Raw genomic sequence first — 143307 nt, forward strand, 5'->3', positions numbered from 1 at the left:
CTGCCTTCCCATCCCCTCCTGTGGCTGTGGTGGTGGCACTTCAAAAACTGAAGAGCTCTGCTCAGACCTCACTTTGTCTAGTTCCAGACGACTCTAGCAAGGAGGATGGCGTGGGGCCCGCCAGCAGCGATTCTTCAGGGAAACCAACTTCCAGCTGGCGCTCGGGAACCGCAGGAGGGAGTGCGCTGCCCTCCCAGATGCACCGCTCCCGGACAGAGTCCGTCCGGCCCCGCTCCCCATCCCAGCCCCGATCCTAGTCCCGATCCCAGTCCCACTCCACACCCCAGCCCCGCTCCCCATCCCAGTCACGGTCCCCCCGCCTCTGCCGCACCGGGAGTGGCGGGGCTCGGGCCGTTCGGCAGCCCCGGAGTTCACGTGTGGCTTCTCTTCCTCATATAGGAGATAGGAGCCTGGAATGTCGTGTTCGATTTTATCTCCCTGCCACCAGCCGCTGTTACTGGTACCAGCCCCTCAGGATGTGACTGTCCCTTCTGGATTTCAACAGGATAAAGGGAAGGAGTTGGCAGGTCCTCTTTAGCCGTCCAGGTCCTGAGTGTCCCCATTAAACATTTTTTTAAATGTAAGGACCAGTCAGGTTTGGGGGGGTTTTGCATGAATTTCTGAGATTGCTCATGAAAACAGTATCTTCCCCCAGCCTCAGCTTCCTCAGCTATAACAGCATAGCAGCAGCATGAGCTGGATACACAGCACGTTGTAAAAACACAATTTTTGAGGTCTAGCTCTGCTCTTCTCTCTAGAATAAAGGCAGAGTTCCTCACTTTTCACTGTGCTTGCATTGCACGAGGCACTGGAGCAGCCTGCTGCATCCTCCACCTCTGCACCCGCTCAGCCCTCAGCTCCTGCTGCTGCCATTACCAGTGAGGGCTCTTGCCAAGACAGTTTTATGGACCTACTGAGACAGGCACTGGCAATCCCCATTTACTGGTTTTTAACCATGTCTGGCATAAAAGGAGCTCTCTGTTGACTGCAAACTGACAAAAGGCTTCTGGAAAGGTGGTTCAGCTATGGTACAATACAGTCCATTCCAATAGCTGGTATATTCCATTCATGGTATTGACACTGTAGAAACAGAGACAGAATTGCAGAGAAAACTGTACCCTATGGATTTCTCAGTTGTCTGTATCATAGTATCAAATGAAACTACCAATGCTGTTAGAGGAATACATTTCTGCTCCTTCATCCACTGGTCAGTCACACACTACTGCAAAACAAAGCTTACCCACTTTTTAGGTATTCTTTTTTTGGTTTTGATCAATAAAACTTTGTCTGCAATATTGTTAATACTTGTGCCTCTCGCCACTTCTTCTTCTTCTTCTTCTTTTTTTTTTTTAAAGATCTTGGATGTTTGTGTGCTTTGGAAAAGTAATTACTTGACATAACTGATGAAACAGACACATTGTAGAATCAATAAACCTGTTCCTATCAGAAGAAAATAAAGTGCACAGAACACTTCTGTTCCCTGTAGACATAAACAGAAGGTAATAGCAATGCTTGTATGGGACAATTTACAGTTCTTCTGCAATCAAGGTTAAACTAAAACTTTCAATTAGTTGCTATGCATCTCAGCTTCACTGGTTAGTAGGAAGATGACAGTGGATGAAGTTCTTTCAGAACTGTTTTTTTATGGGCAGGATTCAGGTGGGGAGGCACTGGGGGGAGAAACATGTTTTCTAGCTATCTACAAGTCCCTGGATGTCCTAGATGGTGATGAAGAGAGGTGAATATAAGAGTGGTAGGAACAGTTTGTCAACAAGTATTGCTACACAGCATGTGCAAGAGTTAATAAAATAAATTATACACCACATTTTCTTTTCAAGCAAGCTTTAAATAGTCCATATGTAACAGAATCATGTGTTACAGACAAGAAACTCTTGCTGCCAAAACACAGGATGAGTGTTTTTCCCGATCGTTCTTTCCAAATTACAGACTTAGGAAAAAATATTTCAAGAAATTACAAGATTTTAAAAAATAAAATTATGCTAAAACCCAGAAAAGGCCAAGAGAATAGACTGGTGAAGTACATGAACAAGTCATCAGAAAAATGTTAGTACACAGGTACTTACAAAAAACTTACAGGAATTGACATAAAGGCTTTTAAGACACAGATAATTAGCAGGCTAATTCAGGATCAAAGGGCAGAATGCATAGGCTTTATTATAAATTCTGTAATTCATGCATTTGTGTGTGCAGATAAAATATATTTAAAGCCATGTATTTAAATGCCATCAAAAAGACACTTGAACTTCTTCCCACCAACACCTGGTGGCTTCAGGGAAGAAGAACCCAGTTTTACTTACTTTTGTGCACTGGCCTAATCCAAACTCATAATCTGTAAAAGGGAACAAAGTATAAGAAAGCAAGCAGGCATTTTATCTGAGCCACTTGGCAACACTGGGACAAAGATCCAAACCCACTTTTGGTAATCAGCGTCCCTGGAATGGAATGGCAGCAGCACCAGCCTGGAGAGTTCTCAGTGTGTTTCAGAAAGTGGCTCCAAGAAGAACAATCCAAGGGTTGAGTGGGAAAAATTAGAAATTAACCCTGTGGTAAATAGATAGATGGATAGATAGATGGATAGATAGATGGATAGATAGATAGATAGATAGATAGATAGATAGATGGCTTTTTTTCAGAGCAAAATAAGGTAGCACTACCAAGTAAGTGGCAATATGGTGTGTGCATTAAGATATATAAGTGAAATCTGCTTGGGGCACCTTCACTCAAAGGAATAAGTCTTCTTAAAATATAATTATAATAATAATTATAATAATAATAATACTTCTTTATACTTGCCACTTGTTAGCAATTGTTTACATCGTAGAAAAATAGATAGTATTCTGTAACAAGAAATATAGTTACTTTGTTAAAATGGGCTATTTTAAACCAGCTACTATTCTTTCATATAAAGAATTTCTAAACAGCAAAACAAAAACAGGTAATACTGAGTGCAAAACAGCCAGTGGTATACTTTGCATTGGTTTGAAACATAGTTGCCAGCTACTATAATTACATGTTCTGTACACTGTACTACAAAAGTCTTCCATCTTTTAGAAGCTTTTGGGTTTTGTTTTTCTTCTTTATAGGTGGCAAGTAAGTATTTAATCCAAGTAAGTTCAGACTCTGGAAGTCAGAGAGAATTTCACAATCAGTCTTTGCTACCATTCTTTCACATTCCTTCCCCCACACAGTGCAGCAGCACTTTCTACTTATGGCCAAAAATCCCTTAAGTTAAACAAAGTTTAGAATGTAGATACTTAGAAGTGTAGCTTATAGATTCACATTCTTTTAAAAATAATTTCACAAATTTCCCACGTTTACATTTACACCAATGTAACACCTCACTTGATGCGTTTCATTATCCTTGCTAAAGACTGAAATAAAGTTCAGATGAAAACTCTTTGCCAATGGTAGGTATTGTCTTAAACACTACAAAGCCAGATGGTTCCAATGTAGAAGTCATTTTTCTGTGATCTCCACAACAGTCTCAGACATGAATAGCTAATTCCTAGTGGCAGTGGTAAAGGCATTATCAGTACACCATGAACATCACAAATGGAGACAATTTCCAAATGTTAAAGAACAAAAACCAAACAAAAAGCACCCAGAAAAAAATCAGTGAAACATTCTTAGTAGAGCAGAAATTTCTCTATTCTCCTCTTCATTAATCTCACACCTTTTCAACTTTGGTGGGGTCATATGTATCTGGAAAAAAACCAAGAAAACACTATTAAAAATGTATTGTGAAATCTATTCAATATTTCTGGCTGTGAAAATGACACATCTTTTCCCTAGCTTTTATTTAAAAAAAGAGAGCTGATAAAGCTTGCTGCATTAAAGATACATATCACATTCCTGACCCAAATTCTGTGCTTTTACCACTATAATTCAGGAACAACTCTGACCAAATGCATGAAGACAGAATTTGGGAAGGCCTTGGGTAGTAGGAACAAGCACACTGAATGCTAAGTGATTGCTTCCAGTTTTCAGGTGCTTTGACAGGAAGAAAAAGACATACCATTTTCTCCCCCTTGTACTGAACACTAAGGACTAGTAAATGCTTTAAGCATCCTAGCAGGGTGTGTAAGGCAGACTGAAGGAGTGATTGTGCCATGCAGTCATCAGAGTCTTTTCATTTGATTGCAAATCCTTCATTTCAGATTAATTCAACAGAAAACAGAAAAGCACAGCTGCATTGCATCACTATGGTTAGTCTGTCTTGCTTCAGTCTGCAAAACTGCAGCTCATGTTTCAGCCTTCTTCACCAAAGCACTGAAATGGCTTGCTAACACTCTTTTTCACTTCCAGCCTCCCTCCTGCCAGTTCACAGGACATACCATAGGCTGGTTTTCCTTTTCCCAAATCCCTGAGGACACTCTTCTATGAGATTTCTTAATTGGATTTATCCCACTGCTGGCCACGTAGTGAGCAGACATGAGCCTTTTCCTTCACCCTTGTCACTCTGGGACAGGATTGCAACAAAAAGGCTTTGCCCTGTGAGCTCTGCCTGCCCAGTGCCATCATGCAGACACCTGGCTTGCCCTTGATGTGCACGGTCATGGCATGTAGGAGCCAGGGCTACCTAGGGAGGAGTCTGCAGGCACAGAGGGCCCGGACAAACCGGCACTGCAGCCGTGCTGCCGCGTGCTGCTTCTGCTCTTACACAACCTGGGAATCTGTGCTAACCTTAAACGTCCCTCCCGTAGGCTGTACTCCCACTGCACTCACATTTAAACAGCTGAGCATGAAAATAATTCCACACACAAATATCACACTTTGGAGTAAAACATTCATCCTCGGGACTTTCGTGTTGATTTGAGTGAATGTCTTCATTCAAACATAAAAAGCATAAAAATCCTCCAGGGAAATTTTTGCTCCTATGTGCAAGTGTCCATCTGCTACATCCACACTCACGTCAAGGGGGAACTGGCTAAGAAAGGATTTCTGGATTTGGCCCCAGTGGGTGGATTTGTGTTGCAGAATCTTTTATCACTTCTCTTGCCCACCCTCCTGGAGCTGCTAGTCCAGCCAAGAAACGAGTCTGTGCCAGCAACACCTCTGATTTCTGCTATGCCTTTTCTGGTATTTCCAAACAGACACCACGTGAATGCAAAAAAACAATAGAAATAAAGTTTTTGAGGGCTAGTGTTCTCTAGGATAATGCTGCATCTTTTTAAGCTTAATGCACTGATGGTGTATGAAGATGCCTCTAAAGCCGTAACATTTTTTTAAATCATAAATATTTTGCCATCTAAACTGTTAAAACATAAAATTCTGAAGTGTTCTGTGACAGGTTGACCTAAGAATAAAAATGGATTTGCATTTCAGAAACCTGATTTTCCTAAGGCCAGACACATTCACATTAACAGAATTCCCCACAAAATTTCAGGTGCTCACTGTTTCAGGGAGTGGCAAGACAGGGGTGGGGAGGAAGGGAGAAAGCCAGGCCACAAGACATGGAGCCTCTGCATGGCTCAGTATATTCCCTGAAAGTTTACCCATGCCCTCAGCACCTAAACCAAGGACACAAAAGTGCCAGACTGACAGGCCAGGTCACCCTTTTGAGGGGGACAGACACTGGAGTTCTAGCACTGATCTAGAAATGCTTATTCAACATTTGGTTAAGCTCATTTGAAATGCTCTCTACAGAAACAAAGCCAGATTAGCAGACTCATGTCTCCAAACAGCAAAGGAGAAAAGACATCCAATGCATTTGGGAACACTTAGAGATGTTCTCCTAATGGCAGTATTTGCATAGTAAGATGAGCTTGCACTCAGTTTTGGCAGGGCTTTTGCTCTGAGATGACTGTTCATCTGCCAAGCTACATTATACATGTGAAAGCCTGTTTCTGCTAAGGGCTGCAGCCTCTGTGACAGGCCCAGTCTGCAATTATAAGTCTAACATCACCCTACCTTGCTCCAAATAGAGTGGCCTTTAAGAATGGAATATCTGCTCTTTGAAAACATCAAATACAATGATTTTTCAGGATTAATTCTCATTTGGGCTTTCAATGGTACCAATAAGCTATTGTGAAAATTGGAGTGAGATTTAAAAGAAGACGACACAACATCAGGCCTTCTTACAAATATGAATCTACAGTCACCCTGTAAGGTGAAGCTTTTGGGGCCAGCAACAAATCAGGGTCTCTTTGGATGGGAAGAGGCCAGAAGCCACCTGCCCACCCCATGTGTGTCACCCTGGACATGCACAGCAGGAAGGGACATTCATGCCATCCAAACATGGGGAGGGCTGTTATGGCTGAGAGGGAGCTGCTGCAGTGGGAACACACTGCAGAATATAAGCCTGGCATTGTCAGCAAGAGGGATAAATTTAGACCTAATTTACTGCAGAATAACTCTCCAATAAAACGCACACAATCTGTTTTGATACATCCCTGAAGTCATGTCACCACAACAGTTATTTTCTTCACTCCAGCAGAAACCCCAAGGGAGGAAAGCATATGAAATGCATGTGGGGCAGACCAGACCTGATGGGTACAAGAAAGCTGAATCAGTCTGTTTGAAAAATCTGGTCTGGAGAAATACAGTTCAGAGCAGAGAGAGACAAAGATGTGGCATACAGAAAAAGACATGGAGAAAAAGGCTTCAAGGCTGCAGGAGTCAATACTTAGAACTCATACAAGCATTTCTTTTCAGTTGGAATTGCGTAAGTCCAGTTTAAAGTATACCTAATTTAATTTCAGTACCTCTGTACTGGAAAACTGTGAATAGATTTTTATCAATAAGGTTAAATGAATAACCTGTGCAGATTTCAAGGCAAAGTGTCAACTGTAACAGAAAGGATGGAAAAAGGAAGGAGGAGATTAATTATAATTTAACAGCTTTCACACTCTATGTTTGCTCACTCCAATTTATTTAATGGACTAGGCAGGTGGCCTGGGAGATTTATCCCTTTACACAGGTCTATAGCAACAACTGATTTTCAGTTGTTAAAAAAATGCTAAATGAAAACTGTTTCAGAGAGGGAACTGCTCATGTTACTTTGGGGATGCATATGGACTACACAAGTTTACATGCTTTAGAGAGAGATCAGAAACACCAAAAAATAGTAAAAAAAAAAAAAAAAAAAGATGTTCACTGAAATAGTCAACTTTCCATTTGTCCTGGGGTTAATAGTTATTCTCAACATCTGATCTGGAAAATATTCATGAGAGAGAGAGAATTTCCAGGCCCCTCTATGCAGCCATTTCCCAGAGGCTTCATAGAAGACCATCAGATTTTTATTTTTAGTTTCTTCTGAACTATGATATAGTATGTGTCTACTTAAGTATTAGAGAAGGAAAAAAATTGGCATTCAAGGAACAGCCATGATTAAATGACCACACATTCCCAAACACTGGCATTAGAGTGACTGTCTTTGAACTCCACTGTTTGAGCCTGGCCATTCCCTGAAACAATTAGACAGAGATAAGACCTTAGGGAGCACTCCAGTCTCTGTGAATGAATTTCTGTATCACAAGTGAGTTTTACAGTAACAATTCCTAAAATGGGACCAGAGAACACTCATCTTTTCCACAAGGAGAGCAAAGTGGGTGGCTCCCAGATGAGGATAGTACCTCCTACAGCCTGTTACTATTTGAGCAGCATTATGTGGGCATAAGCAAACTGATCATGCCCATTACATAAGAAACGAGTACCCATCTGGATCTCCCATTAACAGGGTCTTACCTAACGAAAAATCTCTGTCGATTTTCTTCTTGTCCATTCCACCTAAACATCCATTTTCACTGAGAGAGATGACACGCTTGGAAACAGCCCCTGAGCTTGCCAGTTTGCTTCCTCTCTCCTCTGGTACCTTCGACAGCTTCTCTTCATCCACCTCCTCTCCCGAGTCTGCGCTCTTAATGCTCAGGCGTCTCATGCGCGACACAGAGTCAACTTCCTTCATGCGCACCAAGCGATCCATGGCAGTCCGGCTGGGTGGGGACGTGAGCTTGCCTTGGAGTGTCTCTATCACTTTGGAGGTGCTCCTCACTCTCTTTTCTGAATGCTGATAAGCAGCTGACTTGCAAACCAAGTTTTGGTCCTCACCTTGGCTGGGACTCACAGGTTGTTCAAGAACTTGCTCAGTTACCAGTGGTTTAGCATTGGCTTCCTGGAGAGTGGCCTGGCTTTCAACAGGGTGTAAAGATCGCCCTCCCGCTCTGACAAAGAGAGCACTCTCTGTCCAGCCACACTTTCGTCTGCCTTCATAAGAATCTTCTTTTTTTCCTTCTTTGTTACTTACTGTGTTCCCTATTGTTGATGACTCAAAGTCCTGAGCACTGTTTGAGGGGCTAGTGCTTGGGTGGGGCCCAACCTGGTCACCTGGAAGGAGAGACTCCACTGCTATATCTATACCTAAAATTCTTGCAGCTCTTGCCTGCAATGACTCATTCACAGGGATTTCCACTGCATTTGCATCTGAAGAGTGATCAGAGTTGTTAGCACCAGGTTCTGGGGCCACATCAAGTCCTACTGACCTCAAATCTGGCTCAGAGCACCTTTGGTTCCTCTTTGTTAGTGACAAACATACTCCTGACCCTCTCTCTAATAGCCTATCATTTGTGGGAGTTGCACCTTTGCTCAGTTTAACAAAGTCTAGGTAATTTTGGTCTTCACTCATCTCCTGCAAGACAGGGTTATTGAAAGGATTACTGTGACATGAACTACTTGAGCTACTGGACAAAACTCTTCTGATAGGGCTCTCATGAACTGGCTGTTTGCTTGTTCTGCTCTTGGCTTCCCCCATCCCCATTTCTATCAGTCTTCCATCTGCTGGCCTGACTCCTTCACTGCTCCCTCCTGGCTTTGAGAAGCCTTGAGAGCCACCACATCTTAGCTCGCCACCATGCTCTGTCCCCATGCTCCAACTTTCAGACTTACTTTTAACCCTTCCTGGCCTAATTACAGGCACCTCTGGCACAACCATTTCTGATTTCCCACCATGTTTTAGCTCCTGGCTTGATTTCTCATTTCTGGACTCCCTCCTGTGCATAAAGGCACCTGCCTGCAGAGGAGCTGCAGCACTTTCCAAATCTTCTTCACTGCTTGTGCTCTCCTCCTGCCCTTGCAGCTCCTTGTTAAAACTTTCTAGCTCACTTATTGCATCCCAGGGACGGCGACTTACAGGTTTCAACAGAAACTGCCCAAATGGTTCTGTACTGTTGCAGGGAGCACCTGGTTCTCCCTTAACTACATCTCCCTTGGAAAGAAGGCCATTTTCCCTCTCTTGGACAGGCACAGGCTGGCTCTGGTGGGCTTTTGGGGAGGGAGACTTAAGGACTGAGGTGGCAGTCCTAGAAAATGCACTGTTGCTAGACTGGCTGAGGTGAGTCTGGCCCTTCATACTGTAACTGTTCTGTCTGCAGCTTCTCTCATCAGAAGGTGACCCTGTCTGTTTTGCCCCCACTGTGGACGTTGTACATCCTGGGAGTTTTGGAGATAGCTGCTTGCTACTATCAGGCTTCCCAGGCTTTGTACCATGGAAAAATTCTGGGCTCTCAGGTTCTTCAGAGAAACTTGTCTGCGTCTGCTGGTCTTTGTACTGATCACCTGGCCAGGAGCCAGAATATTTGAGCTCTCTGTGTTTTGTAGGCTGAATAAATCTGAGGTCATTCATTTGTTTGAACTCTTCTGGTCTCCACAGCTCTTGTTTTTGTAACTCATTTTTATTGGTCATGCTTCCTGTAAGCGCTTGTAACTCCAAGTCTGTTGAAGACATACTTAAGAGACTTTGTTCTTGCAAAGCTCCATTGTTATCAAACCTATTCTTATCAGGGCTCTGAGTTATGTTGTTGTTCCTATCTGTATCTGGCAGATTGGATTCTGATTTAACTGGGATAGAGACCAAACAAAATATAGTTTCATTCATTTTTTTCTTTGAACTCTTTTTGCTCTGCATCCCAGTTCCAGGTTCAAACTTTTTCACTTTTGTAACAGTCTCACAGGTGTTGTCCATATGTGAATTTCTTACAGAAAGTTTGCCTTTCGTGTACTCTGTGCTGGCTTCGTTGCGGGGGCTGTGATTAGTTGCTCTACAATTGTCTCTTTGGTCCGGCAAGGCACAGTTTTCCTGATCTCGGATGGATGGTGCCAACCATCTGTTGCTATGTGGGGAGCTGTCGGAAGTTCTTTCTCCCTTCGCAGAACTGGACAAGTTTGATGCATCCACAAAGGCACTGTTGTACTGTACTTCAAGATTTCTCTCTTGCAAAGCACCAGAACTGGGACTACATGCATTTTCAGTGTGGTTAGAGTTGCCCTGCAGACCTTCCAGTGGTGCAATTTTAATGTGTCGTATCCGAGGATCATCAAAGGGAATGTACTGAACGGAACGCAGGTGGTCAGCAGGGCGCCTTGCATGGCTTTGCTTCCCATGAGGAAAATGGTTGTCTTTGCAAGGGTCACCCCCCACTTCAAAAGTATTCATTGCTGGTCGTTGGCAGGGGACAACCTGCTCTGCAGGACCCTGTGGGTCACTGCTGGCGCACGGGTTGGTTTTAGGCACTTCACTGGGGGAACGGGGGGTCACGTGTTGGTGAGGTGGGGATTTGTAAGAAGGAGGAGGTACATACACTGGGGGCTCCAAACCAGGGTCTGGAATGCCAGCATCTTGCCTTGGCTCATTGACTTTGGCTAAGTAGGAGACAGGTTCCTCTTTCTGGTAGTGGTCCTGGAAACCCACAGTTTCTGCAGGTGCCCTAGTCTGCCGCTTCAGTTCATAGGATGGAGGCTTGAGAGGTCTCCCATACTTGGGCTTCACCAGGGGAAGGACATTGCCTCCTGTTCCATGGTGCTTGGCAGGTTCCACACCCAGTCTGTTTGGGGGATAGGAGGGGGTTTTAGTGACGCTGAGTGAGTTGTTACTGTTGGTCAGGGAGGGCATTTCCACGCACTGCATGCTCTCAGGTGAAAGGACCCTTGGCAAGGACTGCGATTTCCCCCTGCTCTGGGTGCTGAGTACGTTGTCTCCCAGGGTCAGCGAATAAAGCTCTTGAAGCAGCTTCTCCCTGTCACCCTCAGACATTTGCCTCCCCACCTTTTTTGGCTGGTTCCAGCTCTCTATTTCCAGACTTTGCCATTTGCAGGCGCTGGGCACTTCACAGCTTTCCTGCAAGCCGCTTCTTCTGCCATACCCTGCACCCGAGCCCACCTTCAGCTGATTCTCCTTGGGGTGCCGGGGTGCCCCTGGGGATGCAGCCAGGCCTTTCATCTCCACACTGGCCTTCTGGGAATAGCCCAGTAGCACACTGAAGTCCTGTCCTCGTCTTCTCCAGTAGGCCAGATCTTTATCACTCTTGGGCTGGGAAGACCGTGCTAAATGAGGCCTGTCATAAGCCCTGGAAAAAAAAGCAGTGTCAGAGGCAGTGTGCACAGGTGCCTGTTCTTTCTACCATGGGTAAGGCCATTAGGAGGTCAAATGATGAGTTATGCCAATGGGGTTTTGTGTAATCTATTTGCAACCAGATGACAATTTTAATGAGAGGATTTAAAAGTCAGTCAATTAACATGGGTAAAGGAAGGGAAAGAAGCTCTTCTGACAGGTTGTTAGCTATGCAAAGATGTTAGAAAGAGAAAAAAATGCACACAGTTACCTGCTGTGCAAACATGCACAGCTCTCCTTGATGGACATTAGAAAATTCCCTGCCCACAGCAGGAGGCTTGGAACTAGATGATCTTGAAGGTCCCTTCCAACACAGACCAACCTCTGATTCTAAGATACCATTCTAAAACCAGAAGTGACTGTCTTAAATTACTTCTGTATCTTGCTAAATTAAAATCGATAGATGTCAAGGAGACTACTGTGGTATTCAAGTTTAATAGAATTCCAAGAAGCAGAGGTAGGGAGAACAGGTAGGTGTCTATATCGTAAGATTTCATAAGATATAGTCTGTAAGAAACATGATTTGCATCCTGGTAAAAGTGCTGAAATTAAACATGTCAGTTCCTGAATTGATTCTTGTTCATCTTTCTGAGGAACAAATTTCTTCAGGGTGCTTTGGATTAAATGACACATGTCACAACAATGATGATGTATCAACACACTTCTGAATAAAACGGAACCAATATTTTAAATGTAAAATACTTCAAAAGAAGTATAAAATTCTTAAATAAAAGAATCCATCAGTGAAATATGAAAGACATTAGACATTGCAGATTAGAAATTCAGAACACAGATTTACATGAACAAAATAAGTTCATTGTCTGTTCTGAACAGAGTGTAAACCGTTTTATAAATTTCTGCAGAACAAAATTGGTACCCTTCTATATAAATAATTAATTTTCTACTTGAATTGCATTCTGCTATTCTTGTACCTAAGGTGTCCAACAATATAACTGCCTTTACACTATGTGGCTGCCACCAGCATAAGACTGGAAAGAAAAATCAAAATTGACAGAAATAGGACAAGTATGTAGATAGAACCCAAGAATTTCTTCCTCCTCCCTGCACCCCAAGGTATATAAACAGCGTCATCTGGCTCTTTTTTACTAAAAACATGATCTATTTAAATGATCTATTTAAATAGGACTTTGTGAAGACATAATACAAGTCAAAATTCAGAATGAAAATTAAGCCATGCAGATCCACAGCAATTTTCTTTTATGTATATTACTTTCATCCTATGAGTCTAAAAGTTTAAAAACCAGACTGGGATAAGGAGCATCTTGTTCACATTAATTCAATTGGATTGAGATTGAGCTTCTGAACAAAATGTTCTGCCTCTGAAGCATGAAACACAGTTTGATTGCTGAACCCCAAGAAGGAACAGACATCTCCATTAATCAATGAAATATAACAGGACACCTCCTATATCAGAAGCGACTGTGGTAACAACAAAAACTTCCATGTGGAAACATACAGCTGAACAAATGCTGTTTTCTACCTTTTCATCTCATCCTCATACTGCTGTGGCACCATCTGTATCTGTGTTTACAAAATGAGGGGAGAAACAGGGTCCAGTAAGAGTGAGGAGAAAATGAACAGGTTTGCTCTTTCTGATTGATTTTATCCATCACTGTAAAAGGGTCTACAGAAATTGCAGGAAGTACAGTTGTAGATTCCAAGATCAGAAGAGACCATTAGAATTATTTAGTTTGACATCTTGCTCAGCACAGGCCATCAGACTTCTTTGAGATGATTCCTGCTTAAGTGGTAGCGTCTCTTAGAAAAGCACCTAAAAATTCTGATTTTTAAATATCCTGTGATGTTGCAAAGCTTAAGTCACCATTAAAAAAAACCATAAAGTAACCCAAAATCCTTTTCAACAGAAAGCAAGGTCCTCCATTTATTAAAAGCTGTTAAAAAGATGAAATTTATTTTTAAAGGTTAATAACTAGGCTCCAGTAATGAACTTTAGAACATGATACAATCCATTGTGTAACCTGTACATCATTGCAACAAGACTGTAAGAAAGAAATTTAAAAGGAGGCATTTAGAGCATTTTAAACCTGATCCTTTCTAAGATTACTCATAGGACAGGCAGTATCTGTCTCTCTAAATCCTGGCTGAGGCACTAGAAGTGCTTACATAGCCAGTCTCTATCAGGGACCCTGTAAACTTGTGAAGATGACACTGCACTGTGCAGAGGGAAGAGGATGCTCCAAGGAGCCTCCAGTGCAGCTCCATCCTGAAGTCTCCTCTGCTCCCAGTGATGGAGAACAGCTCCTGCACACCTGCATGCAGCCATGGTAGGCAGGCACAGCACCACCACCCTGCCTGTGGCCACAGCTGCAGCAGAGAGCGCCTCCCTCCTGGACGTGTGGCACTTCTGGCTCTTGCAGTCCATCAAGTGCTGGAAGGGGAAACTTCCAAGAGCCACTCCAAGTTTAAAATGCTTCACTGCAGCCTCACCAAAGGTGAGGTGGTGCATATCACTAGAGAGAAGACTTCAGAGCCCCTGTGTGCAGCAGCTCATCTCTGACTCTGCCACTCCACAATTCTGTGTCTCTCCAGGATGTGCCAGTGCTGATGCACAATGAAATGCACACCCAGACACAGCAGCTGGAGGATGGAGCCAAGGATGGAGCAGTCCCGTGGCACCAACTGTGGAGATTTAAGTTCCAGGGACAGAGTGGTCCCAAGGGATCAAGGAGATGAGTTTTAACATTATGAACTCTCTTCTAATAGGCCTGCTTCTAACAAGTATCACATTTGGTCTCATAAAATGCTTTGAATTGATTCTATATAAAGTTAGTTTAATTAAAATGGTTTAAAACCCCCAAAACTATTTCTAGCTTTCTGTGAATTTTAGCCCTTTAAAAGAAATGAGGCCAAAAGTCTAAGCTGCACTGGCTGTATGACCACATTTCACTGAGCTGTCTCGCTCACAGCCATGGATTGAAGCTGCCTTTTTCCCCTAGGGTGATGCTGGACCAGCAGGACCTCACATGATGCAATAATGGGGCCAAAAGTGAAGCAGCATGGCACAGGCATCCAAGTCCAAGCCCTGCAGAATGAGGCCACTGCAGGGCTATGTAGGCAATGTCTGTCCCTGTTGCTGGCTGCCAGCGTGCAAGTGGAAGGTGCTGGGCACTCAGTAACTCATCCTGCATGAGCTGTAGGCACTGGCACAGACTTTGTGCCCCACAAAGAGCACTGTTAACAAAGTCAGCAAGGTGGAAAAATTTTCAGAGGGCTGTTCTGGATGCTGGCAGCTTCTGTTCTATTTTGAGATCCTATCCTCCCATACACTCTTCTGAGACCCAGCACTGGAAAACACCAATATACTTTTCTAATTGTTCCAGCAGGTGATCTCATTAATGATATCTATTTATCACTAAATTTGCTAGCTACTAACAGTTCCTCCCACACAAACAACTAAGCAAAGTGCCTCTTCTCTCTACTTAGAACAGAATCAGAAGGGAATTATGTGCAGAGAACTCTCATCTATACCCATAGGATCAGCTTTCCCTTTTTTTTGACTTGTCTCCTCTTCCAAACCTTTACTGTGTGGGCTTCAAATGCTCAGTTAAGCAAGGACAGCCAGGAGAGCCCTCCCACCATCTGCTCCCTCACACTGTCACTGAAGAACAATAGGATGGAGCCAAACACCCCTTCCCCATTCCACTGGGGCATGACTCTCCCCTCACCAGCAGCAGAAGCAGTGGCTATGAAGCCTCTACCCTGCTCAACAAGGTTTCATTAGCAGAACAACCTCAATAAGCAGAGACAACAGCATCATCCCCTGCCATCACAAAACACCACAAGCCCTGCAAACCTGCCTGCAAAAGCAGCCACGAGCCTGGCAGCATCACCCACTTCCGCGGTGTATGGGAGAGGATTAGATCTCTCTCACTGATTAGAGATCAGTGGTGTAAACAGGAGTATGGTGTAGATAATTCCCTGGACAAGGAGCCTGAGCCCTGCTCAGAGTTGCTGTGGAACTGTCACCACCCCTGAAGGACACACACAGCCTGCTCAGGCCCTCTCCTGCCCTGTGCTAACAGGGAAAGCAGCACCAAGAAAGGGTGGCAGGAAGCCTGTGATGCCCAGAGAGAAACTCCCTGGGTGGTCATTCATCTTCTCTTTGGGCCCCAATTGTCCCCAGGTCTCTGCAGCGTGCAGCACTTCCCCAGCCTGGGAACCAGAAGCTGATTTCCCAGAGCAGTCCAGAAACCAAGAGCAATATCAAAACATCTGCTGGAGCTTACCATGGCCTGCCTGTCACCTGCATGAGCACACCCAGCTGGCCACCACAGGTATCTTCTCTTCAGCTCTGGAGCAGCTCACATGCACATGGCAGCCTTGTGACTTGGGAGGGGACCCAGAGGGGCTCAGGAGCTGACAGAAGGCACTGCAGTGCTGAGGCTTCCCTGGATCCAGCCTGGAGAGCTCCCTCCTCCCTTCCCAGCACAGCCATGGCTGTGTCATGCTCCACACCAGAGACACTCCACACTCCCAGGCATGGCAAGAAAGGGATGGTACAAAGGTTTTTCCAGCTGCTAGTACCTTGTTCTGAGTTCCTAGTAGGCTCACTGGGAATCAGAGCTTGCTGTAGCAGTAATAGCAAGAAAATATTTATATTTTTATGAAAGTGTGACAAAGCCATTTCCAGGGTCGTGTTCCCTATGTTATGTGGAAAAGCCACTTTTAAAAACCAGGATTAATATTTAACTATGCTGTAGACTGGCATGTCCCACCCCTTGCATTTAGGAAGAGATGTTTAAACTGTTAGAGAGCATTATTTGATATCTAGCCAAGGCCAGCAATTACAGATATCTCTGCCATATCCAAGATATGGGGCAGATGTGTGAGCCCCTGCAGATGCACCAGAGGAATGGGAAGCAGGGAGGCAGCAGCCCTCCCAAACCCCTGTGCACCCACACAGGCTCTGACAAACAGGCTGCAGGAGCAGCAGTGCTGTGGCTGCTTCCACCTCACACCGTGAGATCCTCTTCACAACAGTATTTCTCCACACTAAACTGAGCATCAGCTTCAGCACCACTGCACACTCTCTTCCCCTGTTTCAAAACCTTCTTCCCTTTTATTCTTTTTCAGTATCTGTCCTCACTTTTTTTTGTTGTCCCGTTTACTTCATCCAAAACACACCAGAAAGGACTCTCCCAATTACCCTTACATCTGTGTTCTGTCCTTCCTTCTCTAGAATGGATGGTTCCACCTGGAGACCTTCCTCAGGACTTGCTGTCCTATGACTGCTTTAGAGGGCTCACATCTCTTCCTGCCCATTATCCTAACTGGCAACCAGCAGCCATTCCTGCTCCAGGCAAACAGGCTTGCAAGGGGAAAAGATGTGAAGGGAAAGAGCAGACAAGCCCAGGAGTAAGGGGACACATGGCTTTGCCACATGTTACTGAAGGTCTTTGTAAGAGGACAAGCTCCCAAGGTGACAGTGTTTGCCCTGCTTTCAGTTTCAAGCCCACTCGGCAGAAGGAAGGGGCTTTTCCTTGCAAACCATCGTCATACTTGGGCTGGCTTCCAGTCCTGCTCGAGCCCCTTTCCTTTGTCCATCTGCAGCCCTCAAATAGCTGCAGAACAATGGCTGAGTGTTGCTGTGTACACTCAGCTCTTCCTGCCCAGCCAGCCCCGGCCCCGTGTGCACGTACTCGGTGCTGAGCAAGCCATGGCTGCACAGGCACGTTCTCTGGAGTGACAATAACAGCTTCCACTGGCTTGGAGGTGTTTGTAAAAGAAGTGCACAGGCACCCTCTCATGTTTACTCCACGAGAGCAGCCTTCAGAGAACAAGCAAGTCTTCAATGAATGTAGGATCACCCACCAAGAGCTGCATGTGGCTGAATCCACAGGAAAACCTGGGTGTGTAAGTGGCAGAAAAGGCAGGGTGCAGTTTTCAAACTGAAAAAAAGGATGACTTTTTTCTTTTTCTTTCCCCCTGTGCCGGAACTAAGCTTTCCTAAGTCCATCAGAAAGGCCTTTCTCATTAGTAAAACATATTTTCCCACACTCAGCCACTTCCCATTATCCCTGTATTCCCAAAGGCCTTTCTCTAGCAGAAGGTGAATGGATGTGCCACTGGATGTGGCCATCCAGTGAACAGAAATGGTTACTGGGATGGGAGCAGGAAAGGATCACAGGAAGATGGTGTTAAGGGTTAGAGTCATGATTAGTTATCTGTCAAGACCAAAAGAAAGAGAAAGCAAAGCCATGGCATGATGCTGAAACTTACCCCCCTTCTGAAGTATGAAAAGTGGACAAACCCTGAAGGTCATGGTGGTAACCAGGACCTGCTTGCCTCCCTTGGCTCCCATGGCTGCTTTCAGTGCTGCTTGAGCTGGTTTTCACCAGAGGTCTCTTGCTGTAGGCCCCAGCTCTGGATTCTGCTTCAATCCCATTCAGTGCTGGTCTCTGAGCAGATCTGCTCCCCGTGGTTTCATGCCGGTATCCATCGTATCTGCTCTCGTATGAAGCAGGGGGATTTTTTGACAATTTGTATCCATGAGAAATCAGAAGGTCTTCGACACTGAACATGTTGTGCTGGATTCACTCACAGCTGTGCCATCAGAAAGCTCTTTCCAGCTGGACCCATCACTACAAAACACAACCAAAAAGGCCACTTAGACAAGAAAAGGTCCCTTTGATCAGCTGGTATGCTCAGGAAGCTAGGAGTCTCATCTCCTCTACTCAGTTTCTCAGTCTCTTAATAAAATAGAAGACGCAAAGTGCATGCAGATGCTGATGAATCATGTGCTGTCCTTCCCTAGACAATACACCTCCCTGCACTCAGCCAAGCAGCAGATGCTGTGCTGCTGCTGCTGACTCAGTCCCTTTCACTCAAGAATTCACTGGTGACTGCAGCTTTCAGGTTTCACTAATGCGACCTCAAAATAAAAACTTTGCACTGGAGGTAAGCCTACAACTTGAGCAGGCACTTCCTTAGACAACTATTTTTCTCCAATCATGGAGAGGTGTGCTCTGTATTATGTTTTAAGTTGCTGCAGGAGGAGGGGGTGGATTACAAAGCAATAAGCCTCTCCCCATAGTTCTGCATATTCCAATTAAAAAGAAATGTTCACATGAACAAGGAGGAAATATGCATAAGAACAAAAACGAATTATGCAACCACATGAGAAACCCAGGTAATATCATGCAATACCCCAGCTAAACAGTCCTTTTTACAGATTACTTTCTTTTCTCCCTAGATTGGTCTGCTGCAATCCTCAGCTAGAATAACACAAAAGCTAAGATTTCAAGTATCACACTTCCATTGTGCAACATGACTATAAACAACACGTGATGCCCACGTGTATTGTGTCTCAAGGATCTGCAAGACACAGGATGGTCAAGATTTTTCTTCCCCAGTGACAGCCCTCAATTCTGTACTGACTAGAGCACAGATCCAGCAAACTGAATTAGCTGGCTGAAAACAGTCTCTGTTGTCTATACCACTCTCACAGCTTGTAATGGCAATTATAGAATACCCATTCTTCCAGAGTTTTAAAAAGTGTGGAAGGAAGGTAACGTTCTGTTCTGAAGGTTGTACAAAACAATGGACTCGTCCTGATACATTCCTCCCTGTTTGAACTGTGTTAACAAAAGAAAGAAATGTTTAAAAGGTGGATAAAAAGGTAAAACACACAAAACACACAGAAATAGATTTATGTAAAATATAATCACAAGATTCTTTTCCCTGCATGAAGAGTTCATTTTACACATCTAGTGAGTACTGTGTGTCCTTAGTAGCAGCAGGTCCACCTGAGAATCATGAGCCCTGCACTAGCAGCTGCTTAAGAGGAGACTGTCTCTGCAAAGATCATAACAAAAGTACATTTTATACACTGTCTCTGATGCTCTTCCTGGGCATGAAGAAAGGGAGAAGGTCTGTTCCTGTTGTTCACAAGGATTTACCTGAAATGGAGCAACTACTGAGATGGCTGTTCCATGTTTATTAGTACTAAATCTCTCAGGCTACACATACACAGAAGTGGATGTGTTGGCACACCATATAAACCAGTTTCTGTGCTGCAGCACTCCATGTGTTATAGCCACTCTTTGCCTATCCAGTGCCCAACCCATTTTCTGTCCCACCTTGACTCCTGGATGCTGTGCCAGCTGTGGAGCCAGCCTGGTGTGCAGCTCCAGGCACCCAGGAACCTGTTAGCTACCCCTGCACTGCCCACACTGTCCACAGCACTCGCCCAAGGAGAGCTCACAGTGTAGAAAATCAGTCACAGTTGTTATGCAGAGCCACAATTTAACCTGGAACACTGCAAAAGTGGCTTTCCACCCTGAGAGCCTCCTGAACACCTAAACCGGTTTGTCCCTAGAGCTTAATGAATCTCCTCCCTTTTCACACATGCAACACTACACACCCTTTCAAAAAAGAGAAATAAAACTCTGTGCTGAAGATATTAGCCCCTGCTAGAACAGAACTCCAAATTTCCAGTAAGAGCTTGGAGTAGATGAGCCAGCAGTAAGGACAAGCAGGCAGAAAACAGGGAGGAGAGGCACCCTTCCCTCATGGAAGGAAGGGAAGGCTTTGTGGGTTATTTTTGAATGCTGACCTAAAAAGCTGCTTTTCCATCCACCCCCTGCCTGGACTGTGCAAGGAGCCAGGTATGAGCAGAGCAGAGGGAACAGCTGGCTGCTAGAGCTGTTCAGCTTCTAACAGGAGAAAGATCCAATGTGACTTCCATAAACAGCAGAAATCCCATCGAAGTGCTCACAGGTGCAAGGAAGGAATGTGCTTTTCCTGCTGTTAGAAGGCTGCTTTGGAGAGGAGTTTAACCCTCTCTCTGCCACCCACTGCAGCCATCAGAGAGGCAAAGCTGTGTGGGTGAGAAACCTCCAGCCCATGGGGTTTACTCTGATCCTTCTTTTGGCACCAGTGGTGAGGAGCAGCAAGTGGAAGTGTGCCATGAGGAACTGGTATGACTGTCTCTTCCAGCTCTGCAAACTCGCCATGTGTGAAGGGGAAACCCCATGGTTACGTGTGCTGGGGAGGCCCATCTGGGAGAAGGATGCTAGCACTATGCCCATCACAACACCACAATCGGAACAGCCAATGGGGAGAATCCTGCTCCGTGCTCATGGCACAAGCTCCAAGGAGCCAGTAGGAGTGGTGGCAGGTGGCCACTAGTTGGGACATTGTCAGGACACAGCCTCAAAGGGCAGTGCAGAAGTCATGGGGAAGTAGCATCTCCAGCACTGGACCTGATCAGGGACAGGGAAGCCAGAAGTCCTGCCTGATCAAAGCTTGCAGGACATCAACCATGTCAGCACCCATCATGTGCAAGGATGCTGGCCAGCTTTCTGAATCTGGCTAGAGTTCTGGGACACTCACCCCACCCTCCCTTAGATAAATAAACCTAAAAAATAAAATCAAAGGAATTGGATTGGCAGGAGTAACAAAACCATTGCTGCAGCATTCTATGTAAATAATCTGTCAGTCTGGACCACAGAGTAAAGGCTGTGCAGAGCTTCTAATTTGAGGGAAGATCAACAACGCTGCAAAACAGTTTGTTTTTCCAGCCCTCATTTGTTTTGTTTGCCAATGACATCACTGCTTTCTGATAGGGTTTGCTTCCTGAGGATGCCTGCTATCTTGCCAGTGTTTCCGACTTGTCCCCGGCAGCCGGTACAACTCTGCAGTACATTGGAAACAGGGGCCAAGCTTTTCTCTGGAAACTTCTCAGCAGCACTCTCAGATGCAAAGAAACAAGTGTGAATGGCGGAAATCAGCATCAGCCCCCATGTAGACAGACACAATGGAGACCCACAGCCTGGGCAAGAGGAACACAATGGGATCGGCAGATGGAAACGTCATCAGAGCACCTCACCTTGGGGTGCTCGTTCCAGGAGCACAGAGCTCACCTCCGGCCTGAGAAAAGCCCAACGCACTCCTGAAAAACACCCCAAAGAAACTTGGTGCTAGTTTCCTCTGAGCTGCTTCTGGAACTCATTCTCAGTGGGGGAAACACATTGTTTTCTATTTATGATCTGCCTTTGTCTGCAGTTGTTTTCAGTGGCAGGAGTTCCCAAGCCTTGTTATTTCGGGGGGTACCACCACCATCTGCATGATGACCAGTACCAGTGATGGTGAATGCCAACACCTGCAGCAATGGCAGAAGCAGATCTTACCTCTGTGCTCTGAAACGACTTGCATGGCATTGAATGCTCCCTTCATGGTGCTCTGAGCAGCCCCTTGGCAGGCTCCTTCCTCTAGCCCAAGTTCCACAGAGTGGAACAGCAGCTACACATTGGGTGGGAGACCAGGAGTGACAGAGGAGTTGGTCCTGGCTGCCCTCTGTAACATCTCTCCTGCCCTCCACTACTTGAAATGCAGGGGAAGGTGGTAACCCTTTCAGTGGCTGAATACAACCCCTGAAATCCTTCTGGAGCATGATTTGCCCTCCCACCTCTGCAGAACTATTTATAACAATAATATAAATGATTTTGTACAACTTTCAAGAAAATAAAACATTGAAGGAACATGATTCATGCTGCAAAATGAAGCATACAACATCAAGAATTACCCAAATCAAGGACACACAATTTGCTGCAGTCTCTAATTACATGACTTAAGGCTACTGAATTCTGCAGGACTCTGTCCTTGATTGGTGTGCAGGCTAGGTGATGGCAGTTCTTCCTGGGCTGTCTCTACAGCAGCTATTCAAACATTGCTTTGAAGATATAGTTACTAACAGGCATCTGAATTACAAAGAGTATTATCTAGATGGGTCACACATTAAACTAGCTTATCTTCACTCACGTCTGGGTGACATTATTCTCATTTCATATCAGACATGTGCCAGACAGAATATTTATGCAGACAGACTAAAGTGAAACAATCCTGTCGACTCTAGGCACTCAGTCTGAAGTGCTTACAACCTGATTTTTTGAAGGACTCAGCTCTAAAAGTGAATTAGGCACAAAACAACTGCTGCAAGAACCTAGTGCCTCTGCACATGAACTAAGTATGGCAAATAGCTGTCCACACAATGAAGACACAGACTCATTTTGGGATGAGCCAAAAAAACTGGTTGCAGTAATTTGTGTACTGTGCTTTCCTCCATCCCTCTGTCCATCTAATCCAACTCCAACACTTTTGTCCAGGAAGCCCCATGTCCCCCCCACCATGTTAACTTCTCACCACCACATAACCCAGTGCCTTCATTTCCCCCTTCCCACACTCACCAACACTTCTTGCTGTCCTCCCCCTCTCCTCCAGGATCCCTTCTCTGCCCTCCTGTCTCCTGGTCCCACCAGTTGAGCCACTCTTCCCACACAGCCCACCACTGTGGCAGTCAGCCCATCCTTCCTCCTGCACCCCTCACAGCTTCTGCTGGTCAGCCCTCAGTTTGCATCCATCACCCCAATTTCTTCCTTCCCCATCTGATGAACACCTACTGTCCTGTCTGCACTTCCAGCAGAAGAACCTCTGTGCCTGCTCCCAGATTTGAGACCCCATCTCACCTACACTGGAAGAAGAGGAGCTGTCATTACAGGGATGCTCCCACTCCAGCAGCACAGCCCTGCACAGGCACGCTCTGCTGGCACATCCCTTGGAGCAGCGAGGGCACAAGCACAGGGCTGGGTCACCGGTGGTCTGGGCTGGGATGGATGGGGAGAAAAGTCTTCAGAAAATGGAGTAAACTCAAAGCACAGTCTGCCAGGAACACGCACAGATGTCTCCAAGCCTTGTCACCAGAGATCCTGTTCTTGAACATGATGGCACCGCAGCTCTTAATCAAAAAGCTGAAAGATTTATTTTCTTTCACCCTTTCTAATGTGGGCAAAACAACATTCCTTCTCTCTTCCCCTCTAGTTTTTCTTGGAAATGGTTGAATTGGTTTAGCTGACAATATTAAAATAAACCTAGCCTGAGAGAGACACAACCTGAAAGTCTCAGATCAAGTGATAAAAGCCTGACAGACTAGAGCAATGGAAAACAGGTTCTTATGGTTGCTTCAATACTAGATGGTGCTACTTGCTCTGTCTAAATATAACCCTGAGCTATATCCCAGGAGAATAAGTAAGGCTTTGGACATTTTAATTGCTCCTGTTTTCTCACTCTGGCTTTGCATGTGTGCATATAAAACAGCCTATCAAAAGCACATTCAACAAGGTTTTTACCTTGCTAATTTCATCTTTTGCAGGACAATAAGGTCAGATGGGACTGTAACCAGCAGGTTGCAGTGGTGATGTGCATGCAGCCACCCCAGAATGTCATGCCCCTGCCCACAGAAACAGCCAGCACCACATCCACTGACTTGCAGACACATGCTCCATCGGGAAAGATAAAATTAATGTTTTTGAAGAGCCTCCAACAATAATGTTCACTATGATCAAATGTTAGCTATTTAATGCAAAGATACTCTAGAACACAGGAGAAAGAGACTGGAGAACATTAATGTAAGTTGGATGTATCCAACTTGGCGGGGCTTAATTAAGCATAGGCTAGGAGTAAGGAAGGAGTAGGGAAATAGTCAGGGCTGCCTCCTAGCCATGAGTAAATACCTTCTAGAAATTCTCAAAGGATGAGTGAAGGGCAAACATATTATCCAACTTCAAACAAAAGGGGGAAGGAGACAGATCTGGGGTATCATAGACCAAACAGCCTTGCTTTGATATCAAATCAGACAAACTATTATTCAATTCCCTTGTAAATACTTATAACAAATGTTGATTATCATGGAGCAGGAGGGAGCAAGCGTGCAATCCAAGGAGAATTTCCATCTCCCTGCTTGCCACCTTGCACTGCAGCTGCATCCACTCCCACACGATAAAGCCATGAGAAAACAGAAAATACAGACTTGTCAAGAACAAATTAAGCCTAATCTATTTAATTTTCTTCTTTGACTGAGCTGGAAGCATAGTGACTAGGGAGGAAAAAACAGCACAAGTCACACGTTGGAATGAGGAAAGCTTTGATGAATGCATGTGATAGTCTTATATGCAAACCAGTGAATACAACTGAGGTATAATTCACTGTGGGCAGGCATACAAATACTTCAAATATCTACTCAAGGAACAGTAGCAAGTCCAATGGCAACCTGAAAAGACACATAAGGGCAGTGCCTGGGGTCTTGTTCTACTCAGTATTTCCATTAATGACTTGTAAATTAGAAGGAAGATTACAATTACAAATCTCTAGGGAATGCTGTGAGCATTTTCAGGGATTAAAATTAGAATAAAATCTTAATAATCAAAGACCCAGTCTGAAATGAATGACTGAGATTCAATACAGGCAGGTGTAAAAAACCATGTTGAAGAAGAAGGATGTCATGCAAAACAAAAAGAGGCAGTACAGCAAAAGAGTCTCTGGGGCTATAGTCATAAAGAGGGATGACATGATTTGACCTTAGAGACCTTTTCCAAGTTTAACAATTCTATGGTTTCATGATAAGAACAGTGAATAAGCTTGGAGATATATCAAGACGAGCATCACACATCAGGCTCTTTACTCCTCTCAGCCCCATTTCCAGTTTGTGCCCTACCTCAAGCAAGATGCTCACAGGAATGATAAAAGATTTAGCCAAGTGTGACCCCTAGAGAAGAGGGTACAAGAAGTGGGCTTGTTTAGTTGGAAGAAAAGTGTGGAGGAATGAGGGTGAGAGAATGAGAGATGATAACAAGTTTTAAATATGTCAGGCTGCTAAAAGGCTGCAATAATCTTGTCCTACTCCCTGCAGAAGTGGATTACCAAAGGGACTGGCTTAGGAAGCAGCAAGGGTGATTTAGATTAGGTATTAAAAGGAACTGTCTAGCCATAATGCTAGTTATTGACTGTTTATGCTGGCAGGTTGTGAATCAATACAGGTTTTCAAGAACAGACTGAACATCTATCAAAAGTGGTGCAGATGAAGCAATCCTGCCTCAGAGACAAGGGATTTGGGATGGAAACTAAACTTTGTAATATTCTTTCTCTACCTTTCCCCCAAAAAATGTCTTGTTCTGTTGGCATGCCCCACACATTTCCAAGAAAATCAAAACTCTTTCCCACAAATCTCTCAGTGTTCAAATAGCCACCTCCCCTCAAATACAATGTGACTTTCCCCTCTATCCCCAGCCCCCTGCTAGAATCCCCCTGCACCCTCTTTTTCTGACATCTCTGCACTGCAGGGAAGAGTGAGGGGGTCGCTAAGGGAGTGCAGGTCGGGCACAGGGTAGAAAAAGAAACTTTGCTTCCCCTCCAGGGATGGGAGGGACAGGGAGGCTGGGACACAAAATACACACCACGGGTTGAAGGCTCCTGTGCAGAGAAGAGGCAGCACATGAGAGGAGGCACCAGAATGGGGTCCTGACCAAAGGACACTGATCACATCATGGATACACACCAGGCAAAGCTTCAAAAAAGTTTCCATTGCAGCCAGTGCTGTACTGAAGGCTTCAAAGCTGCCAGTGCTACATGCATAATCATCTCTGCAGACTACATGGGAGGAAGACAGGCCAAAGTCTTTGCTGGAAGATAAACCAACTTTATGTTGGTTCTGCATGTCTTCCCAGGCCAGTCCCTCCCATCCACCTCAAAGAAATTTAAAAGAAATATGTGAATTTTTGTGTTCAACTCTCATTACCTGCGGGCAGGAGAGTTCACATTTTTTCTCTAACACAAAGATTCACAGACAGTGAAAATTACAGCTCACATCCTCTTTGCATTCTTTGAGCAAAAAGACCTCGCTGAAATCCTGGAGGAACCATGCCAGAGAACAAATTAATGATACAGTGTGTCTCCAATAAAATTAGGAAGTGGGAAGGAGGAGAGGAACAAGTCTTAAAGAGTGTATTTAACTCTCAGAAGGTAGTTATTCCTGTCTTGTATCTCACCGGTGCAGATGCGTCTGCAAACCCACCATGGCATGAGAGAGAGTGCACAGCATCTCCTGGGGCAGATCTCCATGAGTGACAGCTGCTCTTCAGGTGCTGCTGTTTGTTGGGAGCTTTCACACTCTGCTTTCTCACATTCTCCAAGGAAAAATGGTAGAGAGAGAGAGATTATTTTTTTAAGTAATGCGGGTGTTCAAGTATTGGGGTCACACAATGCTGAAAAACATGTCTGACTACGCATGGATGGGAGTTGGTATCCGAAATAAGCTTGATTTTCAAATTTGCCACGGACCAATCCAGGCCTGATTGAGCACTGATAGGCTGAGACTCTTGAGCATCCAAATAGATGTAAATGCCTAACAGGTAGAGAGGTTATCCAAGCAGGCATGGATACCACTGTTTGTGCTAGCTGGTTTTCAAAATGTCAACAGCTGGCTTTCACTGATGACAGACCAGCACATCAGTCCACTGAAATTGGCCCAGATTTTTTTCAGAGAAGGAGCAATTGTTAAAGAGCACTTGCTGATACTCTGTGCTCCAGATATAACCAGTCTTTACACCAATTGGCAGCATATGGTGTATTTCCTCAAATGACAGCTTTTGTCTGTCACAACAGGAGAGCAAAATAGTACATTTATTACACAAAGAGTAATTAGTCAACTCTTTGCCTCCCAAAAAGGAGCTGCAGAAGAAGATGCTTTTTAGGACTCAGATGAATGTTTTCATGCTGTTTACAGTTTTGTATGGAGCAGTTCACACTGGTACAACAAAGCATAGGGAATCACATTTGTTGCTCACATCTTAAAATCAAGATATTACAGGCTAATCATCCCACTGAAAATACCTATGGGCAATGTCCTAATAAGCTACTCCCACAATAGAACCTCAAGAATAAGCATTATTTTTTGTATTTTTAATAGAAAAGCTCTCCATCTGTGCAAGAAAAAAGAAAAAAAGGATTTCAATAATAACTGTATTAAATCTGTCAAAGCAAAAATTTTTAATAAGGGATCTATCACATGGCTGAACTTCTTTGAGGTGACAGTGACATGACTTATAGAGCCCAGGCTCTGTGATCAAAAGGATTGCACACATTAGCATCCTACTAATCACAGCAGGACAGGCCAGCCCATCAGGCCAGGACTCACGGAGGAGGGATCCATAAACAAACACTTTCTCCTGCTCACAAATGTGGCTGGGAGCAGAAGTGTTCCAAGGTTGGTGTGGTCTTCTCTTCTTTCAAAGAGATAAGGATTGTGTCTTGTAGAGTAAATAAATTCTCAGCAGAGTCTTACACATCTGTTTGTTTACTCATTTTCGGACACTACCATCCTCTCCTGTGTGTTATCCCATTTATATTACCCCTGTACTATAATCAAATGCCCTCTCTTCCGGACTGACCCTCTGCTTCTTCCTGTATTACAGACGCCTTTGATCTTTCCTTCTTGGATCTGTGTGTCCTGACTGGTAGTCTCAGCAGGATTTCCCCCTGACCCCTTGCTCTACCAGAAAACAAATGCCAAAGCAGCATTTTCATGCACTAGCACAGAAGAAAACTAGACCGATGCTTGAGAAGGCTGCACACGATCAATGTTGTGCTGCTGAAGAGCTGTGTGTGCTGGGCAGGGCTGCCCAGCAGCAAGGTAAGCCCAGGCTGGTGAAGGGTGACCCACTTCCTGAGCACAGATAAGCCCCCTGGACCAACAAGGTGAGCAGTCATCATCACAAGGGAGAAGATGGACCATCCTGAAATTTCAGAAGCAGCTGTTATTTTTTCCCCCCTTCATCGCACTCTTAGTGACTTGCAGGGTGCTATGAGCATTTTCAAAAAGCAGAACCCAGCCTTTAACTTTTTTTTTTTCCTTTTTTCAACTATCTCAGATTTTTTCCCTTGCCTCACCATTTGAGACAGTCCAAGTTATGGCTGACAAATTCCATTAATATCCTAACTGTAATACTCTTGGGCAAAGAGGCTCCTGCGGCTTTCCCTTCCCTACAGGCACTGCCAGTACCAGAGAAACTGAGGGTTATTTCTAGGTAGATGTGAAAAGATGCCATCAGTTCACACAGGGACCTTAACAATCGCATCAGGACTGCTGAAAGTCTGACCAACCCCTTCCTTCACAGCTGGAACTGGTGAGTAAGTTTCCCCAGCAAGCCCAAGCCCACTTGTCCTTGCAACAAAGCACAATAACAAGATTGCAGAAAGCAAGATAACCCTTTCACTCAAGAATCAGAAAACAACATCTGTTAAAAAACAAATAAACTGGTGTAATGGCTTCAGCAAGAGACCCAGAGGACTTTAGAGATGTAGCTCGTAGCTTGGTCAACACATTGTGAACAGCAAATTACAAGAGAACAATTGTTTCATACCAAGCTCTCCCACCCCTGAACTCCCTCAAGGTTAATTAGGATGGCCTCTGGCCAAATTAATTAGAGGAGAAGATTTGGGCAGGACTTTGCTATGCACTCATAACTAGTTCCAAGGTGACCAAGAAGTTCAGAAATGCCTCACCTTCCAAGCAGAGCTTGCTTGGCAAAAAACAAGCTCACATGTGCCATGTCATTCTTCTGACAATCAGGAGAAACACTTAAAAGTCGTGTTTCCCTAACTAACAGCTAACGTGGAAGAACTTTCTGCATCCTTCCCACTGAACAATATGCCCTTGTTTATTTTCTGTGTGTGCTTTTTAGGTCATAAGAGGCCAGTGAAGTTATGCATCTAAAGAACAATATAGTACTGTAACATGCCAGTTGATACACACAGCCTGGCAGACCCTGAAAGATCCGTCTTTTCCAAGAGCTGGCAAAGGCATGTTACAGTGTGGAGAAACACTTAACATCACCATAGGAAGGAGGATGCAGAAGGGCCCAGCCTTTGAAATGACAGACTAAGTTGGTGTTTCAGTCGGTATTCTAATGTGCCCTGATGGTGCAGCTTAGAGATGATCCTGCCTTGAGGGGCACAGCCATACCCAGCTTCTCTATCCCACGGCAGCAGTCTGCCTCAACTTTCTCCTGCTGCCCAAAGCATCCTTGGAAAAGGGAATAGCTGGCAGGACCACACTTTCTCCTCCAAGTGGTACCCTTGTGAGTGGTAGAACTGCACAGCATAGCAGGGTAGAGCAGATCTAGCCTCAGTGATTACAAACCAAGTGCTGGCACAAATTAAGGCTCTGCAAGTGACTGCATCTCTGATCTGTAGAGCTCTTCTCTGTCATTAATCTGATATTGTTTAGTTTGAAGCCGGAAGGTTGCTATTTTCCATGCGTCTGTTACCCACAAAAAGCAACAGCCATTCTGGGCAGAATCGGAACTTCTGAAGTAACAATGAGAAACTGCCTCAGCTCACGCAAAGAAGTGCAGCTGAATGCTTTTCAGCAGGACACAATTCTCATTGTCACTAGCCAAGATTTAATGTCTTGACTCTGTGAATCAGACTGACTACTTAGAACAGTTACATCGTGTGTTCACTTAAAGACAGGGGCTGGAGTAACTTAACTTGTAGAGACCATGCCAATAAAAAGCCATTATTCTCAACTCTTGACCAAAAAAAAGGGAAAAAAAGGGAAAAAAAAAAAAGGGAAAAGAACCCAAACAACCACCCATCCTTAACAGATGCAAGAGTCTTTTGGCACAGATCCAGTGGCAGACTAAGGCCATGATTTGCAATTCTGAGGCAATTATGAAATGACATAACAGCACAGATCTCCTTCTGACAGAACAGCTGAGGTTTTGTCTCCTTTGCAATAGGACATGGCTTAAAACAACCACTAGAAAGTAAAATAACCGAAAGAGCCATTTAACTACTGTGTAAACACCGGAGTACAGATAAACACCAGGAGGGACGGCACTCGGTGTTTCAGACCCTGGTGCCACATCCTCTGGGCTCGGTGAGAGCCGGCACCGAGCCGCAGCCGGAGCCCCGGTCCCGGGCGCTGGGAGCACAGCGACCGGCGGTGAACGAAGGGAGCGGCTCCAGCGAGCGGCACCGACCAACTTCCCTGGGACCCCGGCTGGGGGCGAGCTCCGGGGGATGCCGGCAGGGAGCCCCGCCACAGAAAGCGGCCAAGGGGGGAGAGAACGAGCAGGTGCAAGCGATGGGAACCCGAGGGATGTGCTCCCGCTGCCGCGCACCGCCGTCCGCTCCGGGACACCTCCGAGCGCCGCCGTCCCGTCCCGTCCTGCCCTGCCCTGTCCTTCCCTTCCCCTTCGCTCCCCTCCCGCCCGCTCCCGGGCCGGCACTCACCGCTCCGGGCGCCGCGCAGGACCCGCGGGGCCGCCGCGCTCAGCGGCTGCGGGAGGCGCCGAGCCCGCGGCGGCCGGGGCGGAGCGGGAGGGAGGGAGGAACCGAGGGACGGAGGGACGGACAGAGGGAGGGACGATCGCGGATCTCCGCCCGTCCCCCGCAGCCCGGCCCGCCCCGGCCCGCCCCGAGCGGCTCCGCGGGCAGCGGGCGCTGCTGGCGGCGGCGTGTTGGTGTGATTGCTGCGAGAAGTTGAACGGGCAGCTCCTGCCCTCCCTCCCTCTCTCTCCACAGATGAGCACAACTCATGGCTCAGCTTTCATCAACTTTCTTAGCACAGGGAAAATCTGCAGAAGGGAAGACGGGTGTGTCAAGGATGGAGAGGGACATGAGCAGATCTTTCCAAAACTTGCTGTTCCTGCTGGCACCTGGCTATACACCCAAGGGGCTTCTCTTCAACATGGTTTTCAAACGTTTTTGAAGCACTGCTTCCCCATCTTTCCCCTCCCATGATCTATTCAGCCTCTAGAAACAGGTGAATAATTTACAAATCTCTTTTGGTTTAATGACACTCTTTAAAAAAGAGTATGTTTGTGAATCATTTACTTTAGTAATTGGTTGGGCCCATCAACTGCTTGGCCTGTCTTAATTGACTTTTACCCCAGGCTATCAAAGCGCTCTTACACATGTTCATAAATTGAGTCCTATTCAGTATGTGCTCTAGTTAATAGTGAGAAAACAAGGGCAGTAAAGTTACATGATGAGTCCAAGGTCACGGCACAAGTCTGCAGGAGAGCCCAGAACTGAATACAGGTTTCCTGTGCCCCGGTTTCCCAGGGCTCTGGGAGTTATTGTCATTGACCTGCTTTTCTATGGACATCTCCTTTTGTCTTCCAGCAGTGGCGGTGTGAGCCTGCAGCTGCTGACACACGATGCAGCCACCAAAGACAATGCCACCGGCAGCAGGGGGACCTTGAGCAGACCCCTGGCACCCTGTCCCTGCAGGGTACCTGTGAAGTTCTTTGTGGCTTTGCTGGTTGGGAAACCCTGTATTTTCCTGGGGTGAATTCTTGTAGCTGACACAGTAGTCAGTCAGTAGAAGGTTTAAGTTTTGTCACAGAGCAGCTTCATGTGGATGTGACAATAGCAAGATTTTCCATCAAAGAAGCCGTGCTGCCACAACTTCCAGTTCATTATTTAAATATCTTGACTCTGACACAGCCTGTAGAGACCATGATAAAAGCATAGAGGACAGCACATCTCAGAACTGCCTCTGTGCACCTGGGATTAATTTTTGCTACATCTCCTCTGAGAACACTTTGTGGGCTGCAAAGGGAGGTGCAACCCTTGGAAAGAGGCACTCCTGCGATTTGTCTGGAGTCCTGCAGTCACTGAAGATTTCCCCCAAGTGAAGTCAAAGGACCTTAAAGTTAGAAAAAACAGAGGAAAATATCCTAAAAAAAGAAATCAGTGCCCATGCTCCTAGGTCTCCTGTTACAGAGAAAAAACTGAAAACATGAGCTGAACATAGATCCACAGTCAGACACCAGAAAGAAACATGATTTTGGGGACAATAGGAGGGATGCCTTGGGCTGGATTCACAATTAACAACAAATGATTGCTGGCAGCCCCAAGTAATGTCCAAGGGGGGTAGCCCAGACGGTTGGTGTAACACGTGATTTGGGAAGATTGAGGGCTGAGCTTCTCAGCACCAGTGCAGCTGCCAGGGACTCCCTTTGCTCCTGCATCCCCTTGCCCTGTTAGAGAGCAAGTTCTTTGGGCAGAGGTTGCTTCTTGCTGTGCCTTTGCCTGGTGCTCGGATCAGTGGGGTTATGGTCTCAGGTTGCTACTGCAGTGCAGACTGTGACTACCAGAAGGGCAAAGATGAGGAAAGCAGAGGAAGCAGGAGAGAATTCTGCCTTTTGATGGTCAATGTGCATAACTGATGGAGCATTGCTCCCCTGGAAAGGCCACAGTCCTGCAGCTGCCTGAGGAGATCTCCCTCTCTTGGCGCTTTCCAGAGAAGCAGACCATAGTCAGACATTTTTGAGCTTAGAGCTTCATCCTTAAAAGGCTAAAAGAACTAAATGTGGCTGAGAGAGAAGCATACAAATGGAGTTTGCAGAAGAGAAAAGAGCAGTAAAGCCACTCACTGTCCTGCCATGTAGGACTCCTGAGGCGGGTAAATTCAGTGTGATGGGGCAGGGTGACTCAATGGGGCAACAGAGGAGAGAACCATTATTGTCCCCCTGAAAGAGGGGCAAAGAAACCACGGATCAGAAGCTGCTGATGGCTGTGTGTGCAAAGTTGGGTATCTGGACAGGAGCACAGCGGGGCTGCGTGGACCCAGCAGGCAGTAGAGCATCCCTGTGTCACAGCAGGCAGGCTCAGACCAGGATCCTGTGGGACATGGCAGAGCAGGTCTGCGTGCCTGGGCAAGCAGGGAACCAGGACTTGGCTCCTCAGGAGATGAAGAGCAGCGCCTGCAAGTCTGGCCTGCAAGTGGCCATTGTGGACAGAAATTGTGGAAAACAGAAACACACAAACATGAGCAAGACAGGCCAGATGGGGAAAATACAGATGAATTAATTTAGAGGGAAGGGAAAAGGAAAAACACAGAGACATGCTGCACACCAGCCAACTCTTCAGCAACAGCACTGCAGCGTGTCATCACTGTGCCAAGTGAATGGGAAGTTGTGCTCTGCTCGATGCAAGTTATTGCTGTTTTATGCCTTTATAATTCTCCCTGGCCACAAAACCTCCCTGACTGGGAGGTTTTATATTTATGTTTTATGTCCCATCAGCAGTGTCGCTGCTCAGGATCGGAACTTTCCTGCCATTCCTACAGAACTTGTCGTGGGCTTGGAGCCTCATTTCTGGAGGTGATCATTCATCAGTGCTTTTTACAGTGAAATCAAACATACTTTTTCATAATTTGGTGGGGTTTGAAGTGATTAGGTGCATTAATTACTCCCCAAAAGACTGTAACAGGTTTTGTCTTAGATCCAGTTGCTGGGAAAATATTTAGGAACATATGCTGAAATCACCACATACCTGAAGTTTACCATAACTAACTAGCCACAGATGTACTATTAAACCCCTGGTTATTTTTTCCTCTTGTCCATCCTATATGGCATGTTACAGCCATAAGATATTAAACTTACTTAGAACAGCTGCTAGTCAAAACCAAAATAGCTATTACCTTTTTGCAAGAAAAAATTCACATTGCCCATTCCAACAGTAATCACTTGTTTGTACAATTGGCACCTCCTTTCAGCTTGGAACAGAGAAACTTCAGATATTTTATTGCTACATCAAGGGAAACACTAAGCATTGCTGTGGAAAAGGGAGATTTTCATTTGCCAGTCCTCTGGTGCTTTTTTAGCTGTATTTTGACTTGGTATTCAGGGATCCTTTTCTTGAACTGCTTTTTTGCTTCCTAGGCATCCCAAAAGAGAAGGAGGAGTGGGTATGTATGGAATAGAGGGAAATAGTTCATGATGTCAGGTGGTGACCATTCTGCAAAGATGATTTAATTCACAGCATTTGCTGTCTGTGCAAGGTGTTGGGCCACTGGCTGCTGGGGAGCAGAAATAGTGCAGTCATGGAGAGTATTTTCCTTTAAGTGTAAGGACTAAGCTATCAGGTCTGTCAGATGTACCTTGAAGTCCTAAAGTATGACACATGAAAGTGTGCTGGAGGGAGGAAAAAATGGGGGGAAAAAAGCTAAAAATAAAAGACTAGTTAACACAGAGGAAACGTACACCCATATGAGTGTGAATTCCTGAACATTGTGAAGACTGACAAAAAGGCTGAGGGGTGTGGCACACAAATTACCCTGCAGAATTTAGCTGGTTTACATTTGGGAAAATTAGGTAGTGCTTCCAAAATTTTTTGAGTGCTAAATATTGTTAAAACAATCCTTACAGCTCTTTCATTCAAGGACTTGGCTCAGGGTACTCAGAAAATAACTAATGAGTTTCTCATCATAACACCCAAGAGAAATGGGAAGTTATCACAGTAATTACCCCTGTCACCCAGCTGGGGAGCAGAACAGCTAAACCTTGTTTTTCAGGGGTGTTTCTTGACTGAAATATTTGTACAGTCATTCAGCTGAAAAGCTCTTGAGAAGGATTAGAAGCTCCAGCTGGCCTCTCAGCAAGGTGATGAGGGGAGGAAGAGTCATCCCCCAAAGGTAGGGGAAGATAAAAGGAGAAAAGTTATGCAGAAGCAAGGCATGTTGGTGTTGGATCTATCCTACTTTTCTTAGTTCAAAATTTGAATGCTTTCTACTTCAGAGAAGATGAATTCCTGCATTTCCTTAATAATGCACTGTAGATTTGATAGTATATGCATTATGTACCAGGGTGCAGAGTGGTACAATGCAGATGTTATGGCAGCTCCATCCATCTCCATGAAGCTGCACATGGAGGCTCAGCTGTGACTGCCACATTGGCATTCCTGCAAGAGATGTGAGCTTCACTTGATGAGGAGGGAAGACTCACAGACAGTGGGAAGTGAGACATATGCAGCTGGGAAAAGGTCTTTTTGCAGGTACAGGTTTTAGCTTGATTTCTGTAATAACAATAAATTAGTAGGAGCTGCGGATCTCATTAACATCATTGTGCAGACTACAGCATGAGGAAAACAGACTTCGAATAAGCTGAAAGAAGAGCAACCTTTGGTCAGAACTCATGAGTTAGCACAACATGTTGATGATGTCTGTGGAAATGCCCCCCTCACATTTAGTTGTGAGTGCTCAGCAGCCACCAGATCATGCCTGATGTCCAGTGTAAGTCTAGTCAAGCAGTGGGTTCCACCCTGTCCTTCCATCAAACATCTGGCTACAGCTCAGCACCATCCTGCTGTGACTCCAGATTTACTGTGTCAAGCTCAGATACTGACCTGTTGGGGTTACAGTGAAGACTGAAAATAAACTGAGGTTACCCACAGGCTTTAGCTAAAAATTCTTTGCCTTTTTCATTAAATAAATTTCAAATTTACTTGGAAAAAAAAGAAAAGAGTCAATTTCATCTTCAAAACAGCTGCAATCATATTCTTACCAGTACAGATAATTTAACTTGCAAATACATAATGGGTGCTGACCAGGTCTTTCTTTGGGAGAGTAAACTCTGAAACAGTGGAGAACCTGAGGGAAGAGAAGCACAAGGGCCAGAGTAATAAAGGTGTGTGAGGTAATGTAGAAACCAGAGAGGCCTTTTGGGAATGTCTCCTCCCTTTCCTGAACATATGTATATGTATAAACAATAAGCTGGAAGATGGCAAATGTAGTACAGATAAAATCATTCTTATTTATTTACACTGATACATCTAGGCTGTGAAATCACTGCTATTAGAGGCAACTAAAGCCCTGGGGTTTATTAGAAACAAAGGAAAATATATACTGATGGCAGAATAACCTAGAGCTACCGCAGCAAATATCAAGAAATAGAGTCTGGAAAGGGTTTAGTCTTCAAAACTTTGGTCAGACTATAATTATTGGGAAGATAAAGGAAAGCTGCCCTGGAGGAGGTTACTCCCTTCTCCCACTCCCACTCACTGCCATACAGAGAGGCTCAGGGGAGCTGAGGGTCCTGTGTGCAGCTGGCAAGGGCACGCAGCAGGAGGGGCAGCTGGATCAGTGGCCATGGGCTGTGGGCCTGCCACTGCCATGACAATCCTCCTGCTTGCCCCCAGGAGGCTGGAGATAAACACTGTGAGTGACTTCCTTCCCCCAGCACTGCCATACTTTGGGCACCAGTCATGGTGGAGCCTCTGCAGAGAGCTCTTCCCTGGGGAGTGCAGATTCTCCCAGGAAAAGGAGAGCATCCTTGAAATTGTGTTTTAATACACAAATAAAAACTCTCTTTTTATCAGTGCTTTGTATCATAGTTTCTATGAGGTCCATAAGGACTGAATTAATAGCTATTTGACTGATTTCAGCTTTTAGCTGTCCTAATGTAAGTTTTCAAATCTTAAGTTTCAAAAGGCAGCACTGCCCTTTCTGAAATCCTGCCTCCCTCCAGTGGATCTACATGAGCTGCTTTTATGAGATCAAGGGGAGAAAGCTATATCCAGTAGGTAGTTTGGGTTTTTAAATAAGAGAATCTGAGCACAGTAGCAAAGGCAGAGAGTGAAGAAAGGCTTGTAATGGGAGCACTCAAAAAGTTCAACAAGAGTTTGCAAGACCCCTTCATGTCAGCGCATTCCCACAGAGAGCCTCACCCAAAAAGCTGAAATTACAGTCTTCCTCAGTTAAAGAAAAAAAATGGGAGAATGGCTTGTAATTTTGGAACCAGGAAAGCTATGTTTATCTTCCAAGACACAGCCCCTTGAAGCCGTGACTGTCCTGCAGGGTTAAAGAGCAGGCAGCGAGCCCCGGAGGGACGGGCCGCGGCCGCTCAGCACCCAGCACCAGGCGTCTGTCTCCTGGAGCAAGGGGCTGCTCCTGTTATCTATCTGATACAGAGCACTGTCACGGCTTCCCGTATCCAAACACATCTTGACACTGGAGATTGCACAGATCCCAGGCTCTGGAGGGAGGCCAGGGACGTGCCCCCGCCCCAGCACAGCTCACGCCGCGGAAATCGTTATCGGGGAGCAGCGACATGTCCCGGCCGTCTCGGATGGGCCACGGGGTCAAAGGATTATGACTCAAATCCATTCTTCATAGAGAAATCTTTTCCAAATGCCTGGCTACGCTATGAAATCACACAGGGAGTGTCCTGTTATCTGTGGGGGTGGTACAGACCCACCTCTGCTTCATGCGGAAAACCAGAAAAAGAAAAATACAGCTGTGCAGGGCATCCCTGTTGTACAGAGTCAGCTTTCCAAGCTGCTTCCCTTCCTTTCTACCTGCTTGTAGACAGGTTTAGCACAGTGAGTGGGGATATGTTTCAGCCCCACAGTAATAAACTTCTGTGCATGTGTATTTTAGTCTTGAATTTAACTCTTATTCACTCTCTTATTCTTTTACACGCATTTCTGCAGATACTGATGTCATCCCCATTTCTTATCTGCTCTCCACTGGAATTGCTTTTTGAAGAGATAGGAAAGGAGATACTTTTTTGGAAAAGTACTGGTACCCAGAACCTATCTGAGCAGCATTATAGAAACACAGTTTTGCTTGACAACCTTTTAAGTTACAGCAACTGTACAAAGGATTGCAGCACAGAATGTCAGCATGTACCGGGCTTTATTTGGATTTGAAAGTCATTGAAATCTCTTAGTTATGTTGTTGAAGTTTATACTGATAATACAAGGAAATCTTTCTTGGAAGACATAGAGAAATGCAGGCTCTTACCAGAAGACTTTCCTGATCAAGCTGTGAATTGTTCTATTTCCTTCCTTCCTTCCTTCCTTCCTTCCTTCCTTCCTTCCTTCCTTCCTTCCTTCCTTCCTTCCTTCCTTCCTTCCTTCCTTCTTCCTTCCTTCCTTCCTTCCTTCCTTCCTTCCTTCCTTCCTTCCTTCCTTCCTTCCTTCCTTCCTTCCTTCCTTCCTTCCTTCCTTCCTTCCTTCCTTCCTTCCTTCCTTCCTTCCTTCCTTCCTTCCTTCCTTCCTTCCTTCCTTCCTTCCTTCCTTCCTTCCTTCCTTCCTTCCTTCCTTCCTTCCTTCCTTCCTTCCCCAGAGAGAAAATGGACCTAAGCACCAAAATAATAGAATATTATTTTTAGCAAAGCCTCATTCAGATTAATCAAAAGGCATCCATGTGCATTTTACAAGGAGGGTTTGTTCTGAGGTCACCTTATGCACAATTTGTGCAGCCCCAAATTCACTAAAGGACTTCCAGACTCATCTGTGGAAATTACACCTCTACCTCACCATATTTTCTCTACTTCAGATGAGAAACAGACACCACTGAAGCCTTTTTTATCGCATCCTTTCCTTCCCTGGATCAAGCTTCACCCCTGCCATTTGGGCATATTGCAGCACTGTGATACAGAAGCATCATGCAGGCATCCCTCAGAGGAGACAGGCTGTTTAAAGACCAGGGTGCTGTGGGACATTTACACCACACACACTCTTTAATTGCATTGTCACTGTGCCTAAACCCAGTCACCCCCTCAGGCAAGTCCCTGCTCTGGGGGTCCCACATTCCCCTGTCTAGATGTGAGACCTCATAAGTTCTGCCTTCACCTGACAGAGATCTGAACCTGGAAGGAGATCCTTTGTTCAAGCTCTGGAGTGCTCTGGGAGAAAAGCAGCCAGCCATCCTCTGAATGAAGGGCTGTTTGAAAGGAGATTAAACCCTCCCCTGCATGTGCAACTTCCAGCCAGGCAGCCTACATCAGAGAAGTCAAGCTGCATCCACTCCAAGGGGAAAGTTAAAATAGAACTGAATCTTCTTCCTTCAGCTCCATCTTTTGTTGTGCCCTGCAGGCAGTGTTCACCTGAACATCTACCCTCCAAAGTCAGAGTATGCTTGCCTAAAGTGAAAAATGGCACACACAGCCTTATCTTTTTTATTCCCATCAGCCTCTGCTGTCCTTCTGTTGAGCATGAACTTGGTGGTCATGAGCAGCACCACTAATCATGTAGTAGCCATGTTACTTACATATTTCAGAAGGGAAGCTGAAGAGTGAGCTGCAAAAGTTGTGGGCTCCTTACCCCACATATTTGAAAATAGAGGCAAACAAATTCCTACAGAACTAACAATTCTGCTTTAAGAAGCTGTTCTCTACCTGCCACCTCCCCCTCTAACAGAGTCAGATGTATGGACAGTGGGACCTGCATGCCCATTTCCACACCAAGTCAGTGGTTCCCGCCTGGATGGGTTTCTGGACTGCACTGGGCTGAAGGTTTTGCAGTGAAGGAAGTTCTGCTGAGATTTCTTGTACAAGTGAAGGAAGCAGCCTGGGGCAATGACACCATAACCCAGTGTAGCTGTTGCTGCAGCATCATTTGTTTGCATTCTAGGATGCATTGAAATAGCAGCTTGGAGCATTTCTGTTGCTGCTTATCCTCTGACTGGGCTGTTGTTAATGCAGCACTCACTCAATGAAGTGTTTGGGATGAAGTCCAAAAAAGCACTTAGGTGCCTAAATCCAAGACAGTGATTCACAGCTGCCTAAGGACTTAGGTTCCCCCCTTTGTATGCCCCTTCCCTGAACCTCTTCAAAAACCTGGACTTCTGCAGAAGGTTGACTCTAGGTGCTGTCAGCTTGACTGGGCTTGGCCACCAGAGCCTGCCTGCTGTGTCTGGGCTGTCCAGCCCTGCAGATGAGGTGCTGTGTTTGGGATACCCAGACACACTGTGGATGTGCCAGAGCTTGAATTCAGCAGCCACAGCTGCTCTTGCTCAAACTGTGGCTAATGTTGGTTTTTCCAGCTGATATGGCCACTGTGGGGCTCTTTGCAGACAGAAGATATGAAAAGAACAGCACAAAGGTGATTTTATGCTGATGAGGGAGGAGGCAGCCACTAGCCTGGCTTGAGTACATTTCCCCCATGTAACACTCTCCTCCTCCCACTCTCTAACTCCACAGTAGAGGTAATGAAGATGTCTTTCACAGAAAAAGGGGGTTTTCTCCTCCACTGTTCTTGCTACTGGTGCCTGATGGAGAATGGTGGAATCAGGTCTGGCATCTGCTCCTTGTGTGGAAACTGGATGGGTCATGGGATGCCAGGCTCAAATCCACTATCAATAGAAATCAATGCCACCTATCAATAGAAATCCACTATCAATAGAAATCAATGCCACCTATCAATAGAAATCTATACAAGAATAGCTTAAAGGCATTCCTAACAGGGTACAAAAACCTCCAATAACCAACTCCTCTATTACATTGCAGAGTATGTATGTCCATGTGCCTCTTTTCTCAAGATAGAGCTTGAAATAGTTGCAGAAAACTCGTTATAAATTGCAGTGATTTACAGGGAGCGAGAAAGAGCATAGCTGCTCTCCTACTGCAGCTTATTCACCTTACACTTAAAAAAGTCACTTACTTCCAAGAAAGCTCTGAGTAGATGACAAACTGAGGCACAGAGTTCCCAGTGCTGGGAACTGGTTATTTGGGATGGCAGCATCCCTTGCTGCACTATGTTTGGGTGCTCTGACATCTTGACTACATTCACATGTCTTGCCTTGAGGCCATTGCACTTTGCCAGGTTTCTCCTCTTGTCTGATAAAGCAGTTAGGGCTCTGTGTGACAGAAACTTGCACTTTTCAAATATAAATCTCAGGTAGAGCTCTACATGCACAGGCTGTTTTCCTCATTAAGGCCTTCAGTTACTGCTCTTTACCTAAATCCAAGCTGGGCTGTAAAAGGCTTAATCGATGCAACACATTCACTCCTGGTGATGTCAGGGAGCCACTATACCCATCTAACAGATGAGCTGATCTGCTAGCCAGTAAATTTGGGATGACAAGAAAAGTTTATCATGTTAAACCAGATGCCATCAGCACCCTTCAGTTCTGAAAAAGTGCTCTAGTTCTTCAAAAAGCTATTACTGAGATGTGTAAGGAAAACATGAGATCTGAGCCACTTCCTGCTCCAGCCTTCTGCAGTTGGCACCTCTTCCCACAATCAGAAGAAGAGCCCAATGTGGAAGCATGTTTCTGAAAAGATTTCAAGGACAAGATTTGGAATTTGGTGTCTTCTCTGCCTACATGTGTCCTCAGCAGGAAAACTGCTGAGCAGCAGAAGAGGGAAGATGAGAGCTACTGAGGGACAGAAAATGAATCTCCTGTAGATCTGTCCATCCATGTGTGTCTGTCTGGGCCCCATCCTCTGGCCCTGCTGTGATCCATATTTCAAAGGGGCCATGATTCCTTCTCAAGTTACTGCTGCTGGCAGGACAGCAGAGCTGGCAAGCGAGCTTTCAGGAATGTCTTTATCCTTCACAATCCATATGAAATAGGTCCAAGCAGTAATATTCTTGGAGAGCCAGATACACAGATTTTGCAAAGGTTGGGAGCAGCAAAGCACACTATTAATAAAACAGTCACACTGCTCTTGGTTTTGGACTTATTGTGATAATTATAAGCAGAAGTTTTCTTTTGTCTGGTCAAAGATTCTGCTGCTTCAAATTTAGAGCTGTCAGAGACAGCTGAGCAAGAGGTCTTCGTTCAATGGATGGCATTATCTGCTTCAGCAAGTGCCATCATTCTGCTTTGGTGATCAGCGAAAGAATAAAAAGGAGCTTGTCTGAGGACCCACTCTCCCATCCACTATTAACACTACTGTAGCTCAGAGTAGCCTACCAGTGGTGTCTTGGCTTAGAGAAATTTTTTTTTTCTAAATATATATAAGCATATCTATCACTGTATACAATGATGAAAGCTAGAACTACTTTAATTGTCATTTTTTTAAAATTAATGCTGACTTATTTTAACGTGGTACCTTCAACAGGGAGAAAAAAGGACATACTCTCAAAATACTGGGAATTAGATACAAAGAAGAAACTGCTCATAATTGTCTTTTTTTATGCTCAGTCAAACAGGAAAAAAGTGCCTTCTGGCAGCATGAACCTGCCTAGGAGTGGAGATTCTGTTCTCATGGTCAATAATTTTCTCTTCACATTTTCAACTGGTAAGTCTCAACAGTTACCATTAAGAATCAAAGTCTTGATGCTCCAGAGGCCAAAGCACCCACCATTTCACCTCATTTGTAATTTAACAGGTTTATCATTTACACTATGATGTCGCTTTTAAAGGAGATCCCAGTGGAATTAACCAGTACTCAATTTCAGGTGCAGGAGGAAAATGTGCAGTGGAGCATATTCATGCTAGAGACAGACTTTTGTGCCTGGGTACGCTGCAGTGGATATTGCTGAAAAGGGCAGCTTTTCTGCAAAGTTCTGTTATATCCCTTCAGCAGGAAACAATTATCTGTAATACCAATTTCCCGCAGAATTTTGCAAATCCATCCCTACAGGGATTTCACCTTTCTTTGTTTCCCCTGCACAGCACAGAAAGTCTGACTGCAGTGATACAAAATCAGATCTGACTCATTTTTATTTTCAGCCTCTGGCAGCTGAAGGGAATAATCTCATTTTTGACTAGAAGGAGATGAGCAAACAGGGTAAGGGCTGGTGATCTGAATCCCCAGAGGACCTCCAGCAGTGCCTTCCCACTGTGTCCATTTTGTGATGAGAGGCCCAAAAGGAGGGGTGGAGGATGCAGTGGGGTGGTCTCTGCTCTAGGGGCACCCATGCATTGGAAGGAGAAGGGATTCAAATCCAGGCATGCCAGGGCCCCAAAACATCTGTGGGAAGGGGCACTGTCATAACCAGTGTATGCCTGGAGATGCCCCTTGCAACACCAAATTTTGTCTGAAGACCATGAAACCCCCATGGCAGAGCCTGTGGCTGCCTTGAACCACTTTTCTTTCAGCTGCAGCATAGAGGTGTTGTGAGGAGGATTACAGCCATGGTAACCAGGAGTCACATTTTCAGCAGTTTTCTGCATTTTTTATCTTGGTCCCCTCTTCCAAAGCAAGATATCTCCCTGCACAGCTTCCTGACAGTGTGGGCACAGCCCTGCCTGTGCCAGCAGGCCTAGAACCAACCCACGGCACAGGGGAGGATTCTGCCTGTTTCTTCCACCCTGGAAAGGAGCTCTGAGCTCAGTATGGGGGTGCTCAGGTTCCATACTGGGCAGGACATGCCCAGGGAAAGGGGATGTGTGGGGTTCACAGGGGAGGTGGGCACACAGAGCAGGAATGCTCTCCTCAAGCAGCTCAGCATGTTCAGAGCTCCTGTATAGAAATAATCCTCACATAATCCACTTTGTTCCATCTCTATGGACATTTTTAGAGGGCCTTGGCTATGTGGTTGGGGATGCAGGCATGGTGAGCCTGGGACAGTCCATTTTCCTGTCCCCAGAGTCTGGGATCCCAGCAGCAGTGGGGCCTGGCCTGCTGACTGACAGGGACAGGTAACAAGTTGGATTATTTAGCTGCATTTCCCACCAAGAGGAGGCTTGTGGCGTTGTGCTGTCAGTCTATCTGCACCAGGCAGTGTGTGGCTCTGCTGTAGCAGAGGTGTTCCAAGGCCATGAAGTCCCCATGGGTTTGGGACACGCGAGGAGCTGGCTCTGAGCAGCACCAGCTGCCCCTGGCCAGGCGAGTGCTGGGCAGGGGGGCTCAAGGCAGCAGCTGAGGCAGCCCCAAGGGCCAGACCCTGCAGGAGACCACTCTGACAGGCTCCCAGGAGCCTCTCCATCACTTTTGTCCTTCTTCATCCCCAGCTGTTTATTAACTCGGGCTCAGCTGACCTGACATTCAGGTAAGCCAAATCTGATTTTCCGGCTGAGGAAGCCCTCAGATCTTCACTGTTTCCAAACAGATTTCATCAAGGAAAGCAGCATGCCCAGCTGCCAGCTGGAGGAAACTCAGACCTTTGCAAAGCTCTGGCTGAGAGACAGGGAGGAGAAGGAGCACAGGAGCAGCCCTGGATAGAGCACATGGCTGAGGGTCTGACCTGGGATGTCCCATCTGGTCCCATGGGTGGCCCAGGGTGCAGCTCCTCCCTGCACGGGGGGCACAGGGGATGTTCATCCCTCTCCAAAATGCAGAGTGCACCACTGATGGTGGTGTTGAGGTCCTGGGGCCACTCTGGTGATCTGGTTCAGTAAGGAAGGAAAGGCAGGAGGGGCCCAGCCTTTGGGGCTACAAGAGAGATGGACAAACAAGGTAAAAAGACCCCTAAAATATAAAGAATACCCTTTGATATTTTTTTGAATTGTTATGCACCTGGTACTAAAGATGGACAAATGACATTCAAATTTCTTAAGGTATTTTGTTTTTCAAAAACTGTAGACCTAAATCACAGCTGTCTTTTTAAAATATACTGCAAAATACTTGTTCAAAAGCAAACTTTTTGTGCAACAAAGGACTTAAAGAAAAACAGTGACAAAATTCTAGTTCTGAGAAGAAAATTTTTCAGTCCCAAAAGTCTGAGTAACTCTGCTCTCCAACTGCAGATGCTTTCAGACCTGCTCAAAGAATGTGCATGTGCATATGGAGCTGTGATTTGCCATTGTTTGGGATATCTTTGTTGTTGGCCTTGAAGCTGCAGGAGACCTGCCTTGTTTCCACAGTAGAAGTGAGTACAGAGTAGGCTGCATTGTCCAAGAAGTGTGTGTATTTCTGTGGAGACACACAAATCCACAGCACAGAAATTTAAAGCTATGGAGCAATTCTGCAGGGCTGTTAATATAATCTGATATTCAGCCCTCATCATCCATTTTTAGTCATGGTCTTTTGACTTGTTAGAACTCGCTAGCAATCTTTAATTTAAAAAATTCCTTTCTCTCCTGAGATCTCAGATGAATGGGGTAAAAATGTCATTTGCATGATAATCAAGGTCTCCTTCAAGGAAAGGGTAGGATCTGGATAAATTAGCTACAACTTGTCAAGAGTGGGAATATCCATCAGAAGTTTGTCTTCTTAATTCCAGAGTCCAGGTGATCACAGCTTTTTGTAGAAGCCGGGAGAGCAACAGCCAAGTGAAAATGCCCCAGCTTGCTCTTCATGGCCTCACTCTGCAAAAGGGGTTGGTGGCACCAGATCTTGGCATCTTTGTAAAGGATTTCTATTTTTCAGTCTCAGGGTTGAGCTGTTATTTGAATTGGAACATTTTTCATTCAGTTGTAGCACAGTTGCGATGTCCCGTGATGTGCCATGACGTTTACAAACATCAACAACAGTCCAAGTCCTTTGTTGGCTTGGAACACTACTGGCTATTTCCAAGTGCCATGGGAGAAGCAGAGATCACAGCCTCCCTCCACAGCACATCCTTGAGGAGGATGTCATTTCTGAATTGGGTTTTCTGCTGGGTGTGCTCTGACTGACAGCCAGAGCCCACCCAGCCTATGACAGCTCCGTAATAGGGGAAGCTTATCTGCCAGCAGTGCCAATAAAAATAAATCACCTACTTGCCTTATGCTCTGAGGAGATGAAAACAGAGTCATCAATGGTCTTGTGTACTTCTACACTAACTCAACACCCACAGCATTCCTTTTTTAAAATCAAATTGCAGGATTTGAGAAGGCTACTATGTATTGAAGTACAGAGCTGAGGTTCAGTGGGTATGAATTATGAGGTTACAATACATTCATTGTTTGTTTAAATACCGTTTTTTCAAATTAGGTTTGCATGTATGAGTGCAATGTTCCCATTGACTAGAGCAATGTACAATAGACCACACACAGTTTGGGAGGGTGCCACAAGTTTGTCCCTCTGTGGGCAGACATCACTTAGTTTCTCATCCCCATTCTGTCTATATATCTTCAGCCTGGCCTTACTAGTTCCTTCTAGATGAGCTGGAAGCATATGTGGATCATGTAATTTTCTGTGGTGACCTCATATAGAGCAAAAAGATGTTTTTAAATTGAAAGCCCTCAAAGCCTGTAGAGTTGAGACCTGTACCACTGATCCAAAATTCAGCTTTAGCATTTCCCACTCATTCAGTGTGGGAGTAAACCAAAATTTATTCCTCTGAAGTCAGAGATTTACATAACTTTAAGGCAGGGATGAGTGAGCATACCTCATCTGTCAAGGAGGAGCCACATAGCAGGTTAATTTTTATTATATACTGGGGTCTCAGCTGCTTTGCTGTAGTTTTGTCATCATCCCTACAACCAGTCCTCCTATATTCATAAAAAGTAAGTGAGCAGGCAGCCAAATACGATGCACTGTGTGGAGGAATTGCTTCCTCTCATGTTGCATTGAGATAAAGTTACATAACTCAAAGCCACCAAGGGCACAACCCCTGGCTGTATTTCCATCTGGAACACATGTCCTTGCCCCTTCCCCCAGCACTTGCAGGGGAGATGCTTGGACAGGTTGTTATTTATGTCAGCACAAACTGGTGGTACCAGGCACGTCTCTGTGGCAGTGCAGGAGAGCATTAGCTCCAGCACCATTGTGGAGCATATGTATGTGATGAGATAACAGATATCTGGCAGTGAGCAGCTACTGGAGCTCTGTAAATCCCTTGGCTTGTAGTTTTGTGCAGAAAAACAACCTCCAGCACAGTATATGACTGTATAGGCTTGAGTACCAAATTAAAGATTGTGTTGATCCTCACAAAGCACAGAGCTGTGTGGTGCTGCTTTTGGATCTCCAGCTTGGTTGGCACTTGTGCCCAATTCCCCTGAGAGACACGGAACCCTCAGGTGTCTCAGGACCTGCTTGTAAATCTCTAGGGTTTGCTTTGCTGCTTCACATGCCAGGATTTTAGCTGGGCCAAGCAGCTCAGCATCTGCCCTTGGGCTGTGTGTCCCAGCTGAGACCCTGCACATGGCGTGTGCTGCCTGCACGAGCCTTGCCCAGGAGAGCCCACAAACACAGCCCAGCACCCCACACCACAGCCCCATCACACATCACTGTCCTGGATGTGCCCACCATATTTTGGGAATGTGGTAAACAGATAGGAATGCCACATTTCCCACTTCTGGGACATGTGAAATGAGTGTTCAGGTCCCTGCTCCAGGTCCAGGCTGAGCATTGCATCCAACTGCTGTGTAGGACATGCTGCCTAAACCCCTGTTTTATTAACTCAAGGTTAACATATAGTTATTTTTGTTCCAAATCATGAGATTACGAACACCATTAATATTCACCACGAGTTAGAAGCCTGGGAGAGGCAAACCTGCTGTGGAACATACAGCACATTCAATTCTGTGATGGGTCACTGCCAGCACAAGATCCCTTGGGATGGGTGCCGGACGAAATTCAACTCTCTCTTGCACTGCCTACAGCTAAACTGACTTCAGTTTGCATCCCCATGGCTTTATGTGGTAAATTGGTGGGGTATTTGATCTCCAGTACCAAGAATAGGAATGAAGTGTGTGATTCCAGTGCATGATACTCTGCAAATATCTATTTGAGTAGCCAGGTCTGAGTAAAAGAAAAGAAATCAAACAGAAGGATATGGAAAAATCTTTTTATGCCTATAAAAGGATCACTTCAAAACCACAGGATTTTGTATAGGAACCTTTTTCCTTAAATAGTAGAAACAGTCCCTGGGTGCATTCCATCAGTGTAAAAAATGGGGGTTAGAAAAGAGCTGCTGTGTACAATAGCAGTTTCCTCTCATTCCATCTCTTCCTTTCCTCCCCTCACCACACATGTACCTTGTCTCATGCCCTGAAATCATGCTTGTAAAAACCATGAAAACAGTACAATTACTATATATATGTATTTATACACATAGATATAATCAAACCCATGTCCATATACATATATGTATATGCTGTGTAGTTAAAGAGGAACTGCAGCTTAGGATTTTTTTTGCATTCTTCATGAAACACCTTTCCCACAAAGAGGAACACAACTTGGCATAAATCTTGCTGGGTATCTAAAACACCAGCTCAGGCTCCTCCTGCAGGCTCACACCTACAGCCTCCTCCTGCCACCAGGAGATAGATAACCTGCCAGAGCCAGGCCTATGAAACTCAGAGGTCTTTGGCCATGGGCCAAATCCTGCCAGGCAGAACCCCGCTGACATCACAGGATTAGAGGGGTGGCTAATCAGCACTGTGGGATTTGTGTCAATCTTTCACTCAGGATGCAATGCAGGGTCCCCCTGTGGTCAGTGGGGGTGGTTGGGGGCTGGGAAGGCCCTTGGCATCCTCGGGGGTGAGCAGCTGTGGGGTGGCACTGGGATTTGGGGTATCCTGTGTGTGCCGCCGTGGGAAGGAGCAGCAATGTGGGAATGGCTCTCCCAGGGCACAAAACTCCAGCATCTCTTGGAACAAGGGTCCTTCCCCTGCCCTTTCCATCTCAGGGGTCCCAGGCTGGCAGAGGACAGGAGGGGAGAGAAGGTTTCTGTGACTCTGGGGTTCATTGGCCCCTTTGTGTCAGAGTGGGTTGGGGAAAGGAGTCAAAACATTTCCATCTCCAAACTGGAGACAGGCTCAGTAGAGACTGAAACCTTTTTGGAGGGATTTGTGAAAAAACAGGATGGTGTCTTTGGTACTCTATAAGAAGGGTCTTGTGTTCACATTAATGTGAACAAAATTTCATGCAAGGGATCCCCAGGGACTCAGGCTGGCTCCAGTCCATCATTCCATCCCATGCCTAGGTGAATCCTTACAGATGTCTGTATAACAACCTGTTCTGAAAAACCTTTAATAACAGAACCTCCACAGTCTCCTGAGACAAAGTATTTAAGTGTTTTACTACACTTGCTATTAAAAACATTCCTTAAATCTGTATTAAGTCTTTCTTAACTCCCTCCCAGCCAGACCCAGTACACACCCTGACTGAAATTTTAGCATGTGGCTGGTATCTGCAGCAGGGACAGAGACCAGGTTATTAATTTTCTTGTTGATCCGCCCTTTATGTGATTGAAAACATTTTTTTTTTCTCTCTTTAGATTTCTGTTCTTCAATCAAGCCCAGTTTCTTTTGCCTACCTTCCTGCACATCCCCATATACACCCTTTTTGGGGAATACCATCTCCTTCCATAAGAAAAATCTTTGGGTGAAGTCTCACACTAGCAAGGGGAGCTGAACTGAGGGAAGAGAGATTTCTTACAGGCTGTGTTTCTATCTGTGTAGTTTACAGTGGTGTTTGGGGTTTTGTTTGCAGCAATATGACATTATGGGTACATATTAGGGGCAGCCCATGACCCATCACAACCCATGGGCTCACACAGTCAGTGCCAGCCTGTCTCAGGGACGCTGGGGAAAGCTGTGCACTCATCCCCCCAAACTGCATCTCTGGGGTTTTCAATCCCTATCTCCAATTGTCATTCCACAGCCTACAATCAGCACAGCTCCTGCCATAGCTGCAACAAGCACGGCACTGATTTTCACATTGCCTAAGCTGTCACTGAAATGTTGGTTAGTTCTGTTGTTAGTTCTGGGATGAAGGGAGACCCCACAGTCCCCTTCTACGCACTCTCTTAGTCAGCAGGGAAGTCTTGACACCTTTCACATACAACCTTTTAGTGGCTTCACCCTTCCCACAACAGTTTCACTAGGAATTCTCATTTCTGCTCATTTCTGCTGCTTGCTTGTGAAAGGGCTGACACTGCCATGGTTTCGAGAAACCAGGAGGGAAGCATGCTGTGGTGAGAGTGCACACCCTTACTCCCACTCCGTGTACTGATCTAGAAAACACCTCCTGAACATTTTTTAATGTGACCTGGCAGCAGACCAGGGTAAATGGCATGTTCTTTTCCCAGTGCTTTGGCCCAAAGTGTGTTTCAGAGGCTTAAAAGAATAGTCAGGCAATTAAATGTGATAAACGAGGCCATTTGTCACCAGCATTTTCGCTTTTCTTTAAAGTATAAAACGAGATAATGAGCAGGGCTCGAAGAAATCCTTTGTGGAGTTGCAAGCCAAGGTCACATGATATACAGAACGGATTTTCTGCCTCTCCCATCATGAGAATGTGATCTGACAATACTCCCCCTCCTGACACAGAAATCACAGACAATGTTAAGAGAGAGGGGGAAAAATCACTAATGGTTGAAAAAACAGTGGCATGTTGCAATGAAGATAGGAAAAGAAATGCACTTAAGGGCAAATTTACCCATTGCAAGCTTCCTGTAGGTGCTGGTCAACAGGAACATCACCACAGAGCCAGCTGCACAGTACCTTATCTCACAGCAAAGCTTTGAGCAGAGATGGCCAACACATCCCCTCCTCAGCAGAGAGCAGGGCACGTACCCAGGGCTGGCAGAGTTTGGTGGAACAGATGGGTCACCCATAGCCCCAGCAGAGGGAAAGGGACAGAGCTGAGATGGGCTCTGGGAACTGTGGGGTCCTGCAGAGTGTGAGTGAGGCCCTCCCTGGGGCTCCAGGTGTGGGAGGGTATTCCTCCTGTAGTGCCCACAGGTTCATCCAGCACACTGGGACACCCCACTGAGTGACAGCCATGTCACAATGCCACACAGCTGTGTGTGACACACAGCCCACAAGAGTGGTGGCTCTTTGGCAGTGTCTGCATTAGTGCAGGTTCGTATTTGTGGCTGGAGACTAGAGCTGGATATGAATCCAGAGCTGGAGTGTCTCCAGCTCTCTTTTGAAAAATAACACCTTTCCTTCTGGCAAGTTACCAGAATGTGTTTCCTTCTGCATGCTGGTTTTTCCTATCATGTGTGTTTAGGAATTGGGAAACATTTACTCCAAGGTGTGAAACCTCTCTGCACCTGTGGGACATGAACATATTGACTGCATGGACACCTTTTCACACTGTCCCTGTATCCCACCATGTTGGTGTTACCTCTGCACCCTTTTCCATCTCCCCTCCACATGCACCCACTTGTGTAAGAAATTACTCTTTTGGGTTTTTTCTTTTTCTTAACCTGTTTTCTTAATCAATCATCAGTTTATACTGAATATATTGAGGCAGGCACAAACAGAAATGGATATTTGAGGAGTTGAGAACCACTGACAGTTGGTCTCTACAAGCTATGTTTTATTTATGTCTGTATTGTGCTGTGTTGGCAGCATTTGATTCAGCCCTGGGATGAAACCCCTGAGTTTTTGCAAACATGGACAGCCTCACACATGCCTCTGACATTAAATAAGTGATACACACAGTGCGAGGAAACATATATTTTAAGAAAACTACCCAGATGCACCAGCAACGGGAGGTGTTGAAGTATCTCAAAAGACTCAGAATTAAAATCTTGCTAGAGAAAAAGCAGGCCAGGAGGTGCCAGTCAGGCACCAAACAAGTAAATGCCAAACTCACAGCTGAGTCACTGAGTCAGCACCAGGTTAGACTCAAGTCCATGGGTTTTCATCTGACAATGGACTGTGTGCCTGGCCTTTGGCAGGGGCTGTGCAGACCAGTGCCCTCCTCAGCACCAGTGACCCACCAGCAGCAGCCCAGGGCCAGCTTCACCCAGCTTTCCTACCTCTTGGTGGCTGCCACAGTTGGGCTCAGTGATCTTTGGGGTCCCTTCCAACTCGGGATATTCTATGATTCCCTGATTCACATCACTGAGGTCTGTGCCTGAGGGGAATTTTCAGATGAGCTTTCAAGAGACATGACTGGATCCTGTGCTGTATTAAACTGCTGGTGAGAGCAGTTTGTCTGTCCCTACCCCCACCAGAAGCAGGCTCAGCCCCAGCTCATGAGTTGCCCTGGCTGTAGCTTGCTGAAAGGGTGGGATAATCCTGCCGAAGCCCTTGGTGGGCTGCCCGTTTCCTCTCCTTCCAACTCGATTGCTTCCAAAACAAATTCCTGTTGCAAAAATTCTGGTCCTTTCAACTCCACATTCCTGCATATAACACAATCCCTTTGAAAAGGAGGTGAACTGGTACAACTCAGTGAACTTGAAAGGAAAAATATCCCAAATAATTGTTGGAAATGATTGGAAACAAGTATCTCACAGAACAACATGTTTCCGAGTGTTTCCGATAGCAGCAGACAGCCACGGTCTGTTTGCAAAAGCACGGAGACTTACCATGGGCAGGCAGTGGAACTGTGGGAGTCAGAGCCAGCACCATTCCCCTTCTGGCAGCCAGAGCTCCTGGGAGGGCTGCCTGCAAGGAGAGGTGCTTGTGTGAAGGTGCTGCCACCATCCATTCCACCAACAGCGAGAGAAATCCCCCAGCAATCTCCAGCTATGGCCCAAGGAATGAGCCCTCAACCCCTTCTGCAGCAGAGACTTTTTGGCATACATTCGATTTGTTTGTGTTTAAAGAGGAGGACATGGAGAAGGAGGGGAGGGTCTGACTCCCACAAGTTCAAATTTACTGCTTCAGGAAGACAGTTTCTTTGCAAACTCATTCCACATTCTTCTTCTTTTTATCTCTACAGAAGGTTGAACATCTTTAAAACTGCATAAGCTTCCCTTAGGGAGGCTTGTTTTCACATCCCTTCTCAGCCCAGTTTGGAGCAGGGACATCAAAGGCAAGGCAAATATGGTCCCCTGTTAGCTTGGATCCATTTGGAGCTGGTCTGGGCAGTTCCAGCCTGCCACGATGTTCACAGTCTTTCGAAATATTTACTTATCTGACCGACAAGAGAGTTATTTAATAAGTTATGATGTCTGCAGTTTTGTGTAAACAATTTACAGTGCTGTGATTGATGCTGGATGATGTTTGGAGAGAGGCAAGATGGACTGTATATATTGGGCTTCGGTTTGGAGAGTTCAGGCTCAGGACTGGGCAGTATTCTACCTAATAAATAACAGTAGTCAAACATTGGGACTTTTGCTGCTTCATTGCTCACAAAGCCATACAAACAGGGCTGAATTAAACCAGGGCACACGTTGGCCATGCAAACATCTGAGACCTTTGTAGAGGTGCCTGGTACAGTGGTCACAGTTCCTGGTTCTGCTTTTGCCCCTTGCCCAGGTTGTCCCCAACCCTGCAGGAAACAGCTGGTTTTGTGGGTAGGACAGCCAGAACAGATGTGGAGCATCACACTGCAAACTGCTTCTCCACATCTAGTAGAGTGAAAGCTGGAAAGTGAGGCATGTCCAGGAGGCAGCTCCAGGAGGCATGTCCAGGAGGCAGCTCCAGTCCTTGCAAGAGCACAGTGAAATAAGTGGGCTTGCTTCTTTTGGCACAGCTTCAGGTCATGCTACATGGTTGGTTTCCTCAGTCTTGCATTTTACAGGGTCTTACATCGGTTTCCCAGGAGCAAGATGAGATTCCTGCTGCAGTCCTTGTTTCCAAAGTCCCTTGTCTGGGTGAACACCTTCCATTACAGGTGTGTGTGATCTTGAGAAAATTGGTGGAAGGGGTATTCCTATCTCCAGTGGAGAGACACAGGAGTGTAATTGCTGTGAGTTAGGTGTGTGCAGCTCAGCTGGTCAGACACAGCTATGGGCAAACAACAGCCCTCATGAGACACCACAGAACAAGAGAGAGGGCATGGACCAACATCAAACTGAGAGGAGCTCAGAGGCTTTCATTCAGTTCAAACTAGAAACAAGTTGTTTCCTTTCTGAACCATCAAAATGTTTCATTTCTCTGGAGTTAAGCAACATGGACATGTCTGAAACAACAGTTTCAGCACCAGGCAGTTCCCTAAAATTTTCTGTAATTTCACTTTCTGATCTGATTGTGGACAAAGACATGATTCTCAGATCCCCTGAAGTGGAACTGCCAGGCCCAGTGGCTATGCAAGAGCTGAAGGGCAAAAGTTTGGAAGGAGAGGAAAAAACCCCTTCTCTAGCTACCAAGTAGCTGTTCATATTGACTGGTCCAGGCAAAAAACCTTAAAAACCCCTTTATTCTGGAAATCCTATTTCAGACACATTTACTGTCAAAGGTTGACTCCAGGTGCTGTGAGGAAATAATGGCAGGAAACTAAAAGGAGGAAATTAACCCTAAAACTGACACAAGATGTCTGGGTGGTTGAGAGCTGGAAAAAGGCTCTATGGAGAGAAAAATGTGCTTCCTCTGAACAGAGAGAAGTAAGGAAGTATTGATCTGAAATTATTGAACTCTGGTACTTCATCCATGCTGCTGACCATGGCCTTGCCTAATGGAGAGAAAAGTACAAGGAGGTCTTTTCCATTCAGATGGAAAAAGGAAAGGATGTCTGAGGCACACGTTCCACGTATTGCATTCACCATGGGAGGAAAGTAATGCTCAATACCCTCCTGATGTTCAAAACTGTTTCTGCAATCCTCTTCAGCTGAGAAAAGGCTGATTGATCTCCCAGCTTCACCTCTAGTGTTAGCACTAAAAAGGCTGTACCTTTTTATTTGGTCTGTGGAAATCTGCACTCAGAACAAGAAGGATCTCAAGCAAAATGCTGCCTGCCTCTTCCTCCCCCGAGGGACCATGCAAAGACACATTGCACTTAGCAAAAGAAGTGAAGGTTTTGGGGGACCTAAGTGCCAGCAGGCTGATGGCACCACTCTTTGTCTCCTTGGAGATCTGTCTTGATGTAATTAATGATAAAGAACTGGAGCAAGAATAAAAATGATTCCGAGAAGCTTTGGTATTTTTCCCCCAGTTCAGCTCTATGATTAAACCCACACAGAGCCTCAAATGAGGAGATGAGCTTCAATTATAGCTAAGGAGCAGCATAATGAATTATCTTCTTTGCACTTACTTTAGCTGGTGAGTAACTCAATTTCCATCCAAATCCATGTTGACTATAACTGATTTAGCCAATAACTGATTCATCAAGATGCTGGAAAAATGTGGAATTAGAAATGCAGAAGAAGGGCTGTAGCTCTTCTCTACTTCATCATTGCTAATCTGGTGCAAAATTTTTAACAGATAACCTTAATGCTACCTACCTGTGTAAGTCCACCTTTAACAAAAGTTAAGTACAAGAAAATGGCCTGCTAATGAAGAGTTTGAATCCTCTCTTTTATACATAATAAAAATATTTTTATTTGGGATAGTGAGTCCCTAGATTTGCAGACTCCAGCCAAACAACAGAGAGTATGTTGTGTGGCTTATGTAATTTTAGAGTCTTTTGCTCAGAAATTCCCAGACCTGCAGGTTATGAAGTTATAATTTAAATACTATTGAAAAATATCAGTGGCCTCAGCCTCCACACTGCTGCCCAGCAGTTGTGAGCTGCATAGGGTTGGCATTGCTGTGTTTCCATCCTCAGCCATGGTCTGTAGGTACCAGTAGGAAGAGACACTCTCAGAGCAGTTTTCCTGCATTCAGGAAAGGATCCTGTTCCTGGAAGTGACAGGATTTTCGGGTTCCTGGGGCAAAACCAATATGACTTCTGAAACTCTGCTCTGCAACTCTGAGAGCAGCTGGAAAAATTTGAGGGCTGGGTGCATGAGTCCTGTGGAGCAGGAGCTGGCTTTCAGAGCTGCAGGATCTTCAGCCCTGGTAGAAGGAGGCACTGGCCCACAGCACTGCTCAGGCAGAAAATCAGTTTAATTAAATTTTTAAAATAGTGTTTGGGGTTAATTTTGTACAGCAATTTACAAAGAACTCAAGAGATGTTATTGTTTAAATAAATATTTAAGCAAGATCCCTCTCAGTTTAAACACAGTGAACTGTGTGTGAAAAGCAGCAACATTTGATTACAAATATACAAGAGGCCAAAACAATCCATTATGAGCAAAGGTGTTGGAGGTGGATCAAACATCATTTTGTTTGATTCTGTTTCTCTGAGGGAAGTTATTGATAAGGGGATTTCTGCCTTGTGCCAATGTGTAGCAGGGGTGCAAACCCTGGCAATGCTATCCAGTCAATGTGAATTTGTGTCTGAGTAGGGGTTTCCCAAATTCACCAGTGCAAAAGGATGAAATGCTCATTTTCCTCAACCTGTGCTTTTGAAAAAGGTAAGGCCTTTTTGCCTTACCAGAAATGAGAATTTCTTTCCTGATGACTGTGTATTCAATCCCCTTCTGTATCTGAGCTGCAAGGCACTAGAACACATAATTAGTCACTTTTCCAAAGTGCCCCTGAAACTGGAGGATTCTGTAAAGGTCACACAGCCCAAGTGACACATTTCATGGATACATTTGAAGACTTGGCAGATTTCCTGTATTGAGCAGGACTTGATTTACACAGGAGAACACTGTTTGGATTACCAAGATGGTCACTACAAGATACTCAGAAAGGGCTGTGCCTTGATAGGAGACAAAATCTGTACATCCATTTGTAAGCAGATTTTTGGATGTTTCACCCTAACACACATCACTGCACAGCAGAATAAAATGAAGATATATTTATATTTATATTTGAAATGCAAAGTAGCAACCCAGGTCTTGGGTCATTTTAATTCTCTCAAGCCACAGGATCTGAAGACCTCAATCTTACTCTACAATTACATTCAGAAACCCAAGATTCTGGCATGGATCAGGACAGTGGGCTTGGCTCACAGAATCTGTGGAAACATCAGGGTATGTAAGGTAGGTAAAAACCTGATAATTTGGGAAAAAAAATAGCATTTATTTCTGAGACAAAACAATTCATGATTCATAACTAATTGGAAACAAATGAGTAATAATATTACACAAAAGACCCATTTTGTTCATTGAGGAACCACAGAATTAATTGCATGTACTTTAGTTTCCAGCAGAGGCAAAGTCCCAAGGCACAGTGTTGTGATTGTTGAACCAGTCATGTTACACATACTGGTTTAATTCAGGCCAAAACTGCAGGAAGAGCATGGGATTCTCTGAGTAGAGTCTGAGCCTCAAGTAGGTTAAACAATTCATCAAGCAGTGAAGGTTTTGGGTTAGCACTCACGAGGTGACCTGACTTGCTGTGGGCTGTGAGCAATGTGAGGAGCTGGCTGGACCAGCTGGGGTGCCAGATGAGGAGGCAGCAGCTCTTTTAGATCTGTGCAAGAAACCTTATGCACAGACTTGACTGCCTCATTCATGGCGCTGCTCCCTACTTGTAATCATCTCATCAAAGCTGTAAGAGCAACATCCTCCTGGATTTATTTACTTTGTGAGAGCTCCCACAAGGACATTCCCAATAAGTATCTCTGCTCCTTCAACTGTCAACTCCATACTTACTCAGCATCAAACTGTAGGAATGTCCATTTTTTACCTTGACCCTTGGAGCAGAATCCCATAAGTATCCACCTCTCCTTTTCCTTTTCTGTTTCAGCTCTCCTGCAAATCCCTGCTTACAACTCCTGGTTGTGACATCCTTGCCTGAAGCAAGGCTGTCAGTGCACAGCAAGCCCTGCCTGCAGCCCTGGCCAACAATGTCTCGCAGCTTCCTAGGGCTCCTTCCCCCCTCCATAGCTGGCTGTAGGCAGCTCTGATCTCCTCACACTGTTCTCACAGCTCCTGTCCTTCTGTTCTCTGTTTCTGCAGTCTCACAGAGCATGGGGCTCACCGGAGCTGATGAAGATGACAAAACTTCACAGCCTGTCTCTGTGGAAGGAGGGGCTGTCCAGGTTGCTCCACAGTCTATAGTCATAAAAGAAGTGAGGAAAACCACCTTTCCCTGCCACTGCAGCAGGAGTGGAAACAAGCAGGCTGCAGCTCCTACCTTTGGATGTGGAAATCACGTCACAATGAGCACTGAGATTTTGCCATCTGTCTCCAATGTTGCATATGCATTGCCTACAAAAATAGGCTGTAAGAATACTGCTATGACTGAAAAATCCATGAGGCAAGAGATGCCAGAATTAGGCCTCCTTTGTGCTATGTGTTATGGTACAATTGTTAATTAGATGAACACACAATATTTTTCCAGAGGTCTCAGCTTTATCCCATGGTACTGGATGAACTTTTTTCACTGGAGATATTCAATAGAATTTTGGCTTTTTCCCTTAGAGTTCAGTGCAGTCCTAGGCTTTATTTTCTTCCCAACTTCTCCTCAACAAAAATGACTGAATTTCCCAAAACTTGGAAGTACAATGACATATTTCCCTGTCATACCTGGGTTCTTCTAGTACTTCTGTCAAGGGTGGTGGTTCTTTAGCCATTTGAATAAAATAGAGACAGGCATGTCAGCAACAGCTTGACTGCACCAGGCACTATTTTGTCAGGATCTTGGTCACCCATCCCAGCTGTCCCCAGAGGGTGACCAACAGCCATGGGGCTGTGCAGGAGTGGTCATCACCAGGCACACGGGACATTCTGGAGGCAGAGCTCCCACCAGCTCCCATGGCAGCAGTGGACATCAGGAGCAGGGCCTTATGGCACATGCAGACACTGGGGCACCCACAGCCACTGGCTGCAGACTGGGGAGAGCCTCAGCAAGACCTGGCACAGAGACCCTGCAGGGAGAGTGGGACGGGAGCCAATGCTGAGGTACCACTCATATTCTCAAAAAGGGACCAAGGATGGGGTAGCTGAGGTTTCATATCAAGCTCTGCTGTGCCTGGGCTCTGCTTATGGCTCACATCTTGACCCACACCTTCCTGACCTGCTCCCAGGCCCCCTGACTCCTCATTTGTGCCATGTACTCCTCAAACCATTCCCATGCAACCCTCCAGCTTTAGCATCCAAGTACCAGGTCTTTGCTAGGCCCAGCATTGCCTGGGTCCCTGTCTGCCACCAGGCTGTGACAGGAAAGAATCAGTGTTGTTTCCTGCCTGCCTTTCCACTCACAATCAACTCTGCCCTGAGCAGCACTACACAAAGAGCCCATCTTCATTCTGCTCCTCGAGATGGGATGACTCTTGGATTGCAGAGAGAGGGCCTGGGTCCCTGTCATGCTGTGGGGAAGCACCAGGATCTGCAGGAGCTTGGTGGCACTGACTGTTTGCACAGGAGCATCGGGGTCAGCACTGGGAGCTGCTGGGATGCTGGGCTGAGCTCACTCATGTGGGAAGGAATCTCAGCAGATTTTGACTGCTCAGCCTTAGCACATCCCTAAGAAGTTGCTATTTTCTCCCTTCAAAGGCTATCACTAAGCCAAATTGGAGGAGATTTACAAAGTTTAAAAAAAAAAAAATCACATTCCTAACAGAAAGCTGCCAAATTTCAGATCTCAACTCCAGAGCACAGAGGGATAAGAACTATCCAAAAAAAGGATCACCAGATTCCCCCCTCCTGTTTCTTCCTTTCTTTTTTTTCCAGTTGGACAACAATTCCTTTTTCCCTATGCTCATTCTTGGAATGGACAAAGCTGGCTGGACAGTTTTGGCAGAAATTTTCCAGAAAAGAACTTATCCCAAGGCAGACAATCAAGTTGGAAGAGCTCAGTCTAAACTTTTCAAGTCTGACAAAGTTACAAGCAGCAGCGCAGGCGGTCCTGCAGCAGGACAGAGATGAGTGACCTTTATCACAGGAGCTGCAGCAATCCCACCTCTGACGCACTCAGCATTATAATAGCTGATGATGCTGCTCCATTCAGGTGCATCTGATCACGATTCAGATATGTCACCAGGAAAAAAGCTTTAAGTCAGTCATCCCACTGAGCCTTCCCACACCCTTCCTACTCGAGCAGCTCTTTCCATCTAACAACTGATCACAGAGGAAAACACAGCTCCCTCGCCTCCAATATTTGTGAGCTGTGTGTGTGAGCTTCTGCTTCTTGGATAGAGGCAACTGATGCTAAAATGGGATTGCTCTCTGAACTAATGTATTCAAAATTAATAAAAGAAATAAAACAACACACTCCTCTGGCATGTTCCCATGCATATTTTCCATGAAAGTTAATTTTTCCACAGAACAACTTGTGAGTTTGTGGGGGTTTTGCACTGAATCTTGATACAGAGCTTAGAATTCTTGGCACTGCTTAGGACGTTAAAATGACATCAGCTCCACTTTCTATATTGGAATTTTATAGTTCCTGCCTGACCGCATTTCTTTGTTTTGCACATGTTCTCTCTCTGAGCTGCCTCTCTGCCGCGGTGTGCTCAGTGAATCAGAAAAAGAGGTGTGTTTGTGTTCCTTGCAGCCCTGCTGCTGGGTACCCAAGTGATAACGCTGCATTTCTCCCCCAGGACAAAGCAGCACTGTTGGCTCAAGGGACCAGGGCACTTTTTCCAGTCAAGAAGCTTCCCCACAGCACGACAGGTCCGTGCTGAGAGGAGCTGGCGTGTCCCCCTCTTTCCTCTGGCTGAGCAGGAGTGGGGAGCACGCTGCCATGGGGAGTGACATGGGGTGGCCAGTGACTGCACACAGGACAATGGGAAATCAGCCAAGAAAAAAAGGAGTGGAAAGCAGAGGAAGGGGAAAGTGAGCATCTCTGTGTGCAAAACAGGGATTTCTCCAGTACTGGAAGATAGCACCTGGAGCAGTATTTTTTTGTGCTACCCCGATGGAAGGAGAGAGTGCCTGCCCCCACAACACAACCATACTGTCCCGTGCCTTGGGGCAGGGAGGAGAAGCATTATTTTAAATTAAGCAAAAATGTGAGTTAGGGTGTTTCCGTATTCCCCCCAGCAGTGCCACCCTCTGTGTTTGAACATCGCGGTGCAGGAGGGCTGATGAGGTACCCGGGATCCCCCGTGAGCAGCAGCACAGGGCTGGCAGAGTTAACAGACCCTGGCGCTGCGAGTGCAGCTCCACGGGCGTTAGCACAGACATCACGCTTGTTTCCTGGATTTCAAATAAAATAACTATTCAAGGAAAGATGATGCTTTTCTACATCCCCTGTGCCTTGGAAAGCAGTAAGAGGAAAGAAAAGCAGTTAATTATCTGGCACGCCGCATCCAAACATTCCTGAAAGCACGCTTGGATCCGCCGTTCCTGTAAGAGTCACGCTGGAGCAGCATTAGCATATCCTCAGTAAACACTCGGTGCCATCCTCCAGCACAGCCTCAGCTCCCAAACGGGATTACAGCAGCTGGACAAACCCAGGAGGGACTACACCTGGCCCTTAGCAAAATGCCAGCTCTGCTGTAGCCTGGCTGGATGACAGCATTTCCCAGGTTTGCTATTTCCTACAGGCTCAGCTTCTCTGGTGTGTGATGGAGAATCACTGCTCCTTGCTTCTCTGTGCAAGGTTTATCATTTCATCCTTTCGCTGTCGTGTGGAAATAGCCAGGAGACCAGACTAACATTTCAAAATTGTGAAGCCATTTGCCAAACACTCCTTGCTCTATAACAGCAACATTTTTACAATTGCTTTTGCCACAGCCCTTCTGCAATCGTGTTTATAAGCTCCTTTACAAGCGCATGCTACCGTATAGAGAATGCAGAAAATCTTTACCTTGCTTGCCCAGAGGAGAGAGCCTGGCTTCCTCTCATGGATCAAAAGTAGGATGAAAAACAAACCCGAGAGAGACCCGTGAACAGACTCATCTGCTGAGAGTTGTTTAAATCCCGAGCCTGCTCCTGCTCGCAGCTCTAAGTTTGTGCTCTGAATAGAGGCTGTGTTATTTTAACCACAGGATTTCTAGTCATGGGGGAGGAGAGATGGATTAGGTACGTTTGCAATCTAATGCTTCACATTTACCTCAACTGAAATGAACTACTTTTAGCCTGATGTAAATAAGCACAGCTAAGATATAGATTTCAAGTGCCCACTAAGCAATTACGCTTAAACTAACATGCTAAATAACTGTGGAAAATTCCAGGGGAATAAGATAACATACTTTTGTGTTCTTTCCTAAATAAAAGGCATGTGTGGAATTTCATGCTAGATACTATGACAAGTGAGGGGCAGCAGATGAACTCTACAAACTAACCTATGCAAGGTGTTGTACCTCATAAAACAATATTCCTAACACCTGTTAGCATGGATTTCAGCAGGCATCCCAGAAATTTGCATTTTCATGGCTTGTAAAAAGTACAGATATGAGGGATTTGATTCTAATATTTCAAAAGAGCAAGGAAAGCTCTCTAAGTTAATAATGGATGATTTTAAAAGGTCACAGTGTCTGTAGTTCTGCAGGAGCACAAACATTAACCCACTGAACTAGTGCCACCTCCAACAGGGATATAAGCTGATATAACCCTCCTGCAGCTCATAGATTGCCACAGAGAGTGTTAAATGAAGGCAAAATATTGTGCCTAGGACAATTATTTCTGGCTTTGTTGTTTAACCCAGCTCAATCTCTACCTTCCTTTCCTGGTTTATGGTACTTTAGTATCACAGCTGATGTGATTACAAAGCTTGACTATGGCCGAGGATTCCATGGCCACTGCCCAGGCTCACATGGCCACCTCAGAGCTGATGGAAAGGAGATTTCCTCACTTTCTGAGATGTATAATTTGTAAATAAAACACATTCTTAAACTTCGAGATGAACTGAGAAAAACAATTTGAATGCAAAGCTAGTGGACAAATTCCAATTTGTCTTTGACAGCAGAGGCTTCAGGAACACAAGTTTAATTCCATTTTGGATAAAACCTGGCTCTATAAATAACCTTATCTTACCCTTACATAATGCTCTTCATCCCGGGTGCTTTGCAGATGTAATCATCCTTTCTGAAAATCACGGGCAGACCTCCCAGCCTGCCTGCAGGATGGGGAGGATGGGGGCCCTGCTGTGCAGGAGGGAGGCAGCAGAGCATCCAGCAGCAGCCTGGCTGGCTCCTGTCCCTCAGCAGCCCAGCCTGTGGGTGCTGGTTGGGGACTGAGCTCATTGTGTCACCCAGAGACAGCTGAGGGAGTTTCTGTGCAGGGCTGGTGTCTGTAACAGCCAGAGGAGGCTCAGAGCACCCAGCTCAGCCTGCAGGCTCCCCAGGGGCTGAGGCATCTCCAGAGATGCCAGCCTGATTCTCAGAGCTTAGACTGATCTCTCTGAGCTTCCCCTGAGGCATGGCTCAGCCTGGCTCCCCTGAGCCTTGGGTTTTGTGGGCAAATTGGTAACCTGCTGTGGTTTAGCCCCAGCCAACAAGTAAGTATTAAGCTCTCATTCCCTGCCCCCAGCCTCCCCAGTGGGATGGGGAGAAGAGTCAGAAAAGGGCAAAATCTGTGAGTTAAGGCCAGTCTAATAACTGAAATAAATGTTTCTTTTAAAGAATAGTAATAATAGGAAAAATGCCCAATACAATTGTTCACCACCTGCTGGTGATTGACCCTTGCCAGCCAGCTCTCTGCAGTTTATACTCTGAGCATGACATCCTGTGGTCTGGAACATCCTTTCAGATGTTCCAGTTCAAGTCAGCTGTCCCAGCCATGGCTCCCCAGCTTCTTGTGCATGAGAAACTAAAAACTCCTTGGCTGAGTGCAAGCACTGCTCAGCAACCACTAACATCAGTGTGTTATCAACATTATTCTCATACTAAATCCACAACATGGCACTGTACCCTCCATTAGGAAGCAAACTGATTCTATCCCAGCTGAAACCAGAGCAGATCCCAAGCATCTGTGCCACAGGCAGAGATGTGCACCTGAGCTGGACACAAAATGTCCCCAAACCTCCCATCACCTTACCTCTGGGTCATGAACCAAGTTCTCCTTCCACCACCTGAGCAGCTCACTCCACCCAGGGTGGCTTTTCCTGGCTGGAATTGTCCATAACATCAATCCCACTGATGTTTTCAGCCACAGGCTCTACCTCACCCTTGCATGGGACCCCACAAGGGAAGCAGGCATGAGAAATGCTCCCAGGGCAGGGGCAGGGAGGAGGCTCCAGCAGGAAGAGCCCAGGTCCCAGCAGATACTGAGGCACCAGACCACTGCACCACAATGCTGCAGTCTGCCACAGAGGACTCCTCTTGTGGTCCCTGCTGCACCTGGATGGGGGATTCTGTGTGTACAAAGAAAGTTTCTGTGCTGCACATGGGTATATTTTTCATTTTCATTTAGCTGTTTCAATAGGAAACAGCAAGAGGAAGAGAGGCCAGCAGACTTTGCTCTGCAGGTTGACCTGCAAAGAGTCCATTTTTCCAGAGAAACTAAAAACACAAAACTGGGAGGAGGGAAAGCAAAAATAATTTTGAATTAAGTGAAAGCTTTTGATCCCAATGCATGGTTTGGTATTTCTAGCTTATCTCTTAGGCCAGCCTGCGCTCAATTTACAAAGAAACCGCACTTTAAAAACAAACATAGAGGAAATTTAGAATTTCATTTCTGAGATGTCAAGGCAAGACATTTCAGCATTCCACATAACTCCTGTTTCTTTGGGGTGCGGACAAAAGTACACAGAGGGATGGGTTTAGTGTTTCCTTTGTTCTCCTGGACAAGTCAACAAGCAGAACAAAAATTCACCTCCAGTTCCTTCAAGTTCACATTATTTTTCAAAAAACCCCCAATATTTCTGTCTGAAACCTTTGCCAGAGTTAGACTCTGACATAGCACCAGCACGTGGAAGTCAAACACCTGCTTATTGGTGATGTTTTGTATTTTGCCCCTGTGCCTTGAGGCAGCTCAGACCTGCTCCCTGCCTGATGTACCCTGCTGCAGCACAGACCACGAACACTCTGCCCCCAAAACAAAGGCAGCCCTGCAGTTCCCTTTCTCTTCATCGTGGTTCCAAGCTGGAATGGCTGTTTCCCAAGCATAAACAGCAACAAGTCACTCCTGGCCTGTGAGAGGAGCATTCCCTTTCAGCAGCCTCATGCAATGCTGGATTTTTCTGTAATCACTGGCTGAGGTCTGGAAGCTGCAGTGCTCACCTGCCTCCCATTAAAGCCTGCAGAATAAAACACAGAATAAAACACATCCCTATTTAGGGATTCAGTTTTGCACTCTAGTCAGCATTTGTATGAATTGGGCAACAAACAAAAGGAAATGTGAAGCACAATAAACTGTACAATAAACTGTACAATGCAGTACAATTCTGCAGCACCAAGAACTCCTACACTGGCCCCTCCTTCTGAGATAATGGGATGAAGACTTTGTAATGGACATTGTTGATGGGAAATTACATGTTAAAGGAACTTGAGTAGCTGCTCATTTATTTTGCATGTTTTCTCCCTTTTTTATACAGTGAAAACTGGAACTAAAAAGTTTCCATTTCTTTTGAATTGGGAACGTCTTCTAGAAGTGATATTGCCAATCCACCCTGTTAAAAGATCTTCCATTGGGATTCACACAAAACTTTGTGTTTTATCTAGAAAACTTAAGCTTTTGGGGAAAGGAGCCCATTGGGAATGGTAACAGACCACAATTTGCACACTTCTGCTCTACAGTTTTGACATCTGGTACTTCTGTTGTAAAAGAAAGCAAATGTTTTCTTTAGTCAAAGTGCTCCATAGACTGAGGCCCCGGACCAGCACCTCACCATATCAAGCACAATAAGACACAAAACTGCGATAGGTGTCAAACCTTAAAAAACAAAAAACAAAAAAAAAACAGGGGAAAAAAGTGGATTTAAGTTCATGCATCTGAATGATTTTCTTTCTAGATTGCAGTGTTTCCTTCTGTTCTATTTCTAAAATTACACCAATCATGACCACCAGTGAACATAAAACACCAAATGACAGGACAAGCTAAAATCACATAAATTTACAGTTAATTGCAGGTTAATCCAGGCAACTCCACCAAAGAGCTTCCCCTTAAATGAAGTGTGTGCACCTTTTCTACAAGCCCAAGAGTAAAAGGGTGGGTTCCAGGCCCTGTTGATTGGCACTGGAGGGCTCTGGCAGCCATTGACCCTATGTGGGCATTGCTTCACCTTTCCAAACCCAGCAGGTGTTCCCCCTACCATGAGGAAGCTGCTCCCAACCCATCAAGAAGGATCTCCCAGTTAATGGCATTCAGACTCTGACCCTCATCCAGGGTTGTGTGGGATGCAGCCCATTGCACAGAGCCCCACCGGGAGGTGGCAGGTCCAGGGGAGGGGGCACCCCCAGCCTGGCCCCAGGAGGTTCAGGTGTGCTGAGGAAGGGCAGGGCCATGCTGGTGTGGGCTGAGCCCCACAGCCAGGCCCTGCAGGCTTTGCCATGGCTCTGGCATGATGAACAGCTTCAAATCCATCTCCTTCTGGAATGAACACTTGTGGGGGAAGGTTTGAGGTTCACATCTTAGCCCTGCTTCATTTCAGCTTTATTTCAACAATCAACTTCATTTCACAGGGCAGAAACCTCTGAAGCTGTGTAGAGTGTTAGTATGGGAGTACTGGACAAACCCTAAAGTATATAATAAACTAAAGTTTATCATAAACTAAAGTATATCATAAACTAAAGTATCTCATAAACCCCTGTAATGGTGCAGGCTCTGCTCCCCTGCAGTGCTGGGTCACAGGGAGCTGCAGGACTCTGCAAAGGAGCAGAGGATTAAATGACTCCAGGACAGACCTGCCACTGCCCATCAGTGGATGGGCAGGACCTGCCAGGACCCATCAGTGACAGTGGGTGGTACTTCTGGGATAACATAATTTAAGAAGGGGAAAAACTGCCTGGAATAACAGAGGAGAGAGGAGTGAGAGAGTGTGTGAGAGGAACAGTTCTGCAGATACCAGGGGCAATGCAGAAGGAGGGGGAGAAGGAGGTGCTGCAGGCACTGGAGCAGATTCTCCTGCAGCCTGTGGTACAGACCAAGGTGGGGCAGCTGTGTCTCCACAGCTCCACACTGGGGCCCAGCTGAGAGCCCCACACTGTGCTCCAGCTGCAGGATGTCAGCAGGAAGCCCCTGGTTTAGCTGGTGCATTCAGTGAGACAGAATTATAATGAGCTTTCAATGAGACAAATAATAAATCCTTGTTCAGATGGAGATGTCTGGGCACATTGTGGAGAAAACAGAGAAAATGTAGGCTGAAAGGGAAGGAACGTAGGGTTTCAGAGGTCCTGAAAATAGAGGCTAATGAGGAAAACAGTATAGCTCTCTCCTAAACTGAAGAAAATACTGGTATTCAGAGAAAGGTGTGATGGTTCTTGTTAGGTAATGACAGTGGTTTTCTTGTTTCTCTCACAGCCCTGATTGCAGGAGCCCAGGCACCTCTGGCAGGCCCCAGGACCATGGACTGCAAAATGAGCCATGTTAATTGGAAGATGCCATCCCACAGCCAATGTCTGGTGGTCATTTTGGTTTTTCACTCCATGCCATGAAAGCAAATTGCAAAACCTGTCACCTGGAAGGGAGTGGGTCTGGCCCCATGGCTGCTCCTCTGGGAAAAGGAGTGATTGCTGTTCATGGAAACAAGAGTGGGTCTGACAGAAATTGCAGTGCCATGGACTCCTTGGCTGTTTTCATGTGACAGCTTTTGAGGATTTCAGCAAGGCAGGGTGTGTTCATGTGGCAAGGAGAGGGAAAAGTCTCTTTTTAGTGCGTCCAGAACTGCAGCCTTGCCTTCAGCTACTTACCTGCAATTACCTCTGTCACAACTAGCCAAGGGGCTGTCCAGGATGCAGTGTGAAAGCCTGTCTGAAGGAAATGCTGAGCCAGAGATATTTCTGAATAAAAAGGCAGAAAGTGTGGCACCACCCCAGTGCTCAAGCTTTGTGTCTGTTTTCCACAAGAGAAGTTAGATGATATTACAAGACTTGAGGTAAGATGCTTCACTGACCTGCTCACAGGCATTCTCCAAGCCTTCATCTCACCTAGCAGCCCCAAGGAATTTGCTCAAAAATTATAAAATGTGCATGGAAGTTCTAAAACTGTACTGAGCCCTGAAGCCCTTTGCACTGTCCAGGGTGGGTAGGGTGATGTGGGGCTGTCTCCACCTTGTTACATCCATATCAGCCCTGACAACATTTCCTCTTAGAGAGAGTCATAGAACCATAGATTGGTTTGGGTTGGAAGGGGCCTTAAAAACCATCTAGTCCCAATGCCCTTGCAGTGGGCAGTGACACCATCACTAGCCCAGGTTTCTCAGAACCCCGTCCAACCTGGTCACAGAGCTCACCCAGGGAAACATCAAAAGGCCACAAAGGATCTGCACAATCTGCTTTGAGCTGCTTTTTTTTTTTTTTTCCTGTTCTTCTAAAGCAAAACAGCTAATCCAGAGCTAAATCTTGTCCTTCCCAAACAAGTAAGAGGCCTGAATAATGTACTTTGTTTCAGACACAAGGATTTGATCCCCAGATGTATCACAGACTCCCTGCATCACTTTTGGCAAATCACCTTTGATGGATTTTCATACACTCAGCACTAAAGCCAAGTCGTTATAGAAACTACATGAGGCCAGATCCCCAAAAGATCTCATTTCCCCTTGTCCAGAGTTCTTTGGATAAATTAGCCCATTATTTTACTTACTAATGGAAGCTCAGCTCTTCTGAAAACCTGCCTGCACTTGGCAGCCCCAAGTTCTGAGGAAATTTTATCCCCACACCTCTCTGTCTCCATTCCCATCTGTGTACTGAAATAAACCATCTTTCCTTGCAGCCCTTGGTCTGGCTTTTCTGCTCCAACCACGAAGGCAGGTGGTGAGACCTCTAACCTGTCTGTCATGGCAGGGCACAAACCTCTGGCACACATCTGCCTGCCCTGTTACACAAATACACACCGCTGGCAACAGGAATTGAATTTCAAAAAGTAAGCTGCTCAGAGGAAGGACATTGGAAAGGGAAATAAAACATCATATTAGATTACTCTTTGATGCACTTTAACCAGTTTTCTCTTGTAAGATCCTCAATGTTTGGGGCCTATTTCTGCTGTGTACACTTGGAGGATTAGAAGGCCCATATTTTGCAGAAGGCAGTGTAAATCTTCTTTGGGTTTTTGACAATGAAGATGAATAAGGATGAGCATGCTTTCTCTAGGGTATGTATCAGAAGGAGAAAAACACCAGGAGTTCCCAGGAAGTAGAGAGAAACTGCACTTAAGGTCAGAGCAAATGGAACTTTCCAATTTTATGGCCATAGCAAGCCTTTTTTTTCTCCTAAAACTCACATTAACATAGGATTCCTCAAGTGCTGGAACTGCTCCTTTGAGCTGTGGAAACTTACTCACAACCTAAGGTGCAAGGGTCATTGTACTCAAGTGATGCAGATCAAAACTCATTCCCTCCTGTTTGCACTCTGGAAGCCAAGCCTCACACTGTGGGTGTGCACTGACTGGCCATGCACAAGTGTTTAGAGGCAAAGGAGAAAAATAAGGCAAAGAACTTTTTGGCAAAGTTCTGATAATCAGATTCAGATGTGCACTAAGACCAAAAAGCTCATAGCAACCATTCCCAACAAAAGTTACAAGAAAACAAGGTAACATTAAGGAGAATAATGCAGGGGCTGGCAGATGAGTTCCCATCTCCATCCTTCAGAGACACAACTTGCAGGCCTCACAGAGTGGTATTTTTGAAATATTTTGAAATCTTGGGGGCATTGTAGAAAGTTGTAAGTGCCAGTAGCTTCTTCCAAAGCCAGGGCATTTGGCACTTGGTGGGCCAAACCCTGCTCTGAGGCTGTGCTGGGGATGTGCTGGCACTGCCTGACACAGAGCTCATCACAAGGCAGCTGCTGGTGGGATCAGGGTCAGCCCTGTGTCATGGCCTGCTCTGCTGTCACCTCCCTGCAGCAAGTCAGAAGGCCACCTGTCTTAGTCTGGGCACTCATACTTCACAGTGGTCTGCTCAGTATGGAGAAAGCATCCCAAAAGGATTGACAACTGCATCCATGTTCCATGGATGACGGAGCCGCACTCCTGTGCTTGTCCCCTTGCTGCCACTGCAATCCCAGTTTTCAGTGCCAAGTTACCATGCCAGACATAGTCAGGGAGGACCCCTACACAAGGACAGTGATGCAGGGGCATCTCTCATCACATAGAAGTGTCTCTGAAGACAGAAGTGGGAACATTTACCTGAGCAACACCAAGGTGCAAATTTCTTAGTTTCAAGTTAGCCCTTTGTATGAATGCTCCTGAGTTTGAAGCTGGATTTTTTAAACTGTAAAGTAACAATCCATGTGGATTTCATGCCTTACCATCCCCTTTGCAGTGCATTTCAGTTGTCTACAAAAAAAGCCCTGTCAGGCTCTTCTGGGCTGTATGCAGGGAGTAGCCTGGATACAAAGTCTTTTGCTTTTAGCAAATCTCTTCAAATCAATTTAAGGCAGGAGCAGTTTGAAGCTTTTACCCTCTGAGAACTACTTGGCAGCTCAAATGAGATGAATTAGGCCAGGCTCCAGAAGATGTGACGTTGTCACAGCAGGGTCAGCAGCAGCCTTAGCCAGCATCCTGATCCCTGTTTGCAGATGGGGTGAAAAACCACTACAGCCTGTCCTCAGCCACAAGGGGAGATGAGTGAGACACCACAGGCACTTTCTGCTCAGAGCACCCCCGGCTCTGTGGGCACAAGGCCAGGCTGCTGCTCCCCACTGCTGCCTGGTGTCTCCCCTGCCCAGATGTGAGGGAGCCCTAGTCCAAGGATGTCCAAGGAGAGGAAGGCAAGGTAGTGTCCTGCCAAAATTCAGGCCCACACAACATTTTCCATTATTGTTCAGATTTGTCTCCTTGGTCTCATTATTTCTTTTTTCTTTTCCATTTTGTTTGTCTTCCTTTGAAGGAGTATGGTTGAATTTGTTATGAATTCTCAGAAGCAAAGCAGTTAACCATTGATGATTCTCATGCATCTGTGTGTGCTGGTATTCCAGAATGACCTATAAATGGGGTTTTCTTTAAAGATTCGTATTTGAGGCAGACCAGAAAAACAAACTTCCACTACGGAAAAACTTGTGAGATTTGAAGAAGCTTAGGAAAGCTCTGTTGTGTGGAAGCAGAGATCCCTGCCTGGTTTGCTTGCAGAAGTCTGGCTTCCCTAGGAAGGTTACTTGGTGGGAAGAGGACCCTTAAGCAAAACCAGGTGCTGTTGTCAGCCCTGCAGGTGTGTGGGCTGCTATTTTAGAGCCCTTTGGTGCTGAGTGGCTTGGTAGCAAGAACCCCCATGACAGTGTTTTAACTCCCCTGGCTGCTGCAATCTGTCAATATTGACATATTCCCAAAGAACATTCCCATTTTGGCCAACTGGTATCTTCAAATTAAAGCAAACATTCATCTGGAAAAGATCCAACTGGATCTAGGGCCCCACCCTGTGCTGCACCATCCCACTGTTTATGCACTGGCATGGCTTTCACAAGAAAATTAATCCAACAGGAGCCTCCACTGAACCAGCTTTGGAGTATTAAGACAGCAAAACTCTGTGCATTTGTTAGCCAACCCAGGCAGTGCCATAAATGTGACCACAGCCAGTCCACACCAGCTCCTGTGGAGATGATGGGAACTCATTGATCACTCCAAGTCCCATGAAAACCAAACTGCCTGAAAGCAAACCTGCCATTTTCCTCCCATTTAGACTCAACTGATGAGCAAAATAACAAAGAAAAAATTGCATGAATTAGATAGCCACGGTTTACATTTTACTGCCCCTTCATGCCTCTTATGGAGAAGAAACATAGTTTTGCCTGCATCAATCTGAAGATAAAGTTATTTCTGAACTTAGGAAACCAAAGATCACAGCTCCTTTTTAGTTTCATTTCCTAAGCATCCACAGATATGAGATTCATCACAGCATTGCTTTACAATATGTCACCCAAAGTTGAGTTTCAGGCTTTTTAACTGAAATACTTTGTTTGCTCCATTTTACAGTTGAAGCAACAGAAACCTGGGGGGTTTAAAATTGCTGTCTTTAAGACACACTGTATGTCATTGTCAGACTGATCACTCAAAGAGCAACTCTTGACCTGTGCCTGTTCATCTGACTGCTCCCTTAGAAGTTCCCAGCAGAGTGATGAGGGTGATGTGGCTGGTGCTGGTGGCCCCACCAGCTGCTCAAAACCACTGGAAAATCCATGTTATATATTTAGCATCAAACTACAGAGAATCCCTGCCACGGCCAGGATCCAAGCACTGTCCTTTCAGCGACCCTGCTCTTTTCACAGCTTCTCTTCTCCATCTGCTGCAGTCTTGTGCTGTCATGGTGTGTTGTCCTCCTCCTTCACTGCTCTCCCACCACGGGTCCCTTGAGGCTCTGATAAAATCTGGGAGAGGCTGCTAAATGTTCAGGAGGCTAACTAGATCAAAATGTGAATCTTAAAAATGAAGGATGATCCTCCCCCTGCAAAAATGTGCCTCCCATCTATCCAAGTGACAGCACCCTGATGCTGGGGGGATTCCGTGTTTGCACCTCATGGAACAGGCTCTGACTTTCCTCTAATACTCCAGCTCCTGGAATAATCTGATTATGGGAAAATGCCTTATGTGAAAGTTTATTTAAGGAAAATATTAGTAGCTCTCTTGTTTGAGGAGAAAAGCTCAAACATATGAAACTAAGGGAATCAAAATCCCAGAGGTAAATTAAAGAGCTGTTGGATGATTTTTCTCAGCTCCCCCCTCAGCTTGCCATTGCTTGTGAGGTGATCTCTCATTTGTGAGACCTTTGTCTGCCTGTTAGGAGGCTCTCTAAAGCACAGGCCATGTGCATTTGAGTGAGCCACAGTTCACACCATGTGTCCATCCCAAGGCAGCCTCAGGCCAGGGTGGCACAGGGCTGTGAGGAAGCACAAGTTACCCAGGAGGGACAGAGAGGCTGCACTCACCCAAGTACCTGTGGAACTGTCTCCTGAAAGCCAGCCCTGCCTTAAACAAAGCCAAAGTGCCATCCTCTCACCAGGAGCATGTAGGCTGGATCCCCTTTTATCCCATTTTAGTCAGACAAAATGGGATAAACCAAATTTTTTTGTTTGTTTAAATCTTTAATTTCTCTGTAGGGGGATACAGTATGGGTAAATGAAGGTAGTATAGGGAGTAATCTTGCCCCCCTAAAGAGTTACAGCTGGGTTAATTATTAAAGATTAGGAGCAGGCCTGATTGTAACAGGCCACAGCTGTAGCCAATGAGAAGAGTGATATAAAAGAGTGGATTGGTAGCAACTGGAGTCAGTTGGTGGCTGTGAGGACAAAGAAGAGTCAAGGAGGTGTGAAACTCTTGCAATGTGGAACCCTTGCAATATGATGATAATTGAGCTCTTGCAATATAACTACAACAAACGGTGACCCCGATGTGATGCTGGAGAAAAGGACTCAACTATGTAACCCTGTGGATTCAGGAAAAAGGACTTGAATGCTAAACTATTGGTAAAATATATCAGTTGCAGCTATTCGTGTTTGTTGAATATGAGTATAAAAGATTTTGAAGATAAGTACTTTGTAGACTGAGAAAAGCTGCAAAACTGAACCAACACTCAGAAATATATATATTTGTACTGTAATATGTTGTCTGAACACTTGTATAACTCTCAGTTCTAAATGAAATATATGAATGTGTCATAATGTTAATTTATTTGAACGTGTCTTTCTAGAAATGCTGCAACTCTGTAATTAAAAGAAAAAGGGGGAAATTGTAGGGGGATAGAGTATAAGTAAATAAAGGTAGTATAGGGAGTAATCTTATCCCTGAAGAGTTGCAGCTGAGCCAATTATTAGAGATTGGGAGTAGGCCTGATTTTAACAGGCCACAGCTGTAGCCAATAAAAAGAGTTATAAAAGAGTGGGTTGGTTGGCTGCTGTGAGGACAAGGAAGCATCAGTGCTAGAGGAGCTGCCTACAAGAAACATCAAGGAGGTATGAAACTCTAGCAATATGGAGCCTTTGCAATATACCGACAGTAGAACTCTTGCAGTATAACTACACTTCTCCTGAGCATTTTCTTCTGCGTGCTCAGCTGGTGAGCAGAGCTGGCAGTGGATGTGGTGTGAGCAGATGTTGCCATTGATGTTCTGCCCATCTTTGGAGCAGTGCGGTGCTCATGATGCACTGGTGGCATGGGGCGTTTCCCATCAGGCTCTCTGCTGGGTGTCTGTGTTGAGTGGTGCCTCCTAGAGTGAAGGCAAGGCCACCCCATGAGCTGCTGGCCATGCTGGGAGCCTGTGCTCAGGCAGGGAGAGCCTCAGGGAGCTGCATGAAGGGCTCACACCACCAGCTCCCACTGAGGCTGCACTGGAGAGGGGACTTTGCTGCATCACTCTCAGCTTCTACAGCTTCAGCATCCCCAGCAAGGCTGGTCTCACCAGACAGCAAGAAGTACCTCACTGCAGAGAAGGTGGAAAACCTTAATAGTTTCCTTGCATAGCTGATTTTTTTGCATGAGGTTTCCTAGTCTGAAGCTCAGCCATCTGCTCTGGTCCTGCAGGGGCAGGATTGGCTGGCCCTCAGGGCATGCTGCAAGGCAATTTGCTTCCAGGGCTTTTCCTGGGCCCTAGGGAGGGCCAAAGCAGCTGCAGTCTGCAGCATGCCCAGCTAGGGGAATGCAGCACTAATAAACAACTCTAATTAGTTGCTGTGGTAGTGCTTGAAGCTGTGGATGGAGACAGCTGGTTTCCTGCCCAGCACCTTCACTGTTTGGCTCTTCTGGCCAAACAGCAGAAATCCAGCCAGGCCTCATGGCCCTGAGCACCTCCCAGAGCTCCCTGCAGGGAGGAAGGGCTGGGGAAAGGCCCTGAGAGCCAGAACTGAGAAGTGAGATGTTCTTTTTAACCTCCACTCATTAGTGGTGTTCATTACCCCAACTCTGAGCACTTCCCAGATGTGCTGAGCATCCAGCAGGTGAGGAGCTGATGAGAGCAGAGCCTGGTTCAAGGTCATGGTGAGGGCTGGGCTACCCCAGCAGGAGCAGAAAAGCTGTTCTTGCTTTATTCTGTATTCCTGGAACATTATCCATGTAAATTCTTCCACGCTCCCATCTCCTGGAGAAGTCTATTAACAGTGACATTAAAAAACAAAAAGCCCCAGAAACTGGAGCCAAGGAGTTTGGCCAGTTTAGAAACAGGTGTGGCGAGGCTGATGAGCCAGAGGAAGAGCCAAAAACCAAGTGGTCCCACTGGTCACATTTGATGGCCCAAAAGGTGTTGGGCACTGCAGGAGCATCCCTTCCTGTGGATTCCTGGCTGGTGTCTGCTGCCGCATCTGTACTGCGGGGTGGCTGTTTATTTTTATGGTTTTCATCCTGCATTGATGAACAGAACTGTTTCAATATTTATTGATCTTTCAGAATAACATTCAGAGTTTTGAAAAATATAATTCCTCTTATAAAGGTCAGCTTTTTAAACTACACATGTATTTCAACATAGTATTGGAAAATAACAATATAATGAAAATATTGTGTTTGAAAGCATAAAACCACCACAACTTTGGTGAAAGAAGAGCAGCTGGGTATTTTTGGCCTGGCAGTTGCTTTCATGGGAGTGTCTTGCAATTCTGTATCTCAGATTTGCAGAGTGACCGTACCTTTACAAGCAAGGTGCTCCTGCCAGAATGGTGAAGGGACTTATCTCCAACAAACACAGTTTCTACTTGTTCATATTGGAGAACTGACAGTAAAACAAAGCAACAAATATTTTCTTTCTCCTTCTAATTTAAACAGGAGGAACCCATCTTAAAATGACTTCACTTCAGTGTGAGATGGGAAATTGCTAAAATGACTACTCTGAGGAAAAAGAACAAAATAACAGAGAGAGGACTCCAGGAGAAAATGGTGCAGAATGCAAGCAAGCAACATTTTCTTTTTGCTGTTGGTGTAATGGGCAAATTACACACATGTGTGCTGTTTGTAGGGATTCTGGAGATAGCGCCATGCAGCCAGGCTGGTAATCTCACCCTGTGGAGAGATGGTTTTGGAAGGAGGCCTGGTGCCACACAGTCAGGGTCACCCACTCCTCAATGACACTTGAAAGGGGCTGCAGCAACCCCAGAAATGCAGGGCATACTAAAAGGATCTTTCTGGAGTGCTTTATAGGACTCCTTCCCACTCTGAGCAGATTGTGTTTGTGGGATGACAGACACTCACCTAAAATAATGTGGGTTCATGCTTGGTTACTCAAGAGCTGAAGGACAGCAGTGAACTGCAGCTGCCCTTAGGGCTCCTCTCTCCAGAGATGCTGCAACTCTGCTGGTGTCTGAGTCCTTCTGGTAGCAGGGGGAGTGAGCAGCAGCTGATGGTGGTACTCTGGCTGCTCGCTGGCAGCCCTTGCTGGGCCATGAGGAGCTCGGTTCAGCTGGGTGTCACCATGGTTAACCTGTGCCAGGGACAGCTGGAGGCACCTGGTGTCCATGTCAGGAGGCCAGTCCTGCAGGACCAGGAGCCATTTCCCCCAGTGCATGGCCAGGTTTGGGTGGACAGCAGATGGTGCCAGAGGCTGGAGGGGCTGAAGGTGGGTCAGTGCTCAGCCATGAGAGATGTGCTGCCAGCCCCACACCCTCCTGCCTCCCTGCTCTCTTCACCAGTGTGTCACCCTGCAGAGGAACAGGATCCACAGGGAGCCATGCAGTGGCTCCCTTGCAGCGTGGGATTCATGATTCAGCTGGGAACTGGGAGGTTACCAGGATAAGGACTGAAGTGACAAGGGCCTGTTTTGGCAGGAGTGGTATTTAACAGCTGTCAAGTGTTCTGTCTGGGAGCAGGAAAAGCTGTTTATGTTAAGCCATTACAAAAATTGAAAACGATTCAGCACTAATGCCTACATTTCACTTCACTCTCAGTGGAAGATGCAGGAAAAAACTGAGTTTTCAGCTTTCTGTTTAAGTGGGCAAGTTTCCCTAGAAAAATCTCTGGCTGGTTAATAGCTAATACAGAAATTACTCCACTTTCTCCCAGCTGTTCTCCAGCTCTCCTTTCTAGTTAGATATACAAGGGGAATCAAGGAATATCCAGCTACAAAATGATTGCTTAAACTTGTATTTCAGGATTACAGCCTTGTCTGAAAGAGATATTGCAAAAATTTTGGTTCTGGCAAAAAGACAAGCACCAACTCAATCACTGATACAGAGGATGGAAATATTATTTCACTGAAATGGAAATTGGGGGTTTTCTTCCCTCTATAAAGTAATTCAGCTAATCAAATCTGAGAAATAAAGGAAACCTCAGTTTGAAAAAATACACAAATCTACCTTTATAGTTATTCATCTTTGATTCCCTCCAGGGCAACAGGCTTCCCTCATTGGACAAACTCTTGCCATCATTAGGCAAACTCAACAAAACCCACAGTGCCCATTGTGTCAGGGACAGTGATGTTGAGTGCTGCAGAGATGCTGTTCAAGGTGTCAGACAACCTTGAACAAGTGTCTTGGGTTGTACCAGTGGACAGAGAAGAGCAGCTCCATAAAAGCCCCTCTGCTCATGGCCTAGGGATGAACATAAATGATAACTGGAGAGGTGTTGCAGAACACACACCTGAGGATACACAGCAAATTCAAACAAAAGAGCCAGGGAAAGAGTGAAGGGGCTGCAAAAACAAAGTGGATCTTGAAATAAAATGAGTGGTTGGGGTAAGGGGGTATCAAGGTTTCCGTAGCATAAGGGGTCATGAAAGAAAAAAAGGATGTGGTTGTTTGGGTAGTGGCATAGGGCATACATTAGTAAAGCAAAAGACCTGACATTCATTTCAGAATAGAAAACATGTCCTTGGAGGGTCTGCAGATCCTCCAGAGAGCAGGGCAAGCCCTGTCTGTTCACTGCCATGAGACACTCTACCATCTGCCCTGGAGAAAAATCCTTATCAAGCAGGTGATTTTCAGTGTGACCTTCAAATGAAATGGGTTAACCCTGGCCCAGAAGTGATTTCCTTCAGCTTCTGGAAGTGCTGCAATGGGAAAGTCATTGAAGCAGTCATAGGTACTCAGAAAACCCCATCAGGGGACCTGGCACCTCCAGGCTGGACCAGGACTTGGAAAACAGATTTTATTTCCAGATCTGAGAGTAAATGGAAGTGTGACATTGAAGGAGGCATTCCACCCATCTCTGCTTTACTTTCACCATATATAAAATGAGCATAACTAACATTTCTGTATTGTGCTTTCTGTTCTACTAATAAAAATAATAAATATGGGTCCAGTATTAATTATCATTGTTACTATTAAATAGAAAATTAATTAGACAGCAGACCAGATCATTCAGTGCTTTATACCAAAGGTACTGACTGGTTTTCCCATGTGCTGCATACTTGTGCTGTTGCAGAAATCCTGCTCTCCCTGTCAGTGTGGCCACAGGGCTCATGGACCTGCTGCCTGTGAGCTGGAAGCCACCACCCCAAGCTGGTTCCAGAGACCAGGATCTCTCAAGGAATGTGCCACTGTTGGTCACTTTGGACAAAGGAAGCGAAAAGCTGGGGGGTAGGGAACAGCCTCAAGCCCTAATGAAGGGCCAATGTCTAAGGAGCTCTACCCAACCCACTGACTGCAGAGACAGAGCAATAATGTGTTCTTGTGCCATACCTGCTGAGAGGATTTCTGTATCATCCCTTTAGCATTAAAATCCTTCCTCACAAGTCAGCATTTATTGTCACTGACAAGCTACCTTAGATACGGTTGTGTTATTTTATGAAGGACCCATGAGGACAATCACAAACCGAAGTAACATAACTGACCTGGCTCTCCCCTCAGCTGGGATTCAGCCTTAGGCTGCTGCACTCTATGAGCTTGGGTTATCTGAAAGGAAAATGCCTTTGACAGCTGGGATGGATTTGAAAGGCCCTTCAATAGATGCAGTTCAATGGAAATGTGAGAGAGAGTCCTTCACCTCCTTCACCTCTGGACTCTGCCCCAGAGACAGGCAGCCACGCTCAGGCACAGGGACATTGTGCATTTCAATATTCAGGGTTGGCTCTTAACTCACTTGACCTCCCCTTTCCTGTCTGTGCTGCTCTCTGCAGCCCTCACCCAAACCATCTGCCCTGCTCCATGTCTCAGTGCCTGCAATGAGCATGTTCATGCTCTGCACCAGGTGTTGGAGCAAGGGAGGATCTTCTAAAATGGATTGTCTTGTAGTAACAGCTTCACTCTCAATAATCCTAGTTATTCCAGGGGTGTGATGTCTTTATACAAACATACATTAAGCCTTAAGGATTGTCTTTGAGAACGACACACATAACAGACTTGTGCATAACAATGCCATTTTCTTAGCAGTTATTATCCTTCTTAAGGACTGCTTTATACTTCAGGATCAATGCTAATTACACACACAAGAAAATGGCTCAGACCATGAGAGCAAAGGCTCAGACCTACCAGATCCATACTATGAGGTAACTGTGGGTCTGCCTTTCCCCAGACTTGTGCTCAGCAGCTGCTTCATTGGTGGAGATTTTCTTAGCAAAGAAAGAAGCACCACTGGTTGGGAACCTTCATTGCCTTCAAGACTCTTCTCCAGTAGGTTGTTAGATTTCCTTTTAACTTTACCTCAATAGATATGTTTTTAAAACAAAACAACCCGCTATCCCATGGATCAGTGATGAATAACATGGGAAAAAATAGCAGCAAATAATTGCAGACAGTGATGATTTTGTTTACTTCTTAAAGAAATTCTCTGCTATTGGAGAACTGTGTAAAAGCAAAAGCTAAGACACAGCTGATGAAAAGTCAGTATGGGATGAGCTGGTAGTAAAACTAATGGAGAAAAAATTCAATAGAAACACAGGAATCTTTATCAAAGCCAGGCCAGGAAGAAAAAAATCAGCAGTTCTCTGACAGTGATGTTGTAATCCATTATTACTTTGGATTGATGTAATGTAATCCATTATTACTTTGGAATAATGAATCCATTATTCCAAAGTAATCCTTTATTACTGTGGAAGCAAAATGAATATACAAACAGGTTGAAGTTTCTCCTTGCCCACATGAGCCCAAGTGGTAGGGCACAGGACAGCAGGGCTGTGCATGCTGTGTCCATGGCAGGGCTGTGTCCATAGCAGTGCAGTGCTGTGCCCATGGCAGGGCTGTGTCCATGGCAGGGCTGTGTCCATGGCTGTGTCCATGCTGTGTCCATGGCAGTGCTGTGTCCATGGCTGTGCTGTGTCCCATGGCAGTGCTGTGCCCATGGCAGTGCAGTGTCCATGGCAGTGCAGTGTCCATGGCAGGGCTGTGTCCATGGCAGTGTCCATGGCAGGGCTGTGTCCATGGCAGTGCTGTGTCCATGGCTGTGTCCCATGGCAGTGCTGTGTCCTTGGCAGTGCTGGGAGGGCCATCCCCCATGAGGTCCCTGCTGCAGGAGGGGTTCAGCTCTGTCCTCTGCTGCTGGCGGTGGGTCAGGCTCAGGGAAGCCCCTTTCCCCCAGGGGTGGATGTTAAACCCCAGTAGCCAACAGACCACAAGCTGCTAATGCCAAATCATCCTGACCCCATCCTGCAGGTAAAGAGGACACTCTGGTTCCCCCCTGCCATCCTCCATCTCTCACCAGGCCCCCCTCACCTCCTGCCCAGGTAGCTGAGCCCATCTGACAATGCATGTCTGTACATCACATTTTATCCCTTTAAATGGGAAAACCTAATAGACATCAGAGATAGGTTTTCAAGGGTGCAGTTAAGGACTGAGGGAACAGGTCAACAAGGGACAGGGCTGGAGGAGGCAGGATGCAGGGAAATAAGGCTGGAGGGGACAGGACAGGGCTAGGCTGGGAAAGCACATATCTCTCAGCTGGATCTGTGCTGTTTGCTCTGAAGTGCCTGAAGCTGCCTGGATAGATGGGGTGTCAGCAATCTCTCCAGGTGTTCATTCCAAATATGTGAACAATCCACTTACAGAGAATTTGTTGTCTTTTTTTTGCTCTCCCTCCTGCTCTGCACATTTCTCAGCTGCTTTGCAGAGGTGACAATTCCAATCCTGTATGTAGGCCCTGGATGTTTGCCTGGAGGCTGGGCTAAGGTGTAGGCAGGTACTCCTGCTTGGGAAAGAAGAGAACTTCTCTTCCATCCCTTAGCTGCCATGGGAATGGGAAGCATTCTGGAGACCCAACAAAGAACTAGACACAGCCCCACAGCAAGAAAGGATTGCTCTGAATTTTCAGAAGTAGTAAATAATCTCAAGAGCTGATAAGGGGAAGGAAAATGAGACCCTCTTGTTTTGGTCTCAGTTGTTCTGCTTGCTTGTTTTGTGTTCACAGTGTCCTGGAGAAAGGTCTAGGAGAGAACAGGCATTTTTGGATGAAGCTGAATGATGCATAAATGGTGCAGGCAAAGGCTGTCCAGGAAGAAAGCTCTCCAGGAGAAGCACCTGGAACAGAGTGATGAGGGGAAATAGCAGTCCAGGGAGAGCAGGGCAGGAGTGATACAGCACTAGTGCCCAGCAGCTCCAGTGCCTGTCCCAGGGGCAGGGTCAGAGCCACCAGTGGTGTCACTGCAGCTGCAGAGCCACCTGCCTCTGCCATGGGACATGGAGAAAACCAGATATGCACCTGCAGTGCCAGCAGGAAGATGGTATTTCCCTGCAGAAACCACCTTTCCCAGGCACTAATCTCTGCTCAGGGCTCACCCAGCCATCCAAGAAGCTTTCCCTTCAGCGAGACTGTTCTCTCTGAGAGAGGAGGGAACTCCCTTCTGGCCTTGACTCAACAGCATCTCCCTTTTTACTCCCTGCCTTTATTCCCACCTCTGCTGTTCTACCCCCTGCCTCACTCAAACACATCCCAGTGTTTGGGTGAGGCAGGGGGAGGATTAGCAGAGCTGTCTTGCTGGGATGAGGAGATGTGCCATCCCCTGGGAGCAGGTGATGCTTATTTAACTGTCAGCATCATTGCAAACATGGAGCTGCTAAACAGACCCTGGAGCTCTGCACACAAGGAAAACAACCCCTGAAAAACAGCAATGCCCCACCTTGTCATGGGCAGGGAGCTCACTCCCCAGCTGAGCCTGCTGGGCTGGTGGGATGTGCTGGGATCCTGTGAATCACAGTAGCAGCCACTGCAGGAAGGGTTGGGAAGCTGTGAGGCACTGAGGAAGTATGATGGGCATAACTGCAAGGAGTGATAGCTGTTCTTTGTAAAACAGCATTTGAGGTTCTCAGAGTGGTTTGGGAGTTTGTGAGAGATGAATTCAGAAGGATGGGAACCCTGCCTGCTTGGGTGGTTCCATCTGACTAAGCACAGATATTATTTAAACTTATCCTTTAGGCTCCCTTTGAAGCCAACGTAGAGAAAATGAGCACTTTAAGGGTGCAGTTCTCCTTCTAAAGGAGAGGTCTAAAACAGGTGACAAAAATGTATCCTCAAAGTACCTCTTTCCCTCAACTGAGTATAAAGAGCCTGTGCTGACTTGCCCTGCTGGAGACATCCTCACTGCAGCTACCCAAAGGAAGGCAAGGTGAACTCCACTGTAAATGAATCCAAAGAGAATAAGAATATAATGAGAGAGCTCATCAATCTGGAACACAAAGGGCAGCAAAATCTAGAGCTGAATGTCAGAGGATGGGAGTTGTAGATCAAAGGGAATGTGTTTTAGGAATGACGTTAACCAAACTTGGGAGAGGTTTAGCCTAGACAGGGATGGATTTTCAAACCTCAGAAATTTTCCTACAATGCATTTTTAAACAAAAATATTCTAGTTCAAAGGCAAATTAATTCAGGGAATCTCTTGCCTGAGCTGCCTGGGAAGTCAGAGCAAATGTGTATTAGTGTCTTCTGATTCTGTATTTGGCAAATCTAAATGGTAAACTGAAGACAGGTTTCACCAGCTTTAGAACATTTTAAAATTTGCAAGTTGCTGCAATACTGTGTTGAGAACTGGATCTGATGGGCATTAGTAATGCTGAGCTCACCAGGGCTCCATTTGCTGTATCTGCCACTCCTTCACCAGGGCTGCTGGAAAGAAAAAACACTGCTTTGCTGGACTGTCCAAAGCTGCATCAGGAAAGCAATTATTTTGAAAGGGAAATGACTGGAATCATTCAGGGTTTTGCTCCACAGAACAAAAAAGGGACACAATTGAAACTGGAATGTTGTGGAAAGACTGGGGAAGGCTTATTTTCTTGACTGAGCCACCCCCACCTTTTTCCCATGTAGGTACTTACTGTTCACCCAGACACAAAAATGGCACAGAGCTCTGCTTGGGAAAAAAGGCTGAAATCAACTTCAAAGAAAGTCAGACAAGCTTATTTTCCCAGGCCAAACACTGTAAATGCATTGTTTAGGAAAGGCTGAAGTGAGAAAGGGGCTGGAGCCAGGGCAGCAGGGAAGTCCAGGGTCCCCCCAGCCCTGGCCACGTTTGGCTGTCCCTGCCACGGCTCTGGGCAGTGCCCTGTGCTGCTGCCACATCACACACATAAACTCTCCTGGAGGCACCTAGGGCAATAAACTGCTGGCTCTGACATGACCTGTCTTCAGCTCACAGTTTTCTTGCTTTAAAGAAGAAAAAGAGAAGGGTTTATGGCAGCATGGACATCCCTCTATTTAACCCTTCATTTCACCAAACTGTGTATGTTGTATTTTCCCTTTCTTACATAGGGATGGAATTCCTCTTCCATGTGGAAAGACTTTGAGAACTGGGGTTGTTCAGCTGGAGAAGGCTCCAAGAAGACCTTATTGGGACATTTCAGTACTTGAAGGGTCTGTAAGAAAGATGGGGACACACATTTAAGCAGGGTCTGTTGCAATAGGACAAGGGGTAGTCATTGGAAATGACATGGGAAATGAGAAAAATTTTTATCAGGAGGTTGGTGAAACACTGGAACAAGCTGTCCAGAGGGGTGGCAGATGGACTAACCCTGTAAACATTCAAGACCAGGTTGGACTAGGTGCTGACCAACCTGATAAACTTGAAGATGTCCCTGCTCAGAGGGGTTGGACTAGATGACCTGTAAAGGTCCCTTCCTACCCACACATACTGATTCTGCCTTTTGAAATATTTTTTGTCTGCCTGAGAAACACATTTCACAAATTCTTTTTTTTAATATGCACACATTTGTGTATATAAATATACATACCTGTGGCGTGGTATTTCCTGCTTGAATACTGGGGCAGGAGGGACTCCTCAGATTCTTTGGGAACACTCCTGAGCTTCCTTGTATGCAGGGAGATATCACAGCAGTGTGGTAGGATGTGCTGTTCACTTGATGGCCAACTGGGAGACCATGAGGCCACCACACCTGAACGTCACACAACCCTTGCTCATGCACAGGGTCACTTCTTGCTGCCCCACCCCTTTGGGCTGTCAGCATTTCTCCTCTCTGTGTGTCCCTCAGTGACACCCTGAAAATGGCCCAGCTTCCCCTGCAGTCCTGAGTTCTGTCCCTGATGTTTAATCACTGCCTAATCCCCCACATGCAAATTCTTCAGTCACTGCAGATTGCATTGTTATTTTGAGTAACTGAAGCTGGATATTAAAAAGATCTGTTTAATCTTTAAGTCTTATCCCTTTTTCATATGTAAAGATCAAATCCCTTTTGAGAGGCCACACTAAATATTTAATGTTATATTACACTTGATCTTCACCAGAAGCCTCTCAGAAGGTATTTGTGAAATCCTAGGCTTAATTAATAGCTGCTCTTCTTAAATTTTTCTCTTTTCTCCTTCTCTTTTCTCTTTTCTTTCTTTTCTTTTCTTTTCTTTTCTTTTCTTTTCTTTTCTTTTCTTTTCTTTTCTTTTCTTTTCTTTTCTTTTCTTTTCTTTTCTTTTCTAAGAAAGAGCAAGTCACTTCTTAGGAGGAAACAAATAAGGGGAAGCATCCAGGTGTATGAAGGATGGAAACACCCCCAGGGCACCCTGGCCATAGGAGAGGGGCTGTTGCCCATCACCCTCTTGTGAGCTCTGTGATGTGGTGCCTGGAGCAGCACTGGCACCAATGGGTCAGGGTCCCCAGCAGGGCCCCTGCCTGTGTGTGGCCATGGGACATCAGAAAGGTCAGCAAGGAGACTGAAAAATGGACCAAGAGGACACAGCAGGGCTCAGCCCCAGGCTGGGCAGCAGAGCACACGTGAGCAATGGAATAGCGCTGTAGGTCTGGTCCCAGTTTTCCTTGTTTCATCTTTCTTAGGGAAAAGAGGTGATCTTGCAGCAGGATGCTGCTTCTTCATGGACTGCAGCCCCAGCCAACACAGAAGGACAACACGGAAGATTTTGCTCTGTGCTGAATGATTTTGTTCTGTGCTGAGTGAACAAAAGCATAAAAATACTTTCTTACCCCTAATGAGAAACACAACAATCCTCATAGTCAATGAACCATAGAGGTTATAGATGAGAAAAATCCATAAAATTAGGTCAGGTTGAGCATCCCTGTGCCAGGGCCAGAAAACCTTACAGCTTAAAGGGGTAAATTTAAAGCAGAGCAGGCATACACATTTTAAAATGCATAGAGGCTATGCCAGGGGTCTAAGTCACACCTGAGCATCCTGGTCCTGGCCATCCTGCTGAGGTCTTTGGTGACAATCAGCTCAGGACACACCAGTTTGCTGCAAACATTCATCTGACCTTGGCCAGTCATTTGCATTTATGATTTTTTCACTCAGGTCTGTGGAAGGGAGAATCACTTTCAGCACTGTGAGACCCTCCAGTCTTAATGTGACTGCCTGAGGAGTTCAGATTTGTACCTACTACCTGCTCTGCTGGCCAAGCTAGTGGGTGCAGGTCAGCAAAACTAGAGCTTTGTGTGAGGCAGGCTTGGGACATGACTTCTCAGATTTTTGGATATTTAATATTTAACTCATGGTAACACTTGGCTGAACTAGAGAAACTCATCTTTGGGGGAAAAAAATGCTTCCAGGGATTCTGTTCTCCATGGCCCTGGCTGTGGGCATAGGGAATAAAAAGGGAATTCATCCCTCACTGTTTCTCTCTGCTGTTTCAAGTGTTGCCGAAAGCAGGACTGGGAGTTAAACAAATATTTTCCAGCTCGCCAACCTCTTCACCTCAAACTCCAGGCTTTCACAGTTTCCAAGCTTATTAAATTCAGAAGGAAGTGGATTCCTAAATGCTCCTGCTCCTTGACAGCCCAGTAGCCCAGCTGAAAAAGAGAGCAGAGAGAAGTTCAGCAGGGATCTGCTGTGCCTGTGTGGTACCAAATTCAGGAGAGTGTTTCTGGGCCCTCCCTGCATCCTGCCTACAATCACCATCCCAAGAGGATTCAGAGGAACAAATTCAGAAAGCAGGACAGCTCACAGGTGTAGCACAACCCCAAACAGGTGTGAGGAGGCCCTTTCAGCCCTCACAATCTCCTGATTCTGACAAGTTTTAGGTAATTTTCAGATTTTGGTTTGTTTTTTCAGGAAATAGGATCCCAGATGCTCTGAGAAATGACAAAGGAAGGAAAGGTCTGGGTGTATTACCCCGGTGCTGCTGCACTGTTGCACCAGGCTCAGAGCCAAGAGCTTCCTTGCAGCTGTGAGGCAGAGAGAGAACTGAAGCCTGCAGAAATGAATAATTTGGGTGTGCTGCCTGGCCTTCCATGTGTACAGGGTATCTCTCTGTCCTTGTGGGGCAAGGACAGTGTGTTCAGGTGAGGAAATTTCTCTCCTTGCACTGAAAAGAACCTGTACACCACCCCTGAGGCATAAACCAGTTGTTCTTCATGGTTCTGTGCTGAGAGATGCGGAAGGATGAGCCAAGCCCACCCCATGGCTCACAAATTCCCTCCTGACCTTCCCCCTGCATCACTACCTGATCAGTGTATCTAGAGTGAAGCCATGAAGAGAAGTCACAGGATTTTGTTCACAGGACACTTTTTTAGAGCTTTTCTTCTACAGTCCTTTCCTTTTCTTCCACTCTCTGATATACCTCCATGTATGAGGAAAGCTTCAGACTGTCCCAGGATTATGCTGTCCATGCACAGAGCTGGCAGATGGTTCTGGTGGTGGCAGTCCAGCCTCCCTCCTCTCCCAATGCTCCTGAGGGACAGGTTTGCCACCTGCTCCCCCCAGAGTGCAGTTTCCACACACAGCACTGGTGCTAATGAGAAACATCAGGATCCCTCCTGCAGAAATTATAATTATCTCCTGCAACTGGGTGATGATTTTAGTGCCTTCCCAGTGGGAAATGTGTCACTGGAGAGCAGACCTAACAAGCAGTACAAAAAACATCAGCTGAGCCAGTGTCCTCGGGTACTAATGGGGGAGAAATGCCAGATTTTCTCTTGTATAGAGGAGGAGCTGTGTAAAACCATGTATGGTCCAGCTTCAGAAAAGCTGGGAGCTGTCTGTGCCTTCTCCTGCCTGGCTGCTGTGGGGCTCAGCACCCACCTGTGGGCACACATGGGCTCACTCCAAGGTTTCTCTTTGCTGCATCTCACCCACAGTCAGTGCAAGGCAGAGCAAAGGAGTGAGTGTGCCCTTGTGAGGGCATCCCTGAGGATCAGCCTGTCCAGCACTGCACAAGCAGGAAAAACATTATATCTCCAGAAAATAAACAGAATGAGTTGTTGGGCTTAAACTTGCTAATGATTGCCACTCTTACAGGAACAGAGGTGTTAATGCCATACCAGTCTGGTACTCAAGGGTGAAAAAATGCAATTTTATTTTGTATGACAACACACAAAAAGCCAAAAGCAAAACAAACAGCAAAAAGAAACATGATGGAATGCAAGAAAACCTTGCTGGGCCGTTTCCTTCAGATTTTAAACACATGCCTATCATGTGTATTTAGATACCTGCCCTGCATATATCTGAGATATTTCCAGTGCTCACACACTGGCAGCTCATTAGCTGGGAAGCCAGGATGTGTGGCCAGGTGTGAGCTGTGGTTTCCCAGGGCCATGTGGAGCCCAGATGCACACACACAGGGCTGGGATGGCTCCTGCCAGCCCTGCTCTCCATCTTAGAGTGGTGACAGTCAGCACCAGCCCGGCTGTCACCAAAAGGGCTCTGCTTACAGAGCCTTGGGGCTTTGGGCAGCACAGCTGGTTGTGCCTCCTGTCTGCTAAAGCAGACAGTCTGGTACAGGGGTTTTTGTTGGTGCTAGGGCTGGCAGATGCTGGATGCAAGGTACAGGGTGGTACAGGGTTTGGTGCAGGGTTTTTTGCTGGTGCTAGGGCTGGCAGATGCTGGATGCAAGGTCCAAGTGTCCTCCAGGCAGGAAGGGCCACAGGAAGGTCACTGTGCAGGAGCAAAGCCCAGGTCTGGGTCCCTCTCTGGTTGAAATCTGGCTTCACTCCCAGCCAAAAGCTCCAGGGACAGAGTGAGCACATGGACCTGCAGGAAGACAAGGAAGGGGCAGATCAGCCCAGGTGGGTTCCCCTGTCTGCACCACTTGCCAGGCAGCTCAGTGGTGTCCCCTGCTCTGATAGTGTCTCTGCTCTGGTCCTGCAGAGCACCTGGCTGCCACAGTCAAACACAGCCTTTGTGCTGTTAGAGGTGGAATTACTTCAGGATGCCTTGGTTAACAAAGGAAAACTAGCAGGAGGAGGCTTTTCCCATCTGGGAGGGAGCATGGGAGGAAGTGTGGTGGGTGACTCACACAATGCCAGCCCAACAATTGCAGGAACTTGCTGGAGGAAATGACTAAAATAGCCACGTGAGGCAGCCCTGGAGAGCAGCTTCAGATAAATAACCAGAACATGAAAGATGAGCTGCACTAGGTGAGGGAAAGCAAGCAGGGAGGGGGAAAGAGGAGGTCTCAAAGAGGATGGTGGAGGAAATGGCTGCCATCATCAGGGGCAAAGGACCCTCCATAGTGATGGCTTGAAGGTCAGCATCAGTGCCAAAGGCTGCAGAAGGACCTTGAGCTTTCACAGATTCTCTAGAACATGAATGGCAGTTCATCTTTGGTTCTTCTTGATCTGGAATGGGTGAAAATTAGATCTGCCAAAAAAAAAAAGCAAAAAAAAAGCCAAGCAAAGGCTTTCTTCTCCTTCTTTCACCATTGGAAAAACATGGCCAGAGGCAAGTTTTACCAGCCTGACTACACCAGGAGGGGAGTTTTTCCCATGTAACTGAGAAGGAAGGTGCAGCCCCATCCCTGCCCTGGGCAGGAGCCTGGAGAGCTCAGCTCTGTCACTGCACGTGCCTTGGCCCCAGCCTCAGGAGCACGAGGGGCTTCCTGCAAAGTACAGAAACATTTGCAGAGCTTAGGTTAAAATGGGAGCTCTAATAATCAATCTCCCTGCAAAACAAGTCAACAGAGGGATGACACCACATCAGCCTTTGTTTTCAAAGAGTTCTCCCTGTTGGCTATTACTGAGATGAATTTATTTCTTCATCATAGATATTTCCTACACAAAATGTATAGTTTAATAGCTTTGATCTCTCCACATGCAGTGCTTGAAGCTGATTCCAAGTTTTATACAGTTAAATACTACCACATGCTTCAAGAACTCAGTTCAGCCTTCTCTATAAACTAGTGTAAATCAGAGTAAGAATGTGAACTGCTTCTTGCCAAAACAGAGGGTGTGCCTCTGGCCCACGCTAAATTCCTTTCTTCATCTCTGCTCTGCTCACAGTTAACCTGCAGTGCAGCAGCCTGGATTTATGTGACACCCATTACATCCCACACAGGAGCATTGCAGCCTTCCAGTGACTCTGAGAAAGGCAGACCAAAGATTAACAGTCCAAACCACCAAGTCAAGAAAGTATTTTTGATCCTGGTTAATCCCTTCAGCATCCTGGTTACATTTGTTTGTCAAAACACATGAAGTCTTGGGAAAAAAAAATAGGAAAGAGGAGGGAAATCATCTGCATGACATACAGGACAGTGAGCCTCTGGAAACTCATCCAGTCCTTCTCCATCTCACTATCCACAAGGCCATTTTAAGCACAGGGGAATCATTCATCAGCATGACAGCCCAGTTCAGTTCCAGAGCATCAAACAGCCTTGTCTTTGTGGGGAAATGCATCCTTCAGCATCCTCATGGGGGGACAAAGCTGAGGGTAGCAGGATCTTGTTGCTCCTGAAGGCAGCCAGCCTGATGAAAATCAGATTAAAGCAGAGCCCAGTTTGGCCTTTGAGTACTTGAAGATCTGTTTCTGAAGGACGCATGCTAGGGCTAAAATAAATAGTGCACTTCCAGGAGGGCAAGGAGAGAGAGTTAAAATCCTGCTGAAAGGGAAACTGCTGGGTAGCCTGGGGTGACAGAAAGACATGCAAACATGTGGGCAGCCAGGGGCTTAGACTGTGGTTTTACTGGGGATGAGAGCTTGTTCCAAAGTGGTTGATGCTTTCCATGGCACTTGGCTGTTGCAGACAGGACAGTACCATGCTATGATATGTAGTTCAAAGCTCTGTGATTTTCCTCCATCCAAACATCCTCATAAAGCCTGGTTAGCATCAAGACCAGCACACACAGAGCATGACTGATGCTGAAAATCAAGTGATTTTTGGAAATCCCCCTTTTTCTTTGCTTTGGGTGAAACACTGTTGTTCCGGAATTTACAGCATAGGACACCACAATTTCCCGGGGCAAAGACAAAACACAAACCTGTTGGAAACAAGGTCAGGAGCTTGTGTGCCCACCAAAATGTTGGTTTTCACATGAGTTTATTTTCCTCCTGCAGTGTCCAAGGGCTGTGGGGGATCGGAGCCCTGTGCTGTGGTCCCTTGGTGTTGGTGGCAGCTGTGGGAGCAAGGCTCAGCTTTCAGGGCTGATCATTGCCCTGCTGCACTCAGAAGGTGACCCAGTAACATTTGCAGATATTTCTCTAGCCCTGTCCCAGTTTGGGTCTAGATACCCCCATTTTGGGATTTTTGCTGTTCTATCCTGTGCAGAGGCCTGGAGCACTGGAGGAGCTTGGCCTTGCCCTGGACCAGTGACAAGGAAAGCAGCACCTCAAGAGGAGAGGAGGACATGGATGATTGATTTGACTTCAATCTGTGCTGCTTGCACACACTGAGGGCTCTTTGCAGCTGTCTGAAAAATCCACTCGATGAGAAAATACAGAAACAATTAAGCACTTACTGCTGTTTACTTTTGCAATAGGAACAATTGATCCTTCTTCCTTCGGACTTCCACCTCTAACCCTAATTCCTTGCTCTGCACACAGCCAAGCACAGTTCAGACAGGGGGAACAGTAAGAGAGATTAAGATTCTGGACTTCAGTTAGAAACATAAATCAGCTTTGAAACAGTCACATTTTTTGGCCTAACTAAAGGAAGTCATCTGTACAAAACAGGCTATGGCCACTTTCTTTGTTGTAGCTTGAAATATGCCAACTTCCTGGCTGCTGAAAAATACTTCTTTTTGTTGTTTTTTTTTTTCATGACAGTAGGATCATGTAGCTGGCAATGCTTGAAGAGAGTCTTAGATCAGGGGAAGAAAGAGGCACTACAAAGGCACTGCTGTGGCAGTGGCTGACAGCATGGCCAGGCACAGAACCCCTTGGTGATGCACAAGAAAGGAGCTGAGCGGAGGAGGATATAGCACAGGGTCCTGCTCTGTAAATGGAGCACACTGGAAGGAGCAAAAATGCCTCATGATGCCCCTGTTCCTTTGGGGCATTTATTTTCTTGGCTTTATGCTGCATTTGCCTCACTAGGGATGACACATTTCCTGACACTGTGCTACTGGTGGATTTTCTGGAGTTCTGGACTTCCAGCTCATCCCTTGTTAGCTGGCAGGTGGGTCCTGGCATGTACTAGGACAGGAATATAGGCTCATTTCTGTAGGGGGGCACAGTATGGGTAAATGAAGGTGGTATAGAATGTAATCTTATCCCCTAAAGAGTTGCAGCTGAACCAATTACTAAAGATTAGGAGCAGGCCTGATGTTAACTGGCCACACCTGTAGCCAATAAGAATGGCATTATAAAAGAGTGGATTGGTGGGGTCTGGTGTTAGATGGCTACTGCAAGGGACAGGAGGAGTCAGTGCTTAGAGGAGCTGCCTACGAGAAGAATTGACGAGGTATGAATCTCTGGCAGTATGGAATCCTTGCACTATAATGATAATAGAATTCTTGATATATAAGACAGCACATCTTCACATCAGCATGAACCTGTTGCAAGACCTGCCTGGGAGTCTCAGTGGAAGTTCTAGCATGTGCCCTGGGGCTGCACAGCTGCTGGCACAGCTAGCCCAGCATCTCACCTCACTTGCCAGCAGAAAGTTATTGTACTTCTGAAAATGGGTGAGAAAAGTAAACTATTTGCTCTGCTTGAACATATGTACGTTAAACAGATGCAGCTTTCCCCCTTTGCCTTGTTGCTTCTTAACCCAAATCGTGCCACTGATTTAGTTTATGCTACAGCTCTCTAAAAGAGTTGCATTGACTCAGTTGAAGTGGACAATGGGAACGACCGTGATTTCTGCTGGAACAAAAAAAAATCAGCACTAAGGATCCACCTCATGCATGACAAAGACCAAGAGAGACACCAGATAAGCCTTTGGGATAATTACTTTGTGGGTGAGAAGCAGTAATGTATTTTCTTTTTCCAGTGAAGTGAAGTTACAAAGCTACGATTTAAATACTTCAGGACTACAGAAATGGGAGGGGAAGTGCATCGGGATATAAAACATATGAAATGTTTCATGGTAAAGAATAGCTGAGAAATGTGCAGGAATAACAGAACTTCAGCTTCACATCTGTTCTTAAATATGTAAATCCGTTAAACTCCACTGGACATTTTCTACTGACAAATCTGGGCAGGCTGGACTTTCTATTAAAACTATTTTCTCTCCATAACTAGCTACAGGAACTTCAAAGCAAAATGTTCTGTTCTTCACTTTGGTGTCCCACTGTCCTTTTGGTGCTCAGTGTCCCACACAACACTGATGCTAGATGAGAGGTATTTGCTCTGAAATCTCTCTTCCCTAAAGAGGGAGCATCTGCAAACACAGTGGCAACACAGCTCGGTGGCTTTGAAGACAGGGAAATGCCATCTTTTTTCTGAAGCCTGGAATACAACCACCTTCCCACTGGCCATGTCACCGTGGCTGCTGCCAGCTGAGGCTAAGGCTCTGTAAACAGAGCTCAGAGAGGTGGGGAGGCTGCTTTGTGCTGCCAGCACTGATGTCCCCTGCAGTGGGTACCTCAGCCAGGACACCACTGACAGCACTGCTCACCTTGCAGAGCATGTGCTGCTCTCCAGGCAAATCTCTGCTAGCAGAAGCCTGCACGGGCATATGGGCTGTCCACAGCATCCTTCGCAAACTGCTCAAACACAGACTCTCTGATTTTGAAGCTCTGTGTGGGTTGCTACGTTTTTGCGGCATTTCTGAAAGTTGATGATTTCCCGCTGAGCCCCAGAATAACGCTGTAGGGTTATGGGTGTGATCATGGTTTGTGCCGTATCAATAGGGAAGTGAAGGGATTGCACAGGGAGGGCAGAACCAGGGTGATGTGAGTTACTAGGGGGCAGTTTGGCTCTGGTGGCATTTAGAGTGTGACACAGATCTGAAGAGAGATTGTTTCATGGAGTAAACACAGCATGACCTGGTTCCTGGTGCAGTTAGGTAAGGTGTCTACTCTGACCTTCCCTCCCCTCCCCAAAACCAATGACCAATCTTTACATCTACCAGGGGAAATACAGATAAATATACTGATATATGTCTATGGATCCACATAAATATTCTGCTGGTCTAGTGAGGATCTTCAGGGGCAAAAGCCTTCCAGAACAGGGTTGCAAGAAGCAGCACATCCCACCATGTCCCTACCCCTCCATCTCCAATATCCACCATGGAAAAGGACAGCAGTCGTGCAAGTGTCACTGCTCATCAACATCCCAGCACTGGGGAGACACAAAGAGCACCAGAATTCACTCTAATCATCTCTGTCCACTGAGTGTGGTTGCAGAAAGTCAGATGTGATCAACCTCAGAGCACGAGCGATTGCTGCAGTGCTTCTCCTTTGTCACGTCAGAGGCAAACCAGGGGCTGTGTGGATGCAGCCTGTTCCTCTGGAAGCAGGTCCACAGAGCAGCCTGGCTCAGCGTGGTGAGCCTCCTCCAGCAGCAGGCAGCTAAACATTTCATTGGGTTTCTACCTATCAGTGTCCTCCACAGCAGTTTCTGGTGACTCATTTAACAGGTGCTGAGCAGGGTGTGCCTTGGCAATGGATTCTGTAGAAATCACTCACTGGACATATGCAGATTAACAGAGAAGGACACCAGCTAATTAAGTTTTTGTTACATGCACAAAATGAATGCTTTATGGGATGGATCTCATTTTCTAACCAAGCCTGTGGGTAGGATTTCCCTCCAAGTTCCTGCACTAGAATGTGGAATTGAAATCTTTTCAGAAGAATCCCAAACTGGCATGGGCTTGAAGTCAGAGACTATAATTTCTGTCTGTTTAGGAGTTCAGTGGGCCCATACTTGGCTTTAGACATCTGATTTATGCCAAATGCAGCCTGCTCTGGGCTTGCAAACACGATCTGTTTGTGCAGGAATAAGCTGGAGATGAAGCCTGGCTCTCCTCTCTCGCTGTAAACAGATCTCCCAGGGTGGGAGTGTAAACTGCTACTTTTTTTTTCTCCTTTTTTTTTGTCCTGTAACATGGGTAATGTTTTCTTGGATAGAAGAACTTCTCAGCTAGCAGCGTCCAAAATCCAACGGTCACACCATGGTGGAAACACAGAAGGATCCTGTCTCACTGAAAGAACTGAGAAGGAAAAAAGGATCCTCGTGGAGCAAGAGGCAGGTTTTGGCATCCAGAGCAGACAGGAAGATGGGGAGCAGGCTGGGCCAACGCAGGTTGCTGGGGTGATGTGGGCACATACTCAAAGAAATGGAGCAGGGCTCATCCTTTCCACAAGTCAGCTGAGGGGCTCTGCAGATGGACAGGCAAAGGCCAGGCCAGTATTTCTGAAAAGACTGCAGTGGTGTATTAATGCAGAGAGTGCTCTTCTGCTTGAGGAGGCAAACATAAAAGACAGACAAGCACTTTGGACAAAAAGCTGTCATTTCAGGGTACGCCTGCTCTCTGGAAGCGTGAGGACCAGCACGCCTGACAGCAACCACCAGGAGCTCTTCCCCAAGCCTGTCCAAGGCTTGTCAGAGCACAATCAGCTCAGAGCAGGCTCACAGTGGTGGGGCAGGTGGGCTGCCATGCGCTGCTGTGCCATGCCATGCATGGGAGAGGGTCCCCAGGGAGCAGCTCCCCAGCCTGCACCCCCTCTGATGGATGCACACTGCTGCTCTCCTGCCATTAGCACATTTTAACATCATTAATCTTTCAGGAAAATTCTGCAGTATTCTAAAGCACACCCTGGGTAGCAAGTTAAATTTGTGTGTTTAAACAGAGTCTTTTCACTGTGAAGATGCAGCAACAGTACTGCTTGCTGGGGATTTGATGATGTCAGCGTTGGGGACAGGATGAGGAAAATGGAAAATCTTCACCAGAGCTCGCCTCCTCTGCAAAATCAAGTTGCAATTTTCAAGCATACACCACAAGGATTTGAGCATGCAACTCTTGTGCCCCTCAGAGCAGTCAATATGAGTCCATGGACATTCTACACTGCTGCTGTTCTCCCATAGGTACTGAGGGAGGAGGAGGATTTAGAAATTAGGTGCTGGAGGTGAGTGGGAGGAAAAGGGAGAGAAGGAAGGTAGATACAGAGGTTATAATTACATGAAAACTGCTGTTGAGGTAATTTTTTTTCTGGAGAATACTGCAGAACTCAACAGGGAAAAAACCACAACATGCTGTGAGCACTGAAGAGAATTAAGAGAAAATTGCATCCTTACTGTACAATGCTGTAATCATCCTGAGATCAGAGCAAGAAAGACTTGCTTTCAGTGGTCACTTTAGGGAACATTTAAACAAACTGGACATAGGCAGGCCCATGAGACTCCATGGGATGTACCCATGAGTGCTGAGGGGCTAGGCAATGTCACTGCAAGGTCACTCTGTCACCTTGGCAGTCAGGAGAGATACCTGAAGACTGGAAAAAAGAAAACAGTCCTCCTCTTTTAGGAGAGCCAAAAATAAGGTCTGGGAAACTGGTAAAGAAGACCAATGGTGTCATGGACTGCATGAGACAAATCTTTGCCAGCAGGTCCCCTCCCATGCCTGGGGGGCTTTGTCCAGTTCAGGGTTCACCAGTGCCAGAGGGATATGGACACACTGGAGAGAGTCCAATGAAGGATCATGAAGCTGGTTACAGGATTGGAGCCATCTCTTATAGAGGGGGAAGCTGAGAGAGCTGGGACTGGTCAGGCTGAGAAGGCTCAGGGAGGATCTCACCCCTATGCATAAACATCTGAAGAAAGGATTTGCGGGAGATGGAGGCAAGCTCTTTTCAGTGATGCCCAGTGCTAGGACAAGAGGCAATGAGCAGAAGCTGAAATGCAATAAATGTATTTAAACTCCAGAAAAAAATGCTCGACTGTGAGGGTGGTCAAGCACTGCAGCAGGCTGCCCAGAGAGGGGAATGGAAAACACTGCTCCATCCTTGGAGACATTCAGCATCAACTGGACATGACCCTGGGCAATCTGTCCTAGCTGACCTGCTTTGGGCAGGATGATCTCCAGAGGTCCCCACCAGTCTTATCCAGCCTTATCAGTCTGTGATTCCCATGTTACCTGGCTTCAATTTGTCATGATTTTTATATCTTCATTCAGTGATTGATAGAATGACTTTTTTAGTGAATTACAGTTTTTTGTTGGTAAGAAGCATGTGATAAACCAGACTTTGTCAGCTCTCAGCCCAAACAGAAAAATCTACAGCTCTTCACAGAGATTAAACACTGCAGCTACTACATGTAAACAGCAAGTCTGGAAAGAATTACCCTGGAATAATTAGACATTTGTAGGAAAATGTCACAGAACAAATAGAAACATTATTCTTACATGTTCATTCTGACAGGTTCATGCTTACAGGACTGTGAACAAACAAACATTCTGACTGGTTCATGCTTACAGGACTGTGAAGAACCTCCTGGGGAGACTCTTTTTCAAATTCAGTTTCCTTATCAAAAATATTCAATTAAAGCAAATCCAGGACATGAAGAAATCCACGGAGGGATGGGAAAGATTTCCCAGTTCACCTGGGGTGTCAGCAAAGCCCTTTCCAGGCAATGGTCTCATGCTCCACCCTCAGGAGAGCAGTCCAAGCAGGTTGGGTCAGAGCTTGCAAGGAGTGCCTTGGTGTCTCTGAGGTGTGATCCTGCAGAAGCAGCTATTTCATGCTAAAAATATGTATTTTTAGCACAGCAGCTTGCAGCCTCATGCTGAGAGGAAGAAGCTGAGCCAAGGGAGGGAGGGCTGATGCTGCAAGGTCTGTGGCAGGCAGAACAGATGCATAATTTCATGCTGTAAGAAATCACCACCTTATACAAGCTGCCTCCTTTATCCCTCCCACCACTCTTGGTGGCATTTTTCTTTCTAGAAAGCGAGCCTACCACATAGAAAAAGCAATTTATCTTCTCCTTTTAGGAGATGTTTTTGCTGGCAGAGCCAGAGCTCTTCTTTGCTTTCCATAGTTTCCCAAGCACTTGTGGTGGAACATTTCTAAACAGCCTCAAGCGGAGCCCATGAGCCCAGTGATTGTGGGCTGGGAGCAGATCCCTGCTGGGGAGAAGAGCTCAGCCTTGCCAGCCCCTGCAGCTCTGCTGGTGCAGGGCCATGTGCCCCAGGAGCAGGACAAGCCTGTGGTGCCACGTGGAGCTCCAGGAGCAGCCATGGGAAGGCTTGGCTGTGCTGCAGCTGAGCAGTAAATGATATTTTCTGACAAGGAACAGCAGTTGTGAAGTTTGGTCTTCTGTGCTGCACTGGAGTCATCCAAAATTATGATCTACAGCTCCACCCCACCCACTGAGCTGCTGCTCCTGGGAGCAGACCACCCAAACTCTCTCTCAGTGCTTTACAGGCTCCTGCAAGGCCATGTCCAGGCTGTCCCTACACACTGGGGGATGGAGAGATTTCCAACAGACCCTTTGCCATCACCCAGGACTGGTTATGTTTAAACTCCATGCAGATAAAAGCTTTTTCTATAATGCTGGGGATAAACTCAAAATCTAAACAGGAGAGAGTGTTTTGCTGTCTTCTGACTGTCAGGACTTCCCTTTCCCAGTTGTTGAATATACAGAAGAGAGACAACATTAATCCAGAATGTGGAATTAGCACCAGAGTGTATAACTGGTGCAGCTGTCCAGCACTGACCAAGCTGGCAGGTGACAAAGTATACAGAGAGCAGGAATTATTTATCTCAATAAAAAGCCTACCTGAGGCTTTCCCCAGCACAAAGGAGAGAGGAAAGTAAATTTCAGAGATAGCTGAGAGCAGGCCAGAAGATGGCACATGGCCCAGGCCCTGCCTTGTGTGATTTTAACATGATGAAAAGTGTGAATCAAAAGGCAGAGAAGCACAAGAGGTCACAAGGCAGCACCTGAGTTCCAGGGGACCTGCAGAGGGCTCACAGTGGGATGCTCTGTCCCCAGCTGCAGAGGAAGCCATGGATGCACATCACCATTTGGTGTGTCCCTACCTCCCTGCCAGGCTCCCAGAAAGTGAGAGGTGAGTTTGCAGGGTGCTGGGGGCCTGCAGTGGCACTGCCAGCTGAGGCTGGGTGACAGAGGGTGATGGGGACAGCCAGCTGCTGCTGTGGGCAAACATCACACAGGGAACCTGCTCAGCAGCTGCTTGTGAGGGCACAGCACCTGTACCTGCCATGGGGCAGAGCAGCTGCAGCACAGGGAGAGAGCAAACCCTGAGGATCCCAGAGATCTCCACCCAGGGGAGAATGGGGCTCCAGCTTGTAATGCACTGGTGTTTCAGGTGGGTGATGGGCAAAAGGCTGTGGTTATCCAAAGTGAAGATAATTGCTTACAAATATTAAGCTTCATATTTATACACAAACTATCCCAACATTCACATATCAAAAAGCGTCTCTCTGAAAGGTAGGGTGGGTTTTCTTGTGGACTTTACCACTCAAAAAGCAACCATTTTCCATGACAGAAGAAGTTCTCCTGTTTTGAACTGGATGATGGGACAGTTAACTCACTGGCACCTGTTTTGTGATCCAGGTGCTTGTAGCAAGCTGGGTCTCACCCAAATTTGGTCCATCAGCAGTGTCTGCTCTCAGGCTTGGTGCAGCTCAGAGCCACTCAGTGCTGACAGCAGCCTTTGCCCTCTGGTTGTAAAATACAAGTGGAAGTTCTTCAAGCTGTGTAAATGCCTTAAAAGGGAGAAAACAGAATTAACACAGTTTTCATGCTATGTAGAAAACATCTTCTCCCTCCAGTGTTATATCAAGAGAAAACATGCTGTGCATTGTATCTCTGACAGAGGTGAGCAGCATGCAAACACTCCCATGGACTCTGCAGATGAGATAGGCAAAGGAGGGAATTGAGCCCTTTCCATATTAACACAGATTTATTAACTTCCCTCAGCTGGAATTTCCATTTCCAGGAAGAAATAGAGCACTTTACCCAAGGTTTCAGGATTGGAGCAAAACCCAGGTGTGAAGGGTCTCTGGTGATTTTCACTGCCAACAGCAAGCAGAGGAGTCATCACCCCCATCCCTAGGGACTTCAGATGATCTGGGGAATGCAACTTCATAGGGAATCCCCGAGAAGGGGCAGTGGGGGAGGATGCTGAGAAGGTCTCTGTGAGCCAAACACGTACCCTAAAACCTCCCTGATTAGAGCTGCAGCTTGTTCAAGCATTGAAGCATCATTATTCTCAGCTCCTAAAAAAACATCCTGGACGAGGATAGAGCTTCTCATCTCACCTCTGCAGCTGGAGAAGCAGAAGCTGCACGGTCCGTGCTGCTGCCCAAGGACTCTCTAGCACCCAGGGGGCTTTCCCGATGCTCGCAGCTCCGGAGCGCAGCGGGAGCCGCTCTGTGCGTCACGGAGCTGTGTGGGCATGGGCACAGCGCTGCCGGGGCGGCTGCCGCAGGAACACAGCCCACGCCGGCCCTTTCCGATCAAACACTGCGAGAATATGAGTTATCAGAAACTGGCCTGGTGCTTACTGCCGGCGGCTGCCGGAGCTCACTAAAGCAGAAGAAAACCAAGTTTGTCGCTTGTTGTGTTTATCAGGGAAGCGGAGGAGCAGGGATGCGGCTGTGTCCCGACACTCCCGGGGCCGCTCTTGCAGGGACAGAGGGAGTGCGCTCCTTGGCGGCAGCCGCGGCTAAAGGGTGTGCAAAACTCAGCTAAAAGGTGTGCAAAATTTAGCTAAAAAGTATGTGAAACTCAGCTAGAATATATCGAGCTCAGCTGAAAGGTGTGCGAAATTCAGCCAAAAGATGTGCAAAACTCGGCTAAAAGGTGGGAGAAATTCAGCTGAAAGGTGTGCAAAACTCAGCTGGAAGGTACTGAGCTCAGCTAAAAGGTGTGCAAAATTCAGCCAAAAGATGTGCAAAACTCAGCTGAAATTGTGCAAACCTCTGCTGAAAGGTGTGCAAAGCTCACTGAAGGGCTGTGCAAAGCTGCTGCCTTGGATCAGCCACAGCCAGAAGTGGCTCATGAAGGTGCAGCACAAGTTTCTCTCCAGGGGCACGGGGAAAAGTCTCCTGGCATTTTTATCTTAGCCTGAGCCATCAGAGAACGTGTGCATTTAGCTGCTGACAGGTTTCACTCGAGGATGAAGTGATATACCCCCAATCACACTCTGATAGTGCTAGAATTGCAGGGTGTTAGACCACAGCAGATTTATTTTTTACTGATTATGGGAAAATTTCCCTACTCTGCCTTCACTGTTAAACTATGCAAAAAAAAAAAAATCTTATATGTAGATGCATATAAAATGCCTCATAAATGTGAGAGAGGAACAAGAAAACTTTCATGAGCAACTGAGAAATCCACCTTCGAACAATGTTGGGATTTTGAGCATCTTCTCAGCAGCACCTTTCCCGCCAAAGAGAAAGGGAGACTCCATTTCTCTTATTTTTATAGGAATCAGACCAAACCTAGCACTTCTTAAAAACAGCTTTATTTAGATTAGTGTATTAAATAAATGCATATAAAAATAACTGAATATAACAGCAATTGTTACACCATACAAAACTAAATACAATCTTTATGCCTGGCAGTCAAAATGTGTGTGATAAAGATTTAGCAAAATATGTTTTTTTATCCTATTGTGCTGCTTCTTAGTCTGGTTTTAGAGATGTTTATATGGAAAGATTAGAGTGTTGCACATGATATATACTCCTTTTTTTTTAATTATTTCAGCAACAAACAGTAATGGCAGCATTAAAGAAGACTATAATAACTTATTTAATTAAAAATATCACCATTATTTAAACATTTGAAATAGCCATTCTCTGCTTTTATCACAGCAACAACGGAGCTATTTGTTGGATCAGTTGGATCAAGTTTCCAGACAACTTCCTGTTCTTCCAGATATACACTGGCTCATTTACAGGAACAGAGACCAAACTGGAACAGACAACTGGCTCACCAGACCTGCTGGCCACTCACCACAGCGTGATGCTTCAGCAGAGGACATGCTCCCTTTCCTCTTCCCTGCATAAACTAGTCTGTAATTGAATTTTTTTGGTGAATTTTCAAAGTTGCTGAAAAGATTTGGGACTCAGCACTGGAGCCCTTTGAAAACTGAAGTTCATTTACATACAGATGTTTCTCAGTGTCAGAATGTGGTGCTCTGGTCTGTGTTGGCATGCATTTCACATTAGAGTGCAGCAACAGAAATCAAGATCCCCTCCCATAATTATTCTTTATGTCTTTCTTCATGATCAAGAACAATCAAGATCCTCAGCCAGAGACTGCTGTGGAAAGGCATTAAGCTACAGATACTTCCACAAACACTGTCTAGGGCTTTAGCCCTGCTAGAAGAGAAATCTCACCTCTGGGCAGGTATGCAGAACTTCCCTGTTATGTTGTTTTTTGGGTTGTTTTTTTATTTTGAAATAAGCCTCACTAGCAATTAAAAAAAAAATAGATTCAATTGAATTCTTTTGATGAGGCTGAAATAAAAATATCAGTTTCCACCCACTTCCCTTCTGAACTGTGTTGCAAGCTCAAATTGTTGCTCATATTGTTATTTCAAACTTATTATCACCTGACTGGGTGTCCTTCCTGTATGAGACAGATTTTCATAAGATAACCAGCAGAACCCCAGAGAAAATAATTTTTATAAATGCTTAGGACTGATAGAGGGAGGAGAACAGTTTCATAAAACTCTACATTGTGCTAATAAACATGCCAAGACAAAGTATGATCACAGACAACATTATGTCCAGCCATTAGGATTTATTTCCTTCTTTCAAAAAGAAAAAAATAGTACATGGCCTGATCTCTGATCTTGCAACACTACCTCCAACTGCTTAAAATATCTATTCAGCTCTTACGACATGTGACAAAGAATATTTTTCCTTGAATGTGTGTGGTGAAGAACCTAAAAAAGATATGGTTTTGGCTGTAATGTTTGTCAAACATATATTTGAGCAATGTTGTAGGGTATTTCAAATTTCTCCCACTGGTATGAGAAGAAACTGACAGTTAATTTAAAGGAGATAAATCATTTGGGGAAGAGTTGTTCTCCCCAAAATAGGAAGGTGCCTCAGCTTCTCCTAGCTGAGAGCGGAATTAGCAGTAATGCTGTTGGTTATGGAGGTGATGAACACCGAGGATCAGAGGGACAAACCTGGAAGTGAGAACATGAGGAGTTTGCCAGGGGACAGACCTGGTCCAAAGAGTGCATGGCACCATCCAAACATTGCAAACAAAGCAGTCTCAGGGCCCTCCATTGGAGCACTCACCTAGGGAAAGAGGGAAAAGCTTTGTTCTTCATCTTCAATAACCAGAGGCTTTCCTAGAAGGAACAGACATCAGGAGAGAGCTGGTAGGCTCCCATAAAAAGGCATGTCATTGTCCTGCATGATGTGCAATGGGGTGTGCAGCAAAATGTTTTAATGTGTTACAAAAAATTATGTTCCCAAAGCCAGTTTTGACTGAACAAGCAAAACTCAAACTGACTGCTGAACAAGTTTCTGAAACACAGACATTAAAAGGCACAAGGCTGAAAGAAAAGTCCTGAGCTAACCAAGTTAACTCTCAATTTCCTCTGATTTTTAGGTACATCATGTACATGTACATCAACTACTGCAAGGAACTCATATTGGAACAGCAAGACTGAGCATTTCTAAAGGCTTTCTCCTTGGCACAGAGACAGACTTTAATTGCAGAGCTTGGGGAAAGAGTAAATGAGCTGTTTAATGGGAAAAATTAAACCTCCTCATACACCGACAATGTCCAGCTCTGCTAGCTAGACAGCAAGTATTTGACAGCAAACTGTTCATAGATTACTTCCATCAGCAGAACAATTTAAGTTATATCAGAATAGGTTTTTTTGCTGTCATGCTTCCCATTCCCAGACATCTTTGTAAAGTCTGCAAACAGAGATGCCAACATATCCCATTCTGACCTACATAGCAAACAATTGGACTTGTGTTCCTGCTGTGTTATCACCAAAATGAATCATTGTCATGTCTCCTCAAAGGCCTGGCAAGATGGAGACTTTTTTGCTGGGAAGTGTCAGCTGAACCCTGCACCTACTGCTCTCATGACACCAACTGCATACTTTGTGTTTATCACAGAAAAGAAAAACATCCAGCAGAAAAAGGCTCAGCTTTAAATTTCACTCTTTGCCAGGAAAAACATGGGAACAAGTGAAGCACAGCTCTGAAAGCTCTAGCTTAATAAACTCCAAGGACAACAAAAACAACAAAAAAATCATCAATCTTTTATGAAAAACAGAATAAAGATGCTAGATAAAAACACACACAAGCCCATACATTGCACAAGTCTGAGGAACAGAAATGGCCATGCTATAGCATTATTGTTCACTATTTCTGCATCTGAGAAAAAAGTTCAGGGATATGTCCTGCTGTTACCAGACTCAGGAGGAAAACAGTCTTGCTGGGAATGGGCTATGAAGATGGCAAACCGTTCTTTGCATTCTCAGGCTTCAGAAGTCCCTTGGTCAGCTTGGCAATTAAAGGTTGCTATTGGCTTAGGAAGATTAACCCCAGGGGAAGTTGCCCTTACCAGAGTGAGCAGCTGGCAGTTGTTAATATTTATGGTCTTCTGCTGCAATGGTGGTGGGATCTAAAAAAGTGCAGGAGATTTGGGCTAGGTGTCTTTGAATCAAGGCTGCATTAATCTATGTGATCTGAAGCTTCTCTCTTACCAGCATTTGGAGCATAAAATTCTATCACTTATGCCTAACTGCCACATACTTGTAACCCTATACATGTGGGATAAAATTAAATCAAGACAAACAGAGATGCCTGTATTCCCCCTTTATAAATTATAAGGATAAAAAGCAAGTTTTTTGCCAGGACAGGGTTCAGGAACTTTGGATATCTAGCTAGAAAAAAAATTCTCTTCCCATTAGGAGATATCTCACAGAGTCTGTCAGATATCCAAAGTGTTATTTCTGCTCTCTTCATTAGAAACTGTGTTTTGTAAGTGATAGAGATATACTCTTCACAGACCACCATTTACTTAAACAAATAATTAATCATAAAGTGATTCTGGAAAGCAAGAATTGCTCCATCTCAAACCATGACTTGACAGCATTTGGTTTGACAATTTTTCTGTTTGGAAAATCCCCAAAGTTAAAAATGTTTGTTGGGTGAGTTCAAGCTGGCTGACACTGAGATTGGCTTTTTCAGGGGTTTGTTTTCTTACTTCTTTGGTGAGCTCTGTAGACTGGGGCATTTGGAGACCAACCTTTCAAAACTATTGCTCTTTGAAATGCATCCTCATTTCAGTAATCTCTGCCTGCATCTGAGAAAGGAAAGCACCACATATGTTATTCTTTATCTTATCAAAGATTTCAACAGCCCAATGGAACAGTAACTTACTGAAAAAATACAGAGGACATGTTTTTCTTTATTAGCTATCTCATAGAAGAAATATAAAATTAATTGCTGCAACACAGTTCAAAGATTGAAAATACTGTCTTCATTAAAAAGAAGGACTAAAATCATAACAGCCTAATTGTAATGGGCAGAAGTGTTAAAGTGTGTTGCTAACTGTAAGCATTTGCATTCTTAGGATAACTGAAAATGATATTATTCCAGATTCATAAGCCAACTGCAATGCAAACCCTCTTAAACATGGGGGTTTGAGCAGAACTGTGATCACCAAGGTCTTTAATGTCTCAACAAAACAGATCATGGTCATTTCAAAAGAGACCTTACTTTGCAAGCTCAGACATCAAGCAATTACAGCAAACCCTCTTTTGATTGGTGTCCAAAGATAATTTTCAAAAGGAAGAACTATGAATCCCCTAAAGATTCACAGAAGAATTTTATATGTTTTAATTTTGGAATAAAAAACTCTCTGAATCTTATTTCAGTTTGGAGTTGGTAATGCTTCTTCTTATCTACTGCAATGGCTAAGTACTTAGCCTCCCATGTATTAGATGCTGTAGTTTCCATTCAGTAATCAAATCCCATCCCTCTGTACAAGTAGTGCACCACTGGGCTACAGAAAATTAAGGCAGGAAAACTGGCTCAAAGAGACAGTGATATTTGTTATTGTCAGACTGTTACATGTGTTATTGTCCACTGTGCCATTACTTTTGATAATTAATCTAATAGTAAGTACCATTTGTCTAATTGCCTGAACAAAGCCTCTATGTATTCACCCAGTTCTCTCCTCCTGAAAATCTCTAGAAATCAATCCTAGAGAAGGACTTTAGAAAACCAAACTTCAGATAGAAATATTCAGAAAGAATGTAAGTACTACAGCTCTTTGCCCCAATAATGCAACTTCTAATATGTTTACTTTTTTTTTTCTGCAGGAAAGCAATGTCTTTCCTCTGTCCAATGTGAGAAAAGGAAATACAGAATTATGGAAATTGTTCCATCTCATCGAGTCAGCACTACAAATGAGAGGCTGTGCCTTAGTAATTTCTGGGGCTTTTACCTCCTCTGTTGGGCTGTGAGCATAATACCTACAAGACATATTCTGGGAGTTGTTCCATACAAAATTCCTGTACAGGGCTGCACTGTTTACATTGAATACAAATCTGTATGCACAAGAAAGCTCAGCCTGGGAACAAAAACCTATCTCTGAAGTCATTCTGTGAAACAAATTGAATATGGTTTTCCCTGTAACAAGGGAAAACAGAACAGATCCTGAAGGGTAGAGCATCTCCCTGCAAAAATTTGCTGGGATCTTCTGCTTTCTAATATAACAGACTGCGTCAAACAAGTCTCTTTACTGAGGAGACTTCCCAAAAACACATATTCTATAAAGGTGAGACCCATCAAGTCCAGCTAATTGATCCCTCTATGTGCCATGGGAAATGCAGAATGGAGATTCAGTCCACACAAGAAATAAAGCAGTAAAAAAAGTACATTGCAATGTGAGAGCCACCTTTTGAAAACTACTTGTTTCTTGAATACAGCTGTATTCACCATTGCTTCACAAAATACTAGGGGAAGTGGAATACTATTTTTTACAGTCAGATACAATGAAAAGACAATGGTAAGTGTGAAAAGAAGCAGGGAGGTCCTGCAAAAGAAAGCAAACCAATCCTCTGCTTAAAAAAAGTATGAGAAACAGGTCTGCAAAAGCAGTGGATCAAGACTTTCAACTAAGAGGATTTATGGAGAAGGAGATTTTATCTCCAGGCACAGGTTAGCCTCAAATAAATCCTAACCCTTGTTTTAAACAAACTGACCCCAAGTTACCCATGATGTTTAGAAGAATTTAGTAACAGAAGAGAACCTCGGTGGTAATTTTATGATAAGCAAGGGAAAGCATTTGGAAGAGAACTTTCCAGTGAACAACATGACATTATTTTGAAAAGCTTCCTCATTGTTGATTCATCATATCTCCAAAGCAGCCCAGGCTGGAAATCTTACTTTCTTCAGCTCAGTGTGGCACGGACCTTTCACTAGTTTGTTTGCAAAATTATTTAAATGGAGGTTCTTTGTCTACCTTTTCTTTCTCCAAAGGTACAAAATTTTGTTAGGCAAAATTATAGCCTGCACCTCTGGAGAGTGTAAAAAAATTGAACTTGCAGATTTGTTTCTATGAGGGAAGACTTTCTGTTCTGAGAACACAATTCCTCAATGACCAGCACAAGCATGGAGCAGAGTGAGGTTGTGGCTGAGAGCCTGACTGCTCTAGACTTAGAGGTGACACAGCACCACAGATGTGTCAAATCAGGGACAAGCTCTGCTGGCCAGCAGCATCCTGTACCACATTACTGCACTTGTGGAAGCAACAAGCTCCCAGAGACACAGCACTGTGCCCTAAGGTGATTCTGCACCTACATCAGTATTTTCTGGGGCTTTTCTTCCAGTGCAGTACACCAGTCAGCTGCTCAAGGCCTCTTACTTTCCTGCAAAGCCTTTTAGGAATTAAGTTTTCATCAGGATTTAGTGTCATGAGGACCCTGTAAGCTGGATATGCACAGTGGCCATATCAAAGCAATCAGAACAATGAAAAGGACAACCATAACCCCCAGTTATGGCATGCTTGTGGACATGGATTGAGAGAAATTATTCAGAGTGACAGGAACAAAAGGGACCTCAAGAATAATAAAATATCATGAACAGGTATCCACCTAAAATGTACAGATAAAAATGTCTGGCAGCCTGGGGAACAAGCAGGAGGAGCTAGATCTCCTTGTGGCGTTACTGCTTGTGCTGTGGGAATAACTGCTATGGTAGGAGGGCTTGCATGTGATGGATGGATACGAGTTCCTCTGGAAAGACAATGAAGGGACGACTTGGGGCTTTCTATGTCAAGGAGCAGCCTGAACACTTGTAGTAGACAGCATTTTGATTGAGTGCATGTTCCAGGATCAGAAAAAAAGCCACTAAGAGTGACAATAATGGAGCAGCATATTTCAGCCCAGCCTACCACAGTGATGGAGACAGTCAAGCACTAGAACAGGCTGTGCAGTCTCCAGCCTTGGAGGTTTTAAAGGTCTGACTAGATGAAAAGTCCTGATCTGATCCCACAGCTAATACCAACCACTTAAGAAAGCAGCTGGACTAGGTTCAAGGTTCTCTCCCAACCTGAAATATACCATGATTCCAAGTCTAAAGAACAGAACCCAAGACAGGAAATGTAGCAATAAGTCTGTTTGGTGTCTGTGTCTTCACAAGCATGGCACTAGGATGCTCAACCAGGAGTGCACTGTAGGCCAAGGCTTCAGATTCTCTGGAAGTTATAGAGGAATAAGGAACAGTGGCAGTTGCAGCAGAACCTATCCCTGCAACACTTGTGAGCATCAAACATCTAGGGAAATAAAAATAAAAATCCCTGGCAACAAACATTAACTTTGAAGTTAATATCCCAAAGCGTATTTTGTCAGGACAAGGAACTTCCGAATGTTTTCAGTTTCCCTTACCATTTAGACTTGCACTAAAAAGTATTTCCAGTGAAGGAAAGGGGCAGAGGGGGCAAAACTGTCTTTAATTCACTGGTGTTCCTTACCTGTGACCTCCCAAACAGCCCCACCATATAATACAGCAGATCAGCACCAGTTTGAGAAGTAACTAAAACTTACTGCCTTGCTCTTGCAGAGACGTTGTTTAGATGTTTCTGGAGCATATGAATAAGCTCTCAAATGTAGATCATAATCATAGTCCTTTCTTGACATCCATCCAGCTCTTGTTTTCAGTGACAGATTCATATTGATGGTTTCTAAATATCTTCAACGTAAGACTGTTGCCCTCAGGAAATGATGATACCATCTCTCTTGATCTCATAAATACACCCCCTCAAGTCTTGGTTCTCTTCCCACAGTGGCTTCCGTTTCACTCAGCTCTTCCCCAGATATAACTCCTACTTTAGGGAAGCTCATGGTCAGCCCTCCACCTCCAGTGACAGCCTCTTCTAGGAAAGCTGCCTGCTGAGCTTATTTTCACCAATGAGGCTGATCCTCACAGCCTCCAGGCTTCAGCTCCCTGCTCACCAGCTCCTTCACCTAGCAGACATCTGAAAAAATAACCTGTGCATTCCACTGCTACAACTCTGCTTTTGGCTTCTTTCTCATCTTTTCAGAAATTGGCCAGGAGCCACGACAAGGGTTCAGAACTATTCCCAAAAGGGACAGGCAGTCTAAACAGACAAGTGATGCTGAAAGGCGCTGCATGCACAGTAACCATGGTCTGCCCTGCCTTTTAAGGAATACTGAGCAGCTTGAACATCTATAACCATTTACAAATGAAGCCTGTGTTTCAGCATGAAACCACATACCCAAAATACAAAATTCACTGTTATTTGTCTACAAGTGTCCTGCGTCTATGTGTCAAAATTCCTATAAAATCTTTCCTACCTGTGTCAGTGGATCCCTGTGAATATAATGCAATTAAGTACACACTGCCACAGTTCTGCCACATGCTTCTGTCCTTGGTAACCAATATTCTTATTATTACACCACTACCCATTTGGTTAATCTAAAAAAAAGAGAATCCCAAAGTACTCAAGTACTGCCCTAATCTTCAAAAAGCTACATAGTCTGTTCCTGGGTAAACTGCAGACAATGCACCTCTAGGGTCTGTAAAGATTAAGGGAGCAGCAGGCTCCTTACAGAATCTGTGTCAAGCTTGCTATCAAAGCTTTTATGTTTGCATCAATAGCAAGTTACAATAAACTTCATACTAGCCTCCAAAATGAAGTTCTAATACCAGGATTTAGGTAGAAAACTAAGTTTCAAAATCAAGGCTCAATCTTGAAGAAGTTAATATGAGAATTAATTTCAGCAACCAAAGTAATGACTAGGTGAGTCATTATTTAAGAAAACATTTATGAATCAGAAATGGACCCATATAAGTATTATTTTAAACTCTGAATAAACTATTATGGAATTGACTTGAAGGTCTAACCTTTCAGTTTGTCAACTGGTAGAAGACACTTTTTCTTGCCCAGTTTTTACAAGTACTTGGAAGTATGTATTATTATTGCCTATAGTATTTCCAATGAATAATGTATCAGAGAAAAGAGAAAACACACTTATAAATTGTTCAGATCACACCATTAGAAAAAAAGTCTACACAAGACCATATGCCAGTGCAACATTAAAGAGTCTAAAAGTGCTGAAAATGAAAAAGTAATCATAAAATTGATGTTGCATTTATATGATTATCTCTGAATACAGTCATTTCCTTCATGGAATTTCTGTTCAGAATAAAGAAACGCTCTGTGGAATTGCTAACACTGCTACCATTTAGTCTAATGCATGAGTGGCTCTCAAACTGGACAGGTGAAATATTCACAAATGTACTTTTAAAGTTTGATATTTGCCTGCTCTCCATTTACCATTTCCTTCCTTTTCTCTCTCTCCCCCTTCCTCTGAAAAGACTTCTTTTTAAGTGGATGCAGAGAGCACTCAATGTTTCAAGTCAATAAAAAGCACTGACTCTGCTGTGCTGGAGGGATCTGGAAGGGGGACCATCACTGCTCTCCTGAATATGTGAAAACCAAGGCAAGACTGGGGTGATTCTCTGGATCTCTGCACAGGACAGATCCCTCTGCAGGAATGCTTTCATGTCACCAGGTAGGCAGCAGCTTTGGGGAGAGTGATGAAGCAAGAAAGGCATGAACCTGAAATACAGGTTTAAAGTGAAGCTGAAGGCAAAATAAGAAACAAGTGTGGGTGGAGACCAGTCCTGTGTAGAGAAAACAAATGCGAGTTAACTAAAGACATTTTAAATCAGGTGGTAAACACAAGAGCAAACCCACTTTTCCAACACAAAACAGTGGCACTACCCTTGGAGAGCTGTGGTGGTGCAATGCTTTATGAAACTGCACACCCAACTATCTAATTCCATTCTCTTTATTTTGTCTTGGCACTATCTACACGAATGGAAAACAACTGCAAAAACAGATACAAGCACTTGGGTTTTACTGCCTTCCAAAACACGACTGGATTGGAAACAATGGTTCCAACACATTCATCTTCTTTCAGACTGTGGTTTCATGGAAAGGTGGTTGTTTCTTGAGCTTTTAATTAGCATATCATTTGTATGCTAGCCAAGAGAATTCCCAAAGGCTTTTTCCCATACTGCTCCTGTCAGCCTTTTTTACAGAAGAGTGCCCATCTGAAGGCTACTTCCAAAATGCATCTGAAAAACTTACATTTGAATACTCTTCATTCATAAAACAGATGGAAAAGTGAGGAGTAAGGAGGAGAAAAATGTACAGAAAGAATGCAGACCTGTACAAAAATCATTAGGATGAAAACCAGAGATTGCTTGATTCTCCATTCCCCATAAAGAAATATTAAAATTAATGTTCTTTGGACTGCGTGTCACATTCAATTCCTAAAACAGAATATTAGCTATTGTGTTCCTGTGCTTAAAGTCATTTTCCCACTGCTTTTTGTTGACTGCTTGCATTATTTAACTTTAAAGAGTCCAAGAGGCTTCTGATTGTTTCACTTCCTATTCCTTTCATCCTATTCTTCATCTTGCTGGAATTATTTTTTCCAAATGGTATCAGTAGAGCTGCCAGTCCCCAAGGTTCTTTATTGATCATTTGCTGAGTTTTATCTTCCTTCTGTAAAATCCAGGCACTTTCTCTGGCCATAGCTATAAATTTCTCCAGCTGTGGCTGATTAACATTCTTGCTGATATTAAGGTCTTGTTCAAAGGGATTCCAGATATAAAGAGGAGACGACTCAGGCTTATTTACTTCCTTTCCCTGCAGACAGCATAAAGAAAAAGCCAAAGTTGCATATGTACATTACAGGCTGAGCAAATAACAAACCACTTGAGCTATTACATTAGAATTAAAAGTGTTTTGACCTATTAGAGAACATTTTGCAAAACACCCAGTCATTATTAATCAAGTTAATTTTCTTGTCAACTTGACTGCATTATTCCTGTTCTCTGAACCCTCTTCCAAGGTAAAGAACACACAACTACAGGCTAGCCTATCTTTCTGGCCATTCTCCCATTTGCTGTCCAACAAACCTCAGACCTCACTACTGCAACCTCCTACTCTCAATTCCACTTGTGTATGGGCAGCATCAGGGTGTCATATTAACCTGCACAGCTCAGTTTGATAAAACACTGCATGCACTTAAACTGTTCAAACCATTCCTCCCACACTGTTCAGAGACATCACAGTGCTGGTGTAAGTGGACAAGATTGCTTTGTTGGCTGAAATTCCTCCCAGTTTGGTCTGCTTTTAAGCACAGAGCTATTCAGGTCATGGTCCCCTGTTAGGCACCTGGTATAGTACAACACAAATAGCTGACAACTATGTAGTTTGTTATTTAAATGCACTTCCAGCTCAGTGTTTCTTAGCTGACTGGTTCTGTATAGCAGAACCTCTGCCCAAGCTCTAGCAGGAATCCACCAGCTCCTGCTGGTCAGGAAGTGTAAGTGTACACCTTACATACACTTGCCCCAGGGCCAAGAGCACTGCCAGAGGAAGAGCAGCAGCCCAGATACCTCCCCTGACTAGCTCAGGCTCTAAAGTTTTTGCTTGGCTTTTTCAGGTTTAACAGCAAACTGAAGTTCTCCACCACCTAAATAAATCAGTTTCTAGGATCGATCTGCAAAAAGGGCTCTGTAGCCAGCATCCACACAGCAACTGGCACTGGAACCCCACTCTGGAAGCAGCCCAGCAGGAACAGGAGTGAGTTATGGAGGTTACATTTCCATGTATTCCTATTATACCTGCATGCACACACAGATCAATAGGATGACTAAAACATACAAAGCAAACTGAAGTGCTAGCACAGAGTTATCATGCTATGGCATGCCTACTGAGCTGCAGCACAGTTACTGAAGGCTGATAGAAACTGCAGGAGAAAACTGCAGTGTCAAAAGCATACCCAAACCTCAGCTGTAAGTTTTAATGTAGGCTCTGGTTGGGTCTGGACTCCCAACTTCAAATGTGAATTTTGTCAGCTCACAGGGCTTGTCACAGAGTTTTGCTATGACAGACATCCTGACATTTTAAAAGTTTTTCTCCCACAGAAGCAAAAGAGCTTTGACTTTTTTAAAACTGCCACTTTTATAACAGGGCTTTTCACTAAAATCACACTAGCTTTGCATCAGTTTCTGCTTTCCAGCATATGCAAGCAATGACACTGTAAATGCTCTTAATGGTATTGTAAGTTACTGGGCTCCAAGAAGAAAACACTCCTCCTTCACAGAAAGAACTCTGTTTCCATATAAATGTTTTTTTATATATAATTAAAGATGATAGAAATTGTTGCATAGCATATGCAGTTTGTCAAATGGCAGACAGAGAGATTCAGTTGCTAATGATGAGCAATTAAAATTCATTTACCTTTCGAAGATTTATGGAATTCTTTCTGAAGTCAAAGTTCCCAAAATATTCAAAAAACTCACTCAACAATACATCTAAGGAGAAAGAAAAACAAGAGCCATCAGTAACATTAAAGAAAAGTTTGTTTTCAATATGGTCATAAAATAAAGTTATGAAGATCTACCTACCAAGTGTTTCTGTGTTTTTTGTAGGTTTAATCTTCCTTAAATCACTAACAAATGAGCAATCATATCCTCCAATTATATGCTTGTCTTTTTCACCTGAAAGAAAAAAATTGTGGGCATATTTTGAAGTAATAAACAGTTAAATACCATTGTATTTATAAAATTCAGATAACAAGCTGAAAGCAATGCTACCATACTACACAAATCAAATTAGGAATTCACAAGTGAACTTTTAGGTTAAGATTCAAATTAAGTGGTAAAAGATTTAAAAGAAAAACGTCCATAGATAGGCAAAGGAAAAGCATCATGAGCAAATGGCACACTTTTTAAGTCCTGCAAGACTAAGATAAATGACATCTTTGTACCTCTGAAACTTCTTATAAGTAACAAGCAGGGTATCTATGCAAAGAGGGCTGTATTACACACTTAACAGCACAACTCTCTGAGGTTACTACCTACATGAGGGTTTAAAAACAGATCAGCCCCAGAGCGTTCACTGTCTTCCTCTGAAAAACTTCACAGAATTAGGAACACTCTTGTAAATATCAGAACACATGTTTTATGTAAAAACATTTTTACAGAATTCTGAAGGAAATATTTAAAATTATTTTAAAGTAACTGAACACAGACCCTTTCCTCCACTTCAAGCACTCAAAGCTTCCACGGAATCATGTCAATAAGCAGAACACATGAGTCAGGAATCAAGAACTTGGGGTGTCATTGTCAATGTTTTCATACGATTCACTGAAGATAACACACCCTGAGTGCTGTGTAAGAAACCTCGAGAACAGCTTGTTTGTGGAGATACAAGAATTATTTGCAAGGGGCCTGAACAGTCTCAAGGATATTACAAATTAGGAGGAGAAAACACAGCCTTCTTTTAAGCATTTGGTAGCTATAAAACAATACTCATCATATCATCATATTTTGTGCAGTTAAGTCTGCACAAAATCCTTAACTCCAGAAATGTTCAAGATCCTACAAGAATTCTAAGGAACAAAATTTTAAAAAAATTCAGGAGCACTGAACAAGTAAATTACATTTAATTATCTAAGGGATAGAATAAGTCTAACCCCTCTAAATAGAATTAGTATTGTATTGAAAAGGGATTTATTTTGCCTTTAAAGATGCACTATTTTCCCTTAAAAAACCCATGTAAAACTTGTGTATTCCTTCAAACTTAAAACACAAATAATATTCATTAGTATTCAAGAGCATGAAGAAATTGCTTGGGTTTGTTTATCACTTTAGATAAAACAAACATGCAATAAACAATAAACTGCAATAAACACAAACAGCTGTGCTTACCTGCCAGTTCCTTGAGCTGGTCTAGTGTTGGAATGATAGGCGGCGATCTCCTCTGCAGAAAAAACATGACCATCATGGTCAGGGAGAAGTTTGTGATCCAGGTGCCAGGAGCACTGTTGGTGAGCCCATGGACACGGGCCCAGCACCGGATGGAGAACACCAAGGCTCGCACACGGGAATCGAGGCAGCCATAGATGTACAGCAGCTCTGAACTCCTTATTGCAATGCTGAAGGGGAAATGTAAATGATGAGAAAATACTGAAAAGTATCAGGTGCAGTAGTCATTGTTCATTAAGGGGGCTTTAATGGAAAAAGGAATTAACTTTTATATATTTTAAATAATAGAAGAGAATCGTAGACTAGTACAATGGTTTGGGAAGGAATGCCTGGAATTATCAGGATCAAATACCTGGTAGTTTTTCACAACAAGAATTATACAATTCTGGGTAAATAATAAGCATTTGCACTGTTTCCTGTTTCCACAATCCACATCACAGTGGGAGGGAAAAAAAACCAAAACAAAGAAAACACCATCAAGTAATGTGGAGCCAAACTATGCAGAACTGAGGCAAAAAAACCTCAGCCACAATTACCTTTGGTATGTTAGATAATATCTCTACCCTTTTATTATTTATTTATTTATTATTAACATATAATAAAATACAACTAGAACTTCTTTTACTGCTTTTATCTAAAAGATAGTAAAATGCTGCACTGAAAAATAATCTAAGTGCAGAGACACAATGAAATCCACAAAACAAGTCAGTTTGGTAATTTTCAAATGATTAGTGTTTAGTCGAGCTGAAAAAAACAACTAATCTGGAAGGATAAAGGTTTTCAGATGGATCAGTTTTTGATCGCCTTTATCACACTGTTACACAACCATTCATGTATTGTACAAATGGGAGGGCAAGAAAAAGTAGGAAAAAAAATGGAAGTACAGTATAAGAGTAAAACTGACTTTGGTTCAGTTTTAGCCTGAGGTGCTAAAAGATGTTCTAAAAATTCAGCACATCCTTTTGAGGATATTTACTCGGTCAAAATTTTGTAACACCTGGACTTCTTAAATTTCAGCTGTGAGATGCTGTAGGGTGTCCAGAGAGATGTGTTTCTAATAAAAATTATAACAAGGCAAGACATACAGTCCCAACCAGCCAAACTATCAGCAGTAAGTTACAAGGAAGCTTGTACAGAACTACATGCTGACTTTCACTGTGGCTGCATATAAAGAAGTAATTTCATTGTAAGAAACTTGTTCAGTATTGTCTCAACAACTCCTGCATATTCTGAAACAGAGCTTTGGGTCATTCAGCAGTGTATCTGATCCGATTGTATCTGATGCAGAGAAGTCACAAAACTGCACTAAAAACTTGTATCACAGATACACAAAACAATCTGAGTTGGAAGGGACCCACTTGGATCATCAAAGTCCAATTCCTGGCCCTGTACAGGACAGCCCTGAGTCACACCCTGTGCTGAGAGTATTGTCAAAAACCTCCTTCAACTCTGTCAGGCTTGGTGCTGTGACCACTTTTCTGGAGAGCCTGTTCCAGGGCTCAAACCTTTTTCTAATATCCAACCTGCATCTCCCAGACACAACTTCAGGCCTGGGTCCTGTCACTTTTATCCTGAAGAATAATCACTCATATTTTTCTATTCCCCAACAACAATGCAGAGGGTCAGTAACTCATTTTGGGCTATGTGCACTTATGCCAGAGCTGTTTACTGAGTGAGGGGGTGTTTCTGACTGTAACCCGGGACAGCAGAAGCCCAAAGGGGCGGCGCGGCCACTCCCGTGTCACCGGGGGGGCTCTGAGGGGATTCCTGGGCAGCCGGCGCCCCCTAGCGGGCAGTGCTGCGAGCGGCCCCGGGAACGCCGCGGGCTCCTCTTCCCTCCGGGAATTCCCCTGGCGTCCGGGCATCTTCCCAGCAAACAGGGGCATGCAGGCCTTAAGAAGAAGGGAAGGACACCAAAATAACTAGAAGCAAAATCCCTAAAAATTAACATTCTGGAGCTGCTTAATCTGAAAAGCAATCAAGAAAGGCTGTGCAGATGCCACGGGGAAGTAATGACTAATGAACACTGACTGCCTTCTTTCCTGTTTTATAAGCCAACCTTCTTCCACAGACTGGTTTTTGAGGCCTCAGCTTCAGCTAGCAAGTATTTCCTATGCTGGAGAAAGACAACTTAAGGACAATAAACTCTAACCTCTAGAAGTCAAAAAATATCCTTTTTACTTTCAGAACCAACATTCACATTTGTTAGGAACACAGAAAAGAGAAAACAGTTGATACAGGTTCAGAACACTTTAAGCACATCAGAATTCTCTGTAAACTTTTTATAACCAGGTCTCACCTGTTGCTCACTGACAGATCACACTGGAATCCTGTTGGCTGATGGGAAAACTTCACCAGAGGGCAGCGGGCATTGAGGATCTTCTGTACATTCGCACACCCAGGACCAAAATTGTCAAGGCAGTCACCAATCACAGAGAGAATCCTCTGAGTTGCTAATCTCTCTGATGGTAATCTTTTCATCTGATATTCCATTTCAAAGGGACCTTTTTTCTAACACAGAATTTTAAAAGCAAGCTGTTAGCTCTCAAACAAGAGACATTTAAAAATACTTCTGAAAGACCACTGCAATTTGCAAAGGAGTTTGTACAACTGGAACTGAAAGAAAAGAATTATTCAAAGCAGTCCACAGAACTTAAAATAGGTAAAAACATTATTGCTCTCTCTTTTACATTCTTTTCTGGCAATGCAATTTTTCCAGCTAATAGTGATCAACTTACTATAAATCTACATGTTCAAACAGAAGTGTAATAGTACTACATCTCACTACTGGCTAAAAAAGGTAATTCTAGAATTACCAGGAGAGCATAAATGCTTTGACTGCCAAGAGGAGCATACAATTACAGAAGGGCAATACAACCAAACTACCAATAATTTCAAACTATCAGTGATTCCATGTCAAATCCTCAAAGAACAATGCATTATTAGTAAATCAATGTAAGGAAAAATGTCTTTTTCATTTTAAAAAGTTAAAAAATTTAGCATGCAAATTACTTAAATCATTCAAAATTAAGATACTATTATGGAAGACTTAAAAAAAATTACTTTGTGTCATATATAGTTTCCCTGAAAGACAAAAATATTGTGAAGATATATTCTAACATCAGAAATTAACTTCTCTGTAGGTCTTCATATTTTGATTTGCCCTATTTGTAGTTTTTACCTCAATAAAATACCTGTGAAATCTCTATTTTCTTTATAGTCTTGTGTTTTTAAGGGATCAGCTAGTTTTATTTGCTAATCCTATACTTGACACTGACTTATACTCCCCCTTGGAACATGCCATGGGTGAATGCATACTGTACAAATAAAATTACAGTGATGTAACAGTAACTGAGATACCGAGTGCATTACTTTTGTTGCCCACAAACCAGTGACCTCAGACAGGTGAAACAATTCAGAAGTTATGGACCTTGCAACCTTTCCCATAAGGTCAGGTCAGGGGCTGAGTTTCTGAGTCTCTCTGGCCATCACTGAGGTGACTGTTCCCGAGGGGAGTGGCTCTCCAGTCAGCTCCACGTGAGGTGGGACATGCCAGGGCAGCAATCCCTAATCCCATCTGGCTGTGAGGCTGCATCCTACACAGGGCTGGCTCTGAGTGAAAGGAGCCTGTAACCATCAACATCGAGGCAGTTAACAGGAAAGATAAAGATGGGTACTCAGCTGACCTGTACGTGGGCGGTGTTTACATATTTGTGACAAAAACCACAATGGGCCTTTCCAGACAGCACCTCACTCTTTCTCAAAAACTGAATGAAGAGTCTTTTAAAAGTAGATATTTTTAGCAATTAAATGAACCTTCATATACTTATATACCTTCATGTAACTTTGGTGCTAGCTAGGGGCTATGAAGTACTGATAGACTTACCCCAACCCTGTGGTTCTTCCCCAAGTCTTATCATGTAGATGGAAACAGCAAATATGAAACTATTATTGACAGTAAACAGTTACTTTTTGGTAAACTGATACAGTAACCTAAGCAAGAAGCACAACAGTTTAATAAAAACTGCTACTCTAAAGTATCACAGAGCCCTGTTTACAGTCATTCCCTAATCTCCTAAACTGCCCAGAGGTTAAAAACGCCCTATCTGTGATCTAGCATCCACTCTTGGTAAAGAAAGTTCCCACTTCTACCCCTTTTCTTAAATTGCAATTAGTAATAAGTTTGCCATAAGGCTCAAAATCAGTTATTTAATGTAAATAGGTGCTGAAATGCCTGATACTCCTGGTTCCTGGCACCCCCTGAAAGGCTACAGAAGTGCAGAAATCAGAACACACCTTCTCCACTGCTGCTAAATCACCTTGTAACTAAAGCTACCTCCCCTTTGTCTCCCCAGAGTAGTAAGTCTCTCAGCTATTCACAGGTAATCACAGCTGCTCACTCAGCCTCAAATACTCTACATTTCACAACAGAACTTCTATCTCCAGAGAGAATACATAGTAAAGAAAACAGCTAGTTACCAAACAAGCTTTGAAAATAGACATTTTGTACTTAAAAGTTATTCCTTCAAAATTTAACAGGCAATTTCACTGATTAAGCATAAAGATTTTAACATTTCACACACACACGACAACCCTTCTCTTCAGCTGATATATTTGCTTTCATTGTGATTTATCACTGCAGTAATACTAAAAACTATATACATTTGAAGGATTATTTCTTTAGAAGTAACTTACACAGCAATATACAAATTATACAGAAAAGTGGAGAGAGTTTTCAATCTTCAAAAGTTTAAGCCCATTGTCTTCTAAGGAAAAACTTAAAAGACAATGGGCTTAAACTATTTTCCAAAACTTCAACAGTTTTTCCTAAACTATCTATCACCACACAAATAAAAAGAAAAGTTTTCATGAGAATCACTTACTCGAGTATTCATGCAGAATCTGTGACCTGTAAGCATTCACCATGACTATCCCACATCCTGAGCTCTCCCACCTGCACACACTCAATATGTGCCTATAGATATACACACAGCCCAGTACATAATCCAGTAACTTCCCTGGAGCATAAAGCCATCTCTTTAAGGTAAGGAAAAGAATCGTGACAATCCTCCCACAACACAGATGTGCACATGCACAAATTTACTTTGCTTTAGGACATGGGGGACCCTAAAAAACAAAGCCAAGCTTTAACAGAGCATGGCTGAAGCACAGAAGCTACAGAAAAGAAAACATGACAATAGAATGGGAAGGTCTTTTCAGAAGACTCTGCTGAAACAATTTTGGAGGATGAGGATTTTCTTCATAGTGAAATTCACCCTAACAGTGCAAAGTTTTGTGAACACCAAATAATTTTCTTTCTATCGCAATGAACATCTCATCCATGTCACAATCAGTTTTTGAAAGCCTTCAGATCGAAACATTCAAATAAACTTGTCACACTCTATTGTACGAACCCATTTAAAATTTAAATAAAAATACACTCATTCCTGTGTGTGAAACAGCAAATGAGCTGCTCTGTTGAAGAAATCCAACAAACTGAAGATGCACAAATCTTACCATTTTTGTGGCATGCTTTCCTGTGTCACGGAAGTCCAGGAACATGTCCACATCAGATCCCAGTTTGCCAAAGGTGTTGACTGAAGAGCCAAATGGCTTCACTGTGCTGTCAGGGAAATAGGCACGCGCAAAATCCCGAACCAAGGAGCAGGCCAGAAATCGCAGCCTGATGTTTTCCTCTGTCAGCTGATACTCATCCAGTAGGATGTACATCTGACTGCTTATCTGGTTCAGAAAATAAACACCATCAAAATACAACGACCCATCTTCTATTAACATATATTTTCATCTATTTAATATCAATGCAATTACATGGTTATTTTTCAAAACTTCAAAAAGGTTTCTTTCATACAGAAAAATTATTTTCATAATTAGAATGAATAATTTCATTTATTTACTTCAATGTAAGAGAACCACTCACATAAAATGCTAATATGTTACCGTTTTAATAAAAATAAATAGCTTTATAAGTTTCACATGACCACTTGCAAATCTGAAATGAACATGCCTTATTTTTAATTAAGAGAGATCTAGAAGCCTCTACTTACACTGTCTGCAAGGCAAAGCTTTTCAATAAGGTTTTTCACTGGAATGTGACTCTGAGGAGAGAGGTGAAGTGGTGTCTCTTCAAGGTGTTGACTCACTGGGTTTTTCAGTGTGAAAGTAAAAAGTCTTGATTTGAATGGGACAACATGATGCTCTGAAGCACTTGGGATCCCAACAGCATCCTGCAACGAGGCTATACTGCTCTTTTCAGAAAATTCTATTAAAGCACTGATGCCCTAAAACATTAAGAATGGAAATACAGGGTGAGATAAATGCATACAATGATTAAACTCATTGTACTGATATTGCTCAGATGCTCCTGGGGCTCCTGAGACAGATTAATATGACAGCCCTGAAGCCAAATCCTAGGTTCCATATCTCAAAACATTTTAGATGCTTTTCCACAAGAGATTAAAAGTATTTAAAATGTGCTATTCTTGGAAGCAAGCACTAAACATAAAAGGTCAGAACTATATTCATCTTCACAACTGAAATACTCAAGAAACACACAACAGCTACCTCTATTGTCAGAACAATGAATGGTGCTATGTGAAAGTTTCAAAGATTTAGTGCAAAACAGGTTGCTGGCTATTCCTTAGAGGTGTTGCTTAGCTGACCTATGAATAAACATCAACTGCTCAGCAACTTGTGAACATTAGCACAGATAAATACAGATTTAATACACTAAGTGTATATAATTTGGTAACTTAATGAGGCCTTAACCAAATTTTCTTTCTGGTATTTCCTTTCATCTAAGTCTAGATTTTAGTTGACATCATTAATTACTTACACGATTTTCAAAAAAGAAATGACTCTTAACATTCCCATGACTGGATAAGTACTGCAATAATTTTTTTTCATTAAGTCTTGATGGGCACTTAATTAAAACAGTCCGTTCAGCTTGATCCAGTCGTTCTGCTTGGACTTCAGCAAATGTTTTCTTTCTGGTACTGACTTCAGCATCTGTGAGAAGAAACAAGCATCAAGGCTTTTCCAAGTAAACAAAAAGATGTGTGGCTAGTTTTAGTACACTTAATCCTTTCCTATGGATTGAACAACTGAACAAAGGTTTTTCCTGACTCTACAAGATCATGACAGCAAAAATGAAAAGAATGAAGAATGAATGAAAGAAATATAATGCATACATTTGTAATAACAAGGAGTAGGAAAGGTAGGAAGAAAACAAAACTGACTTCCTTTGGTGCACAGGAAGCTTCATAACACAAGGAATCTTTTGTTCTTTAATTTGCTGTTCACCATAAAAAACTTAGCACACCCATAAGAGATAGGAAATGCCAGCTAGGCAGTGAGACAGCTCTAGACCTTTGGCAAGCTTCACTGAAAAGACAGTCTCTCTTAACTACCACAAAACCAGCACTTTGGAACAATTCAACACTTGCTATTTTTACAACTCAGCACCTTCCTTTACGGTAAACACCCACTCAAAATTTTCACTTAATAACACACTTTCATCTACTACAATAAACCCACAGAGCAGTCATATCTCATCACACTACTGGCAATCTGTACTGCTGCTGACAGCCTCCAGAATTCACATGGAATCAAGACATGCTGAACATCCAGAAACATGGAACTTTTTTCCTCTTTGCATACAAAGGGGCCATCTTCCAAATCTGAAATCATGATCACTTCCCTGCATAGCTTTCAAATAATCCACTGACCACATCTCATCAGCAGAGCCCGTGAAGCTGTTGCCTGTTAATATTTCCCTTTTGTCACTTGGATCGGGGAGCTGGGGAGCATTTCCCAGCAGCTACCATGTGCCACACGGGTATTCAGCAGAGAGCACTTTATTCTGCTTTTGGTTTTGAAGAACCCATGGGATATCGTGGCCTCAAGAAAACCTTTAAGTATCATTACATGATAGTTGTTGGTATTACTTGATAGTATTTATTTTTTAAAAATCTTTAATTTTATAGCGTTACTGAGCTCTCACAGTATTATTTACTGTTGTAAATAATAACCACAGTAGTTCTTTCAACAGCCAAGTTTTATACTAGCATTATTTATGCTAGCATTTTTTCCTTAGAAAACTAAGGAAACACTTTATGAAGATTATAAATATCACAGTTTCCATGGAAACAGAGAAGGATGAAGTGACCAAGAGTGCAAAAAAGACAAGTCCCATGGATGGATGACATGGACCTGCATTAGGCTAGAATGGCTGTGATTTTTGCCTGATTTACTACCTGTAAATGCATGTACAAAGCTGTGCATGCTTAGCCACTACAGAGATGTGATCTCACAACTTCTGGCTCTGCTGTCCTTTGCACAGCCTGAGCATGGGACTGACGCACAGCAGCAACAGACACCCCTCACTAGTTCTCTGCTTGTACTAAAGACACTAAAGCGCCAGTCACACGTTTCCTATGCCCTTTGAGAGGCCTCTCGGGATAAGCCCCGTCACTCGATTCACCTCTAGCTGCTATCTACATTTAACAACCCGCGTCCCGGGCACTGACAGCGGACCCTGGCCCCCAGGGCTGCAGCCCCGGACGGCACAGGCCGACCTCACCGCCCGGCCGGGCTGCCCGGGCCCTGCGGGACTCCTCACGCCCAGGATTCGGGCGCTGCTCCGGCGATGCCGGCGGGGCCGAGCGGGTCAGGCGGCCGCTCCCCTCCCCACGCCCCCGGGCACAGCCGGCTGTGCGGCACCGCGGCGAACGCAGCGAGGCCCGGCGAGCCGTCCCTACCTTCCCCCGGCTCCTCGGCAGCCGGCTGCGCGGCGGCACCGGAGCGGCCGAGCCGGGCGTGCCCGCGGGAGCCGGGCCCGGGGAGGCGCAGGCGGCCCCGCAGCAGCGCCATGGCAGGGCCTCCCGCGCGGAGCGCCATGGCCGGCTCGGCCGCCCCGCTCTGCGCAAGCGCCGCGTTCCACGGCGGCCGGCGGGGCTCAGCCCGCTCCGTGCGCGCTGGAAGGGCTGAGGGTGCCCAGGGGGTTTGAGCGTTCCGGTGGGAGGGAGCAAAGCTGAGAGGGCAGCCCGGGGTGAGGGCAGTGCCTGCGGCGGGCAGGCGGGACAAACAGCTGCCAGCAGTGCCCTGGGGCCAGGAGGGCCAACCCTGGCCTGGGGGGCATCAGGCACAGCGTGGCCAGTAGGGCAAGGGAGGGATTGTCCCGCTCTGCTCTGCTCTGGGGCGGCCTCACCTTGAGGCCGGTGTGCAGTTTTGGGCACCACAGTGTAAGAAGGATGTAAGGCTTTTAGTAAACATCCAAAGGAGGGCAACGATGATGATGATGATGAAGGGCCTTGAGGGGAAGACTTAAAAGGAGCAGTTGAGGTCACTTTGCCTGGTTGTCTCAGCCTGGAGGAGATGGAGGGGAGACCTCATAGAAGTCAACAGCTTCCTCGTGAGAAGAGGAAGGGTGGGCACTGATGTCTGTGGTGTCCAGTGACAGAACCCGAGAGAATGGCCTGAAGTTGTGTCAGGGGAGGTTTGGGTTGAATATTAGGAAAAGATTCTTCACCCAGAGGGTGGCTGGGCACCGTAACAGGCTCTCCAGGGCAGTGGTCACAGCAGGAAGCCTGAGAGTTCAAAAAACTTTCGGACAATGCTTTCAGGATCATGATGTGATTCTTAGGGTTGTCCTGTGCAGAGGGCCAGGAGCTGGACTTCAATGATCCTTGTGGGTCTCTTTAAACTCAGCAGATTCTGTGATTTTGTGAGTTTCCCAGGACAGGCTTGAGGTGTGGCTGTGAGCAACTGCCTGCCCTGTGTGAGGAAGCACCAGCAGCCCAGGCCAGGGCTGGCTGTCAACCCCTGTGTGAGCCCTGCCAGCCAAGGGCAGGAGGGTGAGGGTGGGCATGGGGGTGAACCTGAAGGGTCAGATGGCCAAGGTGATGGGGGTCTAATGTACGTTTTAGCAGACTGACTTAAAAAAGGGAAGTAAAACCTTTGGCCTGTATCAGCAATGTTGTCCAGTGGGGCTAGGGAAGTGTACTTGGCACTGGTGAGGCCACACCTTGAGTATGCCTCAGTGTGTCCAGTTCTGGGCCCCTCAATTCAGGAAGAAAATTGAGGTGCTGGAGTGAGTCCAGAGAAGGGCAACAGAGGTGAGAAGGAGTCTGGAGAATGAGCCATTTGAGGAATGGGTGAGGGAGCTGGGTTGTTTAGCTTGAATAAAAGGAGGTTGTAGCCAGGTGGGGGCCAGCCTCTTCTCTCAGGTAACCAGTGACAGGACAAGAGGACATAGTCTTAAGATGTGCCAGGGTAGTTTTAGATTGGACATTAGCAAGAATTTCTTCACAGAAGGAGGGATTACGCATTGTGATAGGCTGCCCAGGGAGATGGTGGAGTCACCATCTCTGAAGGTATTTAAGGAAAATCTGGACATGGCACTCAGTGCCGTGGTCTAGTCAATGTGGTAGTGCTTGGTTATGGTTGGACTTGATGATCTCAAAGATCTTTTCCAACCTAACTGATTTTGTGATTCTGTTTGTCTGGTCCTGGCCAGGGCTGTGAATGCAGACATACTGCAGTGAAGACAGCCTGTGGGATCAGAGATGAGGTGGTTGGGGCAGAGAGCTGCAGGGCACTTAGCAAGCAGTCATTGGTCTGCAGCATGGCTCCCCGGGCATGTACGTAAGAAAACGTCATTTTCTTTGGTTTTTAAAAATATCTATGTAAAACTTGTGGGCACATCTGTAGTGTATGTTAGGGCACTTTGTGTGTTAGTAGGTCTTCAGTGCAGTGCTGTATATATTTGTGGCAGCCTCCCAGTAAGTCAGGGTCTGTAAGTAATTGCTGTGACCTAATTATTTTGGTTTTGTATTCTAGGATGATCATTAAGACAGAGAGTAGATTGCTTTTAAAATAGAGCATTTCAATTTATGTCCTACTTATGCATGCCATGGAGTACAAACTTGTGTTTCCTCCATGTCTCCATGGCGAGTTTCCTCTGGAATCCTAAGACTTGTCCTGCCTAAATTCATTGATGTGGAGAGAGGACCTCCTCCTCTTTCCCTCTTTGAAGTTGGTCTAAAAATAGAAAAGGGTTTCATTAAAATTAATTGTGGGTTTGGAAAAACCAATAGCACAAGCAAGTTCCTGAAAGAGGATACCCAAAGTGCCCTAGCGTGAGAGCTGCTGCACGTTAAGGATGTGTTACTCAGCCTCCTTAACCTCCCACTTTCAGGGTGCTGCCAATTCCACCCTCTCCTATAGCCTCATTTATCTTCAGTCCTTCCTCTCTTTTTTCTTTCTATAATCATCTTCACCTTTCTTGCCTTTTTTTCCCAGTTTTGTTGTTGTTGTTGTTGTTGGTTTGGGGTTTTTTATAGCAAATGCACTGGGTGGTGCAATTGAACAAAGTCAATAAAGAAGACACCTCTTTCCTTATAGAGGCTTGCCAATGTATTTAACATCTGTGTAGTCTGGAAAAGAAACCGTGTATGAGCAAAGGTTAACTCTGCGAGCAGGGTTCCATATACATAGTTAAGATGCTAAGGAAAAGAAATTCCTATAGTGAGTCTAAACCCTTGCACATTCCAGAATGTCATTTGTGACATACTTTGGACAATTGTGAATGTCCCAGGAGAGGCAGCAAACATAAACCATTTAAACAAGAGAGTCAGGGCATCTTGATAATATAAAGAGAAAAGGAGTTGTATGAACTACTAAGAAACACTGAAGCCTAAGGTGAATGTTTGTCGTGAAACTTCATAATGATGGTTTTGCCATTGACTTCCGTAAGCAAATAGTCATTACCCTGCAGATAATGAACCAAAAATCCATCTTGGGTCTCTTGACACCTTGAGACAGATTCAGCTCATCAGCTCCTACTGCTGTGGCAGCTGGTTTTGTTAAAGGTGCTACTTGTCTCCTTAAAAACGAACTGACTGAAGAGGAGCTATTGGGCAGCACAGTTTTGCAAGAATTTCTTCCTTATGGATAAGAAATAAAAAGTAGTTGTACCCAATTTTAGCAGTTACCCGACTCACACTAGTGTGTCCCGGAGTATTTTGATACTGCTGCCACTAACAAATTCTTCACGTTGTTGTCCTAAATTCCACCCCCGTGTCAGCTGAAGTTTAATTCAGATAATGTTTAAACTCGTGGGACGCTGGTGACGCCCTCTAGGTGCGCATGGAAACATGAGGTGTAGGGAAGGGATTTCCCGGTGCCGCCGCCGGGGACAGGCCATTGCCGATGGAGCAGGAGGCGGTCGCTGGCCGGGCTTGAGGCCGGGCTGGGACAGCGCAGCGCTTGTTCCTGCCGGGAAACCGAAATAGAAAGCGGCGCCGGGGCCGGCCGGTCCCCCGCCCTCGGAGGGGCGGGCGGTGCTACCTGCGCCCTTGCCCGCCCCCGGAGCTCCGCGGCACCGGCGGAGCGGCGCGGCTGCGGGCGGACGGCGGCGCGGCTCTCCCGGAGCGCCGGGGTGAGCGGGGCCGGCAGGGCAGGGGGGCCCCGGCGGGATGGAGCGGAGCGGGACGGGACGGGAGCGGACGGGGCTGCGCTGCCGGGTTCGGGCTCCCTCCCGGCTGCCCTCGGCCTCCCGAGCCGTGTGCCGGGGGAGCCGGCGGGGCTGCGGCACCTGCGCTGTCCCCCGGCTGCGGGGCAGGAAGGGGCTGGGGCTGGGCTCTGCTGCTGCTGCCAGCGCCAGGAGAGTCGAGGGTTTTCTTATTCCAAGTGAATATGTGAAATGTTGCTGAAATTGAAATTGTTACTGTTTCTTGTTCCTTAACAGTAGAAATTTCTTTTCAGAGGGATTGGGTTTTTCAAGTTCTGTTGATTAGTTTTCTTAAAAGTAAATAAGGACCTTTTTCATTTCTAGTGGGCAGTCACTTGTCACTTAGACCAGAAAATTATTCTCTAAAAGCAGCACAAGAGATCTTTATTATGGGTGTATGATTGTGTTGAGCCAGTCTGTGCAGTTAGTGGCTAGCTTTTTTGGGGGGTTAAGGGGTGTTGAGGTTTTTTTGTCTGTGTCGTCTTGGTTTTTAAATTTTATTTTTATTGTAGATTTTGTTCTATTTTTTCCATCATTGACCTTTGATGCACAAAAAGTCTCACAGGGGCTCAGAAGTCTGGTATCCAGCTACTCTTATTTAATATGGATATAAGAGTAGTCTCTGGCAGCACACTTCCTAGGCAAAAGGGGTTGGAAAGCTACACAGAGACTAGAGAAATAAACCTTTGACTTAAAAATTACTCATGTGATGATGTTGAAATATTGGCAAAACTGGAGAAAGAGTCTTGTGCTTTAGCAACTGACTCAAGTGCTTGCATGCAGTTTTATTTTTCCACTGCAGGTAAACCCAGTTTTTTTAGCTGCAAATCTAAGTAAAGCATACTTAGTGATGTAATTTCTTCATTAATCTAGATTATATGGGATGATTGAGAATACTACATGAGTGCCCACCACTGATACTAATACAGAATTTTAGAGATTAATAGGAGGAATTCCCCATTGGAAAATGGACCTTTTTTCTTTTTTTTTTCCTGTAGAGGAAGTATAGTACAGTATAATACTTTTATAGTCTAGACACTGCTTTTATTGTGTAAACATTTAGTGATTAGAATTTGCTAGGTACAGGGAAAAATAAAATCATTTAGGTTGGAAAAGATCTGTAAAATTATCAAGTCCAACCCAGCACTCTCAAGCCCACATGACTAAACAGAGTCATGTCTACATGTATGTCTTTTAAATCCCCCCTGGGATGCTGATTCCACCACTTCCCTGGGCAGCCTGTTCCAGTGTTTGACAACTCTTTCAGTGAAGAAATTTTTCCTAATATCCAACCTCTCCTGGCACAACTTGAAGCCATTTCCCCTTGTTCCATCATTTGTTATTAGAGATAAGAGATCAGCTCCCACCTCACTGCCTCTTCCTTTCAGGTAGTTGTAAAGGTGAAGGGTTTGCACCTTTTCTCAAGCAGTAAAAGAACTGAGAATATGCAGGTCATAGGCACGTCTTCATGTTATTCAGAACTTTTTGAGTAATTGTGAAACTGCCAAGAGTATTATTAGTATTGTGCTCCAGTTTGGGAACATTTTGAGGAATGAAGGAGATGGCACTTCCAGAAAGCTACATTTGGTCTAATCTGTACAGATGCTTTGTGCATGAAAATGCTGTCAGAGGGTAAATGAGTTTAACTGTGGCACGTATTTGTCTTTATCCACAAAAGACCAGAGCATCTAGAGGCTCATGTTTTTCTTCAGAAAGTCCCTCAGGACTAGTTTGTAACTTTACCTGACTTTACACATGAGGTCTCTTGGTTCCTTTTATGACAGCACTGTTTCTTTTCATTTGAACCCCACTAATTCAGCATTAAAAAAAAAAAACAAAAAAAAAAACAAAAAAAAACCCCAACAGACAAAAAAAGAACCCTAAAAACCAACAAACCAATGAATATAAGTCCTGATCTGGGGAAAAATTAAAATCTCATTTCTATTGAAAAATAACCACGTTTAGGCTTTGTTAACAGCCTATAGCTTGGTCATGGAGCAAGTTGAGGTGATGGGGGCTAGAAAACACCCACAGCATCTTTTCCTCTCTGTGATCTCTCTGAGCAGCCAGGATACAAAGCCTGGGGCCTCCCCCATCAAGTAGTGCTAGTGACCACAAAGTTTCCAACCTGGCTGCCCTTGTGCTGGGGTGCGGGTTGATTAGGGCTGGGTGAGCTGGTGTAGAGTGCTGGTGAAAGTCACTGTGCCCATCTTGGGGAACAGGGGCTGGCAGAGCACTGCTCTGCCACCAGCACTCTCAGGGTTTGGGTTGGAGTTTGAAAAGGAACAGGCACTCCGTTTCCCTTTTCTGATGCTGCATCTGCTCTCCTCTCCTGCCTTTTGAATTTTCAGCACGTGGTCTGACTTCTTTGCCAACTCAGACACGTCATTTTACTTGGTTTTCTTCACATTAGAGCTGACGTAAATACTCTAACCCATGAGAAATATGTGCCACAAAGCTTCTACGTCCTTGTGGTGGGGGTAAGAAAGATAGTGATCATAACCAGAAACTGTACCTGGGTAAACACATTGCTCCATGGCCTCAGGGGACCGAGTCTGCTGCTTGTCCTTGAGATAAGGTTTTGTTTGCTGGTTTTCGTTTTCCCTTTTTTTTTTAAAGTGTCTTTTTGCCTAGTTGTTATCTTTTGCCCAAAATAGATGGTGCAGTGGATTACGAAAAAGGGAAGTGAGAGCTCTCTAAAGAGGGCATGCTGTAGTCAGTTCTGCTAAAGGAAAAGGAGGTTCTACTCTTTGCTTAAGCAAGCATGAGACAGAGAGAATAAAACTCAGGACCTAACCATGGAAAAACTATTTTTCACTACTACTTGGAAATCTGGATGATACAGTAGCTTGATTCTTTCTTGAGTTGTCATTGTTTTCTGCAGAAAAATCCCCTGTTATCTCAGCCTTGTGATTACTAGCTCTTCTTTCCATGAAGCAAATGAGTACATATGAGTACAAACCAGTCCTTCTGCTTGAGCTGGTATGCAATGGCTTTATTTGTTTTGCTTTTTTTAATAGACTGCCGCAGAACACTGTGAAATTATCATCAGTGGTAAATACGGGTTCAGAAAAACGTGATGACTTCAGGGATTCTATTGAGACCTTTTTAAATGGTTTTGAGTGATGTAATCAGGTTAAATACAAGGTAAGTGCTCTTGACATTTATGTGTTGGAAACTATTTGTGTCAGTATTTTAATGACTGACCATGCATACGTTTTTAACTTGAATATGTAACTCTCTGGAATAGAAAGGAACTTTTGGGGAAGTTGAACCCAGCTTGCTGTCAATCCATCCCAGCAAAATAGTTGCAACAGTAACCTAAAAAGTTATTGTTAGGATTAGTGGGAACAGAACAAAGTGTTGGAAACCACTTCAAAAGCTCATTGCTTTTATGATAGCTCAGTTTCTGACTTTCTTCTGAAAGTCAGGGTGAACATTTCAGTTCAAGTCTAGTTCTGACCAGTTAATTGCAAAAAAAATATGGATCTTGTATCTCAGGTGGTGACAATTGTGCACTGTACAATGATACTAACAGCTGTGTATTGCTAGTGGAATGACTTCGTGACCTTTCCTTCTTTCTGGATACGTCACATGAATTGTCAATACAAACTTAAACATAACTAAATGAGAGTGTTAACATCTCTCTTTGTTATTCTTTTCTAAACAATTAATTCCTTTGTTTGTATTGAGGGTGCTCCTTCATTTTTGCATATCTATCACAGTGGTGTATTCTTACTGTACCTGTTCCTCTTAGGGAAAGCTTTATCATAAAAAATTCTGAGAGTGAGTGACAGGGGAGGTTAACTAGTAACTTCTAAATAAATTTCAGTAGCAAATACATCTCTGTTTTGTCTTCACCCAGGATCTTAATTATGATTTTCTTCATAATACAAGTTATTAATGTTAAATCTGTATAATGATGAGCTGCTGGTCACTTCTGATAACTCCTTTTCATTCTTACTTTGCTAAAATAAATGTAGGTGAAAAGTGTTTTCAAGTTTGTTTCTTTTTTTTCCAGGAGTGATTTTGCAAAGTGGACAGTAATGGAGTATATGAGCACGGGTAGTGATAGCAAAGAGGAGATTGACTTGTTGCTAGCTGATCTAAATATGTCTGAGGTGATAGCCATCATGGAAAACCATTATCCAGGTGAAGACATTGCAGCCTATGAAGACAGCTTAATTACCATGTGTGAAGAGGCAAATCAAAATGATGAACGTGCAGAATCATTGCTGTTTTGTGAAGGGGAGGTCTCTTTGATGTCCTCTGTCAAATACGGGACTGTGGAAGACCTGCTTGCTTTTGCCAATCAGGTGTCTAACACTGCAAAGCAGTTTAAAGGATGCAGACAACAGGAATCTGGAATCCTCTTGAATATGGTATGTAACATCTGTTTTCCTTTTACTTGGCATTTCATAGACTGTAGGAATTAGAAGTTATAATGATGCTAAATAAAGCTCAGCTCCAGAAGTAACAGGCTGGGGTTTCCTGTGCAACCCTGGGGCTGGAAGGGATCTCTGAGCCTATCAAGTCTAGCCCCTGCAGTCTCAGGCAGCTATGGAGAAAGGTTTGTTGTTCAGAAGGATCCACTCTGTTATCTCCTAGTGTCCCTGGAGGTCAGAAAACATTTCCCAGTGTTGAATACAAACTTGAGACAAGCAGTCAAAAAGCAAAATCTACAACTCATTTTGTCCTTTCGGTACTTAAATGGGGCTTATAAAATTCACAACTTGCATGAAAAAGAGGGAGAGTGGCTTTTTAGAAGGGTGAGTAGTGATAGGACAAGGAGGAATGATTTTAAACTAAAAGTGTAGAGATTTCTTTACTCTGAGGGTGCTAAGGCACTGGAACAGACTGTTCAGAGAAATGGTGGATACCCCATCCCTGGAAGTGTTCAAGGCAAGGCTGGATGGGGCCCTGAGCAACCTGACCTAGTGGGTGACATCTCTTCCCATGGTAGGGGAATTACAGCTAGATGATCTTTAAGAGCCCTTCCAACCCAAGCCTATCTATGATTCTATGGACTATGATGGTTTACAGGTCTGGGAGACAGTAAGAGTCTTCTAGTTCCTTGTATTCATGATTAAAATATTCATTATGCAAACTCCCAAGAATAAAGATCTAGGATCTGATAATATAGTTCCTAAATTTGCTTTATCTGCACAAAATGTCAATAGTAGTCATCTAAAGAGAAAAAGCACATACTATCAAGTGTGATTTTAAGAGTTACAATATTATGTAATATCTCACACTGCTGAATTCAAGTACATAGATGTGTTGTTTTGAGATGTTATTTTTTCCTTAAAATTGTTTGTGTTCCTCAAGCATCTCTGGATATTAGTGTCATTAAACTTTTGTTTAAGATCAGTTGCTCTGGAAACAATCAGTGTTGAAATGGAATTCTGTTCATGCATGTTAGTGCTGCTGCTGTATTTTCCTAAGATACTCTACATCTATCTTCTTAAATATCCTGTATATCATATATTTTATACGTGAACACTGGTTGCTTGAGGCTTACTGGTTACTTATGTGCAAAATACCACAGGGTATTGCTTTGTTCTGATTTGGAGGGAGCATTGCAGTATTGCAAAACAATCACTTTTCAACTCTGTAACATTGAAATGACACTCAGTAATATTAAATGTTCCCTATGCTTAGGGTAGACACTGTTCTACATACTCATGGTTGTTTTGCTTGCATATTGTTTCTACAGATGCATACAATTGGTATGAACCCAGTACTATTAGGTGCACGTGATCCCATTATGCAACTGAGGGTTGCAGGCAGGGTATTACCTGTGCATGCATTTCAGCAGGGGCCCTGCTCTGGAAATTCCCACAGCATTTGGTTGGGGTCAGGAGTGTTTCTGATTGCCTGGTGACCTTCGCTGGCTGCACCATGGCTTGCATCACAAAGGGTCTTGAAGTGCACAAGCTGGATTTCTTTTAGATAGAACTGAACTGAAAGATGCATTGCAGCCACAGACAAATGTTCACAGGGTCAGGCTAGGAACTAGTCCTAAAAGCCTCCTGAAAACATGAGTAGTGTGGTGGTTGTCGCTGTCTTGCTCACCAGATCAGCTCTGCTTGGCGTCTCTTCCTTTCCAGGATAAGGTGTAACCCATATGGATTAGTTTCAACCCTTTGAAGTGCAGAAGCAGGCAAGCAAGATGTACAGATTGTTAGACATGTACAAATTGCTTTATCCTGGCTCTACTAAGTAGAGGGAAGGCTTGCTCTCTCTATCCTAAGCAGAATACTTTTTATTGAAGGAAAGCCCCTCATGCCCCCTTGGCCAAAAGTTAAGAACTTATCCTCCCCAGATTTAGGAACTTAGAAGAATTAATTTATTTCATGTTGCACAAATCACAAATGACAATTTTAGCAGTCAAGAAGGTACTCTCCTAATTGAAAAGCATGAAGGTAGACTAAGAGCGAAAGATAATATGTTGCACCTTAAATAGAAATCTAAAACAAATAATCTTCCTGATATGCTGTTATCTTAAAAAGAGTTGCTGAAGAGCTGAGTATTTGAGGCTGTGTGACAGACATGCAGTGATAAATATCCTTGATGTGATTTTACATCTCTTCAAGAATCTTAATAAAGTAGCAGTAAGGAGATTAATGATATTCCAGATACTGGCTGAAATAATTAGAAGCATATTCATAGGAAATAATATTAATTTTGTAGCTGAGAGACTGAAGAAGCAACATGAGGGATCAAGCAGTAGTTAATGGCTGTAGTTGGGTGTTTGGCCTCTCTCTGTCACGTGCAGAGGGAGGGAACTGTTAGGGAAAAAGATTTAGAGCAAGATACTGACCTAGGTGCCCTGAATCCCCTCCTTGCCTAGATGGTCATACACAAGAAGCAAAGCTCCCAACATTACCCACCTAGAGGAGGCAATGTTACTCCCACTCTTCTTTTCTAAACTATGGTATAAAACTAGAGGAAAGTGGCTGGTAAAATCAAGGCAGACTTCTTTGACCTTTTACTAAGCAGCAGAAACTCCAGTACAAGATGGGAAATTAAACTCCTAGCAGTACATGTGATATTAGGAAATGCTGAAACTCTTGCTCACATTGTATAAGATAACCTATGAGTAACAAGTATGTGGCATAACAAGTTAACAGATTACAGGAAGGACAAACATGTGCAGGTAAATCTAATAACAAGAGGTGGGTAATTTCATTAACCCAGCTGCTGTTGTTGTTGTTTCAAGACAATTAATTGCAACTTACACTTCATAAGTTAGTCACTGGAGAGAAACGTGGATGCCTGGGCTGTGAATGAATGCCACACCTCACATGCTGTTCCCATTTAGTGTTACTAAATAAAGACTGCTAAGCAGATCATGTGCATCATACACATAAGTGATATGGGGTTTTCCCACTATATGTATATAAAATAAATTAGATTTGTAGTGGTTTTAACTTCACTGTGTTTTTTTGTTATTTCTTTAACTCCTCAGATCACACCCAAGAACGGGCGCTATCAGATTGACTCGGATGTGCTCCTGTTTCCATGGAAGTTGACTTACAGGAATATTGGTTCTGATTTTATTCCTCGGGGAGCTTTTGGGAAAGTGTACTTAGCCCAAGACAGAGAGACCAAGAAACGAATGGCATGCAAATTGGTATGTTAGCTCAGTGCTTTTATCTCTGAGCAAATATTGTATAACATACTACTTATGGTCTATTTTCAAATATGTCTGCATCAAATTCCACTGTTGGCTGATGATCATCTTGGTTTTGTTGGCTTGAACAAGGTGGAGAAAATACACACTTCTGTTAGCTTGTTTAAATTTTTTTGCTCTAAAGCTGCAAATGTTTCAGCATTTTGAAAGTTACTAGAAGTGTGTGGAACTGGCGCATGGCCTGTTGCGCAGAGTGGATTTTCTACTTGTCCTGCTGGGGTGAAATATCAGAGTGAGATCGTGTCCCTGCTGAGGGAGCTAGTAAAACCCTGCTGCTGCAGAAGTTTTAGGCTCTTGTCCTTTAACTGAGGTGCTCAGACTTCAGTTTACTCCAGTGCCATTAAAGTCCCTGAGAACTCAGTATGTGCAACTCCTACTGTGTTTTGGGCACTGATGGAGTTAAGGTTGTGAGATACCTCAAAAGAACTGCTGAGCGCTCTCCTATTTTTATGCAAGCCAACAAAGCTGTGCCTTTTAACATACTATTTGGAATTGAGCAGTAAATATTCAGGGCCAATAAAAGCTCAGTTGGGACATTGCTCTATATCCCCCAGCTCATTAATAAGTACCTGTATTAATTCTGTGTGTCAAAGAGTTGGGCAGGCAGCTCTGTGTCCTTCCCCCTGGCAACTTGTGCATCCACGTGGGGACAGATTGTTAGCTGCTCCTTCATAACCCATTGCAGAATTAAAGTATCCTAATATATCTGAAAACACAAACAGTATTTCTCCTTGAAATAAATGAGCCTCTTATTTGGTTCACAGACACAAGTCCAAGGGAAGAAAACTGAACAGAGCAGTAGTAGCTTTTCTGTGTGTAAGCAAACACTGCTCTTATTGTCTCAGCAATCTGCTGTCAGTACTTTTTAAAGAAATATCGTGCTGCTGGCACTCCCTTCAAAGCAGCTTTCATTTCTTGTAAGCCATAAACCAGTGCTGATAAGGACTGAATTGAGGTCAGTAATGGGCCTGAGCACTGCAAGCACTGATCCACCTGTCAGGTGGGTGTGTAGTTCTGGTAGTGCAGATGAGTGCACAAAGCTAATGGAAAAAGCAGTGGGAATTTTATCTCCTTCACCAGGAAGTTTGCATAAAGCTTTTGCGTAATCACTGGATTTTGACGGGAATAACTCTTGCTACACTGCTTTTTCTGGAAGATTGCACTTTTTATTTGGGCCTTATTCCAAAATGTCTCTCAACTTCTAACAGGATGTCTCTCAGCTGCAAAGGAAGAAAAGTCACAGGAGCAAAGTACAGCTGAGTATTTTAACAAGTGGATACAAGTGCTATACTTCCTTCTTTTCTGTTATTCTATAGGCTAATTAGTGTCCACATGGATAACTTGTTTTTGTTGTGAATAACTGTGGTTTTGTTCCAATGTCCTAGGTCCCAGTGGAGCAGTTCAAACCGTCAGATGTTGAAATACAGGCATGTTTCCGTCATGAAAACATTGCTGAATTATATGGCGCTATTTTGTGGGATGAGACAATCCATCTCTTCATGGAAGCTGGAGAGGGAGGATCTGTCATGGAAAAGCTGGAGAGCTGTGGGCCTATGAGAGAGTTTGAAATAATTTGGGTGACAAAGCATATTCTGAAAGGACTTGACTTTCTCCACTCGAAGAGGATTATCCACCATGATATCAAACGTACGTCTGTGAGGTTTCTTGGGGTGCTTTCTGCTCCTGGCTGGGCTGGGGCCTGGGGGAAGAGTCCCTGGGACTGAGCTGGGGCACACAGCCCTACATCCCTGAGTGGGAGGGATGGATAATGCCTAACAAATGGCCAGGCCAGGTTCTGGAGGTAATAGTTACTTACACTATTTATTAATTCACTCCAGCAGAGAGGGTAATTAGAAAGCCATAGATCCTATGCCATCATGAGCAACTCAATTTTAATAAAAACCTAAAGAGTGAAGTTATCAGTCTGTGTTCAGCTGGAAGTTTCCTGCTCGTAATATAAATTCATCCTGAATGTTTCCATGCTCACCTTCATCTTGCACTTTCTGTTAGGTTTCACATTTCTACACTGCTGTTCCTCAGTCTGAGACACTTTAGAAGTAAATACATAATTTGTGCTGTTTTTTTTTCTTTCAACAAGTACAGAAAATTTTAATATATGTTTGCTTTTTAAATACTCTGGATATTACATCTATAAATTATCAAACATATTGATATTAAGTCCAAATTAAATACACTGGTATTGAAATGCTTTAAAATTCAATTTTAATGTGTTGCATAAGTAATGCAACACCTTTAAATTAGTATTAAATGCTGTTTCTCCCAGTACCATCTTGGCCCGCAGATAGATGCATGTCTGTGAGTTTATTTAGCTAAACTTGGGGGTTTAAAGTAGAAATATTCAGACTGAAGCATTCCAATAGTTCACAGAAGATGATTATTAGAATTTGCTAAATTTTTATCTCAGTTTTGCATTTTTGGGTTTTTTAATTTAGTATGGGCCAGTACTTTAGATGTAAGCCTTTGAGGTTCTGCCAGCTACAAAATTACTTATTTTTCCCCTTAATTTTTCTATCTCATTTGTAGTAAGAGTCTTTCTTATGGGTTTATCTTAATTGGCAGTAACAAAGACATTAATTAAACAATCTAAAAACCAAAGCAGCCCAAAGCCTACTACATCTAGGTAGTGAATAGGAGAACCAGCCCATTGTGAATGTGATGGATATGAGTGTATTTCACTTTTTCCAGCCTTTCCCCATGTTGGTGGATGCAGGGCAGATGATGAGGCAGAGGTTGCCTGGGGCAGATGTGGTTGCCCAGAGGTGCCTGGGGTGAGCCCTGGCCATGCTCCTGCCTGTTTGGTGCCAGGGTGAGCTGGGTACACCAGGTCTGAGGTGGAGCCATGCCCACTGCCTGGCAAGGCAGCCTCCATGCAGGGAGCAGTGAGTGTTTTCCCTCCCCAGGTGGAATTAACAGAAAAGACTCTTTCCCAAAACCTCTGATTTTTTCCTCATTCCATCTGCTGCGTTTGAGCTGCAGTTGAGTCTGTTCTGCTGGTACAGAAGATGGGGATTGTATTGAGAGTGAAAAATGCCCTAAACAAGGAAGGGGAGGAAGACATTCTGTTTCTTGGGAGGTGTTCAGTGCTGCCTCTTCTTTTAAGCCTTGGCTGGAGAGCAGTGAAACCATCCGGCTGTTTGTTTGGGGGAGCTTCAGTCCAAAATCAGCTGCAGCTGGGGCTGGGTATGGTCCCTGGGTATGGTCCCACTGCACTGTGGCAGTGTGGCCCTTTGGATGATCTATTATGGGACGTTTCAAATCCATATCTTCAAAGTTATCCCTAAAATGACAGATTTACGCAGTCTGTAGCCCTGGTAAGGAGGCAGCTGTGTGAAGCATTGCTCCAGGAATCAGAACTGCTGAAATCAAGTCTGCCCTCCCACTGGGTGGTCATGGTAGGCACTATCAAGACAGAAAATGGCCCACAGTTTCCTGTAAGGGAAATGTGTTTCTGTTGTGTAACCCGGAGACTTCATTTTACCACATCTTCTGAAACAGCAAACAAGAATTTCTCAAGGCTCACACTGAGCACTACATTCTTAAATATTTGATCAGAATTGCAGCTGCAAACAAAGCCTCTGAGTACAAAGTTGTGCCTTAGGCAGAATTTTATGAAGGAAAGTAAATTAAGCTCCTGGATACTGCTGCAGTTCTGAGGGAGTTTGAAATGCTCAGTCTTCTATTAATTTTACAGCCATTGTCTGTCCTCTGTTGTCATGCTGAGCTGCTCTCATGGACCAGTGCAGGTGACTGGTGTGGCTGCTATGGAGGGGCCCTGGTTATTCTCTGTTTACAGTCTTCACTTAAATTGTTACTCTAGAAAAACCTCTTGGTGAGCAACAGTTGTGCTGTTTCTAGCCAGAGTTGCATAGCATGATCTCCACCTTGGAGACCCTTAAAAACCTTCAGAGCACTGTGCTGTGGTGCCTACCAGTCTTCTGCCTTCCTCCTCTACCCTCAGCTCTTTTCTCTCTTTGTCTTTTTTTAAATTTTAAGCTAAGAAAATGACAAAACATTGGCTCTTTTACATAAACCAGACCAGTTTGTTTTTAAGATACAATTTAAAATCCAACCAAATCATTACCCGACCTATTTTGGCTAGAGGGATATTGGCTGTAGAGAGTGGTTGTGCTAATTTCTCTCCCTTTTCAGGCAGGCATCTGAATGAAACAGGAGTGTTGTAAAATAAATACCAAACATGCCAGACACTTAAATGATGTAATTTTTGGTTTTCTTTTAGCGAGCAACATTGTCTTTATGTCAACTAAGGCTGTTTTGGTGGATTTTGGCCTAAGTGTTCAAATGACTGAAGACATTTACTATCCCAAAGATCTTAGAGGAACAGAGGTAAGAAGATGAAGGGACAAAAGCCCTTTTATTGCATTAGTCCTATGGTTGTGGTATTTAGGCTCAAATTTGAAGCTGGAGGGTTAGAAGCATGGGTAAAATAGTTACTATAAAACCTATAAAAAACTTACAAATATTAATAGAGTCTCAATTATATTTTTATTTTCAACTTGCTGAAGGGAATGCTTTGAAAGCCATGTCATTTTCTCTGCAGTCTAAATTGTTAGCAATTGTTCACTGAAGTCAAGCAGTACTCTAAGGAGGGTTGTTTGCAGTGTTTCAGCTGCTGATCAGAGACACTTCAAACAGGAATCTGTTCTTTGCTCTAGCAAAGATTTCTTCTGAGATACTCACTATGGACTGGGGTGACCTGTTCAACACCATACTTGGATTCCTCCTCCTTCAAAACCACAGAACTTACAGATGCCTGGGTTTCATCTCTTAGCCCTTCTAAGCTCTGTTCCCCATCTACATGTAACCCTTTGGTTCTTCAGAGGTTGTGCATGGCAAGGTTCTTGATTATCTGGTAAAATTGCTTAGACATTACAGTGATGGAGGTGGGGTCCTTTTAAATGGTCTCAATGCCTTTGAGATTCTGCACACCCCTTGGGCTGCATTCCTGCAGAGGTGTTTCCAGGGCTGGAGTTTTACCAAACAGCCAAGCAACAACAATTAGCTTGGATAGATGCTGCAGATGTGGCATTTGTGCTCTCTGTTGCTGGAGGAGATTGTTTACAGGAAATGCTTTAGCTGAGATGTTTGCACTTACCCTTTTAATGGCCTTCCACATGTGTAAAGAGGAAATCCCTGTGTAACTGACAAAAAACATTTCACTTTTTAGAAGGGGAGGATAAATCAAGCTTTCACAGAAGGTCAGGTTTGTTTGTTTATTTTTTTCAAGATGATTGAGAAAGGACTTGAATATTTGTTTTCACTGTCTTTCTAGTCAGGGCAGTTAAGAGCTTAAAATGCTTGCTGAACTGGAAGCAGCCTGCTTTCTGGCACTTCATGCATGAGCTTTGTGGGGTTTTTACTTTGGTTTGGGGCTTTTTGTTTGTTCAAGGGGGTTTTGTGTGCTGTCAGTAAGAACAGTGGTGGGTATGAGTTGGTAGGGTATTTCCCAGTGATGGAGATGTGTGTAAACAGGACGTTTCCATGATTGTGGAGCAGACTAGTGAGGATCCACTTCTGAGTCTTGAAGGACAGGCCAAGGGTGTGTTAGTAAGAACAAGTGGAAAGTGAAAACATTTCAGTGTTTGCCAAGTGAAAAACCACTTAGCTTTTAATTTCATAGGAGGAGAATTCCATGCACTTTAACACCTGCAGTCCTGTTCTCAGAGAGCTGATAATCCCTCCAACCCTGAAATGCAGCCATGTTTGGTGTTTGCTGTCTCAGGGGAGCAGCAATGCTGCTCAGCATTACAGCCAGAAATGAGGCTGGAAAGACAGCACTGGGAAAGGAGATTTTCAGATATCAGTGAAAGACTTGCAGCTAATGTTTCTAATGCTTCTGTAGGTTTTTCTGCTCACAGTCTTCGTTCTAGGCATTTTCCTCTCCACAGTGCTTAATCCTGTCACCCACAAATGCCCTCTGTAGTCTGGCTTTCTTGATGATTTTTTTTTTTCAAAGTAAGATCTAACTCTCCAAAGTCCTCTTGAGTTTTGCACCCTGCATTATGCAGCCTTATGAAGTGGTGCAGTTGTCCTGCTGTTCCTGCATGAAATTGTGCAACCCCTGGCTGGGGCTCTGTCACTGCCAGCAGCATTGTGCCAGTGAGCTGGCTGGTTTCTCTTACATCTGCTATTGGCAGGGACTTGTGTCCTTGAGGGAAGTGGCAGGTGGAGTAACCTTTGTCCTGTGCATGTTCTCTGGGAGTTAGGATTTCTATTCACTTCTATAGCACAGGAAGTCTGAATGTAGTGAATCTTCTTTGTGTTTATAAAAAATGAGTAGTTACAATTCTGGGCAATGGGATTAAAAGATAGTTAAATTTTGTTTAGATGGTGTAGTGTGAAAAAAACCTGAAGTTCCTGCTTTTGTGTACAAGTCATGCAGAACATTAAACTGGTTGTTATGAAACTGCTCTGCAGGAAATACTTTTCCTAGGCAGTTGCCATAATGTCTGTTATGCTTCTGTCACTTTGTTAAAATATGTAAGCTTCAGTTACAACCATTTGAGGGTAAAAAGTTGTCTGCTAAAGTTTGAGTGTGGAAGGTATGATTCATTTTCAGGAATGCTAAACTAAAACTAGTGCAGCATGAAGAAAGGACTCGTTTTTAGCTGGGCTGTGACTGGTCTGACTGGCAGGCAAGCACCAGCCCACCAGTCAGAAGGAATGAGAATGGGAAGTTATTAATGGCTTGAGCTGTCTGCTTTGGTGACAGCAGACTTTAGACCAGTCTGAAATCAGAGCTTGGGAGCTCATTTTTTATTTTTGTCATTGTGCAGTCAGGGTGCATCTTGAGTATTTTCTCACCTTAACTGCAGACAGGATCTTGTTCCAGCATTCTTTTTTGAAGGCAGCTGCTTCTTGCTTATGTAGATTTCACTCAAGTTGCACTGTATTTGCCAAAGGCTTCTTTTTACAAAATAAGAACTTCTGTTCTTTTCTCCTTACGAGACTTAAAGGTGGAAGGTGCAGATCCACTGATTGTCTTGTAGCCCTGAGGAAAGCAATGGATAAGTCAGTAGCAGCTGCAGACATCTGCTGAGGTTTTGCACACACTTCCAATCACAAGTTCTATTTGCAGATAGGGAATGTCATTTACTGGGAATTTTTCCCTAGAATTGGTGAGCCCTACAGCCGTTCTCAATCTGTGGTAATAAGCAGTCACACCATGTGGTGATGACTTAACTTCCTGCCCTTGTGTCAGTTAATGGCTTTTAATGTGATTCTTTGTGTCAGGATGACTTTAATTAGTTCAAGTTTGTTTAAATCCTTTAGAGGGAAATTGGGTGAGGGAAAAGTAGGAACCAGAAGCAAATGTGGTAGCTTGCTAACCCAGTGTGCTGTGGGCTGTGCCCATGAGGTGTTGAAACCTGCTCCCCTGGCCAGTGGCAGAGTTGTGCAGGGTGTGCCTCCTGTGTCCTGCCTGTCTGGTTCTCCTCCAGCTGCACTCTGAGCTGCCTGTTGCTGGCAGGAGCTTCCAAGATCCTTCTTTAGACTCTTGGCAAATTCAAATGTTCAGTGAAATGTTTGGATGGAAACTATTTTTTGGTTTCCATCAAGAAAGGTTAGAATTTTTGGTTTGGAAAAAGGTTAGAAGAGGGATTCTTGTCTTCATAGCTACTCTGGGGGTAATCTGGTGCAAAGAGCACCTAACTTTTAATTTATGCATTACCTAGACCTGGCTTGTTCCTCATCATCCCATGTCTCAGGATAATGCTCCATCGTGCAGGTTAGTGGATAAGAAGGAGGAGTAAAGAAGACAGGCAGGCATATATCTGTGAGTTCTGCTCAGAAGGGTTGTGTAGCATTCTGTGTAACAGGGAGCTGAGGGGAGGACTCCTACCCCCATCTGAGCCTGGGGTAGTCCACCCTCTCTCTTTAACTCATGCCTGGCCATTGTTCAAACAGGATGGAGCTGTCCCAGCAGTGCCCCACAAAACAAACTGGTAATTCAGGCAGCTCCTTTTGCTGTGGAGGGATGAGGCTTCTGCTACTCATCTGAACAAGGCAGAGCCATGGCTTGAACCTCAGCCTCTCACAGCTCAGCTAAAGCCCATAGCCACTGACCTATGGCCTGTCTGAGGAGGGCAAACCTGGGATATGAGTTTATCCAGGTACTGTCTCTTTGTTCTACTCTGCATATGAGTACAGCCAATCTTATTTCCCAAATGGTGCTTGCAGGTTCACTACTATGCATCCCTTCAGAGCGGGGTTTCCAGGATCACAAAATATCATTGAGTCATCTTTGGTTGTTGTTTTCCCCTGTTGAGTAACCTTTTATTTTTTTTTAACTATTTTTCACAGATTTACATGAGCCCTGAAGTTATCCTTTGCAGAGGCCACACAACAAAAGCAGACATCTACAGCATGGGAGCTACTATTATCCATATGCAAACAGGCATCCCACCCTGGGTGAACAGATACCCTCGTTCTGCATACCCCTCCTACCTCTACATTGTGAGTGTCCTTAGCAGAGCCAGCTCACTATCAGCTGCAGGGCTTCCTGTACTCTTGTTGAGAAAACTCCAGTTGTATAAAATCTATCAAAATATTTGTCAGAGAGATGATATCATCCTTTTTGCTTCAGGGGTGGGAGGGAGGGAGAGAAGAAGTGGGTTTTGATCTCTTAGGGGAAGACAGAGACTGAGCTGGAGTTGTCTCTTTGATTTGTATTTCAATTTACAGGCCTTGGGTTTACTGGAAGGACAGGGTTAGATCAGTGTGAGACTTGATTGAAACAAGCCCATCTGTCTTCTACTTGGCTGTTTTCCTTAGAAGTTGCAGATAAAAACTGGAGCCTGGCAGATATGATTTTTTGACTCTTCCAGTGTGATATAGAAATCTGGTGAATTTGCCTTGCACTGGATTTTAGGCTTACTTGAAGTTTCTTTGAGTTTTTAAATTTATTATAAAATCTGATTTTTAAAAAGTGGATGTTGTGTAATTGCATGTTCTGTTCTAGTTGATCAGCCCTACTTAGGGAGGTGATGAGTCCTAATTGGGGAATTCCCAGACCGCTCATGTGGTTATCCATGACTTCCTCTTTCACTGTTTTTGGAATAACTGTTTCCATGGTCTTTTTTCATTCCAACAGATACACAAGCAAGCTCCCCCTTTGGAGGATA

The 143307-nt window shown here is 44.6% G+C and overlaps 3 protein-coding genes and 1 long non-coding RNA gene across 10 annotated transcripts in view; 2 read left to right on the top strand and 2 right to left on the bottom strand.

Moving 5' to 3' along the window:
• Positions 1-1018: 1018 nt before the first annotated feature.
• JCAD (junctional cadherin 5 associated) lies at positions 1019-61134 on the bottom strand. 7 transcript variants are annotated; one of them, XM_064704034.1, is made up of 5 exons: positions 30515-30583; positions 26266-26403; positions 17666-18027; positions 7708-11360; positions 1019-3723 (listed from the first exon to the last, which is right to left on the bottom strand). In XM_064704034.1, exons 3-5 carry the CDS (start codon positions 17965-17967, stop codon positions 3689-3691), a joined length of 3990 nt encoding a protein of 1329 aa, XP_064560104.1. In that variant the 5' UTR covers positions 17968-18027; positions 26266-26403; positions 30515-30583; the 3' UTR covers positions 1019-3688. The 7 variants fall into 7 exon arrangements, with proteins under 7 accessions (XP_064560104.1, XP_064560102.1, XP_064560098.1 ...); XM_064704032.1 differs by lacking the exons at positions 1019-3723; positions 26266-26403; positions 30515-30583 and adding exons at positions 51884-51962; positions 60987-61124 and having other exon boundaries at positions 7568-11360; XM_064704028.1 differs by lacking the exon at positions 1019-3723 and having other exon boundaries at positions 7568-11360; positions 26292-26403.
• Positions 61135-91073: 29939 nt separating this feature from the next.
• LOC135443626 (uncharacterized) lies at positions 91074-102957 on the top strand. The gene is made up of 3 exons (XR_010439086.1): positions 91074-97657; positions 100431-100968; positions 102190-102957. It is a non-coding gene; the product is annotated as an uncharacterized LOC135443626 (long non-coding RNA).
• Positions 102958-109908: 6951 nt separating this feature from the next.
• MTPAP (mitochondrial poly(A) polymerase) lies at positions 109909-122843 on the bottom strand. The gene is made up of 9 exons (XM_064704035.1): positions 122699-122843; positions 120775-120947; positions 119987-120220; positions 119439-119663; positions 116221-116432; positions 113865-114091; positions 112560-112652; positions 112393-112466; positions 109909-110790 (listed from the first exon to the last, which is right to left on the bottom strand). The coding sequence occupies exons 1-9, from the start codon at positions 122835-122837 to the stop codon at positions 110452-110454; spliced, it is 1716 nt and encodes a 571-aa protein (XP_064560105.1). The 5' UTR covers positions 122838-122843; the 3' UTR covers positions 109909-110451.
• Positions 122844-126273: 3430 nt separating this feature from the next.
• The window catches only part of MAP3K8 (mitogen-activated protein kinase kinase kinase 8), a 20129-nt gene continuing 3095 nt past the window's right edge, over positions 126274-143307 (top strand). Inside the window, exons 1-8 of the mRNA XM_064703283.1 lie at positions 126274-126378; positions 129471-129597; positions 130472-130832; positions 133922-134086; positions 135532-135793; positions 138405-138511; positions 142487-142639; positions 143277-143307. The exon at positions 143277-143307 is cut by the window's right edge and continues 216 nt beyond it. Of these exons, the coding sequence (XP_064559353.1) occupies positions 129563-129597; positions 130472-130832; positions 133922-134086; positions 135532-135793; positions 138405-138511; positions 142487-142639; positions 143277-143307 (1114 nt within the window). The 5' untranslated portion in view covers positions 126274-126378; positions 129471-129562. The remainder of the gene's footprint in view (positions 126379-129470; positions 129598-130471; positions 130833-133921; positions 134087-135531; positions 135794-138404; positions 138512-142486; positions 142640-143276) is intronic.

This window comes from Zonotrichia leucophrys, chromosome 2 (genome assembly GCF_028769735.1).
Source record: "Zonotrichia leucophrys gambelii isolate GWCS_2022_RI chromosome 2, RI_Zleu_2.0, whole genome shotgun sequence".
In the NCBI taxonomy this organism is placed as follows: domain Eukaryota; kingdom Metazoa; phylum Chordata; class Aves; order Passeriformes; family Passerellidae; genus Zonotrichia; species Zonotrichia leucophrys.

Excerpts from the sequence above, each read along its gene's own strand:
- MTPAP (XM_064704035.1), bottom strand. The coding sequence starts at position 122,837 with ATGGCGCTCCGCGCGGGAGGCCCTGCCATGGCGCTGCTGCGGGGCCGC. Across the intron at positions 112,653-113,864 it reads CCAGCTCAAGGAACTGGCAG|GTGAAAAAGACAAGCATATA; the intron begins GTAAGCACAGCT and ends TTTTTCTTTCAG. Across the intron at positions 110,791-112,392 it reads ATTCCATAAATCTTCGAAAG|GGAAAGGAAGTAAATAAGCC; the intron begins GTAAATGAATTT and ends TGCTGTCTGCAG.
- JCAD (XM_064704031.1), bottom strand. The coding sequence starts at position 17,967 with ATGTTCAGTGTCGAAGACCTTCTGATTTCTCATGGATACAAATTGTCA. Across the intron at positions 11,361-17,665 it reads TTTCATACTTCAGAAGGGGG|GGCTTATGACAGGCCTCATT; the intron begins GTAAGTTTCAGC and ends TTTTTTTTCCAG.